This window comes from Vicia villosa, linkage group LG2, assembly GCF_029867415.1.
Source record: "Vicia villosa cultivar HV-30 ecotype Madison, WI linkage group LG2, Vvil1.0, whole genome shotgun sequence".
Taxonomy (NCBI): Eukaryota; Viridiplantae; Streptophyta; class Magnoliopsida; order Fabales; family Fabaceae; genus Vicia; species Vicia villosa.
The window spans coordinates 157367130-157511308 of record NC_081181.1 but is presented as its reverse complement, the minus strand read 5'-3'; the positions used below and the strand labels follow the sequence as shown (position 1 = coordinate 157511308).

The window sequence follows — 144179 nt, the reverse complement described above, 5'->3', positions numbered from 1 at the left end:
TCTGATTTTCTGTATAATTTATCGGGTAGATTTGGGGTGTTACATTATGGACTTTGCTTTAAACTTGATGTAAATGCCCTAATTTAGGTTAAACTTAGAAAAATATTATTGCTCCATAATGATAACTTAGGATAAGGTTTAATTGATTTACTTGATAATTTGAATTAGATGCTTGGATGAACAAATTGAGAAATTTTTGCATGTTAGAGACACATAAGTATACAATGAATTAAAATGAATTTGAAAATACCCATTACATTTGTAATGTACCTATGTATCTAAAAAATTAACATATTCATAAAACTTATGCAATATTTTCTCCACTAATATGGAAATTATGTCACATTATACTAACATGTCCAAATTCCATATAAGTTGTTTGCTAAATATTTCAGATGGATTCTAAAGGAAGAGACAAATCTCTAACATTAGTTTGTTTGTTATACCATATGATAGATTATGAAATTTCAACCATGAGAAATACTACACTGAGTTGGAAACTAGGTATTTGGTTCAAGAGAAGACGGTTGAATTAGAAGATCCAGAATATTTGGATGTGATGCAAGAGATTGATGCATGGGGTTGAGATATGCAATGATGAAATATACCCCCAACAAGCATTCTTACTCTTAATACTAAAATATCTGATTTTATTTTCTATCATTTATTTTCTTTCGTTTACTTTTCCTCGTCACAACAACCACAAAAATCTTTCCGACTTAGAATAATAAAACATTGTCAAACTTTCTTAAAAATCTATCGTCTTTGTGGATACGATAATTGTAAAATTTACTTTTGTTACTAGCGAACACCACTTCACAATAGTTGTGAAAGTGTTGGGGTTACTGGAGTTACCTCATATAATATAGATACAATGAATATTTTGGAAGCTAAGCACTTGTGTATGCTACCTCCTTCCACTTTGACCACCTTATTCTTTGAAGCTACCCTTGTAGTTTAAGTTGGCAATATTCTTAACTGCATTAAATTGTTCTCCAAATAGACATCATGTGGTAGAGTTTGTTTGAAATCCCAACATGTATTAAACGCGTTGTGTAGGGAAGGTTTTGTCATGGTAAGAAATCTTTTATGTGAAATCACTTTAGTTGTTAACTTATGAGTTAGAGGTATATGTCTAATGGGTTTGTAACTTTTGCATCATTGACGTCGTTATTAAAGTAAGATGGTGGGATACGCCATATTATTGTAGGTTCTATTTGGATGCATCTGGTTTCCAAGTTTCTATGAAAAGATTCAGTAAAAATGTGTCATAATATCTCAATGAATTTCAGTTTGGGGTTGGGGAATCCATTGGTGTTGAAGCCATTTTTCCCAATATCAATAGGGTGTTGAGCAAGCGGCGTAGAGATGGTTCTTTAAATATACTCACGGTATATTTCGCTAATGCTTTCAACATGATCGACATGTTAGTCCTATTGGGCAAAATGAGGGTGGGATGACCATTTATTTTTTGTGGGTTGAATATTTTATGCTCAGACAGCGAGATTGTATGTTTGAAATAAACATATTTTGTCCGCCATTGGTGTGTAATAAGGTGATCTATTATGGTTGCTTCTTTTTTATCTTGTATTACATTCTATTATTTATAAAATTGGAGACAATTGCAAGCTTCTACTTCATGTCTGGTATCTTGGTGATGGGACCATCGTATGGGGTTCAAGGGAGGTGGCTAAAGTCACTGACATCATTCACGAGACGGGTCCATGATTGTGTCTTGAATTGAATATTTGTAAGACTGAGATCTTTTGATCTTTGTGTGATGCTAGGAATTGTTCATTCGAATAATGGGAGACCGATGTTAGGAATAAAATTGATGAGCTATTAGTCAAGATGGAGGTTTTAATGAGAAGTTGTCCATGAAGATACCTGTCAGGAAGGTTGAGTTCGTGCATCTTATCTCATAATTAAAGGATTCACATAGTGAGGTTTTTCGACTTGATCATACATGGGTATCAGTAAACTATTTTTTGGTCTAAGAACTTGTAAATTAATTCTCGTGAAGGATACAACTATTTGGTTCAATAAAATATTGCAAAGGACGGTAGAAGACATTATAGTTAGTGAGGATTCTTTCTTCTGAAACCTTCAATGGAGGTGGTTTCTTTATCTATTAAAGTTGGGAGATTGGATTTATACCGAGCAATATAAGTTTCCTCGTACACTTTTGTGCTTTCCAAAAGAGACATTAAGATCATTGGTATGCAAGATCATTATATTAAAAGACACTAAGATAAAATGGTATATGCACTATGATTTTGACAAAGCTTTAGATAGTCTTAGCGGTACAATTCCAGATTTTGACCATAACAGTTTTACTAACAAGGACAGTATCACTCTTCTATTCAAAATCGTAACAAATCATGATTGTTTATTATATAATCCTAATTAATTTCTTAGTGATTACTATCTACTAACTTTAGGAGCCAAGTCCAATCCAATTTGTATTGCTCTACTAGTTAAGATAGATATATATAAATCCAAACAAGCCATTAAAGGTAAGGGTGATTATATTGGATAATGGATTACAAGTATTAGATTACATGATGGAACATGCATTTACATTATCATCGTTAAAAAGGGATACAAGTATCTCTTCTTGATTATCGGAAGGAGCAGCCTGCACAACGTTTCTAACAAACCCAGAGGGTGCCCTTCTGTCATAGGCTCCATAGGCATAAGGATAGTGCACAAGATGCTGCTCAACATAAGGCCAAAATTGAGCTCTTACTTTCCCAGTACTCTTCACCCTCTTCAACACCTTGTTTGGATCAATATAGCCACTTACTATCACCCTGCTTTGTTTTCTATTGACCTCCACAGATTTCACACCTTTTAATGAAGTGACTGCATTTCTTACTCTTCTTTCACAACCATCACAGTCCATTCTCACTTTTATCTCAACTGTCTGAAAAATATTATGATGAGAGTCAGTAGTAGCCAAGGATATATATGAAACATAGGTAGGTATAACAAAAGTATGATGATTACCTGCATTGCTTTGCGCTTGGACCTCTTAATGGTGGTGGAGTTTACACTTACAGTATCACAAAAGTTGGAGAAGTAATCAAGTGCACCCATTTCTTTCAAGTGTGAAAGTGAATTAGGTGAGTGTTGTTTATATAGAAAAACATTGGCTTAGTCAGAAATGTTGAGTCTGAACAAAATATTTACACCATATTTTTATTAATTTTACACCTTATTTCTATTAATTTTACCTTTGATTTTGTCTAAAAAAATTATCCTTGATTTTGTCCAAAAATTTTACATTCTATTTTTATTAATTTTTCTTTAATTTTGTCTAAAAATTATTAATTTTACCTCTGGTATGGTCTAAAAATCGACTATTAGTATAAGAAATATACAGCAAAAGAAGGGGTTGAGACCGGGCACGTGCCCTGGCTCTCTAGACTATAACTCAGCCAATGTAGAAAAAGGAGGGCTTGATGAATTAATGTGTTCAAAATTACTATATTATAAAATGCAATTATTAATGGGACATATGTTCCTCTAAAGCCAGATAATCGTGAGTGATGGCTCTGGTAGGGTTTATCTGTGAAATTATTTTATTAATATTGACATTATGTTTCAGCAATTCATTAACCCAATACTCCAATGCTTTTCATTTGATTAGAAATAAAATTCAATACTTCAAACTAATTGAGTCCTGGAAAGATAATGAACGGCGGGTGGGACCTATAATAAAGTTGAAGCAATGGAATTGGTTAGAGCTTCCGTGAGCATAATATATTGAGTATCGATTATTATATGATCATGATTATTAACCCAATCCCGATGCTAAAGTGCAACCACGCTCTCTCTATTTCAAACTCCATTCATTTATCTGCCTCCAATTTCAATCCCTATAGACTATAGTCTAATTTGTTGGATGAGAGATACCAACATTTATCTCATGTTCAATTTCAATTTCTAGTCTAATTTGTTGAATGAGAAATAGTGACACCTCGATACAAATGATTAATTTAGTGTGAGAATTAAATAAATAAATAAATATGCAAATACAATAAGATTTACTAGATATTCTAAAATACATAAAATAAAAAGTTTGATGTTATGGAAATAGAAAACTTCTTCACTGATTAGGAAATGATAACCAAAGTTACTTAAGTTACAAGTGATATGGACCAAATTAATTATGGTGGGGCTGCTATACAATAACCAATAGTTGGTCTTTAACAAACTTCTAACCACCCTAACAAACTAATATAACATGTTAATCAATCCCAACTTAGATAAAAGAAGATGAAATAGTTGAGGTAAAACTGACTTAGTGAAGAAATGAGTCAAATGATCTTTAAAGGGAACATGAAATAGCTTAAGAACATTGGTTTACAACTTTTCACAAATAATGTAGCAATCAGATTCAAAATGCTTCATATCTCGTAAAAAACAGAGTTGATTGTAATGTGTTTGGCATTGAGGTTGTCCCAATAAAGGACATGAGGTTTGAAAATTTTGACTCGTAGATCATTGAATAGATATACAAGTCATTGATTCATAAGTGGTTGCAAATGCTTGATACTCAACTTTAGAAGAGGATATTGAGACAGTTTTGTTGCTTCTTAGTTTTTTTTACATGTTAATCAAGGTTTTGTTTAAAATTTTGGAGGAAATGGAGGTGAGGCCTTTGAAAAAAATGATTGATTGAGTTAAAAGATTTGAGAGATTGAGTTAAAAAAAAGAATTTGAAAGGTTTGATTTTATTTATTATACAAAATTTTAAATTTGGGAACACTCAAAAATTTTATTGGAGAAATTTTTTATACACTTTAAGCGTGCAAAAAAAAGTATTAAGACGAATTAAAGTAGTTGTTAATTCATAAGTAAAACTCTTTCCGTCTCATATTATAAGAGAAATTTACTTTTTACATTAATTGAATAATTAATGTATATGGTCTATAAATAAACCAGATATATTAATTATTCAATAAATCTAAAAAATGAATTTCTCTTATAATATGAGACGGTGGAAGTAATAATGAATAGGTGACGATATACATTATGATAAGAATGTGAAGTTGTCAAACATTAATTTTTGTTTGTTTTGTTTGTTAGAATATATTTATATTTTTAACACTTTATCTGAGTCCTAGATAGGAGTCCAAAACACGGCTCACTTTAAATACTAATAATGGGTAAATATTTTCTCCGTCTTATAATAGGTTTTTTTTTTAGATTTTCATACTTTTTAAGAGAATGATTAATTATATTGTTTTCAATGATAATATGAATGTTATTTACTAAAATAACTTTATTAATAAGGGTATGTTAATGGAAAAAATAATAAATATAGCATTAGAATTCTAAAGAGACAAATAATTTGAGACAAATAAAAATAAGAAAGAGATGACACATATTATGAGACGGAGGGAGTAATTGTTTCGAGTAAATAATTGTTAAACCTTACTTAATACTAGTATATATAAGTCTTAATAAATTATTAATCAAAAAATTTGTCATTAAATCATATTTTATTAGAATAAACAAGTTTTAGCAAATTGCTAATCAAATGTCTAACAATTAAAATAATATTAAAATTTTACTAACCAAAGATCCAAAAGATAAATTGTAGTTAACTGTTATAAACAAGTTTAAGAAATTCAATAATTTTTAATTACATTTATACTTAAATTAATATTTAAATACGTATAAATATAATATTATTTCTTTTAATTATTACTAATATTAATTTTTTACTATGTATACATGTGTGTGCACGTGCATGCACGCTTACTCTTAAAAATATATCAACGATAACTCTATTAATAAAGACTAATAGAGCCACGGTTGAAATAGTTTAATGAATTGTGAATGACTTTCCTCTTCGGTTCTCCTTATATAGAAATTTTGACTCATCTTACACGAAATCTCATTAGAGGTCATTTAGTGTGACTGATCCCCGTTTCTATAACATTTTAATAACGAGTTTTAATGGACCCGTATCGCATATGTCGTTATCCTCATATGTAATAAATATTTTCTCAATCATATATTCATCATATATTAACCTATGTAAGACTTGGGCCGACATAACCAATGTTGTCTCATTAGTTATTTTATCCCTATCATGATCTTTTGAGTAAATTATTTAGCGGGACGAGTCTACAATATCCAGATTGACAGTGGCCCACTCCAAAACATGACATAAGTGTAAATATTTGTAGGTCACATACAATCAATTATAACCATTGAATTTGTTAATTATTAAACTAATGGTTGTTTTAGTAGTTCATCATGTTATCCTTCATCAAAAACACTTAATAAACTATACAAATTATTCTAAATATGATGATAATATGCTCTGATATTGAAAATGGTTGTCTATGTTATTTTCCATATTAATATGCTTGGCAGTGAGGAAAAGAATCTTCTAACACTCGTAAATCCCGTGGTAATTTCTGTGTTTGAAGCCATGGTAATCCTCGGTGATGATAATTACCAAGCCTCTTGTGTCATATCTTTGTGACACTTTCTTTGGTAGGAAATGAAACTTGCTCCTTCTCCAATGGATTAAGTGTGAAGGTTTTCCCCTCATCTTGACGTTGAGCATATCCTGGCTTGAAGTATCCTTTATCACATAGTTTATCTTCAAAATGTATCTTGAATCTTTTCTCTACCAACTGACCAACACTTCAGAAATAGGGAGATCTGCGCGGGAACATATACTTTCAATTTGAAAGAGAGGGTTCAAAAACATATTTATTCTGACTTAGAAGGGGAAATGCATTGAAGTACCGATGTATACCATGCATCCGAATTGATGTATAGTAATATACATATCTTACCAAAAACAACTCATTTATGGATATTTGCAGGAAAGTCGTGCAGGTCTAATACAATCGATTGTTTTACTTCGCAAGGATCAAGATCAAGTTACCATGGATTCATTTTCTAATGGAAAAACAAATATTTTAAATCTTTTAGATAAATAAGTTTTGTACCCAAACGACTTGACATTATTACAATTTTGACTTTTGAGGTTTCAGAGCACCTTAACTCCTTGAACAACTCCTTGTCATATGTTATATCTTTAGTGCAGCCATTATCAATTAACCAACTGTCATTTGAATCACTGAGAAGCAAGTTGCAACAAATAGTTGGTCCTCCTCCTCTTGATCAACAACTTGAACATCTGCTTCATGCTGTTAAATTTGAGTTCTGCAAATTACAACGTCATGACCAAATTGGTTACACTTAATGCATTTTGCATCAGGTCGCCTCCAATATTGACATGGAGGATGATTACCCTTTGAATTCCCAATCTTGTTTTTATTGTTGCTCGATGTAGCACTGTCACTAACAGCAAAATTCTTATTCTTTTTCTTCCACATTTTCTTCATTTTCCTTCTGTCTTGATGCTTGAATAAGAATGCTACTTTAACAACCCTTTCTGGCCTCATGGCCCTTCTTTGCTCTTGTGCATGTGGAGCACTTGAGCTCTGTCAAGATAATTTCTTGTTATAATATATTTCAAAAAATTTGATATTTACTAGAATGTGACCCGCGCGATGCGCAGGGATTAAAATATTCTTTGAGAATAAAATAAAAATATGTTTATATGGAATAATGTATTTTATGAGATTATTGAATAATGTTGGTGAAAAGAGTTTTTTTAGTTTAGAAAATTATAGTGAAAGAAATATATATATATATATATATATATATATATATATATATATATATATATATATATATATATATATATATATATATATATAAAAAAGAAAGATATTATTATTCTTAATTCCAAGACTTTCACCTTTATTATAAATTCACAAAATTTTAGTAGAGAAAATAATAACATTTTATCATCTATTAATCTTAGAACAACAATACAAAGTTATAATTGTCTTCTTTTAAAAAGATTTCTGACATTTTTATTTTGCTACGTACCTGTTTATCATATAGTGTGCCAAAAATTCATCTATCAATTTATTTATAATAGAATACCAACAAAATAATCAAGAATAAATGTACCAAACATTAGTAACAATACCAATAAAAAAAACATACACCTCTAAACTCAATTTACATTGAATCTTTACCCTTATAGATTTTCAAACATCCTATGAAATATTAAAAAAACAAATTAAGTATTACTAATAGTTTAGTGGCACTTAAACTTAGAACCAAATTTACTACACTCTCTAAAAAACCAATTATTTTAGAAAATAAAAAAAATTGAATGTAATTATATTTTATTGGGGTGTTATAGAACTAAATTCATATTTAAATTATTGTAAAATTTCAATACCTAATAATGCCAAAAAAAAATAAAATATTGTACAACAAAAATCAAAATATTCAAATATGGTGAAGCTTGCAAGACATAAAGTAATCATCTCAGGTTTGAGAAAGTTTGGATGGTAATGAATGAATATAATTTACTCATTAGAAATAATACAATTGTACTTTCTTCAAAATTCTTCTTACATAGGGGAATCAAAGAGTAGCATCACATGAGAATGACAACGACCACAATGAGAGATGATGACGGCGAATGGGATTAAATTCTTCCTATATAGTGGAATCAAATTGCAGCATCACATGAGAATGACGGCGACGACGGTGAGACGATGATGACGAATGATGTTTAAATTCTTCCAACAAATTGGAATCAAAGAGCCACGTCACATGAGAATGAAGGCAACAGCGGTGAGATGTTGACGGTGAATGGAGCTAAAATTCTCCCTACATAGTAGAATCAAATAACAGCATCACATGAGAATGACGGCGGTGAGACATTGATAGAGAATATGGTTGAAATTCTTCTTACATAATATACAATGTTGAAACAATGACTTCTAGCAGGTCTTTTGGAAATGAACCGACACAGACGGTACTGATAAATTATAGAATAGGTTGTTTCAAGCACTAATCACTTCTCTATAACTTTCCTAGCACCGAAAACGCTTCAAAGTTTATTTTTTTCATATCAATGCAATATTAGGGGTTGAGGAAAACATTCTTATGGAATAAAATATTATTTTTTCATATTAACGCGACATTTATACAATTAGGGATCGAAGAAAACATTCTTATGAAATGAATAAAAAACAAAGACTGAATGAATATATCATAAAGATAGTTTATTAAGAAAATTAATTTCATAACGCTCAAAATTTATTAAAAAATTTAATTTTATAATGCTCAAATTTTAATTTAAAGCAAATTAATTCTGTAATATTAAAATTCAATTTTAATTTGGGTATACAAAGGTCTACGTTCAAATGAATACAATGAAGAGTTTTTATTGTAATAATTGTTATGAAAAAAAAAAGACTTTGAAGCGTTTCCATTGTATACATTATATTCACTTTCCAAATTTTTTATACATCTAGAAAAATAATAATATGATATTGAGCTATTACTATCAAAAAAAAAATTGGTAGGTGAATATATAATTGTATAAAATCTTATTATTATCGATAACTGATGTATAATTTATTATTATTATTTTATTTTTTAAAAAAGTGGTAGTTGAACATTATATAATTAATACTACTAATTTATAAAAGAGAAAAATTATTTTAGAATTTTATAATATTTAATGATAACATGAGTTATAATATTTAAAATATAGAATTTCATAAATTTTAGAATTGTACAATATATGTATTATTATAATTATTTTTAATAGTCGTGTCTAAATATTATATTATTACTATTATTACTAATTTTTAAAATAAAAAAATAGATAAAAAATTATTTGACATTTTTTATTTATATAATGAATTGTATAAAATATTATATTATATAAAATGTAGATATAAAATTATATTGTTTTTAGTTCTATTATTATTATTATTATTATTAATTATTAATATAGTATCAATTTGATAAATTTGATTATTATATATATATATATATATATATATATATATATATATATATATTATTTATATTATTATTATTAATAGTAGTGCTAGAATATTATATTATTATTATTATTATTATTATTATTATTATATATTATTTAAATTATTATTATTAATAGCAGTGTCAGAATATTATATTATTATTATTTATTTTTAGTATAGGGTCAAATTAGTAAATAACACATTAGGGTTTTTGTTAAAAATTACTACGGTGTAAAAAAATTATTTGAAATTTTTTTATTTATATATTGAATTGTATAAAATATAATATTATATAAAATGTAGATGTAAAATTATGTTATTTTTAGTTCTATTATTATTATTATTATTAATTATTATTAATTATTAATATAGTATCAATTTGATAAATTTGATTATATATATATATATATATATATATATATATATATATATATATATATATATATATATTATTTACTATTATTATTATTTTTATTATTAATAGTAGTGATAGAATATTATTATATATTATTTAAATTATTATTACTAATAGTGGTGTCAGAATATTATATTATTATTATTATTATTATTATTATTATTATTATTATTATATATTTATTATTATTATTTATTTTTAGTATAGGGTCAAATTAGTAAATAACACATTAGAGTTTTTGTTAAGAATTGATATCGTGATGACACGTGGCTAGGGTTGTCATCATGACAACCTTCCATTTATATATACTAGTAGTTTGCCCGTGCGATGCACGGGTAAGTTTGTATAATTTGCTTTTAATAATTTGTTAAACAGATTTTTAATATAAAAAAATATTAATTGTAAGAAAATAAGTAAAACATAGATTGAAAAGGGAAAAGCGTGAGAGTAAGATGAAAAGAATATTACCGAAGTTTTATTATGATATAATATAATTTTTTTAATGAAATGAAATCAAAATATAAGAAAAAATGAAGATGAAGATATGACCTTAAAATAGTCTCAACCTAATATTCAAAAGTTTATTTCTTATGCCAGCATGAAGAAATATATAGCAGAGGTGAGATAATGGTGGAATGTTGAAAAAAAATTACATGATTATTGATTAATTATATATAGTACATATTAGTCTGTGATAAATAATTACATTTTTTAATAATAATGTAATCACTGAAAAAGAAAAACTAAATGGTAAAATGAATTATTGAAAAATAATAATAGAAAAAAACATTAGTTAACTTCAGGGACTAATCCTTTAATCCGCTATCGTAGTAGATGATTAAATTTTCTCAAAAAATTTAACATTGATGTGTGGTTAGAATGAAATAAAAGAATGAGGTTATCCGAAGAATAGTGATAACTTTTAAAAAAATGAAGGAGTTTATCATGAGTTAGGGGAGATGAAAATATTACTCTAATTATTTATTTATTATTATAATGAATGCATTGAATGCCAATTATTTAGGCACTAAAAAAGACCATTTATGGAGCAGTGACCAATTCACCGTTACTAAAAAATAATAATACTCCTTTAAATAAAATATTGATGGCTTGGTATAACTTCTCATGAGATATAACTTTTCCAAAAATAACTACAATATGAAAGACATAGTAATATGATAGTTATTACTATAATATTATTGTTAAATAGACCTAATAATATGAGTTTTGGATGATTAATAAGGTTCATGGATTATATATGAATTAAAAAATTAAAAAATATTATATAAAAATTCAAAAATGTTTTTATTTTATATTATTAAAATATTAAAATAAAATGTCATATCAGTTAATCTATAGTTCTATTTTAAAATTATTATTTTTATAATATTTTTGCTACTTCAATTCTTAAATATATATTTTTTATTATCTTGTTAGATGAATGTTATATATTTTTCATATATTTCTAATAATTATTAATATAGTTTTAATTTATTAAATTATATATATATATATATAAATAAAATTTAATATTAATATTATTATTATTAAGTGAATATTATATTGAGTATCATATTTGTAATGAAATTATTTTTTTAAAAATAAATTTCGTACAAATGAATGTAATAATAACAATAATAATATCTTAAAAATAAGAATATATTAGGATTAATAATATATTTATTTATGTAAAAAAAATGTCATAGACTTCCAGAGCAGCCATGATATCATGTACTCCTGATTTAGGTGAAAAAATAGTTATATTTATGTTATTCAATACAAAAATGTGAAAGAAAAGTAGAATAACAAACTAATAAAAATAATCATTAAAAAGAAGAGTTTTCAAGTATTCAAATATATGGCTATAGACATGTACTAACCTGAATGAATATTAGACTTCCCATATAACGATAATGTAATACAATTTTATTATCATGTTCTTCTGATTTACATGGATAAAAGTCGTATTCACCTCGACTAATAAAATATAATAAAAATAGTTAGCATATGAGACTAACAAAAATTATATTAATATAAACGAAATTTTAAATATTTGAAATAAAATAACTCGAGTTTCTATTATGCCACAAAACAAATAGCAAGACACATGTAAATTGAAATAAAAATAATTTTACAAAATAGGAAGAGCACTACCAATGATTTGTCTGCAAAATACAATAATAACTCAATATGATATATATATATATATATATATATATATATATATATATATATATATATATATATATATATATATATATATATATATATATATATATATATATATATATATATATATATATATATATATATATATATATATATATATATATATATATATATATATATACATACATACATGTGAATATGAATAGAACAATAATAAATAACGAAAATAATAACCAATTAAATTATCAATTAAAATTTATATTAATATGATAAGTGAATGAATTACCATAATTAAATAACAGGAGTTACAGAACATAAAAAGATGTAACTCCAATATTTATTTGGTATATTACATTTATTTCATTAATATTTGGATATTATATAACTATATCAATTTATTAATCTTTTTATATTTTTGATTTGTATTTATTATTTAGACCAAATTGAATTTTAAATGAGTAGTTTTATCATTACTATAATTTTATTATTAAACAAAATAAATAAAAGAGAATAATTAAAAATGCATAATTTTTTAACATTGCAATGGGATTTGTAAAATCAATTTTTAAAAAAGTAAAATTAGGATTGATATTAGAGTGACATGTGTCAAATGTTGCCAAGAGTTGTTATGATGATGCCACATGGTTAGGGTTGCCATCATGACAACCTTGCATTTATATATACTAGACGTCTACCCGCGCAATGCGCGGAAAACTTTATTAAATTATTATCCATAAGTTATTATTTAGATAAATATAAATATATTTGTATTGATATTTTATATTGAGTTTGTTTTTACATAAAAATTTAACAATAATTTAATAGTTTACAATTTATAAATATATATTCAATACTAAGAATTTATTATAGTAATATTTTGGACATTTTTAAATAAATATTTTTATTCTTATACCACATCTTTTACTTGGAAGAAGTCTAAATCTCCCATATTATCTATTAGTCCATAATATTAAAAAAAAAATACCATTATTAATATAATTCTCTTTAATATTAATATATCAACTTAAAATATGAATTAAAACATTTAAATTAATATAATATAAACACATTCAATACAAATAGTTTATTAAGTCATTACAATTTTTTATTCATGAGTCGTTGTCATTTTCCCTATTAGATTTAAATTAATAATAAACAAAATCACATCTTATCAATAAAATATATAATATTTTTTAATTATAAATTCAATCTAAATTAACGGAAAAAAATTAGAATTACAATAGTGGGAGGGCAAGACCTAATCCACTAAATTTTCAAATGAAAGAAAAAATAAAATAAATAAGAAAAGCAAAACAAAAAAATAATTAAAAAGACAAATTAAAAATAGAAAATCATATATCTGAGAGGTCAAAATGATTTTTGAGAAATTTTTCCAAGGTTGACTGTTCTATCAATTAATAAAACAATAATATTTTTATGACACATTTTTTTTTTTGAAATAAAAGAGTATATAATATATTTCAAAAAACAAATACAACCAGGCGATCAAGAAGATCATGCCTTACCTAAAACAACTATAACATGAGCAAAGCAAGTTTGTCCCTATGTTTGGGTTTCATCCACCCTCTTTGAATTATCATATCAACAATTTTCCTAGCAACACTATCAGTATTATCAACATTATCTCTATCAAAAATATTGGTATTTCTGTATATCCACAAACCATAAACAGTTTCAGCTATTGAGAGCTTAAGCATGTTCTGCATAAAACCCTTCCCACGCGTATTACTAGTAAGCCATGTGATTTCCTCCAGCCAGTTACAAGGTATATGCCTCACTTGGAGCCATTGAAGCACATTCTTCCAGACAGCAGAGCAGATTCTACACTCAATTAAGAGATGGTTAAAATCTTCAGGGGCATCATTGCAAAAGCTACAAAGCTCACTCTGCAGAATCCCGATTCTTTTGAGCCTGACTTTAGTGGCCAAGCGATCCTGACAAGCCAACCATAAGCATACTACAGCTCTAGGCCTCGCTTGATTGTGCTGAATCAGACTACTCCAGTTCACAGTAGGAACATCAGGGACCAGCTTCTCATACATTCTTTTCATGGAGAATTTGCCTATGTTCTGCATCATCTGCCATGTTTGCTGATGTTCTTGGACATCACTTCTTCTATCAAAGATAGCTTTCATGATCCAGGTACAGTTGGATGGAATAGGAGCATTCCATATAGAGTTCCTCTTCAGGTAGTAAAAGTGCACCCACTTAACCCATAGATTGTCCATCTTATTGGCAATATTCCAGAGGCATTTGAGCAAAGCAACCTGGTTCCAAATGCCCATATTGATAATATCCATGCCTCCTTGTTTGATGGGTCTACAGACCTGCTGCCAAGCAACAGGGCTTTTCCTCCCTTTGTCTTTACCTGTCCACACAAAAGCTCTGCAGATAGCCTCAATCTTATGGATGACTGCCTTAGGCAAGGGAAAGCACATCATCCAATATTGAGTAGTGGCCAGGAATATACTCTTGACCAGAAGCATTCTACCAGCAATGCTCAGTAGCTTGTGAGACCAGTGCTAGATTCTATTAGTAATCTTGTCAATAAGAGGCATATAGTGAATTAAGTGCAACTTTTTACTGGATAATGGAACACCTAGATACCTGACAGGTAGGTTACCAACTCCAAATTGGGTCTGCAGCTTGATTCTTTCAATGACCTCCATATCCATGCTACCACAAAACAATTGACACTTCTGAGGGTTTACATTTAGACCTGTAGAATCAGAGAAAGTTTTAAAGGCCTTCAGCATACAGTTCACAGAATTATAGTCACCTCTACTAAAAAGTAGAACATCATCAGCAAATGCCAAGTGTGTTATGCCAAGTTTCTCACACTTGCTATGAAAATGGAAATCAGGATCACTCTTCATCTTAGCCATAATTCTCTGCAAGTATTCCATGATGATAACAAACAGCAAGGGGGAGATGGGGTCCCCTTGCCTCACACCTCTTTTAGCTTCCAGGAGATCAGAATATTCACCATTTATATTGAATCTATAGCTGACTGTGGAAGAACCAAGCAAGATCCAATCAATGAAAATCTTAGGAAAGCCAAGTTCATAAAGTATACACTCAAGGGACTTCCAATCCACCATGTCATAGGCTTTCTGAATATCCAATTGCAGCATGCATTTAGGAGTTCCTTCCTTCCTTGAGTAGCCCTTCAATAACTCAGTAGCAAGCAGAATATGATTATGGATTTGCTGCCCTGGTATGAAAGCAGCTTGGCTAGGGTGAATAATCTCAGTGAGGATCTTACTTAACCTATTAGTTAGAACCTTGGAGATGATCTTGTAAAATGTGGTACAACCTGCTATAGGTCTGTAATCCCTAATAGTGGCAGCTTTAGCATGCTTAGGTATGAGGGTCACCACAGTGCTATTAAAATCTTTATACAACTTGCCTTTGAGAAAGAATTCCTGGACAGCATTTAGGACCTCTAATCTTATAATGGACCAGCAAGACTTGAAGAATTTGGCACCATAGCCATCAATACCAGGGCTTTTCAAGTCACCAATGCCATTGACAGCTTCTTTAACCTCATCTTCAGTAACCTGCTTCACAAGGTCTAATCCTTGTTGCATAGTGACAAGCTTACCTCTTCTAATAGCCTCTATGTCCACATGTTTGAGAGATCTGGCTTTGCTCCCCATGATGCTAGTGTAATACCTCATGACTTCTTGCTGAATATCCTTTTGCTCAGTGATATAAGTACCATCCTCAAGCTGCAGCATATCCATGCTTCTGTGCTAACTCTTAGCCTTAATGGTGGCATGGTAGTAGGCAGAATTACAGTCACCCTTCTTTAGCCAATCAATTTTAGCCCTTTGTTGGAGAAGACTCTCATCTAGAGTGTTCAGTTGATTCAGTGTATCAGTAAGATCCCTGACTTTGTTAATCTGAACAGGATTCCACCTATCATTTTGCAAACTTAATTGAGCCTCTTCCAATTCGCCCCTGGTAGCCTCCAGCTTTACTTTAAGCTGGGAGAGAGATTTACTGAAATTAGCAAGAACAGGTTTAAGTCTCTGTAGCTTATTCCACAGGATATACATGGCATTACCTGTAATAGGCTCATTCCAACTCTTTTCCACAGTCTCCTTGAATCCTTCCATCTCAGTGAGACAATTCTGAAATTTAAATCTTCTTGTCTTAGGCTTGAAATTCTTATGATTAAGATACAGAAGTGCATGATCTGACACACTAGGAGGTAAGCACTGAAGCTTGTAGGCATTGCTGTACTGAAACCACTCCAAGTTGCCCAGAACTCTATCTATTCTAGAGTAGATGGTTCCATCACTCTGTCTATTATTCCAAGTAAAGAAATCTCCACTGCTATCCATCTCATTTAAATCAGTCATGGTCATCATCTCTAGCATATCCCTATACTCAGCTTCTTTCACCATCCTTCCACCAATTCTGTCTTGTGCTCCTAATACATTATTGAAATCCCCAATAATGCACCAAGGCCCCTGAACAGTAGTATGGAGATTGATAATAGTATGCCATAGAGTTTTCCTTTGTGCCAAAGTGTTATGAGCATAAACTGCAGTCAGATAAAATTGAAACTTCCCCTGTTGATCATGAACACCACAATGCACTGCTTGATCAGTGCTAAGAATCTTCTTAATATCATACTTATTCACATCCCAAGAGATCCACAGCCTACCATTAGCATGATTAGTATAGTTGTCTATGTACATGTTATGAAAACTCAGTTTATCTCTGATACTCTTAGCTTTGGATTCTTTGACTCTTGTTTCAATATAAACCATAATGTCAGGGTGCATAAACCGGAGACGGGAGCTAATCTCACGCAATTTACCTGACTTATTCAGCCCCCTAACATTCCAGGAAGCTAACATGGATCTCCTTCACTAGACACTAGTGAATCCCTCACAATTCCTAGTGCATCAAATCCATTTAGACAGTTTATTACATCATGCAAAACAGGGGAGATGCTCTTACCTTTTTCTCGTGTGGATTTCACCAGGGTCCATGGAGTCTCATCCTTGTCCTTCTCATGGTTAGTCTCACTAGAGGTTTCCATTGCCTTATTGACAATCTGAGCATTTGGTGTGGACTTGGTTTGCTCCTCAGTATTTGGTGTGGACTTGGTATGCTCCTCAGGAGCAGTACTTGGGATCACAAGTTTAGGCTGCCATTTTCTTTCCACTTTCCTAACTTGTTCCTTGCAATGATGCCCAATCTTCTTGCATTTATCACAGAATTTGGGTCGCCATTCGTACTCCACCATCTGTTTGATCTTTCGACCTTCACAGTCTCTGATAGCAATCTCCTTCACAAAATCCTTTGTGACATCCACCTCAACTAGAATCCTAGCGTAGGAAACCCGAAGCTTGCTAGCTGTGCATTCATCTGTGACCAGAGGAATACCTATAGCGCTTCCAATCTTGCTAAGACTTTTTGCTCCCCATAGATACAGTGGAAGCTGAGGCAGTTTCACCCAAATAGGTAGTGTCCTCAGCATATCTCTTTTCAAATTGAAGTCTGGTCTCCATTCTTGAAGTAGCAGCGGAACATTTCTCAAAGTATATGGTCCCTTCATCAGAACCGCATCCATATCATCATGAGAATGGAACTTGAGAATGAAATAACCTTCATCGTTATAGTACAGATCCGGCAGTTTCACGAAATTCCACGTTTTCACCATGTAATTCTTCACCATGTTCATACTGAGATCTTCCCCAAACGCATAAAGAATCAATGAGTTTGCCCAGAAATGGATCTCAGAAGCAACATCATCTTCCTCGATCGCAACTTCGATTTCGCCATCAATCACATTCGGTGCCACATACTGAATCGATAAGCCTTTGGAGGGATTCCGATTCTCCGAAAGAACATCCACCCATAGCTTTCTCTCCGAGTCGCCTGTCTGATTATGCTCCTTCCCTTCGTCAATCTTCACCTTCTCCACATCCTGTAGATCTTGCTTTTCCTTAGGTTGTTGCACGCTTTTCCCTAAGGTATCCGCTTCGTTCTTCTCCTGAACAGGATCCTCCTCCACTGTATCCGTCACCGGTGGTGGTTGCAGAATCGGCGACGATGGCGCCAATTTTGGCCTCCCTCGTCCACGTTTCCCGCGCGCTCCCATTCTCCAAACTTTTTTTTTTCCTGAACAGGATCCTCCTCCACCGTATCCGTCACCGGTGGTGGTTGCAGAATCGGCGACGATGGCGCCAATTTTGGCCTCCCTCGTCCTCGTTTCCCGCGCGCTCCCATTCTCCAAACTTTTTTTTTTATGACACATTTACTGAAGAGTTAAAACAATTGGAAAAATTGAAAAATAAAAGGTGGTAGGTGGTTATGGAATAGAAAAGAAATGACTATATATTTATAATAATAATTAATGACAAATTTATCATTTTCTAAAAGTTGATTATTCTATCAATTAATAAATAGTTGTAACTGATAAACAAAAATATTGTATTAAAATTGTATTTTTATGGCACATTTAATGGAAAGTTAAAGAGATGGAAAAAACTTAAAAAATAAAAAGTGATAGGTGGTTACGAAATAGAAAAGGAATTGTTATGTATTTATAATAATTTACACCAAAATATATTATTACTATTAGAATTAGAGTAATATTAAAATTAGAAATAAAGTTAAAATATAAGAATATTAATATTTTTTCTAGAATTATGTATGTTGTATTTTCATATGTTGAGTTTATTAAGGATATATAAATTATTTATATAAATTAGTTATATAAATTAAATTATTTAATTGGTTTATGTAGTGTTTATGATTCTAAATAAGAAATGTAATTATTTTTTAAAAATAAAATTAAAATATAGAAATATTATTATTTTCTAGAGTTACGTATTTTGTATTTTAATATATGGTCTTTATTATAATCATGTTCGAGGCAATCAATTGAAAAAATTAATAAAAATCTTAAATATAGTATATTATAATATCATTTAAATATGTTTATTGTCATAAATTTATCATAGTAATATTGGACATTTTGAAAAATATCTTTTTTCTTATATCACCTATGTTTCACTGCGCAGACATCCAAATCTCACACAATATATATTTGGTCCATAATATAAACAAAATAGATAAGTACTAATATAATTCTCTTCATAACAATCAACTTAAAAAATAAATTAAAATTTTTTAAATTAATATAATATAAACAACTTCAATACTATGAATTTATTATAGCAATATTAATTAAATTTAAATCAATTATAAAATCAATCAAATCTTATAAACAAATTATATATTATATTTTTATTAAAAATTCAATCTTAATTTAAAAAATTACAATAGTGGAAAGTCCTATCACACTATGTTAACAAAAGAGATAATAAAAATAATGATAAAAATAAAAGAAAACAGCTAAAAGCAAAAAAGATAAATTATAAATAAAAATTTAAATCACGGAGGTCAAAACGGTTTTTGAGAAATATTTCTGAATAAGATGTGATACTGAGTTCTATTAGATTATATTTTGTAGAATATGTCACTGGTTTGTCAATTTGTCGGTGTATACTACTAATCCTAAGATCCCAAAAAGTTTTATGTAAATGTTTCAAACACAGCAGTGTTTCATAATCTAAATTTTGTCACAATCTCTTGCATGTGCTTGTTTTAAAGCAAATATAATTGTTATTATTTATGCTCACAATATCTTATCTTCGGTAAGCCTGCAAAAACATATAAGGTGAATAATTCAGTATCAAATCTCAAACAAATATGCAAATAATTATTAGAAAAAAAATCTCTTATTGATTGAAGTTGTTATCAGTAATTGTTAACATTATTGCTGACAATATTTTATCTTCGCTAAGCCTGCAAAAACATATAAGGTGAATAATTCAGTATGAAATCTCAAACAATAAGGTGAATAATTTAGTATGAAATCTCAAACAATATGCAAATAATTATTAGAAAAAAAATCTCTTATTGATTGAAGTTATTATCAATAATTGTTATTATTACTGCTGACAATATCTTATCTTCGCTAAGCCTGCAAAAACATATAAGGTGAATAGTTCAATATGAAATCTAATAAGAAGATAAACAAATATGCAAATAGTTATTAGAAAAAAAAATTCTTACTGATGAAGTTGTTATTAACAACAGACATTGTGAAAAATCTTAGAAAATAACAAATATGTGAAATGGGTAGAAAAAACAATGAGTAAATAAATAAGATAGGTGTATAAGGGTGGTTATAAATATGTGTACGAATACAAAATGACATAATATTTTATAACTGTTTTCATATACTATTATTAATATAATTATTATGATTTATTATAATTTAAAACTCTATTATTCTATCCATCAATGAAAAAATGGTAACCGAAAAACATAAATAAAATATTAAACAAAAATAAAAATGTTACGACAATTTTAATGATGAATTAAAGAGATAAAAGAACAAAAAATATTAAATAGTGGTAGGTGGTTATCAGTTATGGAATAGAAAAGAGATAAATATAGATTTATAATAATCATTTACACCAAAATATGTTATTATTAGAATTAGAGTAATATTTAAATTAAAAATAAAGTTAAAATATCAAAATAATATTATTTTCTCAGGTTATGTATTTTTTATTTTAATAAGTTGTCTTTATTATAAGGATGTGTAAATTATTTATGTAAAATATATTATTTAATTGGATTATAAAAACTAACAGCAAATTTATTTGAGAATTTTTTTTAAGTAAAATTTATTTGAGTTACATTTGAAAGAAATATAGAATTGTATAATATATAAAAAAAATTGGAAGGTGAATATATAATTGTACAAAATATAGAATTTGTACAATTTTTTTTAATTATTAATATTATTATTAGATGTATAATTTATTATTATCATTATTTTTTTAAAGTGGTAGTTGAACATTTTATTATTATTACTATTAATTTATAAAATAGAAAAGTATTTTAAAATTTATAATATTTAATGATAATATGAGTTACAATATTTAAAATATTGAATTGTATAAAAATATAATTTTATAACATATTTATTATTATTATTATTATTATTATTATAGTTTTTTTTTAAAGTGCTATATGAATTTTATATTATTACTAATTTCTTCAAAAAAATAATTTAAAAAATTATAATGTTCAATAATAATAGAAGTTATAATGGTATTAAAATGCTTTTATTATGTAAATTGAGATTTAAATTTTAAAAACTAATTAAAAATAATAATTTGACAATTTTTTGGTTACATAATAAATTGTATAAAATATAATATTATTTAATATATAGAGATATAATTATATTATTTTTTATTTTTATTCTTGTTATTATTGCTATTATTATTATTATTCGTAATTATTAATAATTAATATAGTGTCAATATAACATATTTGATGATTATATATCTATATATAATATATTTGTTGACATTGCATCATATAGAAATAAAAATGGATAATTTATTATTATTATTATTATTATTATTTATTTTATTTTTTCTTGATTATAAATTGTTTATAAAAAATATTTATTTATATACATAAATATTTATTTTGTTTAATATTTATTTATTTCTTCTTAATTAATATATATTAAAATTATATTCAGATTTTTTTATATTTTCTACTATTGCAAAATAGATAAGTAATTATAACTTTTATAAATAATAAAAAATTTAATCATAGTAGCTGAATATTATATGATATTATTTTTATTTTTATTATTATAATTATAATTATTTTATTATTTATTATTAGATGAATATTATATCATAATTTATTATTAATATTATTATTACTTTGTTTATAGTAAAATTATTACTCCAAACAACATTTTTAATAAATTATTATTATTATTATTATTATTATTATTATTATTATTATTATTATTATTATTATTATTATTAGGTTTGTATAATTAAAGATTTTATTCTCATGATGACATGTGGTTTAAATTATTGTAAGGAAGACATGTGGCTAGGGTTGCCATCATGACTTCTTTACATTTATATTATATATATATATATATATATATATATATATATATATATATATATATATATATATATATATATATATATATATATATATATATATATATATATATATATATATATATATATAAATAAAGATGAGATATCCGCTAATACTCGCATATACATCAAAATATACTTGTCCAGTGGATATTCATATGAATAAGAAGTGGATACAAATATCATTTTTATTTAAAGAAACAGATAGTAAGGATGTGTTTGCTTTGAGTGGTGCAGTAAACATACTTCTCCTTTTTTTGGTCAAGAGATATAATGACTTTCTGATGCACCAAAAGTCCAAAACTTGACTTTCAATGCATCTAATTTTTTCCAGGTTATAATAGTATGAGTTAAAATAAAAATACGAATATGATAGTTATCCACAAATCATGTAAAATGATTGAAGAAATTGAAAATCTTGAATCAAATCAAAATAAAAAAGAAAGAATCGATTGCCCAAACAGCCGGATGAAAGATGATAATTTAAAATACGGCTTTCTGTTCTCGATAAACCATTGCTCATGTTTTCTTCAGCTTCTGTCCTCGCAGGCCATTCCAGAAAGCAGCTGCATTAACCACCTTTTTTCCAGGAAGCTGAAGTTCCAATACCTGAGTTACAACATCATAAAATTCAGCAAGTGCTCTTTTTCATATTAAACTCAGTGCTTCCTCAATGGTTATTCCTCGTAAACGCATATCAAACAGAAAACATTTTCATTGACCTGCTTTGTATAATACAGAAAATATTCATATAATTACAGATTTAGAGAGATTCTGCATTCAAGTATCAAAATACACTTAGAAGCAATGTCGGAACAAGAAACCTGGTTCAAGGTTGCAAAAATAAACGAACTCAAGACATGTTGAGCTAAGGGTGCAAAAAAAAGAAGAGAATTTAAAATGCAATTTATATTAAAATGCAGGCGCGTTATTTTAAGTTCACGGGGTTCATTTGAACCACTCAAAGTGGACTGGCTCCACCCCAGGTTAAAAGTATGCAGGTACATAATTCTGATCCGGGGAGATCCAACACCATTTGTATTTAATATTAGTTCAATTTCAAGATGTAATATACAGAATTCCATAGAGCAATTGGAGAAAAGAACGAGAAAGGAATATACACTTATTTACAAAGCTCATGCATAAACTAAACTAAACTAAACAGTGATTTTCAGTTAAAGACATTGGTTAACTTAATCATCAACATCATTGTGAGAATACATTGTTGCATTGATTTCAATATGCTACTGCTCAAACAAGTACTACAGTTTTGGCCTTGAATTACTGTTTACTACTGAACAATGATGTTAAAAAGCAAATGGACAATTTCTAGTTTACTATCTAAAGAGTACCTTTGGAAAAAAAAAAAATTGTAATTAACAAGAAACAAACCATTTGTCTCATTTCCACCTCTAACTTGGAAGGAAATGTTTTTTTACTCGCTTCATTTCGAATTTAAATAGTTTTGAGCCAAATCTAAAAAAACAAAAAAAACTGATCTATAATCTTTTTCCTAAAAATTGTTTGGTGTAAAGATAAGAAAATCACAGGCTGACAAGATCAGTGCACTTGAAGGTAGCATCGGATGGACATGTTAGATAATAAGAACAAAACATGAGCTGTATTTATATTTCGTGAATATCAAAAGTGAATAAAATAGGACAAAAGGTAGGCAAAGTGATACATTTTGGTCCCATCTAAAATGGTGAAACCAAAAAGAACGGATAGAACAAGTATTTCCATTCAGTTTTGGCAGCATGCAAAATTATACAGAAGAGTCATTACTCAAATTGTTTGTAGATTTACTGACACTGAAGAATCTAATCTGTATAGGAGGAATAAGCAAGTGCTGCTCACTGAGACAGAACCAAAAATTAAAAAGAAAATGGAAGTTTAGAAGATCAATTTTGGGAGTTGTCCTCTTTGGGTTTCCTAACATAACATATGTTGACTTTAGAAATTGGCTTGGTATACAGATTACAACTAAATCCTGTAAACTCTACCAGAAAGCACTTGTTTAGGTGGTGCAACAATGACTTAGCTATGTATTAATAAGTGGAACTTCATGATTGATTCTCAAAACTACACATACCTCAAGTGTGGTGCCCCTTCCACATTGAAACACCAATGCATCGTTGACAAATGCAATATCATCTGCTTCATTGAACTGCACACTTTCATGGGTACAAACTCGTGTGGTTATGACTTTAATCTCCAAAGTTTTCTTCTCGCCATTTTTGTCAACTACTAGAATCTGCGCTCTAGATCCTGGCCACCCTGAAAATGCACGAACCTAAAATTGTTGTCACAACTGAAAAGTTCAAATGAAATCATTAAGTATACCTTATTATGGAGAACTGATGCTTCTTGATCAAATAATAGCCACGATTCGTCTGGACCTATCTGCACAAAGTAGCAAAACCAAAATAAGATCATTCCTTGAAAGGATTAAGGAACATAGTTTATCAACTGTATATAGTGGAGTTGTTTTTCGCTTTTTCTTTTTGTGGATAACCGGATATAAAATGGAAAGAACTTAAAGGAATATCACAATTTCTCACCAATTTGACCTTCTCACAATCTCAAAACTAGATAGGAGAACTTGGAATCTGTTCTTAGGGTTTATTTTCATATGTCCTGTTTTTTAAACTCTAACAAGTTCAAGTCTTATCAGCAAAAAATAAAAAATTTATCCAAAACGAGCAACAAGTTCAAGTCTTTCATTATGCATTTTGCAGAGTCGGAGAGCTCTTACAAGTTACAACTCTTGCATCTAATATGTATCTTATTAGGAGGTGTGTTCAGAAACAAACAGTAGAGCGCTTATTTATGGAACAATGAGGCTTTTTTCTTTATAGGAAGTAGGGTTTATTTTCATATGTCCTGTTTTATAAACTCTAACAAGTTCAAGTCTTATCAGCAAAAAATAAAAAATTTATCCAAAACGAGCAACAAGTTCAAGTCTTTCATTATGCATTTTGCAGAGTCGGAGAGCTCTTACAAGTTACAACTCTTGCATCTAATATGTATCTTATTAGGAGGTGTGTTCAGAAACAAACAGTAGAGCGCTTATTTATGGAACAATGAGGCTTTTTTCTTTATAGGAAGTAGGGTTTATTTTCATATGTCCTGTTTTTTAAACTCTAACAAGTTCAAGTCTTATCAGCAAAAAATAAAAAATTTATCCAAAACGAGCAACAAGTTCAAGTCTTTCATTATGCATTTTGCAGAGTCGGAGAGCTCTTACAAGTTACAACTCTTGCATCTAATATGTATCTTATTAGGAGGTGTGTTCAGAAACAAACAGTAGAGCGCTTATTTATGGAACAATGAGGCTTTTTTCTTTATAGGAAGTAGGGTTTATTTTCATATGTCCTGTTTTTTAAACTCTAACAAGTTCAAGTCTTATCAGCAAAAAATAAAAAATTTATCCAAAACGAGCAACAAGTTCAAGTCTTTCATTATGCATTTTGCAGAGTCGGAGAGCTCTTACAAGTTACAACTCTTGCATCTAATATGTATCTTATTAGGAGGTGTGTTCAGAAACAAACAGTAGAGCGCTTATTTATGGAACAATGAGGCTTTTTTCTTTATAGGAAGTAGGAACACAAGGTGTCGCCACTTCCTAGCATGGATTACGATAAAATTTGTTAGGGTTCTTGGTTTGAAAACTCTAATTCATCGCTAAAATGAATTGTCTACTTTGCGTAGAAGTTTTGTTAGGAATATGGAGGCTAAAAGTAAGCCAAATGTGATTTATGAATCATTATCTGAAGGGAACTTATATTATTGTCATGTAAAGAGATGAAATAACCTTGTTGCATTTTTTATCCATCAATGTGGTTTTTATAAATAGAAAAGATTCGTAAAAAGTAAAAACGAAATATCAACTTTAACAAGTCCAGCAAGCAGCATAGGGCAAAAGCAATAGAGAACCCGATATATGCCAAACTAATAATAATATCAATAGGAAAATAATTTCTTCTTCCCTTCTGAGTAACATAATCAAAACTATCAGTACCTTTGGTGCCAATGTAGCCTTTGAATCATCTTGGGGCTGTGCCTTCACCCTTGCCGATCCATCAAATATAGATGGAAGTTCCCGAATCAGAAGTTCAGACCCTGTTTGTCAAATAAAGATATGAACTGATTCTTAACAATGACTTTCTATCAAAAGGTCTGGCTCTGAATAAAAAAACCCTAGTATAACACTAGGAATACAAAAAATAAATTAATATTCATGGAAAGAAGAATCATACCTTTATGAAACAGGAGTTCGAGTAAATCAGGTGCCTGCATATATATGTATGCACCTAAAGATTTGTTAGTAGGAGGGAATAAAAGCAAAAACTTCCTCAAAAGCCAAAAAGTAAAGCAAAGATATCCTCTGAAGGGAGAGATAATGTATATGATGGAAAGGTAGTAGTAGTAGTAGTACATAAAATTTGCTAAATATTCTGATCATGAATCTAAGATATTATTAATACAATCAAAGGAGCACAACTGTCAATATAATATGCAGCATTGCTCATAAGTATTCATTGAAATTCGAAACCACCATTTGAAACACTCCAGTTCCAAGATTATAGATTATATTTTATGGTAAGCAAAAATTCATTAAGAAAGACGCTGATAATAGCAAAAGTAGTGCCAAAACCAACAAAAGGCCATGTACCCCAGCCTTTTATTTTGTAGCAAACAGGAGAAAATGATACCTTCGTATGATGATCAACTTGAACTGTTTCAGTAGCAATGATAGGCCCAGCATCGAGTGCACGAACAGTGAATGCTAACGAAACTCCAGTTTCATTAACACCATCCTAGTATACAAATGAATATATAAACCAGAAATTAAGTAGTGAAACATAAGCAATAAAAGCATTGAGAAATTAGAATTGATATGACATGAAGGAAAAAGGTGGACCTGCAATGCTCTTTGAACAGGAGCAGCACCACGGTACATTGGCAAAAGGCTAGGATGAATGTTGACAGTTCCTGAGATAATATGAAGTAAATTTGGGCATTAGATTCATATGTTATACTTATAGTAGTAAGAACCCCGTTAAACCAGATCAATTGGTAGTTGTCCATGGACATCAGATACTATACTTATAGTACTAAGAAGAAGAATAAATGAATGACTAACCGAAGGGAGGGATATCTAGAAACTTGGTAGGTAATATATTTCCATAAGCTGCCGTAATGCATAGCTGTGGCTGCAAAGCCTTTAAATCGGACAAGAAAGTATCCTGCAATGAATTGAAGAGAGTGAGTAATTGAATTCTCTTTGATTAAGGTTAGAAAGAATAGTTAGTTAGTTAGTTAGTTACATCTCCGGCGCGTTGAGGAGTGAAAATAAGATTCTGAGAGAAGCCTCTGTCAAGAGCATAGTTGGCCAAGGGAGAGAGCGTAAGCTTCTTCCCTCTGTCCCTTCTAGCAGCTGGCTGAGTCACAATAGCCGCAACCTAAACAAACATAGATTACCAAAATCAGCACTTATGATTTATCGAGTGAGTGAGTGTGAAAGAAGAAAAATACCTCGAAGGAAGAATGTGGAGAAGCAGAAGCGGTGAGAAGTGCGTCAAGGACTATAGTAGAGACCTGAGGTGCTCCCAAAAGAACAACAGGCTTCTTCTTGTTGGTGGTGGTGGAAGTGGAAGAGAACGACGCACTGTGACTCTGCACACACAATAACCGCCGAATCATTCTTCTTCCTTTCTCCGGTGCGTCTTATCTTTTGTTTAAATTAATTTTATTTATTTATCGTGTCCCACTACTGTCACTCTAACTTTAAGTTATTTATTTACTTATTTTCAGACAATTTTATTTAATATTTATAAAATAAAATAAAAAAAAGAAAATAAGAGAGGTAAGTCACTACTGTAAGTTGATATGTTTTGATTTAGGGTTAAATATACGATGCCCCCCTACCATTAGGGCGAGTTTCGGTTTTGCCCCCTTGAAGTTTTTTTTTTGTAAACTGCCCCCTATAAAACACAGATTCTGTTTTCAGAAGCCCCTATCCCTTGTTTGGCTGACTGGACATGAGGGATCTGCTTATGTGGCACCAATTTTGCTGATTGTTGAAAACATAGAAATAAAATGTTAAAATGTATCCTCCTATGGGATTCGAACCCAGGAGTCCCTTGTTTGGCTGACTGGACATGAAATAAAATGTTAAAATGTATCCTCCTATGGGATTCGAACCCAGGAGTCCCTTGTTTGGCTGACTGGACATGAGGGATCTGCTTATGTGGCACCAATTTTGCTGATTGTTGAAAACATAGAAATAAAATGTTAAAATGTATCCTCCTATGGGATTCGAACCCAGGAGTGTACCCATATATACTAAGCTCCAAACCATTACGCCAACTGTTTTTAATTGTTAATACATGCATTGTAATGTTTTTATAAATTGATTATTCTAAATCTCAATTTTTATAAGTTTGAATTTTTTTCTAATTGAACTTTTAAAGTTTTTGGTTTTTATAAATTGATAATTCTTTTATAAATTAAATTTTTGTAACACTTTCAAGTTTTTAATATTTTTTTTAATTAACATTTTTATATAATTTTTTAATAACGTTTTTAATAAAGTTTTGCATTAATGTTTTTTAATAATGTAATTTAATTAACGTTTTAAATCAACGATTTTATATATATACTGAATGTTTACATTTAATTAACATATAAAATAAAAAAAGCTTTTTTAATCAACGTTAATATATATACTGAAAGTTTTGTTAATATATACTGAACGTTAACATTTTGTTAACATAAAAAAGTTTAACATATATATAAAACAAAATAAATGTTAACTATATATATAAAACAAAATAAATGTTGTTAACGTTATTATAATTTTTTTTTAACATATATATAAAACAAAAAAATGTTAACATTTATATTAGGAGACCTTAAAATATTATAAACTAAGTATTAATATATAAAGTATATTTTAGTATAACTAATATAAATTAATATAAAAAGTTAGTATAACTAATATAAATTAATATTGCTTAATTTTTTATAGGAATTGCTCAGTTTTTTTAAAATTTTATAAATTTAAGATGTTAATATATTATATAGGAATTGCTCAGTATTTTAAAAATTCAGTTATATATAAAAATTAATTGTGTTAAATTAATTGTGTTATAAATCATTTATATATTTTTTTTATAATGATTCTAATATATATTATATAAAACAAACAAAATTATAAATTAATATGTATATTGTCTAAACAAACAAAATTATAAAAATGTACGGTTTTTTAAAAAAAATATTCATTTTATATGTACAGTTTTCTTAAAAAAAATTATTCATTTTATATTACAGTTTTAATATAAATATATTTTATATAAAAGTATATATATTAATAGTTTAAAAAAAATTCAGTAATTAATATGTACTGTTTTTATTCAGTTAAAATATTAATAAGAAAACTAAATAAAAAACGAAAGGTTTCAACAAAAACGTGCAGCTTAGTTGGTTGAGATATTACTCATTGACATGCTTGTACTAGGTTCGATCCTTGGTTGAGCCAAAAATTTTAATTGATTTTTGCTTATTAAACATTTATACAATAAGTAAGCAAGTCCAGTCAGCCAAACAAGGAATTCAAATGTCCAGTCAGCCAAATCCCCCACGTCCAGTCAGCCAAACAAGGAATAGGGGCTTCTGAAAACGGAATCTTTGTTTTATAGGGGGCGGTTTACAAAAAAAAAACTTCAGGGGGGCAAAATCGAAACTCGCCTTAGTGGCAGGGGGGCATAGTATATTTAACCCTTTGATTTATTATCTATCCAGTCTTATCTTTAGGTTTTTCATTCTCATTCATTCAGCATCATCATCCGAATGGCTCTTTCTCTAGCCATTAACGTTCCTCCTGTTCGCGATAACCTGCTTCGACCCCAACTATTTCAATCCCAATTCCGCCCAAACCTAGTCAAATTCCCGGCACCCTCCTCCGCCCGAATTCGATGTTCCTCCTCCTCTTCATCTTTCAATGACATTTCCCTCAAAACGGTTACCCCCAACCGCAACAACTCTTTCGCCTGTCGCGCTACCCCGTTTAAAGGTCGCCGTACCCAGGTTAAAGGTACTCTTTCTTCTCTCATCTCTTTTTTACAAAATAACTTCCTCACCACTTAGACTTAATTAGACTAAATTTACTGATCTACAATATTTAGATTTTCATCTTCATTCAGATTGTTATTTGCCTCAAAATATCTTAACCTGTGAATGTGCTTGGCTATACTCAATATTCTAGTTTGAATCTGAACGCTTCATATTCTTAGAAGGATATGGCAAAACAATTAACATACATTTAAATTTAATGCTGCACTGCACTGCAGTTCAAGAGAGCGACAAACCATACGCAGAAACCTATGCTGTAGGGAGACACATTCGCATGTCTGCCGACAAAGCTCGAAGAGTAATTGATCAGATTCGCGGTCGTCCATACCTGGAAGCAGTTTTGATATTGGATTATATACCTTATCGCGCCCGTGAAGCCATTCTTAAGATTGTGCGTTCTGTTGGAGCAAATGCAGTCCATAACTTGGGTCTAAGCATGCCAAGTTTAGTTATTAGTGGAGCAGAGGTTAATGAAGGCAAAACTTTGAAGAGAGTTAGAGCTCGAGCTCAGGGGCGGGCTAACCAAATTCTAAAGCGCACTTGTCATATTACCGTCAAGGTGAGAGGTTTACCTGACGAGGCTGTCGTGGAAGCTAAGACCTCTTGATCCTGTTTGAAGACAACAAAAATATGTATCCCTGTTATGAATCTCCTCCAACCTTTACATTTGATGGAAATTTATGCATTTTGGTATGATGTAGTTTGTTTAGTGACTTCTACATGAGTGTTGAGAATCTTATAAATGTACTGATGTTCAACTTAATACTAGAATGATATGTTTTAGCATTGATATTTTATATGAATTTATTTTTGTTATAGGGTATACTCCTAAACTTGGCTTTAGTTAAAAATCTTGCAATGCATTGAAACATTGCACATAAACATATATTAAACTGAATATGAATATGACGCTTAGTGTATGTTTGGTTAGATGTTTGCACATGAACTTCCCATTCCAAGACAGAAAAAACCTGGAAAAAAAAGGCAAAAGCTACAACTTTAGGCCCTAATAGACTTTGGGGGCAACAAGACATAGGTTTAATCTTGGACAATTTCTCAATCCACCACATGGGCTTCTTACGCACCACCGAATTGACCAAAATGTCCTCGTGCTTCCGTAGTTGCCCTCGTGCTTCCGTAGTTGCACTTTTGAAAGCACCCTTTAAGTTACAAACTAATTGGGATTTTTTTTAATTAATTGAGAAAATCTCAATCTAAGTTACAAATTAATTGGGATCCCAGTTAATTGAAAAAAATCCAAATTAAGTTACAAATTAATTGGGAAAATCTCAAATTAATTTCTCAATTAATTGAGAAAATCCCAAATTAATTAAGTTAACATTTTGATTTTCGCGATTAATTGGGAATATCTCAAGTTCCACTATGTTTTTAACGCTCTCGTAGATGCATCTACAGAAAAAATCAATTTTTTTTTAAAAAAAATAGTGCTTTCAGAGATACATCTACGAAAACTGGGGCATTTTTGGAATTTTGCGCAGTGTATGAGATATTCATGGGGTGAATTGAGAAATCGTCTAATCTTGTCTTGAAGAATGTTTTGGCTAAACTCATAATATTAGATGAACAACATTTTAGGCTATGTTTGGATAACGAAATGAACAGAGCGGAGTGCGATGGAGCGGAATGAAGCATAGTGGAACGAAGATACCATTCTATTGTTTGGAAATTTTAGGATGGAATAAGACAAGTTGTTCATTCCTTCCAAATCAAAGGGGAAGGAATAATGTGGTAAGTAATTGAATGGAATGGAATTCATGTCACTCCATTCGGCTCCATTCGGCTCTGCTCTATTCGTTTTTTAAATTTTTCAAATAATGGAGTATCATTTTATTCTATCCAATTTCACTTCGCTCCATCTAATTCCATCAAACCAAACAAAGTCTTAGGGTATGTTTGGATTGATGGAATGTGATGGAATGGAGCGGAATGAAATAGAATAATATTATGTTCCATTGTTTGGATTGGTAAAAAAGACGATGGAATGGAGCAGAACATGATGGAATGCATTCCATCATATTTCATCCAATCCTTTAATTTTTATTCCATCCAATTTGGGGTGTATGCAATAGAACGAACTTCAAATTATAAAAGATGCACAAACGATGGAATGGAATCTATATTCTATTTCGTTCCTCTCCACTCCATTCCATCATGTTCCATTATACTCCGCCCCGCTCTATTCCATCAATTCAAACATAGCCTTAGGCAATGTTTGGATTGACTTAATGCGACGGAAAGTAGTGGAATAAATGGAATAACGTTATATTCCATCGTTTGGGTTAATAAAAAGATGATGGAATGAAGCAGAACATGATGGAATGTGTTTCATCTAAATCCATTACTTACCTTCATTTTTGTTCCATTTGATTTGGGTGGAATAACATTTTTTTTATTACATTCCATCTTAAAATATCCAAACAATGAAATGTGTTATTTATTTTGTTCCATTCCGCTCTGATCCGCTCATTTTAAAATATTCTAACATAGCCTTAGGGTACTTAAAGGCCATGGTTTCAAACACCTCTGTAAAACCCTATAACCATATTTTGGTGTCCCTTCAAAATATAGAAGAAAAGGTGAAGTTAATGGAATTATTTAGGTCATATTGTTCAAGGGTTGCACTCACAATAGATTGTTGGACGTCAGTCCAAAATCTAGGTTATTTAGTTTTCAAAGCCCATTTCCTAGATAATGAGTGAAACTATGCTAAAAAAATCAAAAGCTTTAGTATAGTGTCTAACCATAGAGACGATATCATTACTAAGCAAATGGATAAGATTTCAAATAAACATGGTCTTAAAAAGTGTCCACAATCACTAATCACAATGGATGTGGGGGTGCTGAAAAGGATAATTAATACCACAGATGGGTTAGTGTTAGATGGAGAGCACTTGCATGTTAGGTGTTGTGCTCACATCCTAAACTTTATGGTGAATGATGACTTGATAACTAATCAACAATCTATTTCTAAAATTAGGACCATTGTGAGGTTTGCATGGTCTTGCCCCAATGACTACCTAAGTTTAATGAGTTTGTTGGAGTTGTCGGAGTTATATAAAAAAAAACTTATTTGTCTTTATGTTCCTATCAGTTGGAACTTAACATACCTAATGTTGGAGTCAGCTAAAAACTTCCAAGTCGTTTTTGATAAGTTCGACGTTGAAAATTCTAGTTATTTTTGAGTACTTTGAGACTAGTTCTTCCCTTCCTAACTATAAAGATTGGGAAAAAGCACATGCATTCATGAAATATGTTAAAATATTTTATGATGCCACTAAGGTGTTTTCGACTTCCTCAAATGTGACCATACGTTTTGCATCTCACCAATTATCAAACATATACACTGAGTTGAAAATGCACATTTTAAACTCTGTTCATGTTTGACGTGAATTAGGGATGTATATGAAATTGAAATCTAAAAAATATTGGAGAGACATTTTGAACATGAATGAACTGATTTATTTTGGTGTCATTCTTGATCCCTTCTATAAGTTGAGGTATTTGATTTATTTTTCCTGAAATGTACAATGATGATCAATTTGATGTCGGTAAAGAATTGTTGTCTAAAGTCAATAAAAGTTTGCTCAAAATGTATAACAGGTATGCTTTAGACCATGGCCAGCTAAATGGGATTAGGTAATCACTTATTGGTTCATCGGGATTCATTGGTAGGAAGTAGTGCTTAAAAAGAGCAGCCAACACAATTGGCTAGAACTAATTCTTTTAAAAAGTTATTTGAAAGAGAAAATTTGAATAGATCAGAAAAATGAGATTTAAAGGTATTTGGACAAAGACAACTTTGATGGAGAAGATAAGTTTCAATTACTTGTATGGTGAAAACAAAACTCCTAAAGGTTTCCGGTTTTATCAAGCATGGATATGGATGTATTTGTTACTCCTATTTCAACGGTATCATTTGAAAGTGTTTGGTACTGGTGGTAAAATTTTAGACACTTTTAGGAGTTGTTTAAATCCAGATATGACATAGGTTTTAATTTGTACTCGGAATTGGTAAATCCATATATGACATAGGTTTTAATTTGTACTCGGAATTGGTTGATGTCTTCTCCCTTTCGATTTAAAATGTCTTCGAACACAAATAAACAATCACTAAATAAATAAGTTATTCAACCGAGAAAAAAACAAAAGTTCATTGGTGAATTTAGAATACTATCCTTCTAGAATTACAATACTCGCTCGCAAAACAACTTTCTCGAAAGCGCTATGACTAAATTTGAGTGAAAGAAAGTAAAGAAAAATATTTCAGAGAAATAGTTAAGAGTGACGTATGAGAGCTCGCGTTTCTAGATGTGAAAATATGAGAGAATGAAACTCTATTTATAGGCTAGAAGTTGACACAAAAAGGGAAATTCTTTGGGATCAGAATTGATGAGTCAATCGATTGGCATATTGGTTGGCCTAAAAATAACTGTTTAGTTTGGTTTAAGAGGAAAGAAAATTATAGTCGTTGCCATTAATTGAGATGTTGTCTTAAACGGCGCATTTTCACACTAACCCAATCGATTGGGTAAAGTGCCAATCAGTTGGCAAGAATAAAAAATTGCCCGAAACTTTTCTGACAGTTTCCAAATCATCTGGCACGTCTTCAAAACATTTTTGGAAATATTTTCTTGAGAAAAACATGTTTAAAAAGTTGTTTTAATGTGTGCATAATTAGTTGTATAACTTTACGAGAGAGCCCTATGCTTTACAATATTATTCACTCAAACGCGTCAAGACGAACTTTGACACACTTCAAGTCTTGTCATATACTTCAATCTTGTAGACGGTTGCTTGAATATTTCATTCTCATAGACACTTTCTTGAGTTTTACTTGGAGATGAGGTTTGAGTTATATTCTATTTAGATGTCATCATCATAGAATAAAATATTATCAAACCCTATTGATATGCTTGTCATAAAAAATATCATCATCATAGAATAAAATATTATCAAACCCTATTTATAATAGTCTTTAGTTGTTATCATAAAAAACTAATTGTCATCATTAAAAACATGTTCGTCTTCAATAGAGCTTTCTTAATCAATAACCTATAAATTATGGTTCCACAAATCGTATATATCTTATTTGTCCTCCTATAGTTCTCTTTATTCTTTTAGTGTTTGGCTCATCATTCGCTTTTCTTCTTGATTTTTTTGTCTCCCTGGAGCTCTCCTAACAAATGGAAGCTTCAAACATATTATTAACTTGCAAGCCACAACGTGTATGAGTATTATAACCTGATCTGAACAACATAGATGGATGTAATTGAGTCATTTTCTTCCACGCATCTTCATTTTACTTCTTCATATTATCCCTGGCATTCTCCCATCCAGGAATTGTGGTTGCACGAGCAGCTCTCTATAAAGATTGTTTCATTAGTTCTCCCTGACACTTCTTTCTCAAGTTGCCATAAAGATGTTTAATTAATAACATGTGTAACACCCTTCTAGTCCTACATAGAATTTACAAATAAATTGATCTAAAATCATCGCACAAGGGTGTCACACGTCATAAAAACATAAACAAATCATGTTCCGTAACACGGGTTACAACAATAGTAGTGATTATCTTCAAAACATACACATTCATGGTATTCACACAAATTCAATACTTATTTTAAAAACATCGCAGCAGAGTCATCATCAATAAAAATCCTCAAACTTTCAAACTCATGACATTAGTCTCATTAAATAATTGAAAATAAAATTTATCCAACAATCAAAATTCATGCAAAGCCACCATTTAATAGTGATATAAAAATACAATCAAGCATTCTCAACCCGATGTTACATATCAGATCAAGACACCTCTAAATTAATGGAAACTAATAAATACTCCAATGAGCTACCTTTCTTACATCTACAACAATTCTTGAGTATTTGCAAGTTACCCACGTGGAGGCAACATTCAAACAGAAGGAATGAGTAATCATAATCAATTATAAAAGATATAAGGAAAGAGAGGATTGTAATCATTATAATTCCATCATATAACGTCATTAACAATTCCTAAACTCACACCTCACACCTCATGATTACACACACATACAACTCTCATCATAGTAATCAATATATAATCACTTAGAATTTCAAAATTCATCACACCACATATTATCAACATAATTAAGCAATAACACTGACTCAATGCATGTGGTACCATAACATGAACCGCTAAAATCATTTCACCCGTTGATCCTCACCATAGGATCGATTCCCTCTTGAAACCAGAGTACATCACAAAAACCATTACCGCCACCGCAGGTAATGCTTCATTAATTCCCTATCGTAGGAAATTAGCTACTCGCACTCGAACCACCACTATGGAAACGAGGCCATATCATAATTAGAACCAGAGTTCTGACAACATGGATGCATGGACTCTTAGCATACAACAACAATAACAACATACATTTGTTTGACCCTGGCTAGTCAAGTGTGTCATCAACAACATAATCATCATAACATGTATATATTTGAACATGCAACATAATTAAGACATCGTCACAATATCAACACCATAGCAACATCACAAAAATCACAAACATTAACACCACAACAATAATATCAATCTTCATTGTCATTAAAAGTCATCATAACACAGTATTATCACAATATCATCATAATAGTAAGATCAACATAACAACATTTATGAATAATACTACTCCTAAAAACAACATCAAATTCAGCAATTCGACAACTCAATAAACATGGAAACATCAGCATCATGTAACATTACTACATTAATACAACGTTTTCATAAACCAAGCACATAAACTCACAACTTCATCAAAAAAATAACCATAGAAATGATACCCAAACATATCATCTATTACTATTATGATATAGCTCTGTGCGTTAGCTTTCCAACACTTTAAACGGTGTGTCAAACAAAGTTATGAAACTTAAGTTACGACACTTTCAGTGCACACTGTCAAAACGCTTGTCCCGGCCTCGCCCAACGAATTTTCCAACGAAATTTTCCAGCAACCCCCAGGTGTGATTCTCTACAGTACATGCCTTCCCAATACTCAATTTTCAACTCATAGTCATCCAAATTGCATCATAATCAATATGATATAAACCTCAAACAACACATACTCACATATACGATTATAATTTGGATCATGGTATATAAAAGCATAATTCATCAACAATTATTCTATAGCATACAACATCAATCAAATAAAATCAAAATCTACATCTACCCTTCCCTCATACCAATCATAATCGAAAGCAATTACCCACCCTTATAAATTTCTTTTAATTTCCACTAAACCCACTAAACTTCCACGGTAACATTAAAATTTCTTTTAACCCCACTAAACCCATATCTAATTAATAAAGTAAATCCTAATTAAAATTATAATTAAAATAATTCTAAAAAGTTAAAGCTTCCATAACTCCATTAAGCTCTAAGCTATACTTATATAACTAGTAAAGGACCCGTGCGTTCGCACGGGTCGCGTAAATTCGATATAAATATTAAATAGATATTATATAGTCATGGTTAAAAAATATATATAAAAATTTATACGAATTAACAGAAAAAATATTTCAATGTTAATTATCCTATAATAAATATTAATTTAATTTATCAAGTTGTAAATATTAATTTAATTTATCAAGTTGTAGTAGTTGTCAGGATATACATAGATTTGATAATTGCTATTAAACTAAATATATGGTGGAAAAACAGGTTTGCCCCGTCAGGCATGCTTATAATTTTTATAATTGTTAATAATTTTAATTTTACAATTTCTATTAACATTATTATAAAATAAAACATATTATACACCAAAAAAAAATATTGGTTTGATAATTGATTTGATTTAATGAATTGAATAATACTATGTTTGTTAAATTTGTATAATAATTTAGAAGTTATATGCTATAGTAATTCAGAAGTCAGTTTAATGGTAGTGCACCGTCAGTATAAAGAATTATTACACAGACATTCAATTAGAATATTTTAAAGTGTCAAATCATAAAAGTATTTTAAAATTTACAGTATGACTTGGCGGGATGTCAATGTCATTGGATGCCATTGTAAAAGTGCATCATCCTTAATATCTGTTCAATTTAAGTAAATATTTTGTCGGCCCGTCAAAAAAATAGGTTCGGCCCGTCAGACATGCCTATAATTTTTAAATTCTTCTATAGTGTAAATGTATGAATTGTATTGATATTATATGATTTTATCATCTAATAAAAATAAATTTAAACACATTTAAGTTTTATAACAATCTCTGACAAATCTTAGACAAATAACAATTGTTGAAAAACTTAAAACAACAATGGTCAATAAATAAAATAGATTTATTTTATTTATTAATCTTTTAATAATATTATATTTAAAATAATAGAAAATTACTCTTTAGCCAAAAATTGTAAAAAGGACTCTTAACATTAAATTCCATTTTTAAGTCCAACCCATTAAATAAAAATAGTTATTAATAATATATTTATCTCACAAAATTGAAAATAATTGTTTAATTAGATTAGTTCGAACCTATTATTAGTTTATATTCTTGGACACCAGTCTTATTTTTATTTGAAATAACAACAATAAAAAATTGCAAAATAGAACGGGTACCATTACTAAGGGCGACAACTGTTTAAATAAATTAACATAATAAATTCAAATGCTTCAAAGATTTGGAACATAGAGATAAAAAATACGGCTCGTTGGAATAAAAGAAAAAAATATTTAAAAAATCTAATAATGATTATATCTGATTAGTAACATTAATGCACCGGTCTGGAATAAAGGAAAAAATATTTAAAAAATCTTAAATAATGATCATATTAGATTAGAAACATTAATGCAGTCTTTGAAATCAGTCTTAAAATTCTCATTACAGGAAAAAATGACTCTGTATTCTCCTTTTCATTATTGCTCACGCAAATAGTTAATACAATATTTTTATCTAATAAATAAATGTGTAGAATTTTTTACTTAAAAAATTTCTAAATTAAACATTAATAATAATAATACTAATATATTATTATTATTATTATTATTATTATTTGAAATAATGAAGATATATTATATCAAAAAAACAGTTCATACAACGCGACCCGAAGGTCCAGCTAACCAAAGTGACTAAGGACTATTACATTAATAAGGGAGCAAGGTACCTACGAAGCTTAACCTTATTTTACGAAGCTTAACCTTATTCCACCCACGGTTAACAATCCTATCAATAACAGTGAACCCGATCTTGGCACTAATATATTATTATTATTATTATTATTATTATTATTAAATAAATAATTTGAAATAATAGTAATAAATAACATTGATTGTTTTTTCCTAACAATATCATATTAATCATGCATCATATTGTTGTCACATAGAGATGGAAAATATAATACTATATAATTTTGATAAAAAAATAAAAAATATTTTTATTAATCATATACTCACTTAAAATATAAACAATTTTAAATTTAGTAAATATTATAACACACAAAATTAATAAAATTATATATAATTTTGCCATCTTAAAAAATTTAGTAAATATTATATATTATATATTTATATTACAAAGCATAAAATGATAAATTTATTTGTTGACAATGATAAAAAATTTGTTTCAAAAATATATGATTATGATTAAGAAAGATTGTAGTGTATAGAAATAAGTAATTAGTATTATTAATGATTAGGGAGTTGAAATTACTTTTAGAGTATATAGCTAGCCTAGTACACTTTACGCACCTATATAAAATCAAAAAATAATACTAAAATTTTATAGTCATCCAATTTTTTATGGTCATCCAATTAATATTTTAATATTGTCATGTAATTATTGTCTTTTTTAAAAAATAATATAGCCACTTATGGTAGGAATTGAATGATAAGTTTCTTATTGTCGTTTAGGTTCTTTTCTTATAAATATCGTTTTGTTTGTATAAGTAAACAAAAATAAATTAATTATTGAAAGAAAAATTAAAAAATAATATATTATTGAAAAATTAATTAATTATTAAAAAAAATTATATTTTTTAAGTTAACAAAATATAGATAAATTAATTATTTAAGAAGAGATTATAAAATAATATATTATAAAAATATTATGTTAAGAGTCAATGTTTTTTAAAAATTGAGTGAGGTATACTTTTTTTATATCAATATTAGATGTTATTAGTAAAACAAATATTATAAAATACTAATATTATAAGAGTCTGTTTGGTTGGGGAGTTTTGAAGGGGGAGAATAGTTTAAGTTTAATGAGTTTGGTTCATATGAGTTTTGAAGGGGAGAATAGTTTAAGTTTAATGAGTTTGGTTCAATTTTTATGAGAAGAGGGGGTAATTAGATTCTCTCCTAGAGTAGTTTTTTAGTCCTCCCAAATTGAATGGATTCAGAGGGGGAGAGAAAGTAGTTATGATAGAATATTGACAAAATTACCTTCACTTATTTGTTACAATCTTAATATTCCTTAATAAAAATTAAAAATTAATTTTTTGTCCTCTTATTATAATTTTTTTTTTTGGAAGAATAAGAAATTATATATATAATTCCAAAAAACAGTTATGTACATAAGCGGCCCATAGGGCCCAGCTCAAACCAAAGGAACCTAATCAAGTCAAAGAAGGAAAGGAACAAGTTTCCCTCTAAGCTTAGGTTTATTCCATACTCTTTGTACTATTTTATCTATGATATCTTTAGAGATATTTCTATGAGTATTCCTATATATATCATCACTCTTAAAAATCAAGCTATTTCTATACAACCAATAAGCATGAAAAGTCTCTGCAAATGCTGTTTTCAGCAAGGTCGTTTTCCAGCCTTTGTGTTTACATCGATCCACCATCCACTTCATCTCACATTCCCAATTGCCTGGAACATGATCTTCATGGAGCCATAACAGAATCTCTTGCCATACACTCCTGGTCCTGTTACACACAAAGAAAAGATGATTCAAATCTTCCCTATCAGAACACATACTGCATCGATCATTGTCTAAAATGCCAAATTTCATGAGCCTAGCTTTGGTTGCAAGTCGATCTAGGCAAGCCATCCACAAAGTGAATCCTGCTCTAGGCCTTGCCTCATTGTCAAAGAACAATTTTTTCCAAGGCACATCTTGCATATTGCTGAGTAGCTGTTTGTATATCTTCCTCTTGCAGAATTTATTCTCAGTCAACATCTTGTTCCAAACAGCCATTTGACTCACTTCTTCTCTTTGGTTGAGTATAGCTTTTAGCATCCACGAGCAACTAGGCTTCAGCTGCACCTCCATAACATTTGCTCCTTTTATGTAGTAGGTATGAACCCACCTAAACCACAAACTATCTCTTTCTCTGCATAAATCCCACAGAAGCTTACTCATGCAAGCCTTGCTCCATCTACTCAAATCAATGACATTCAGCCCTCCAAGGTTTTTGGGCTCACAAATTTTACTCCAAGCAACAGGGGCTTTTCTAGAATATTCTCCTTTTCCAGACCACAAGAAATTTCTGCACATGCTATCTACCCTCTGAATGACACCTTTAGGAAGAGGCAAGCATTGAAGCCAGTAATTTGCAGTGCTAAAGAGAACACTTCTAATCAATTGAATCCTCCCAGCATAACTCAACATATGTGCAGACCAGTGATTTATTCTTCTACCAATCTTCTCAGCCAGATGGGTACAATTTCTAGCAGATAATCTCTTGCTCTCCAGAGGAATCCCCAGACATTTAACAGGCAAAGTACCAGTACAAAAACCAGTGATATCTACCAATTCCTTCTCATGAATGTTGTCTAAACCACTGCAAAACAACTTACATTTAGCAGGGTTAACAACCAGCCCTGTTGCCCTAGAGAACTTCTGAAATTTCTTCATAAGACTCTGAACAGAATTCACATCACCCCTAGAGAAAAGCAATAGGTCATCTGCAAAACTCAAATCAATCAGACCTATATTTTTGCATTTGCTATGATACCTGAAGTCAGCATCTTGTTTCAGATCATCAAGCATCCTATGAAGATATTCCATCACAATAACAAATAAGAGGGGAGAAATGGGATCTCCCTGTCTTAATCCCTTCTTAGCTTGGACTCTTCTAGATAAGGTCCCATTTATATTGAATTGATAGCTCACAGTGGTGACAGCCAACATGATCCAGTTGATAAATCTCCTAGGTAAATCCATTTCAGCCATTCAGGGCTCCCCAGTCAACAGAATCATAAGCTTTTTGAATATCCATCTGTAGCATACATCTAGGCATTCCTCCCTTTCTACCATATCCCTTCACCAATTCATAAGCTAATAAAATGTGATCATGTATGTCTTGACCTGGAACAAACCCAGCCTGGTTCCTACTGATGATATTGGGCAGGATAGCACTCAGTCTTCTAGCCATGACTTTGGCTATAATCTTGTACACAGTTGTGCAACAAGCTATAGATCTATATTCTTTGATGGATTTTGCTGCAGCATTTTTTGGAATCAAGGAAATGAGTGTCTGATTCCATTTACTATCCAACTCCCCTTTGTCAAAAAACTCTCTCACAGCCTTGATAACATCTTCTTTCACTATACTCCAAGAAGCCTTAAAAAATTTAGAATTATATCCATCCACCCCAGGGGCTTTGAGATCACTGATACTATTTAAGGCTTTAACAATCTCATCATTAGTAACATCTTTACTCAGGTCAATTCTACAATTATGAGCAAGTTGCTTACCCTTTCTCAAAACTGGAATGTCAACAGCATCAAGATTTGCATGAGCAGTTCCCATCAGCTTTTTATAGAACTGAATTACTTCCTCAGTGATGTCAGTTTGAGTAGTAAGTATTCTCCCATCCTCAGTGCAAAGGCTATGTATCCTCATATTACTTTGTTTACTCTTTAAGGTTGCATGGAAATATGCATTATTCTCATCTCCTAACCTTATCCAGCTAACCTTAGCTCTTTGCCTCACGATTTATTCTTCTATGGCAAGAAGCTCCATCAGTTTATCAGTTTTATCCTTCTCCTCCTTAGTCAGATCCTTATTCCCTCTATCTTGCACAATGCTCTTCTGCACATCTTCCAGCTCTCTCCTGGCTCTCTCAATCTGCATGTTGATGCCTCTGAAAGGCTTGCTTAACTTCTTTATTATAGGCTGCAGCCTTAACAATTTATCCCACAACTTGACATGAGAATCATTCCTCCCTCTCCTATTCCAGTTCCTCTCCACATGCTCTCTGTACTCAGGCACATCAGTCACCTTGTTAAGAAACTTAAAAAGCCTCTTAGGCTTGCTATCCTGCTGCCTGTTCCTGAGACACAACATAGCATGGTCAGAAATATTGGGCTCCAGCACATGCAATTCCCACTGCATCCTTTGATGAAACCACTCCTTATTAGCTAAGGCCCTATCAATGCAAGAGTAAATGGTTCCACTTACATGCTTGTTACTCCAGGTGTACTTATCTCCTATCTTATCCAGATCAACTAAACCACATTTAGTCATCATATTAGCCAAGTCACAAAACTCACCTTCATGGACCTCTTTCCCTCCAATTCTATCATCAGTATGAAGAACATTATTATAGTCACCCATGAGGCACCAAGGACCTTGCTGAGTGCTGTTGATCTTCTCTATATCCTTCCACAAATTCCTTCTTCTTTCCAGTTTATTATCAGCATAAATGGCAGTAAGCTAGTGTTGGAAGTTATCATTTTTGTCATAAACTCCACAGTGTATCATCTGCTCAAAACTACAGATACTCTTGATGTCAACCTTATTATTATCCCACATAATCCACACCCTACCATTAGCATGCTTATTATAGTTATCAAGGTAATTCCATTGGCCTCCTATCTTCTTCCTAATATTCTCAGCTTTATCTTGTTTTACTCTAGTTTCAACTAATATAGCAATCTCAGGACTCAGATTAGAGAGACGGGAGCTAATCTCTCGATTCCTGATCCCTTTGTTCAGCCCCCTAACGTTCCAGGACACAATCATGTCACCCCCAAGGGTATGTCTCTGGGGTCATTCAAAACACCTAAAGACTCAAAGAAATTAGAACAATGGAGTGTTGTACCTGAGTTATCACATGTGACTTTCTTCCCATCTTCTTTCCTCCGCCTAATCTCTGTCCATGTACCTTTATCCATTATCTCTTTCTCCTCCTGAGTGCTATCTTCCTTCTCTAATCCCTTATCACCAATCACAGAGTCACTAACTTCATTCACCTCATCTACCTTTGTTGTCTTAGCTTGCCATACTTTGATAGGAGGTTTCTTATCAGTGGAGCATACATGGCCTATTTTTTGGCATCTTTCACAATACTGAGGCCTCCATTCATATTCAACCTTCTGTTTTCTTACTCTCCCTTCATGGTCTCTGATGGGAATTTCTTCACACAATTTCTGCGTGACATCCACCTCCACCAGAAGCCTAGCATAACTCACACGAAGTTTCTCTGCTGGGCACTCATCCGTGAACAAGGGTATTGACCGGTAAAATAGCAAGTGTACTATTTGTTTACCGATGTAGTAATAAGAGAGTAAATTCCCAAGTATCGAACTCGCGGACTGCGTAGGAATTATATGTTTCAGAACTGTGCAATTGAATAAAAAGTCATCGGGGTATTTGGTTTTTATGTTTAATTTAAATAACAACTTATGCAAAACGAAAGAGTTAAAATAGTTTGATTCAATGAAAATATGGGGACACAAGTCAGGACTGATGTATGAATCGCTCTGCAATGAAATAATCACCACTTAACAGATTAACTTTAGAAATTATCAATACCGACACCAAACATTGATTTTCCCTAATTCCTTAGTGAAAACTTCTTGAGATTAAAACCCTCTTTCAATTCCTTAACAAGATAGTTTTACCTCAAGATTCTAAAAAGAACATAGCCCGGATAATTAGGTCGCTACACATTAATCCTTATTCCTAAGTGATTCATAGTTATAACGTTATGATTAAAAAAGCGTTAAGGTAGTTTTCCAACAAAACCTTAACCGTATATCATCACATATATTTTCCAATATAAAGAAGCAATAAGCACTTTTAATCATAAACTGAATTTCATAAAGATAATCCGCAAATTAACGGTAAATTATAGTCATTACATCACATGATTCAGGGACATCAATCCTAACAAGTTTAGAGTTTAGTTACTCATGGCAATTATCAAGATAACAATGATTAAAGATGAAGACATTACAATTGGTTGAATCGGAATTGATCTTCAATCGCGGATGCTCTTGAAGATTTCTTCGCTCCAAGCCCTAATGCTCTCAATCTCTATTTTCACGTTCTCCGACCGTCAAAAAGTGCTTTTCTCTCTTCCAAACAGTGACTAAATACCTCACAGCAAATATTCTAATCCAAAAAGTCTATCCTGCCCTTCCTTGAGTGACCGAGTACATAAGTTAAAAATCAGAATTTTTTAGCGCACATGTCTGACACGGCCGTGTCATGGGACACGGGTGGCCGTGTCAGACCCCTGACTTGTTTCTTCCAAGCTTTTTCAATGTCTCCCTTCAGCCAGTGTGACACGGCCGTGTCACGTGACACGGGTGGCCGTGTCAGACCTCTGGCTTGCCAAAAATCACCTTTCCTTGACTTGAAATATGCCCTGTTCCTGTAATACTTAAACACTACCAGTACAAGATCAAAAGCAAGAGGAAAAACAATAAAAACTAGCAAAGATCACACAACAAACTCAAACATAAAACTAAGCAAAAACTAATAATAACCAGACTAAAATGACTTAAAATACCACCGGATGAAATGTTTTTCCATTGATTAGAACATAGAAACAAGATGAAATTGGTGGCCGATCAGGTATTCCCACAACACTTCCAATCTTCCCTAAACTTTGAGCACCCCACATAGGTAGAGGAAGACCTGGTAGTTTAATCCAAATTGGGATCGATCTGAGCATATCCTTTGCCATGGTAAAATCATGCCTCCATTCCAAAAGAATCACTGGTTTGTTCTGAAATGTGTATGGACCTTTCATCAGAACTTTATCTCTATCATCACCATTCTTGAATTTGAGTATGAAATAGCCTTCATCATTGTAGAACATGTCAGGCAGCGCAACAAAGTTCCACATACGACTCATGTAATTCTTCATCGCATTCATGCTCAAATTGGTACCAATCACATACATGATCAACGAGTTCTCCCAAAACCTAATTTCCGCTTCCACATCTTTTTCTTCAATTTCAACTTCAAAAATTCCCTCCTTTATCTTTGGAGCAACAAATTGAAGTTGCTTTCCATTTGTTGTTTGCCTATTGCCACTGATAACATCAACCCAAAGCTTGTTCTGATCCCCAATAGGTTTCGTCTTCATCTGTTCTTCCACCCTAGGTTCATCTTTGCTTTTCCCTTTTCCGTCACTATCCGTCACTTGCTTATCAAGATTCGATTCAGTAATCACCGTCCCATGTTCTTCTGGTATTGCTGCAGTCACCGGCGAGGTTGTTACCGGCGTAGTTGAGCCATCTCCATGTTTCGTTCCCGTCGATTGAGTCACCTTCTTCGGCGGTCTACCCCTTCCACGAGAGCTTCCCATTTTTTTTATCATCTTTGTCCCCTCTTATTATAATTAGTTTATATATATATATATATATTGGGAGCTTATACGGTATGCATGTCTAATTTATACTACCTATTTTATTCGTTATCATTTGAAACTGTAATGGATGATGGTTAAAGAAAAATTAAAATATTCAAAAGATTCAATCAAATCAATTTGAATTAAAAAAAAATAATGTTGCAATAATTACATTATTTCACAATATTAATTATTAATTATGATTTATTATGGTTTATTATAATTTATGATTTATAAATATGGTTGAACATTTGATTTTTTTACTGAATGATTGCTGAAAAATAACTTGATATAAAAAATTTAAATTTTGAAACAAATATATTCCCCATTTTTTTAGCCATTTATTTTTTCTCTTTCCAATAAATTATGATCTAATTATTAGTTACGATATGCCATCTAACCAAGAGTATTATTATTTGAAATAAATAAATATAATTAAATATTTTTTATCTATTAATTTGAAATTAAAATGAATCATATAAATTCTAATTATAATGAGTTAAGTTTTTTTTTCTTATATTATATCATAATATTAGATATAATTTGTTTATCACATTAGTTTAAATAAATATTTTATAAGAAAAATCATAACTAATTGAATGAATCAATTTTTATAGTACCAAAACTATCTTGCCAAATTTTTATCGTCCCGTATTTTTTTATCAAAAACAAAAATTTGTAATATTTTTTGTATAACTAATTATATTTTATAAAAAAATAAGATTATTATTGTCATTCAATTAAGATTTCCCTTTCTTATAAATATTATTTTGTTTTTATAAATATCAATAAATTATTTTTTAAGTCAACAAAATATATATTAAAAGTTAAATTAATTATTGAAGGAGAGATCATGAAATAATATATTATTGAAAGATATATCACATTAATTATTGCAAAACAATATATTAAATTTAACGTTTTTTAAAATTAACGTTTTTATTGCAAAATGATATCTTAATTATACTGAATTGAATCTTTTATATATATATATATATATATATATATATATATATATATATATATATATATATATATATATATATATATATATATATATATATATATATATATATATATATATATATATATATATATATATATATATATATATATATATATATATATATTTCAATAATAATCATTGGCTATAATGAAAATTGAGAACTTTTAATAATAACCATTGGATTTGAATTAAAGGCTCAGATTTACCTCATATTTTAAAATATTTAATTAATGCTTAAGTGAACAAGATATTTATGTAATATGTATTTAACATATGAGATAAATCTGAGCCATTAATTCAAATCTAATGGTTATTATTAAAAGTTCTCAGTTCTCATTATAGTCAAAGTTCTCATTTGATACGTCCCCATATATATATATATATATATATATATATATATATATATATATATATATATATATATATATATATATATTCATACAATCGAAGTATAGGAAATCATGCAATTTCATTAAAAAGTCAAAATAATAGTCTCTTCCTCAAATCATTTTTGAATTCATTCTCAATCAGTAAAAAGGTATTATAATTATTGCAACAAAACAAAAAAGTAAAAAATAATAGTTAAAAATGAGAATAATTATCTATAATCAACAAAATACAACTTTTCATTAGATAATAACAAATGCTATATCTTTTCATAGACCAATTATACCCTTCAAAACAAAATAAGAAGAAAATAAATAATAGTGAAAACTACCTAAAGACAAATTGAATAGTAAGAAACTAATCAATTGTATAAAAAAAGATGCATTTTAAATATATTTACTCTGGTATTGGATATAGAATGCAATACTTCATAAGTATAAGGCCAAAGTCTCTCTTCTCAAAATTCTACCTTTGCTTCTCACCCTTTCAAAACCATTCAGTCATATCTTCACCATCATAACTCAGGTTATCAGAAGAACAAACCCTACAAAATGAAAAATTATATCAACAAATTGACACATAATTGTAGATAATATGTAATCAAACAACATCATAACATGATATAACAAAAACAAATTTATAATACCTCATCAAACAACAAAATATTGAGAGCATCTAAAACAACATTTGGATCACATTTAGGTTCGTACTTTAAAGTGCAAATTAACAACAAAATTAATTTCCATGTAAATGCATAAAACAAAATATTGCCTTATAAACTAAAAATTTGAACAAAACCATTATCGTTGTAATTTATCATTTAACCAAAAAGTTTTGATAAAAAACAATAACCAACAACATAGTGTGACTGTATTATTCAAAATTTTGATACTGCAAAACATCTGGTACCACAAATAAATTGATATAATCAATCAACACATACACATAATTTTTTAAAAACTTATAGTAATTATAAAGTTTAATAGTAGAAAAAATAATAGAGAAGTGGAATATTTTGTGGTGATATCAAATATATTACTGGATCAAAACTCAGTTCACAAAGACTTGAGTAAACTCAACTCAACAACGAAATCAAACAAACAAATAAAGAAAAGTAAATATGTGTGAAAAAAGAGAACAAAATTCTCACGGTAACAACATCAATCACCAACTTACCAAACAAAATATTCAAGGAATCCAGATATCTATCGGTGAAATCAACAATTTTAAATTTAATGGGAATAAAGTATACTTCCAAAATCAAACACCTTAATTTCTAAAATTATCAACAATTGAGTACAACACTGATTTTTCTGTCAACATTTAACAAAAATCAAATTCCTCCAGATTTCTCAGCATAAAGACTTCATTTTCCTTATATTTAAGTCTAAACAAAACAGTAAATAAATCCATTTTTCTCTCATTAATTCGTTAAAAATATTTTTTTAATAAAAATATATTAAAAAGACTTATCAATTCAAAAAAATAGAAAGTAAAATCAGATCGATGAAAAGCAAAAAAACATAAAAGAAATTACCTTTGGAGGTTTCGAAAGCATTGTTCATTTGGGAGGAGAAGATGAAAGATTAGGGTTTCAGAAGGTTTGAATAGTTGGGGATTATGTTGTGGGTTTTAATAAGAAATATTAAAGGAGTCAAAATTAAATGAAGAAATTGGAAAGAGTTTGCCATGGTTTTGATAAAGGATGAATTTACGGTTCTCGTGCTGAATGATGATGCTTTTTAATGGATCAGTCACGATTTAAGAAAAAAATAAGAATGGGAAACAAAATTGAATCGGTTTTGCAGATGACAGTGGAAGAGGGAAGGACGGAAATAACTTTGAGAAGAAGTGGAGATGATTTAATATAGGGGATGAATAGGAGAAGAAGAATGAGAAACGTTTGATATGTTTCAAATGTCTTTTCAGAGTAAAAACAGTGTATTTTCCAATGCTTGGGAAACTAGAGCGTGTGATGATGGAATATAGCGTGTTCCAATAAAAGGATTTCAAATAATTAGGGCGGCTGCAATTTAATTATTTTTAGTTGTGTAATTGCTCTCAAGGGTATGTAAAACCATCTTAAATTGACTTTGATTAGGGTAATTAGGGAAATTTAGTGGTAATCAACTTTTATATATTAAAGTAGATTTGACAATCATATCTACATCCACAAATCACATATAAACAATTACACCATAACTTTCATTTGTTATATTTTACTCTCTCTATCTCTCATCTCCTTTACTCTTCCATCTTTACTCTGATAGTTAGATTTGTTTTGTATTTTACCATTGTCAATGATGTATTGATAAAAATGGCAAGATTGTGTTGAAATCCAATAGGTGAGTGTTTTTTTTCTTATGTAGTTTCATAAATTTATTATTTTGATGGGTGTAGGTGCAAGGAGCAGGATAATGTCATCTACCCATTAACTATCGTGCAAAAGTGTCTCCTTTATTCTACTTATTTTCAATTATCCATACAAAAATGTTACCCGTATATAAAATATAGTATGTTTTCAATACAGTTATATATTCTATTATAAATACTCCACCACTACCACTAACTCATTCAATATATATTTAGGACAATTCATTTGTTTTTTAATATCAAAACTGTTAAGCTTCTTCACCTTCTTGATTTTTATCATTATTCTCTATTTCTTCTTCACTATGATTAGACATGTGTCAATTAAATTTTTATACTTTGCCTTTGTATTATTTTCTTTCTTAATTAGTTGCCTCTGCCGGCCTTTATATTATATTTTATCTAAATCCGTTGTCTTTGCCTTTGTAGGTGCCACAATGCCATGGATAAGAGAATTGCATATGAAAGTATTTCTCAATTACATTTCTCTATTTCTTCTTCACATATTGAAACAATTGTTAGACATGTTTCACTTAATTTTGCCTTTGTGTTATATATTTTTTTTAATTCTTTGCCTTTGTCTTTGCAGTCGCCACCATGCGCTTTGCAGGTGCCACCATGTGCATATGAAGATATTTTCCAATTATATTATTATTTTTTTATTTCCTACCTATGTGTTCATTTCATTTTTTCACCTATGAATTAGATTAAATAATTTTTTTTCCGCTTTTTTAATTTTTTTCTTTACTAATGTTGTTGATATGGGATAATTAATTTATTGTAATTGGTATTTGATTCGATAATTTTTTTCATAATTATATTGATTATTAATATCATTTTAGTTCTATCTAATTTCCTCTTCTTACTATTAATTCTTATTATTTTTAATTTCATCAAAATTACGTAATTTATATAGTTACTTTAATAAATAACTTCATCCCATTAATTAAGAAATTATAATAATACATTTAGAAGTTGAATAATTCCACAGTTCTACTAAACCACATATCTACTGAGTTAAGATCCTCTCTATTTCTCAAAAGAAATGAAGAGCTCCATTACTAAAGTTTTCATAATATAAAAGTCAAATTATACAAATATGTGTCACACTTTTCAACAACTTACATGCATTAGGATCTCAATTCATATCTACTAACCATTTTTATACATAATTGTTTGTACTTGTAATGTAGACTAACTAATTTTTTCTACTCAACTCTCAATAATGTTACAAATCTACTTTACTATAAATCTAAAGAAGTCATGATGGCAACCCTAGCCACATGTCATCTTTGTAATAATACTAGCCACATGTCACTTGATAATAATTCTAAATAAAAATCCTAATTATACAAACCTTTCATTAAAATAAATATTAATATAATAATTATTATAATTGTACAATTTTGAAATTTAAAATTAATAATTATTTCAAAAATTAAGAATTGAATTCTCCAACAATTAATATTAAAACCTCAAAAAATCAGTATTTAAATTTTCTATATAATTTTAGAATATATACTTACTATAAATCTAAAGAAGTCATGATGACAACCCTAGCCACATGTCATATTTGTAATAATACTAGCCACATGTCACTTGATAATAATTCTAAATAAAAATCCTAATTATACAAACCTTTCATTAAAATAAATATTAATATAATAATAATTATAATTGTACAATTTTGAAATTTAAAATTAATAATTATTTCAAAAATTAAGAATTGAGTTCTCCAACAATTAATATTAAAACCTCAAAAAATTAGTATTTAAATTTTCTATATAATTTTAGAATATATACTTACTATAAATCTAAAGAAGTCATGATGGCAACCCTAGCCACATGTCATATTTGTGATAATACTAGCCACATGTCACTTGATAATAATTCTAAATAAAAATCCTAATTATACAAACCTTTCATTAAAATAAATATTAATATAATAATAATTATAATTGTACAATTTTGAAATTTAAAATTAATAATTATTTCAAAAATTAAGAATTGAATTCTCCAACAATTAATATTAAAACCTCAAAAAATCAGTATTTAAATTTTCTATTTAATTTTAGAATATATTTTTAAAATAAGTATTTAAATTCTAAGGTTTAAGAATAATCCTACTAATAATAGGAAAACCTCAAAAAATAAGTATTTAAATTATATATATAATTTTAGAATTCATTTAAAAATAAGTATTTAAAATTTTATATATAAATTATAAGTATTTAAAATTTTATAAATAATCTATATAATTTTAGAAAGCATTTTAATATAATTTTAACCTAAGGAATTTAACATACATACAAAGATTAAAAAAGTTTCTATCTGTTAAATTTTAGGATTAAATAATCAATTTTATATTTTATTCAGGATACAATCAAAGTAAAATAAACGAAAAAGAAGAAAGATGGAAAATGTGGATCAACCCAATATTGGAAATGAAGACTATGAATACCATTTAAACAATAATAAACATTAAGAATAATAATAATCAATATGTAACTGCTTATAATAAATTTTCTAAATTTAAAAAAATTAAGAATAAGAATAAATATCAAACGTTATACAATTATAATAATGACAAATTTAAAATAATAATTATTGCATAAAATTATTATGTATAACTCCTATAATAAATTGTAATAAAAATTGAAACCTACATTTTTTTTATGTCATTGGTAATGATAAAAAATTTAGACTTTTCAATTCTAATGAAATTAAAAATGTTGATTCACTATAAATATGTCTTTTTTAGAACCTCTTATCTCATATGAGAATTCTTTGATTGAAGAGATTGTATTCTGTGTGTAGCAGAAAAATATTTTTATTCTGTATTCGTATTATGCATTTGTATTCCATTCATAATTAGAATTTATAATTATGTTTTCTTTGTGTATTTGTATTATGAATTTGTATGTCATTCATAATTATAATTTATAATTTTTATCAATTCCAATTTATATATTTATATATAATATCAAAATCTTGATTAAGTGTTATATTTATATATAATAGTTTTACATACAGTAGAATAAGAATAATTTGTCAATTTTTTTTAGTTTTATCCGTATGTTGTTTTTTCTTCACTACAATGGTGATACTATTTTATATATATTTTATAATATGCTACATTTGATTATAGACATTTTAAATGAATGCATATGGCAGAGTGGTTTATACACATTTTGTAAATATGCAGATGACATGGTGGTTCATTTTATACGAAGTATATGAAAAAATTATAATGCAGATGGAATGGTCACAGTCATGGTAAATAAAAAAAATATATTATATTTGGACAAGGAAGGCAAGATCAAGCGGAAAATTTAGGTGGGAGATAGCATCTACCATCAATTTTAAAATATAGTATATTTACTGAAACTTTTAGAACGTTGTTTGTTTGTAATTTTAAATACAAACTTTTTTTTTTATAATTTGTATTTGATAGAATAGTGATAATTGTTTATGATAATATTTATTTATAAAATGTTATCATTTTCGTCGCAATGTGTTAATAATAAAAATATCTTATTGTTTTTTAATTTAGTCAATATAATAAAATGTAATATAGAATATATTTAAAATTCAATCTATATAAGCCTAAATTATTTTTTTCATTTCATATATTTTATAATTATATTTATGTTACATTCATTTATGCTTATTTTCATATTTAAGAAAATTTAATAAATAGATAAAAAAAATAAGAACATAAATTTAAGTCTTTTAGATAACTTACAAATAAATAGATATTTTAATAGTGATAATTGAAATTTATAAACTCACAACGTAAAATTTAAAAAATAATTGTCAATGATCTAATTGTGTACAAATATAATCATGTTTTATTAGATTGATTTTTGAATTTTTTTCCTATTATTAAATTTTTTTTTTGAAATTTTTTTCATATTATTTTACTTCTCTCAATCGCACATGTTATTATACTAATTTTATATTAATAAAATTTTACTAATTTTATATTAATACAATTTTAATAATTTTATATTAATAAAATTTTACTAATTCGACAATATAAGACTAATTTTAATATTAATAAAAGATATATTTAAAATTTTGTGTTATTATATTAATAAAATTATGAATATTTTTATTTTTATGATAAATAAAAAATAAGCTTATATAACAAAATAATATTTTAAAATAAAAAAGTATTTTAATTAGATACATGGTTGTGATTGATTGATAGTGTAAAACTATTATACACTGTCAGTGTATCCCCTATTTTCTCTTTCTTAAAATAATAGTAATTATTATTTAAATAAAAAAATTACGTAGGTTTACTTTTTATAGTTTTTTTAATTATAATAATATCATTAATATTTAATTTGTTTTCGAAACTGTTTTCTTCAAAAACACAATAGTTTCAGGGTACCTAACCCTCTTTGGCTCTTTCCGATCTCGAGCGAAGCCATGGGTTTAAGCGGAGCCGGCAGACGTGCTTACATGAAGCTCTTCACCGCCGCCAATTACTCCTCATTTTCAGCCTCAAATGAAATGAATCTGATAAAGCAACTGAGAGAAAGAACCAGCGCTCCTATTAAAGACGTGAAAGCAGCTCTCGTGGATTCCAATTGGGACATCGACGCCGCTCAGAAGGAACTCAGGAAGCGGGGAATTGTTCTCGCTTCCAAAAAATCATCTCGAACTGCTTCCGAAGGTTTGCTCGCTCTAGCTCAAAACCACCACAAAACCGCACTCATTGAACTCAACTGCGAAACTGACTTCGTCGCTAGAAATGACATTTTTCAACATTTGGCACTGTCTCTCGCTAACCAAGCCTTGTTGCTCGATAATAATTCTTCTCCCTTTCACTTTGGACCTCAATCTTTCCAGGTAACCTCTTTTTTCTTTCTGCAGTTACAAATTAGTTGCAAGTTAGTTACAAATTGGTTCCAATAGATGAGAGTTAGTTACAATTTGGTTACCATAGATGAGAGTTAGTTGTACTCTTAATCTATATAAGTATCATTGTATCACTTTAATGAATGAAACTCTCATTTTGATTGATATAAAGTTTATTGCATTTTTATATTTTCTCTCTTCTATAATTTTTATAGATTCTGTCAAGAATCTTAACAGAATCAATCGTTAACTTCCTCTTTAACCAGGATATAAGATTGAATCTTCAACATCCAAAGGTCAATGGCGAAACTACAGTTCAAAATGCTATTACAGAAGTAGCTGCCATGATGGGAGAGAATGTAAAACTCAGGAGAGGTTTTGTGATGCCTGCACCATCTAATGGTCTTGTATCTACATATCTTCATACCAGTCCCCAACCTGGTAACTCACTCATTCCACTAATAATTCATTTCTCAATCTCGCATTTCCACATGGGCTCACACACAAAGCTAATGTGATGATTGTGTAGTTTGGCTTTACTTTTGTCAGAAGTCAGGCAAAAATGATTCTAGACACACAAAATTGATTTTTACATATTTCAGTGTTTACAATAGAATAGATTTTGCCTTCAAATGAATTCTAACCTAAAGTTATGATTTAAGTACCAGGATCCATACGGTAGAAATAGATCTCAGCGATCTATTTGAAATTGGTTAGTTCATGTTACAGTTTAAAAAATTAAGTACTAAATCATCCTTACCATTGATTCATGACTGGACAGTAGAATTTGATTTTAGCGACACAGAGTGCAATCCGATTCCATGATTTAGAACTTTTTACCCCAAAATGTTATTGTTCAAGTCACATTTACGTGAAACACAAGTTATTTTACATTCAACTTATTTAGTTATTTTAATCAAAATAATTTTTTACAAACTCAGTTCATTCAAAATCAATTATCAATTGTCATCACTGTATACCATACGCACATATTTGTTATTATTTTCTCTTACGACATCTTGTGCTAAGTACCAAATTCTACGCAGCACCTAAAAACATGACTCAATTGTAGATCCTGACATCCTCCTATTTGATTAGGTTTGGGTCGCATCGCTGGAATCTTATCTCTTGAAGTTGATGGTGATAAAACACATGCAGATGCACTTCAACGTGTTGGATCAGAGTTGGCTATGCATGTAGTGGCGTCAAAGCCATTATTCTTAACAAAGGAACTTGTCTCTTTGGATGCATTAGAAAATGAGCGTGAAATTCTTAAATCTCAGGTATTGTTATTCTATAATTTTTTTTGAGCTTATGAATAAATGATATATATTCATGCTAATGCTATTATATGAATCATAATTGTGATGGACTTACGGTCACGTGCTTAAGCTTCCATAGCTACAATCTTTAAGAATTATTTGAAGTTTCATCATTTGTTTCAGTTTAATGTAATTTGAAAAATTTAGAATAACTGATTCCTCATCAGTTACCGTCTCAATAGTTTTGTTCTTCTAATTCAGGTTTCTGATGTGAAAATTTCAATGCTTGCATACATGCAATTTTCCTCCCTGTAACTGCCTGCCCCAAGTTTCTTCCAATGTGTGTGTCTTGTAGGGTTTTTGGGGTTAAGATAGCTTGTAGTTTAGTTGGATGCCAATATGCTTTGACCAGAAAGGTTTTGTTCAGTTTGGCAAATCTGGCATTTGGACCAACCTCTCTAAACTCTATGGCCATTCACAAGAATGACAACCTTCTTGCCCACATGTGAATATGTCTTCATGAATGAGAGCTATCATTAGTGTCTCTAGAATCTTGCGTGTGGATTTAGGATTGTCCTAGTTTTGACTAATTCAACTTTTTTGATAAACCACTTTTTAATAGCACTTAAAAATTGAGAATAAAAAAAATCACTTCAGAAAATGTAATCTGCTAAATGTTAATCTTATATTATATTTTGTGATTTTTCTAGTTCTTGTGCTGAAGTGCCATTTCTTTACCGCATTGTAGAAAAATTAACAAAAACTTATTGTTCAAGACTCTGTTTTGGTTTTTATATTTCAGGCAGAAGCTTCTGGTAAATCTCAGACGACCATAGATAAAATGGTTGAAGGTCGTCTGCGCAAGTACTTTGAGGATGTTGTGCTTATGGATCAAAAGTTTGTTATGAATGATACTATGAAAGTGAAGGTATGTGAGGTTTCTCTTATTCTCTAAATCAAATTTGATTATTCTATCAATGCTTGGATTGGTTCAGAGTCTGTCCCTTTTACTTTTTAATTTCATTTGACACTCTGCCTTTATTCTTAGAAAGGGAAAACATTTCATGACATGATTCCTTGGTGTGACATGTTCTTAGATAGTTTTTTTATTAGGAAGTCAGATAAAAAAATTTGTTTGGACTGTAAAGTTATATTGGAAGAGAGTTTGACTACTCAACATAGTGTATTAGTTATGAATGTAAGAGTTAGAGGAGAGCTAAGAAAAGAAGTCACGTGAGAGCTCCACGGATCAAGTGGTGATATTTGAAGGGTGAAAAACTATAGAGTTTCCAACACAAGATCTTGGAGGGAGGGTTAAGACAGCCACAAGGAAGTGCAAATAATATGTGGAACAAGATGATCCAAGATATTAGAAAAGTAACTAACTACAGAGACGTTGAGAGAATATAAAGGTTTTAGACCTAAGAGTAAAGAATCGTGGTAGTAGAATGAAAGTGTTAAGAGTAAAGTTAAAGTAAAACATTGACTGTTTTAAAGAATGGTCTAGGTGTAAAAATGCCAAATCTTATAAAAAATATAAGAAGGTTAAGAAAGATATCAAAAAGACGGCGAGTGAAGCAAGAACCTAAAATTGAGGGATTATACCAATCTTTAGGAACCAAGAAGAGAGAAAAATCTATGTATAAGCTTGCTAAAGGAAGAGAAAGAAAGACAAGAGATTTGGATCAAGTGAAGTGTGTTAAAGATGACGAAGGCAAAGTCTTGGTTCAGGAGAAGGATATAAAAGATAGGTGGAAGACGTATTTCTACAGTTTATTTAATAAATGATATGATATCTCACCGAACTCTAACAAGCTTGACATTAGATAAGCGGATCGAAACTATAATTACTACCGTCATATTAAAAAATAAGAAGAAAAAAAGCATTGAAAATGATGAGAAATAATAAGGTGGTTGGACTAGACAACATACCTATTAAGGCGTTGAAAATGATGAATACAATAAGGCGGTCGGGTCAGACAACATACCTATTAAAGTGTGAGAAATTCTCGGAGATAGAGGTATTGAGTGACTCACCAAATTCTCTAACAAAATTATGAGGTCAAAACAATTGTCAGATGAATGAAGAAGTACTTTAATTCCAAACTATAAGAACAAGGGGGATATACAAAATTATACAAATTATAGGGGAATCAAACTTATAAATTATACCATGAAGTTATGAGAAAGAGAATTGAAAGGATATTAAGAAAAGAGAATCCAGCTATCGAGAAGCAATTTGTTTTTATGTCTGGGAGGTCAATCATGGAAGCAATCTATCTACTACGACGTGTGATGGAGCATAACGGACCAACAAGACTTGCTCTTAATTTTCATTGATTTGGAGAAGGCGTATGATAGTGTCTAGAGAGATTTTATGGAAAACCCTAGAGAAGAAAGGAGTTAGGATTGCCTATATTCAAGCTATCCAAGATAGTATGAAGGAGTATCGACTAGTGTGCGGACAAAGGGTGGAGAAATGGGCGATTTTCCCATTACAATAGGATTGCACCAGGGCTCAACCCTAAGCCCCTATCTTTTTACTTTAATGTTGGATGTACTCATGGAACATCCAAGAGTTAGTACCCTGATGTATGCTTTTTGCAAATGATATAGTCATACTTGGAGAGTCGTAAGAGGATTTAAATGAAGTTGAAAACTTGGAGACAAGTCTTAGAAACACAATGCTTTCGTCTAAGCAGAAGTAAGACAAATATATGGAGTATAAGTACATCAAAAGGAAAGCGTTTCTAACTTAGAGGTGAAAGTTGGAGACCATATCATCTCACAAGTTACGCGGTTTAAATATCTTGGATTCGTAAATCGTAATACAAAACAATGGAGAAATAGAAGGGGATGTAAACCATCAAATTCAAGCTTAGTGGCTGTAATGGAGGAGAGGGTCTTTAGAGTTTATGGGACACAAAAGTACCACTCAATTTGAAGGAAAGTTTTATGGAACAACGGTAAGACCTGTGAAGTTGTACGGGACAAAATGTTGGGCGGTTAAGAATCAACACGAGGATAAAGTAAGTGTATCAGAGATCTAAGAGTAGATGATATGAGATTAGAAATGATAATATTAGAGAGAGCGTTGGGGTAACACTTATAGTAGAAAGGATGGTGGAAAATAGGCTTAGGTAGTTTGAACATGTAGAGTGAATACCTGTAGATTCTGTTGTAAGGAGAGTAGATTCGATGAAGATGATTCAATTAATTAGAGGTAGAGGAATATCTAGAAAAGTTATAAGATAAACTATAAAGAAAGATATTAAGATTAACCAATTGGATAGAAGCATGATCTTGAATAAGACATTATGACAGAATTTGATTCATGCAGCCGATCCCATTCCAACTTCACAATTAGATTTTAAAAGCTTAATTAAATCCAAATGGAGATCTAACGTGATTTTTTAGTAAATGATCTTTAGAATTTGAGTCATGCAGCCAACACCATTCCAACTTCACAATTAGATTTTAATAGCTCAATTAAATCCAAATCTCAATTAAATCCAAATGAGATCTAACGTGATTTTTTAGTACATGATCTTTAAACCGTGGATCTTGTTCTGGACCAAAGGTGGCTTGCTGGTGCTCTAAGAACCATGTGTCAAAGGTTGCAATCCATGTATTTCTACTCAAGTGTAATGAATCTTATTTGAGTCTCCTAATCATCTGAATGAAGCTGGTGAGAAGTATCTGGAGTTCTGGACTAATGTAAACTATCAGTATTACGATCTGTTTTCTTTGGTATTTATAATCCTTTTGAGTTTTGTAGATTGAGCGGGCATAAAACAGTCCCCTTGATCAAGTGTTAGGCAACTAGTGAAACGTAAGGTATCGACCGTGATATTCTCAATTAAAAAAAAGTGAAATAGATGGTGAACTTGGGGAATATGAGTTTGTTTCTTACTTTGAAATGCCATAGGCTATTTTTTTCCGTTACATCATTCAGATGTCCTACTTCCTTTCAATGATTTATGGATAAAATACCTTATTCGGGATATCTAAAGATTATAATTTCTCCTTCATCTTTTATGTAAGAAATAAGAATTGAGAGACCAGTAGTACTAGACCTCTTATTCCATCCTGCCCCTATGATATGTCTTTTGAGCTTAGTCTTTCGAAGATGATTATTATGTCTTTTGAATACTTATTATGATGTCTTTTAACTTATTAAGTTATGGAACGATGGTTAAGAATTATTAATTAAATTAGTTGAATGTTGTGATTTGTGTTATTTTGTCTATATATTATGATTTGCAAGCATTTGTGTGTGTGTGTGTGTAATTTTTCCTTCCGTTAGGATCTTACGTGCCGTGCTACAATCCCAGTTTTACGATCTTTCACCTTCCGGCCGATCCTACTCAAGCTCTTGTGTTTGACTGCATTGCTTCTAAGGGCACATGTTAAGAAAGGAATCCAAAAAAAAGTAGTTTTGTGTTGACTATAAGACTTCTAAAGAATTGACTATACAACTTCTAATACATTATCACTAAATTTGATTCTTTAACAAGTGTCCTAAGAAGTATTCACCTATTTGGTATTATAGCAATTCATACCAGTTTCCATCCATTCAACCAATGTTTGCTTCTGGGAATCTAAGAAGTTTCTAGTTTCTACCACTCAAATATGCAACATAGATCTGTGGGCAGCGAGTAGCCTCGAAACTTCAAAGCAATTCAAATTCTAAGAGTTATTAAGATGCCTTATATGGTCAATGACCAGTGAACGAAGGTGATTTATTGTGTGCAATGCCAGCAAACACATTTTTCGTGATTTCAAAACCATCACTCCGAGGTAGCATTATGTACATTTATCTATGTATATTATAATGTTTGTAGATACGTATGCATGCATAATGCATATGTATGCATGATTAATATTTAACATAAAGTCACGTGTCTTTTCTAAGTGCTCATAGAACTTTTTAAATCCTGTCACTGTTTGGAAATTTTATCTTGACCATCTATGTATAGTAATGTAGTCAAGATTTACTCCTCTCACTCCACAAGAGACACGCATCCAAAATGTGCTCTTTATAATATATGTATAGAATTCTGTGTCGATTGTGGAGTATCCGTCTAAGGAGCCGGTTTGTTTATTTGTTAATTCTTTACCTAGTATCTTTCATGTCTCTTTGCAGGTGGTGCTGGATAATCTATCGAAGGAGGTGGGTTCATCCGTGAGGGTAGTAAGCTTTCTCAGAATGGAAGTTGGGGAAGGAATTGCAAGGTGAGAACTGTACCTTTTTGGATACTTATCTTTTCCTACCTTGGTTTTGGAGTCTTGTTATACATTACCATACTGTCATTGAACTTGGTCTATATTTTAATGCTCTGATCAAAATGTTATATTGATGAACTCAAAAGATGAATCTTCCTTACAAGATGAATGAAACAGTAATGACTGACAATGGATGGAGTTGTAGAAGAAAGAAAATAAAAATGATAAACAATTATTTATGAGCACCCCCTATTGAGATGAAAATCGTCCCCCACTATTCAGTCCAATAATTCCACTCTATTTACATCCTACTCTCCAATTCTCTTACTCCCTCCCATATAAACATTTTCTTTGAGCACGGCTAGGAGATTAACTTTAGGTGTCTCTAGCAATGTGGCTTTGTCAGTTTAAGTCTAAACCCTAAATCCTTCGAAAGTATTGAGAACCGACAAATAAAACTGTGGATCAAATTATCATTATGTTCTTCATATCAGAAAATGTAGTCGATTTTTTTTAATTGATTTTAACTATTTTACGGACATCCAATTTTCAGGCAAGAAACAGATGCATCTGAGTCTGTTGCTCAGGCAGCCTAATTTAAGGTGAATTAGTACAATAATGGAGGAAACTTCTCAGAGATAAGGTTTGTTTTGAGAGGCTTCTGTTCTTGAACTATTACTATTTGAAGACACATGCTCTATTTATAGATCCTGGAAACTGATGTACAAGTTTCTATTGAAAATTTTGGCCCATGTTGTAAAACTTCAATGGTTTCTGTTAGTGTACCAGCATACTCTGGCGCTTCTCCTGATCTGCATCCGTAAAAGAGATTATCGATATTGATTTTACAAAACTGCAAATAAATTGATATATCAGCTTCTCTTTAAAACGAGACAGAACCGTGTGCCGTGTTTACCTTTGCTCGATGTGGTATCAAGTTAGTATGAGGAAAATGAAGAGGGGAGGGACTATTATAATACTGAGGGTTAAACATGTTTGTATCTCTACAAAATTATGAGCTTAGTCTATTGCATTTTTATTAAGTTTTAAATTTCATTTACTCTACTAAAACATTTTCTGTTTTCATTTTCTACATATTTATTTTGACTTGCTAATAAGAGACTTTTAAACTAAATAATTGTGGTGGAGAAAAAGTGGAATATTAGTTAGCGATTATGTAAATTTAGAAATTATAAAAACTGCATGTTTTCTCGCCCAATGCGCAGGAAACTCTAAAAAAAACAAGGGAAATTATTCTCATTTAATTTTAACATGATTCTATCATTAATGTAATTAACACACAGGAGTCGTAAAAACCTGTTATAGTTTCATCGTCATGAATCTTATCAAACTCCTTGAATGTAATAACATTCAACATATAACTCTAAGCTTTGTGATTTAGATTAAAATCCTTTTTCTTCTTCACACCTGTTTTCTTTCTAGTCAAAGGAACTCTAGTTGCCTTTAGAGGTATTGTGTGTCCATCTTCTATCGTTTCTCAAAGATCTACATCTTGTGAAACTATATAGTTTTCAGGTTCTATAGACTTGACCTTATCATTCATTACCAACTACCTTTCGGGTACTTGCCATGAGGTTTCACCATAATTTGTGCTATCAACTCCATGATGTCATTGACAATGTAGTGTTCAACCCATCACATACTAACTTTCCATTCATTTGCATGTTTCCATGTTGGGATTAGACTGACCGAACTTTAAGATGTCAAACTTGCTTCACCCTTTTCTTATCTTCCCTATTCATCTTAAACCTTGTGGGTTCTGAGAAATACATCATGCCAATATTCATGATTGGGAAACGATCACTATCAAAGTCCATCATCTCTCCCATTACCTTGATATCTTTCTCAATGACTCCAAAAGACAATACACTTAGTCGGTTTTAAGAATTACCACTTTCAATACCTCTTTTCTTTGATTTCCTTGGAAGGAGGGAATCTTGTGACCTTGAAATAGCTGAATTTTCTTATTTTAAGATAATCAAATATTTGGCCTATTTTTGTAATGTCAAAGACATCCTTCATCTTATTTTTTACTACTCCAAAGAGTGTTAAGTACCAAGTATAAAGTGTATAAAAATAAAGTAAATAAAGTAGATTAAGTGCACAATATAATTTGATTGATTGACTGGTTGTGTCAAATAATTTAAGTTGTGGTATGTATAGAAGAAACTGCTTTCTCTGTAACAAATTATAAATAAATTTTACTTTTTGATTTATTGAATAATTTACGTAATTGGTCTATATAAAAATCAGATATAATAATTATTTAATAAATTTAAAAAAAAAAAGTTGTTTATAATTTGTTACCGATAACACCTCATATTCAGCTATTTATGTAAGTAGTGCGTGACAGCGTGAGTGTTTCCTCAATTTTGATACACGTGACACCCCATATTCGACTTGTTATCTTCTATTTTGACTAGTTTTGTTTACTTTATCTTTATGTGTGTACATTTCTCAACTTGTGGGTAGATCTTTTCCCTCTTTCAATTCTAGTGTGTTTCGACTGAGTGTAAAGTTGATTGCATCTACGATAGACCCCAATAGAGATGAGAAATATATTCTAAACTTGCATATCTACCAATTTAATTATTTTTGGGAGTAAAGAGAAGTGTACAATGAAATGTAATCAATCGATTCTTAACGAAGGCAAAATAGTATAGGACAGACGTGGAAGATATTACAATTTGCAATAAGATTATAGCAAGCTAGCTAGCTTCCAATCATTCTTTATTGTAGAATAGAATGTATTGCTAAGTTGGAAATATTCCTTAAATATGATGAGCTGCCAGCCTGCCACTCCTTGCATAAACAAGCTAACCGACACCTTCACCGTCACCGTATCCTTAGGTAATAATTTCACGCAAAGCCAATTTAATCAGCACTCAGCAGTGTTCCGTGAGTTCACATGCATTCTAATTGAACTTCCTTCTTTATTTTCAGTTGAAGACAATAGTAAATAATAAGGATAATGTCACCTACTCTTACACATACACATATTTATTATATTTATTAGATTAATCACATAAAATAAGTCTTGTGAGTGAGTGTCTAACGAGTGAATAGAGATTATAAATGTACACTCAATCCTGCCCCCGTTTTTCTATACCAGGCAAGCCTGTCCCCCTCCCATTTTCGCCCCCAAACTCAATCGAAAGTAATAATTTATTGATTCTACCTCCGTCCTTAACAAAGAATGAATTTCTCCGTCCGGCCCCACCCTTGCCCCCCCCCACCTGCTTAATTTGTTTTTTAATATTTTTTTATAATAATAAAACTAATAATTAAATTAGGTATTTGATCATTTTAAGTAAAATTGTTGATGGTATACCAATAGTTAGTTGGTCCAGTGGTGATTGGCGCTGGACTTGGTAGGGAGAACCACGATTCGATCCCCCGCAACTTATCGGGAGGGGGATGGAACCACTTGATGCCACGATTCGATCCCCCGCAACTTCGATCGGGAGGGGGATGGAACCACTTGATGCCACGATTCGATCCCCCGCAACTTCGATCGAGAGGGGGATGGAACCATTTGATGCCACGATTCGATCTCCGCAACTTCGATCGGGAGGGGGATGGAACCACTTGATGCCAGAACTCCGAATCGAATCAAAATTATTGATTTGGTATACTTTTTTGAAATTTCAGATCATGTCGAACCATTAGAAATTTTTTCACAAACCGAACTATTTATTAAAGAATCGAACCGTAAACTATTTTTATTTTTAGTTTTTTAAATTTAAAAACTTGCTTTTAGTATTTTTCATTTTCAGATTCGGGGTTTCCTCCGGCCCCGCCCCCACCTCCAAATAAATCGACTTTTCTCAGTTAAATTCATGGCGGACGGCTCGGTCATGTCCGATTTTTTTGCCATGCCTAACCGATACCGATATAATTATCACCATTTTATTTTAAAGAACAAATTGTGGTTAATTGACATTGTGACGACCGCAATCAATATAATAACACATACCAACCAAAATCGCAAATATCTTAACACAACCGCGGACGTTTTTTAGAACCATGAGTACCAACAACAACCTGTAAGCAGAATAATTAATCGCTGGTGCACTATATATTAAATAGCTCTGTCTTTGAAACATTGCAGTTTGGGTTTGACGCGTACATTTGATACAGAATAAACAAACATTAGCTTGTATGCTTCTAAGTAGAAAATGGGAAAGAATCTTCCCAGCGATCTTACTGGCATTTATTTTTAATTTCTAAATTGCTCCTAAAACACGGACTCTATCACATTGTCAATGCCAACCCTATGCGTATATATGCATAATACTCTGCATTGGCCACCCTTGAATCTTTCAATCTAAAATTTCTTGTTTGACTTGCTTTGCTCACATATATATCCAATCCAAACCCCCTTCCCTTGCATTGAAAAGCTTCAAAAAATACTTGTTTCCAAATTTCGTCAACATTTAAGCATATAATTTACTTCTGCGCAAGAAAGTTCATTAATCTATATACGCGGATGGGGAACTACATTTCTTGCAGTCTATCAGCAGGAGGAAACAAGCAGTGTAGAAGCATAAAGGTCATATTCCCAAGTGGAGAGATATGCAAGTTTGAAGAAGCCGTAAAAGCAGCTGAGCTTATGGTTGAGATGCCAAGTTTCTTTGTGGTAAACACTCGGTCGCTACGGATTGGAACAAGGTTTTGTGCCCTCCATGCTGATGAAGAGCTTGAGCATGGTAATGTTTATGTGATGATTCCAATGAAGAAGCTTAACTCTGCTGTCACAGCATCTGACATGGGTTCCTTGCTAATCACGGCCAAAAGAGTCTCTGCAAAAGTCAACAAGATTCTTCCTACTCCAGAACCTAATTTGGAAATGGTATCACAGCCACAGTTGAACTTGGATGACATTGATGAAGACTTGTCTATGCACAGGTTGTCCGTATGCAGCAGGTCAAAGAAACCTTTGTTGGAGACCATAGCAGAAGAAAAAGTGTGCTGAAGCTGAATTGTAATTCAAGCAACATTCTCTATATCTCGTTCTTTCTTCTCATCTGAGCTATCAAGCACACCAATCCCAGCTTGTGGCTATCTTGTTCTCTCTCTGATTTTTTTTGTGAGCCCTACTCCATATTGTTATGAGTTACACGGGCACATAATTTGTTATTTATTATATATGATTCGATTTGATTTGTATGTACGAATACTCACCAAAACTAATTCAAAACATAATGTAATATTAGGCTTTTCTTTTATTCAATTCATAGACTAAAATTTTCAATCCATAAGGTTTAGTTTGGATTATGGGCGAAAAGAGATATGACCATTTGGTACTGGTGTCTAATATTTTCAAATTTTTAAATGTATTCAAACCTATATCTTAAGTTATCTACTTTACTTTAAAATACATTGCACCAAATGAAATTATACAAATGACGGTACACCATAGAATAGTTAAAATTGAATGACTTTTCACATGTCTAACTACTCACGCTTTAGGCTAGGAATCGTCAAAGTTATATTTCTTAATGGCGGAGAAGCAATTACTAAACAACAGAAGTCAATGGGCTTTCTAATTGGCAGATAATGCAGAGGATGTATTCTACAGCAAAACTATCTTTAACAGTCAATGATCGGGAGTCCTATCTAAACAAAGATGTTTTATAAGTAACAAAAATACTCCCCCAAAATTTACTCACACGATATCTATTGTAATACTATGATTTAATTGTTTATACAGTTAGTTGTAGCTGCTCAAAATTCAAGGGATGATACGAATTTGAAATTTACATTATGTACAGTAATACTAGCAAGTAGTAAAAGAAGTGTGCCATTCTTCTTCCTGAAAAGAATATCATCATCCCTAACTTCACAAAAAATGATTAGTCTGGGATCTAGATTCCTTACCGTCAAAGAATCCATGAAGTCAACAAGTTCGGATCCATCGGCACAACGCACCATGTTCCCAAGTTCTAACCAGTTAACATCCATTTTGGATTATCATTTCAGCTACCTCACCCATGACACTTGTCCCTCTAATTTCTAGTAAGTGCAGAGCCAAATCTTCTTCATTCAAATTTCTTAATCCCTTGCTCACTCTTTTCAACAAGCCCACATCAAGTTCCTGGATCCACAGTGGTGTGCAACTCACCATCAAGCTCATAAACCCAGACACATAGGCACGCCAAGTTGCACAATCACAGCGAAGTGATATTTTTCCATCTAGAGCATTTGCAAGAAATTCTAGATGAATCCCAATAACCTTTGGTCGCCGTTTGGATGCTGCTGATAAAGAGTCGATACCCCAAGTGAATGTCCCACTAAATATAGCAAAACATGCCAGTGCGTAACCTTTAAGAATGGCAACCACAACACCAGACTCTCCCACTTCCTGCTCCAACCCTTGGGCTGATAAAAACCATGAAGGTAATGTTTCTGTTATCAAAGTTTGAATCAAACTAGAACCACCAGATATCCAAAGAAAAGAAGCCCCAAGAAGGGCAGCATGCTTGACACGTGCCATTGATGCAGCAAGAGAAACCTGTCCGTATCTCATTCCATTCTTAGTCTTCTTTAGCTTGTGTGCATCACGGTTGGGCAACCCACCACATGCTATATCTCTAACTGAAAGCATTAGAAGAGATACAATTTCATCAGTCAAGAACATAGCATCTCTAATAGACCTATAAACTCGCAAGTAGAGAATTCCAGGAGCAACTGGAGAGATCCCTCCTAAGAAGTGAGAACCAAATCCATGACCAAGAAGAGCACCAACACCACCATTGTTGTAAATACAAGCAGAACCAAGCCCAAGGGTAGATGTGAAGCAACTTTTTAGGAGCTGAACTACGGCATCCCTGCTATGGTGGAAGACAGTTCCAGAAGCAGAGAATGCAAAAAAGTCACTCCAACGCTTTACCTTCTGAGCCCACAAAGAACCTACAATGGGCATGCACGGCCAAGGGCAACCAGCAGAAAGATTGATCAAAGACGGACCAATCAAAACAAGAAACCGCTCATAAGATTTATCAAGCTTATAGGTTATTGTGAGACTTAGAAAAGCCGCCAAAGGCAAAGGAAGTGTAGCTGGAGCATTCCCATCTGCTTGCAGCAGTTCAAAACATAGTGTCAGCAGATTGGTTTTATAAATCTTGTCCGTATAAATATATAATAATATAAACAAATTCAGTCCAAAAAAAAGTAGATACATTCAGTAAAAAACAGTATGAATATTTCCAGGTCAATCATATATGTATCTGGTTCTTAATTGAGAGTTTACCATCACCCAAAAATTACAGGTCAAAAGAGTTACTATTATTATTTGATGGGAAGGTCAAAAGAATTATGAATATGTAAAACAAAAGTTAGTTGGCCTCTAGGATGAAAATGGTTTAAATGCAGCAAGAGTCATCTAGGAAAGGATAATTTGATTTGTAAAGAGGGCCATATCTAATCATTGATTTCAATTAATATTCCCACAGAACCCAAAAAAAAATGAATTTGCAAACCTATTGAGAGGCTTGGGGCATCAACACCTGTGGCTGCCAGAATTTTTTTGATTTGTTGCTCGACAAGGGATAAATTAGCAGCAGGACTAGGCCAATCAGTTCCATTCATAAAAGCTGGCTTCCATACACCACGTGTTACTTCAGCTGAAAAGTAGCTTACAATGGTTGCCAAAGACGCCGGAAGAAAATCAGCAATATCTTTGAGACCTGAAATAGGAAGCAAGCACATAGACATATTATTAAGCAAACAGCCTAAAAAAAAGTTTGTAACCAAAGGAATTTGCTTCTGCAACCACACCAGTCATCAAGAGAACTAAGATACAAGATAAAATCAAGTTTGTGTTTAATTGGTTCTTCGTTCTTACATTTTTGCGCTTCTTAGATTTGATGCTTCAGCATTTCTGGCTTTGTTTTCACTCAGTTTGTGCTTTTCTGGCTTAGTTTTTGGGGTTGTGTTTATGTGCTGCATTAGCTTGAGAAGACCTATGTGATCATGTAAATCTTGCTATACTATGATGATAATTTGATTTATGAAGTGAGTTCGGTATTGTGTGATAGCTATATCATGATGAATGATGATAATGTGATGGTGTAAAGCTAGCTATTGCTTGAATTGAAGTGCATTGTACATCACTCTCTTCCAGGTAGGTGTTTAGATGCTATCCCTAATAGAAAAACTTCCAATTAACCAGGCTATCAAGTTTCCATTGTTATTTCTTTTATTTACCTCTCAAATTTCAGTTTCACTAATTGGTGGAAATGGTTATGTGAAATGCAATAGAAAAAATTAAGGAAAGAAAGTGAGATGGGAAACCTGGTTTTCCCATGAAGTAGCCAAAAGGAAATTGGCCTTGGGACTAACGAAAGACGGGAAATAGTATGTTGATATGTGGCCTAGGATTGCAACTTTGCAAGTGCTGCTAACGCTAATGTTTAAGTTGAATTTCTAGTATTTATAAGGATTTTGTTTCTGTTATTGGATGTTGTCCCTGGCTTTGTTTTAAGTCGAATATTTTTAAAAGTTACCGAAGATAGCTTATAAGTTCTTAATATCTCAAATTTGATGTTGTCCCAAATTTGACTTTGTGATCTTGAAAATCAAAGCCAATGATGGGTAATCAGCTTTTGATTGGCTTTATGCAGGTTGAATTCTACAGCTTCTGATTTAATTTTGGAGTAGAGATAAAAGTTAAAAAATTATAAATTCAGTTCTTTACAGCTCCAAATACACAACTCAAAAAATAAAGGATTAAAGGCACTTTCGCCTTAAGCTATTTGGGCGAGTTTTGTTTTTTTCCTGTAATTTTTTTTTGCGATTTCATCCTTATAATATAGCTTTGCACCCTCATTGGATAAATTATATGTGGCAGGGGGCAAAATCAGAATTCGCCCCAAATGGCAGAAGACAAAAGCAGAACTCGCCCAAATGGCAGGGGCAATATTAGGCCCATAGAGGGAAAAACTAAAAAACATTCTATTACAAGGTTGAAATCGCAAAAAAAAGAATTTACAGGGGAAAAACAAAAACTCGCCCAAATGGCTGGGGAAAAAGTACTTTTATCCCAAAAATTAAAAAAAAAAAAAGTCCGTTTGTAAAAGGTTAACAGTTTACTTTTGCAATGAAAAAGATATCCAGTTCGAATATGCAGAACCGGTTCATCAAACCTTTACACCATTTTGGTTTGGGTCGGGTCGAAGTATTAATGGCTCAATTTTTCCAAACTATTGTCATTGTTCGGTTCAGTTGTCTTCCTAAACTAAACCTTTAACAGTCCCAATACCGTCTATCTTTTCTGTTTCATGAATTCCTACACAGCTACACTACACCTTTACCCCATAATCAAATGTTAGTGCACATACCATAAATCTTATATTATGAAATCCTAAATCTCAACAAGAAATATTCTAACATTAATCATTTCGAAAATACTTATAGAAGTAAATGAGTAGAAAGTTGCGATCAGAATTCTGTATTAAAATTGTTTTTAGAAAATATTTATATTCAGTCTTTTCACAAGCTCAGTTATTGCAAGGATCCCAATGTCATGTTCAATCTTTTTTTATTTTTTTAAAGGAAAACTTTATTTCATAGTTCCGAAATTGTCTACTTTTTAATTTTAAAGCATGAAAGCCTCAAAACAATCCTGAGATAATTCTTAATGATACATAATGACAATCCAACATAAAAATGCACCCTAGAGGAAACTGGGCAAACCTGTAGCCAGTTCACGGGGACTGAGTCTTCCGTGAGCACAAGCTGTAAGGGCAGCCTCAAGAACAAATGGAGCTGCTTCAAGGATATCCCATGCTGGAACTTTGAGTTTCATTAAAGCATCATCCAATGAAGAACCGGATGAGTTACTGCTTCCTGAAGCTGTAGATGCCAATGATTGAGGGCTTTTATTTATTTTCCTACACATCATACTTAAAAGCGCATCAACGATCTGAAGAATAGGCCCTCCAGGAACAAGAGCACTCCGAGTTGATGCAAGACATTCTTGATGTTGCTGATACCAAGTGCTCAATTTTGGAAAGGAATCCATAAATACAGGCTCTGAAGAAAAACGTATCATTTTTGAAAATCTTCTGCTTTTTATTCTATCACTTGGTGATTTCCCAAAGGATGCTAACGTACTATTCCGAACCAATAAAAGGTACTCGGGACCTAACTGTGATCCTAATGCTGGAGTTGCTGCACCTCCCATCACATGTTCAACAGATGGATGATTAAACTGCCATAATCTCAGCAGGAGAACAAATGCATTAGAGAACACTGCATGGCAACAGAGCTTTTCACCAGTTGCAGCAGTCCATGACTCACTAGGAACACGTGATCCAAAAGCCTCACATATTGGCATTAGTGCAGCAGCAAGTAGTGGAACCTGAAAAAAGACAGTACAGTGAATTCACAGAAACAGGAAACAAACTAAATGCAGAAATAGTGAAGTTGGTTGAAGATGCAAACTTTCATTGTGCATGTACAAGTATTCATTAGAATACACAGATTATTAAATTTGAACATACCGCACCGTGCAGGGAGAAAATCTGAACACTGTCAACAGGTGAAATTCCAACCATAAGGACATTCAAAAATGGAGCATAGCTAATCAAATGGTTTTCAGTCCCAGAGTTTTTAGGAGAAGCTGGAGGAGAAAGCAATTTTATGATGAAAAAGACGACGTGTTCCTGCAAACAGAGACTGTCATTATAATCATGAAAAAGTAAACAACAGCAAAAGGAGGATAGAGACAAGAATGAGTCAGACAAGGTTTTCATATGAGAAAGCCTAACGATGTAGTTAGTGTTGAGATCACCTGCACATTCCACCCACGTACTAGAGATGCCCCACAAAGAATGCTAGCCGCAGATATCTTTTCTTCATCTGAGCCATTGATTGCGAATTCAAAAATTTTCTCAATCTCTGCTAAGCTTCCATCAAATTCAAAAGCTTAAAATTCAGTTGCATTACCACTAATATAAAAAATAGAGCATTGATACAGCTGATTCTGGAAAAAGAAAGGGGACACTAAAGCCAGATATTAAGAAAAACTATTCTCAATTAGACAGCTGTCATTTTCAGACACAAACATCTTTATCCATGCATGTGTAGTGTCTGTGTCTATGTAAAATTTATAAATCCATCTCTATTTTGGCTAAGAAACAAGTAACTTTTCTTCATTTCCAGATGAAACAAGTCACTTTATCCCAGATTAATAGGAGTGAGTAATAAAGCCCATAGACTAAGTACTGGTACTACCCTTCCCAGGCTGTCACAAGACTGTGAATAGGAATTAGTTTAAATGTAATTATTTAGTGTAATTACCGATATAGCCCTTCCCAGGCTGTCACAAGACTGTGAATAGGAATTAGTTTAAATGTAATTATTTAGTGTAATTACCGATATAGCCCTGTAACCTTTATATATACGAGAAATAATAATGAGAAAAGTATCAAGCCAAGAATTATTGACATGGTAGTAAAGTGCGGGTCACATCAAGCAAATGACGATTCTTGCGTTCTGCCATCCAAATTGTTGCGAATCCTGTTTTTCATGAACGCGTCAAACATATTGAAGTTGATTGTCACTCAATCCGTGACGCTTATGATGACAGAATAATATCACTTCCTCATGTCAGTACTCAGTTGCAGATTGCAGATATTCTTACCAAGACTGTTCCGCATCCACGTCATCAGTTTCTTGTTAGCAAATTGATATTGACAAGCAGCATCAATTTGAGGGGGATGTGAATAGGAATTAGTTTTAATGTAATTATTTAGTGTAATTACCGATATAGCCCTGTAACCTTTATATATACGAGAAATAATAATGAGAAAAGTATCAAGCCAAGAATTATTGACAAAGACAAGGTACTATGCAAGACCTTTTTAATAATGGTTATGTATATTATCTATGATACCTAAATAAAAAATTCTATATAACGTATTTTACCTACCTACCACAATGAAATAAGGAAAAGATTCAAGCCAAAAAAAGATTTGCGTTCTTGAATTAAATATAGAAGGCTCCACGCAAGAATGGCCCAATACCTAACAAAAGGGGAGTGCAGCCATGGACACTAGACAAGAAACATCAAAATTTTCTTTTAAGAACAATACACATGCCAACATGGTGTGGCTAATATATATTGATGTAGGATGGTTACTGAAGAAGAAATTAGCAGATGCTGAGACATATCTAGAGATCAATTTTGGGAGCAAGAGAGTAAAATACAATAAAAAGGAGAGTGATCTTCAGGTCTGAGTGAACTAAGAGAGATAAGGAATTCCATCAAAAAAATGAATCTGGATTACCAGCTATAGCCTTAAAACATTTACTTCACATGTGAGAGAAATTATGAGAAAACAGTTAATTATCAAATTAGAAATTCTAATGAAAAAAAGTATAGTTTTGATTGTTCAGAGTAACAGTAGTAAAAGGATAACAGTCCTACAATAAAAATTCCAAAATACTCGCAAGTCGTGATCCTGATGAACAGTCCTACAATAAGAGCGGTCTAAGTGAGCAGAGTGAATGGCAGCAACCAAAGGGTATTGTTATGAACTAGAAATTTGGAATGTCCAAAGTTACGCCAAAGGTTTCTCATAGAGTTTGTAATGCAATTTAATCGATTTAAATTTTAAAACATAAAAAAAAAAAAAAAATAAATAAATAAAATAATGGAAAAGATAAAGAGAAAAACTAGGCCAGATAGTATTGTATAATTTTCATCACTGTTACTTTTCCATGTCGGAAGAACAAGTATCACAAAGAGCGCATGTGGCATATTAGGGAAGCAGTGATATAGGAGGCAGCAGCATACCTGGAAGCAGGAGTTGCACCTAAGACATTAACCATTGGAGGAGTAAGCGGTGAACCCTTCATCAATGATGACCAGCTGGGCAAATGGCTAGGAATACTATGAGGTAGTTGATTGTAAGGTGCACTTACATAACCAGGCCAAAAATAAGCTGAGGTATCAATCAGATGTCTTGCAATACAAGCCTCAATAATCAGGTGCCATAGGTTACCAGCTGCAACGAATCATAAAAGAGGTATAATTAGGAACCCAAGGCTAATATGAAAAGCCCTTAAGAGACCACCAAATCTGAGAGCAAATCAACAGAAGAAAACAGAAAACTAGATCAATGACAAAAAAAAAATGATTAAATCTGGTGGAACCAGACTAAATTGAAATGATAAACAATTCATGATTAAAATATTATGATGGCCAAGATAATGATAGAGAAAAGGGTCAGGTTGTCTGCCCCCAGAAAATTCATTTAGGAACAATTATCATGATAAATGAATGCATACATATAGTAGGCTTACATTGTTTTTGGTTCTAATTTGTTATGAAATTTCCATACATAAGTTATAAATTATAATTGGATGAACTTATTTAAATTTTAGGCCCCTGACATTTTAACTACATTCTTCCTGTATCTGAACATATCATGCACAAGAAAAAAGAAATGTGATGAAGTGATAAGAATGCCCAGGGTTCCTTCTGTAACTGATACTTAAAGAATCACAAAAGCAAACACTTACAGCAGTTCGTGGGCAAGTCATTCACATTCATATATTCCAAGTATCCACTATGTCCCGATACAAACATGGTAGCCTTGGCAGCGGCCTGATTAGCTACCCAAGTAACAGGTTGAGGTGGATTGAGTAGATCTTCATAATCGCCCAATAACTGTAAGCATGTAACCAATTCCCCACGACGCTTTCCAGTAGCCGGCTTGTTCTTTCTTTGATTCGTAGGGCTACGCTCAGCCTCTTCAATTAGTTCACCTTCCTCTTCTTCAATAAGATTAGCAACTACAAGGGTCGTAATGCACAATAACATACACAAGCAGGTATCAAGGCGAGGTACAGGACCCTCACATGGATCCCTCTCCTAAAAGAAGCGGAAGATAAATATGTTAAGCCTCAAAACAAGCAAACAGAGTCCAATAGCATGCCAGCTTACGTCAAATTTACTGAAGAATCAGTCAGTAGATCTGATTATGAAACAAAAACAAACAATGTAAATGACACATTACATTTTCTTTCATTTCTATGGCTGAAAATCTGTATTTGACCACATCTTACAATTTTGTAAGCTCGTCAACGATCAGTTACTCACACATAAATGAGCAACCAATCATAAAACATTTTAGTTAATCAAGTGCCTGAAATCAGTTCTTTCTTACCCGTTGAACCAGTCGTAGTGCAGCAATCCATAAACCTAAAAACGCATTGTGCCATGCAGTACCATTAACCGCTTGTAAATCCTTCACCAACCCTGCAAGCAATAAATGAAAAATGAAAGAAAATGGTTAGATAGAGTTATGTAGTATTAGTATTAGTATTAGAGTAAGAAATTAAAAGCATAGATAGAGTTAAGTAGTATTAGTATCTAATATCCCTACACAACTACCAACTGAACTAGATTAACATAGATTAACAGGACAAGTAGTACTAGTGTATTATGACATATAGTATTAGTTGCGAATGGGCGTATTAAAAAATGAAGGCAGAGAGAGTAACCAACCAGTAAAAAGCTCAAAAGCACTGGTAGCCATGACATGATGACCATCCATTGCATCCTCCAGTATTAGATCAATGGGAAGCCAAAGTGAACTATCATTATGAGATTGGGCCGCACTAGCACTTGCACTCGCAGCCAACACCGAACTCAGCTTCATCTTGTTCTTCGGTTCACAAGCCAAAGGCCAGTTCGATTTTAAATTCAAAGGGAAAAACGACTCTGGAGATAAATTTTTCAATGTCCTCAATATCATTGAGTTCCCTGCCAGTTGCTCTAGCTCATCAACAAACACTCCCCAGTGCGTTGACCTGCAAATTGAGAGAAACAAACAAATAAATAATTGATAAAATTGAAATTGAGAGAAACAAACAAATTGGTTAGTTAGTTAGTAAGTAACAGTACATGTTTCGTTGAACCAAGGAGAGGATTCTTGAAGTGAGTTTGTCATGAAGAAAGCGCGCAATGAATTGAATGGCAGTTGATGTATTTTTGGCGTGCAAGGCGTGTTTATTGACATTCAATTCCATAGTGAGATCGAGATCGTGATCAGGATCGACGTATAATAACGACTTGTGTTGCAGTAAGCCTTCGTCTTGTAAGGAAGCTTGAAGTAACTGCCAGACAAGAGTGAAAAGAAACTGAACTAAAACAACGCCAGGGTGAAGGCGAGAAGAATCATAATCATAATCATAATGATAGAGTTGGGAAAGACGGAGAACATGGTGAATAGAGTTCATGAGAGAGGGGTAGTTAGGGGAATTCACGAGAGAAGCGAGAGAAAAAACGTGTTTATTGAGGAGGTGGAGGTATAGAGAGTAAGCTGATGGGTGGAGGAGCGGGTGTCTGTTGGGAACAACTTTGGTGGAGAGGAGAACCACTACGAGTAAAGGAGGAACCATTCGAACTTCCATAGCTTTCTCCAAGTACTTCCACGTGATCGGCACGTGATTGTCCCAACATATGTGAGACACCAGACGGTTTGCCAGCTCCGCCGACGGAAGCGACACGCTCGCCGTGTTGAGCAATGAGGTTAGCTCAATCGACCATAGAACAGCCTCCGTTTTCTTCTCCTGTGCCCGTTTTGTTAGCTCTATTACTCTCTCCCACACCACCATCGTTCTGCGACTAGCCTATTCTGCACGCGCTCTTTCTGTTTTTATTTTGTTGACTATAACTATCAGGAATCTGCCTTCTCTCTTCTCTTCTCGATGACTGCGTCTTTATGAAATTGAATGGAGTCCCTTGGATCAAAATCTAATGGTCTAAAGATTACAAAAATTTAATTAATTTTATAATTTAAATCGTCTAGTCTTAATCGAAGGATTACCAATATTCTAAATATGTAATTGCGTGATTGACTACAGGCAAATTTTGTTCTCGTCTTTATGCCTTCTCTGTCACTTTCAATGTACCGCTCCAACTTTGAAATTTTGGTATTTTCTCTGGTAATTGATTAAATAAATGTTTTTTTATCCCAGACAAACTAATTTAAACAGTAATGTTCAATATAGAAGAATAATTTTAAAAATAGAATATCGACAATTACATTTGCTTGTCGCCTGACAAATTTTAAGTTAAACGAAAAGTAGATAAACTATAAATTAAGCTTAATAATTATAGTCTCTTAACTATTCTTTTTAATCAAGTTGGTTCCCTAAATATACTTATGTTAATCAATTTGACCATTTCTATTGTAATACTATGGAGTTTATGACATGATAATTTGACTTTGATTTAATAATTTAAATATATTATTATTAAAATTAGAAATCTAAACTTATATTTTTCTTCTTCAACCTTTAATCTTTGACAATATCTCAATCTAGGCACTTGTCAAAATTTCATTTTATTCCTGTTTTCGAAAGTGTATTTTCAAAAGGACTTTTTTTATTTTACATTGAATTCCGCATATATATCTACGGAACCATTTAAATAGCGTTAAATAAAAGTTTCGTAGATGCACCTACAGAATAAATCAACATTAAATAAAAAAAACTTGTGGAGATACTCCAAGAGGTGGGATGGGAAATTGTCTAATCTTTTTCATATTATTCATCGTCAATTTTATGTAAAACTTTCACCTCTTACTTCTTCTGCTATCTTCTCTCTTCTCTCTTCTAACATCATCAAAATTACTACCCTCACACAAAAAACAAAAACAAAACATATTCAATGACAACACTAAAAATCAAACATAAAATTTGAAAGAAATCAAAGTGGTATAAATGTGTTATTAGATCATCTACGTTTTGTCTAAACTAAACTATCATTTTGAGATGAACTTAAATTGGATTTTGATATTTTATATGTATCTAACAGAAAAATCAGACCTTCTCAACAAGAAATTATTAAAATGTTTTTTGAGTGATGAGTTAGTGAGATAATTGATAGAAATGTCTTACAGTCTTGCTTGTGTTTTATTGGGTCATCATGAGAGAAAAGCATGGTGGTGGTCAAGCGACGTGTCCTATTGAAGTGTAGGGGTGTTCGCGGTGCGGTTTGGTTCGGTTTTGAGCATAAAAGTCATCCTAACCGCGAGATAAAAATGCATGCGGTTCGGTTTGGTTTGGTTGATTTTTAATAAGTCATCCAATCCAAACCAAACCAAACCAATGCGGTTAGGATCGGTTCGGTTGATTGCGGTTTACACTATAAAATAAAAATGTACTGAAATAAAAGGAAAAAAGAAAGAATTCAATGCCAATATAATATATGATATTATACCATACAAAAGAAATTATATTATAAGAATAGTAGAGAACTAAAAATATATTATAAATGAAATACATATATTAGACAGTAGACAATTACATATATATGTAGCTCAATAAAATACAAAAACTAAGTTGATTATGCCAAAATTTAAGTTAATACATTAATTATTAAAATTCAAAACGTGAGGTGTGGCTTTATGCAATTAGATTTGGAAAGATAATAAATTAACTATTAATATTCAAAACTTAAGTTAAACATGCGGTTTGGTTCGGTTTGGTTCGGTTTTGTGAAATACAAACCGCAAACCAAACCGAACCGAGCGGTTCAGTCCAAAAATCATCCAAAATCATCCAAACCAAATGCGGTTTTTTGCGGTTTCGGTTTGGATTGGTTCGATTTGCGGTTTTGCTTTTGGATTGGTTCGGATACGATCACCCCTATTGAAGTGTATGTGACGTAGTAAAGGTGTCTGCCAACAGCGGTAAAAGTATGTGGATGAAAGAGTTTCTGCTTGATGGGAAAATGGTCATCGTGAGGGAAAAGCATGGTGGTGGTTATGCAGTGTGTCCCGTTAAAGTGCCCGAGACGTGGTAAAGGTTTCTGTCAATAGCGCTACAAGTATGTGGATGAAAGAGTTTCTGTTTGATGGGAAAGCATCCACATTTGATCAAATATTCACCTAAATGTCAAAGACTCGTACAAACAAGTAGAGAGACACCACATATTCATCCAAAACCTTAAGGTAATGGATATATGGGTCATCTCACTTATAAAGTACCCAACTTCCATTTTTCCAAACAATGTGGGACCTACACAACTCACATTTGTTCCTCAACATGTTTTTCTTTCCTTTTTTATTCCTTTTTAACCACTTGTTTATTTTCTTTCATTCTATTTGTGATACTAAACATAATTGGTACGTTATGTTCGTAGGCATAAATTTGTCGTTTTATGCTATTAACATAGATGTTGTGAGTTTATTTGCAGATTTATCCTTTTTGTTTTTGGCGATTTTTAATCTGTATTGCAACAATGTAGTCTATCAATTGGAATAAATGAATATTGTTTTTAGTAAAAAAAAAAAACTACCAAACCCTAAAACATATACGGAAATCAATACATAATTAATAAATATGAAAATCATTCCCTTTTTGGTCATGTTCATAATTAATAGGCTAAATACCCTTTTTGGTGTCTATTCTGGTCCCTTATCTTTCCGTTCAATTTTAACTAACGACGTTAACTTTTCCATGTTATGGCACATATTCATCTTCAAGTTCATTGAAATTTTGAAAAAACATTCCAAAATTTTTGGTTTGGCCAAGATTTGAACCCATACCACCTAATTCGCAAGCAATATCAACTTTCTACTACACGACTTCACAATTGCTTTTTATTATTTCATTCAATTTTATTATTACTATTATTATTATTACTATTGATATTTCCACGTAATTAAAATTCAACAAATTTATTTATTTTAAAAATAAAATTAATTTAAATAAATATTTTTTATTTAAAATTAAAGATAAATATTTATTAATAGAATAAAGTTCTTTGTCTTCTTCATTGGAGTTTTTGAAACCCTAACAAAAATTTCTTCAAATATGCTTTTCCATTTCACAGCAACACATCGACAATCCTGCTACATCTCTTGGTACTGTGAAACAACAGAAACTCCCAACAAAAACACCATCAAAATTTTGATTGTGTATAAATCCAATTGAACCCTCAAATTGAAGAAATATAGATAAATAGTTAATTAAACTCTCAAATTGAAGAAATAAGCAATCAAATACACAAGGAGCTGTTCTAATTGAAAGAAAAAGTTCAAATTGAAAGGAAAGCAGCAAAAGTTAGATGGTTACCTTCAATTTCACAGTGAAAATACATGGGTTTACTGCAACAGTTTAGCAAGAGTTTATGCGATGATGACGGCATGTGAGTTGGTGAAGGATGAGTTTTCGAGTTTAATGGATTTAGGGTTCAGCGAGAGTTTAATGGATTTTTTGAGTTGGAACGATGGTGAACATTGATATGAAGATGGATTTGGGGTTCAGCGAATTCTGGGGAATTATTTTTAGCTAAGATTCAATAATAATAATAATAAGGGTTAAATATGTTTTTAGTCCCTATAAAATTACTCAAAATGGCTTTTAGTCCCTATAAAAAAATATTGACTTTTAGTCCCTATAAAATTACTTTTGCACTCAGTTTTAGTCCCTGTAGTGTGACCAAAAGTGAGTGCAAAAGTAATTTTATAGGGACTAAAAGTCAATATATTTTTTATAGGGACTAAAAGCCAAAATTGAGATATTTATAGGGACCAAAAATATATTTAACCCTAATAATAATAATAATAATTTTGATAATAAAATTGAATGAAATAATAAACAACAATTGTGAATTGGTGTAGTGGAAAGTTGCTATTGCTTGAAAGTTAGGTGGCATGGGATTAAATCTCGGCAAAATCAAAAATTTTGGAATGGTTTTTCAGAATTTTAATGAACTTGAAGATGAATGTGTGTCAAATCACGTGCCACGTCAATTACTCAGCGCCACGTCAGATGCCAGCATGAAAAAGTTGACGCCATTAGCAAAAAATGGACGGAAAGGACTAACGTGGACCTTTTTGAACAATTAAATGATGGACGGAAAGGACTAACGTGGACCTTTTTGAACAATTAAAGGACCATTTTAGAACTTTCTAAAGATAAGGGACCAGAATGAACCCTGAGGTAAACTTAAGGGACCAAAAAGAGTATTTAGCCTAATTAATAAATATGGAAATCAATAACATATATGGAAGTCAGGACACCTTTTGTTAATCAAATATACACACATATATCTTGTCTTGTCCAACATCTTCCATTAGCAACTCAAGAATCCACCTCCAGCTATCTTTTGTTTCAGTCATCGCCACCCCAAATGCCAATGAAAAGTATTGCTCATTGGGGTCCTTATCCACAACAATTAATAGTTGACCACCATATTTTGTTTTCAAATGACATCCATCAACTCCAACAAATGGTCTGCAACCATTAGTGAAACATTTTTTACAACCATCAAAATAAAAGTAAAAATACCCAAACCTTGGTTGAATTGAGGGATTTGGTCTGTCAACTATTATCTTCATAGTATTCCTAGGATTCACTATTTGCAACTCAGCTGCATATCTCCATAAATTTGCATATTGATTGTCTGCGTCTTCTTCTATTATCTTGTTTGCTATGAGCTTTGCCTTCTATGCCCTAGCCATAATAATTCCCACATAGTAATTCCGTCTCATTTCTTGAATAATGTCTTAAATCCTATCTGTCTCAGGTGTTTTCATCTTCTTCACCACTGCCTCAGCCACCCACTTAGAGTTTGCAGATTTGTTATCCCAAATCCTAGCACATGTATGGATGTCTAATATAGTCTTTATAGCATAAGTGTGCTTATGACCCACTTTAGAGCATAACATTAAAAAACCACACTTGGCCCTATATTCAACCTTTACTATGAAGATTTCATTTTTCACAAAAGTAATTTCCCTACCATTTAATATTGATCACTCATGTATTGCCTCTCTAAAGTCATATAGGAAATTGAATTGCATACCCCCCTTAAATTTAAATTTCTTATTCAATTGCTCTCTTCTAAACTTTTCAAACTTGGGCCCTTTATCTTCATCAGAAGCATCTGGATTAGAACTGTCAAACTAATTACTCACGTATTCATCATCTTCGCATTTCTTCTTTTTGGAACCGCATAAAAACTCAGCAATTGTGGGGCCCTCATTAATTGGTAAACTGACATCAATACCATGAAAGCCATCTGATATAGCATTGGTTCGTTTATCCTCATTATCATCCAACCCTTCTACTCCCTCATCATCACATCCATCCATCCATCTTTGTAATCTCATTTACACACTTAGGAGCCCTTATTGGGACTTCAATATTAGTTATATCATGCTCCACAAACATTTCACTATGTAATTGGGTCGCACAAGCGTATGGGGCAAAATCGTAACAGTCATCATTGTTCCTAATATGAATATAGTTTTCATCTATTTTAAGAATCTTAGTCCATATTCTATAGGTCCATTTTATGTAACCCCACTCAGCCACCAACTTATGAATGATAACCATTGACCACTTATCAATGTGTTACCCAAAAACTAAAGTCGAGACACCGCCTCTATAAATCATAACCCCATCAACCAACCTTATATATTCTCCTCCATGGTGGAATACAACGTTGAAGATTTGCATATTCTGGAATTTCAAGTTGGAAACGATGAAAACCTTACAGTAAACAACATTGGGAAAACGAAGCATACAGTGAAAATACGAACTTGTTGGGTTTGAGAAGCGTTTGCATCTTCTTCATGACGCGTCTTCTTCGGTTGATCCCCTTCCTTTGATTGTTTCGCTTCATTCGTTTGATTCACATGTTTCAATTGCTTCGTCTTCTTCGATCTTTTCTTCGCCATCTCCAGTTACTACTTTAGGCTGCAAAAGAGTATGAATTAGGAACCCTAGGTTTAACAGGGGTAAATCAGAAGTCAAGAATTTTATAAGTTAATTGACCATATCCAACGTGGTAAATAATACCCAGTCAACAACTACTTAATGGACACACAGGACAATTAAAATGAATCTTCAACAAAATTATGCATCAAGGTTCTTTAGGATGAAATCTATAAAAAAATAAGGGAGTCATAACAATTTTTCTTAAGGGGTAAATTAAAACTCACTATATTATCAAGAGGTAAGGTATATTTAACCAAAAATAAAAAGAATCTGCAACTTTAATTTTTTTAATTATTTATAATTTAAAAAATATTGTTTCTTCAAAACAAATATACAAAAAGATATTTTTTAATAAAAACCAATTTTAAAGTTGTTATAAACGGGTTGGAATTATTTAACAAAGATAAATCAGTTTTATGATAAATATTTTGAATTCTAAACCTTATTTTTTAAATAATTGGGTTTAAAACTAAATTAAATTAAAATTTATTTTTGTTTTGAACTGAATCAATTCATAAATAAATCAATTTTAAAAATTAAAAATTATCCGTGTAAATTTCAAATAAAATATATGTAATTATTGAAAAAATAATATGAAATAATTACCTAATTTATACTAACATTTTAGATGTTATGTATTCTATTTTTTATTTTTTTTGCCTATTAAAAAAATGTATTCTATTTTTATTTTGAGTTAAAAGGTAGTGCACTGACAGTCATCCAATAGAGAGTCATGAATGTGCCATTCATTAAATTTTTTTTTAAATAAAAGAATGTTTTAATTAGATGCATGGTGATGATTGGTTGACAGTGTAAAAATATTTTATACGTGCATGACCCATTTTCTCTTTTATTTTTGTTTTGTAAATTTTATAAAAAATATAATTAAATAAATTATTAGCTACTTGAACAAAATGGCATTACTTAGTATACGTGGTTCCATTTTCACAAAAAAAGAAAAAAAAAGAAACTGTGGTTCCACTTCCATCTACAGTATCGATTCTGAATTCAGGCCCTATCTCGGTCGGTAAAAAGAGGGAACCACCGGCGTGGCTGCGTCAGTCAACTCCCGGATTGCAAAGTCCATACCAACCTGAATTATTAGAAATTACGCGTCCCGTTTGATTTTCGGCCTTTGAACCGAGGCTACGTCATCTACTTGGAATAATTCTTAATTTCGTATCGCTTTCGCGTTTTTCGTGCCCTCGCAGTTTACTGGAAACCCAAACTTCTGATCGCCGGGAAGATCAATCGACATCGCTTTGAGATGGTGAAGGAGACCGAATACTATGACGTGCTTGGTGTCAGTCCAACTGCATCCGAAGCTGAGATTAAGAAAGCTTATTACATGAAGGTTCTATTTTAATTTTTAGATCCTTTGCCGTTTATCTTATTTATTTATGTTCCGCAAACATGTAATTAAGTCTAGTTAAACCAACTCAATCGGTAGCTATGCAGGGACATCAGAGACGTCCGTCTATTTTCATTGACCAGTTTATATACATATACAGAATTGCAGGTGCCTATGCCCTATGGCTGCTGGATCTGTTAATTCTGTCGGGTTTTTGAAATGTTTGTACAGCTAATGGCTGATAGAACTTCCCAGTGTCTTCTTTTGTATTTTATTGTCATTTTTTTATTGTTATAGTTGTGAACCAAATGGTAAAATATTTCCATCTTGTTATTTATTCCTTCTATTCTGTCCTATGTGTGCAGGCACGGCAAGTGCATCCGGATAAAAACCCAAATGACCCTCTCGCTGCACAAAATTTTCAGGCAAGAATATTTATGTTATAGTCTGGATTTGTTAGAAACGTTGTACCTGGATTATCTTGTTAGATGATGAAAAGAGCATACTCTGCTTGTAAGAATAAAAATTATTCAACTATATCTATCTAACACAAGTCTTGCACTTAACGGAAATTAATTCCCGCCCAGCAAATTAACTCCAACTAACTTATTTTTCTTGGCGAGATGGCTATTAAGTCACTAACCGCAACCCGCGGGATTATATTCATGTTAATGTGGTATAATAAGTGATCTAATATGCTCAATTCTCACGTGGTACAACTATTGGTATTTACTCTGTTGGATATGATCGTATACAACACTGAATACTTTTACTGTTATTGAATATTTATATTTGTCTGTTATCTCCTATTGCCATTTTTCCCAGCCTATACATCTCAGAACTATGCCTTCCTGAAATAGGTAATATCCTCAGGTGCTTAAGATTGCTGCCTCAACCTTTTTCCCACTAGTTATTTCCCATGTGTTTTATACTCTGGTTTCAGGTTTTAGGTGAGGCTTACCAAGTTCTGAGTGATCCAACTCAAAGGCAAGCTTATGATGCACATGGGAAATCAGGAATCTCAACGTTAGTTTCTTTTTATTCATTTTTGACTTATTAATATATTAATTGATTATACAGATATCAAGGGTGATATTATGTGAAATTTTATACCTTGTTAAGTGCTCTTACAATAGTTTGTGCAGAAGCATTTCGATTGTGCTGATATTTTATGTCCTTCCATTCTTTACAGTGAAGCCATTATTGATCCTGCAGCAATCTTTGCCATGCTTTTTGGTAGTGAGCTTTTTGAGGAATATATTGGCCAGTTGGCCATGGCATCAATGGCTTCAATGGACATTTTTACTGAAGGGGAACAATTTGATACTAAAAAGTTACAAGAGAAAATGCGGGTATAACTTTCAAATATTTTTCATTGACTGCATTCTCTTATGACTACTGTATGATTGCCATGACTGATAGCCGGACACAACTTATGCTTTTGTATTTTTTTTCCCTTCTTATTAGGCCTGAGATCTAGTTAATTAATTATAATAGGGGTTTAATGTGATGATCATAATGTAAACAACACCATATCTTCAAAATAGTCATCATCAATCTCACTAAATTACACCATTGCCTTATTTTCCTCAACCTAATGGAATTCTGTTAGGAACCCATAAATAGGATTGAAAAGAAAGTATTTATTTTATAAGGGTATAGTTGTCATTTCAAACTCTTCAAGGGAGCTGATACTTTAGTATTTCAATGCCCACATTTTTTCTTTCATTTTCTCGTTGTTTCCTTCTTTCCGTGCTCTTCTACTTTCTTCTTCACCGTTCTTTGTTTGTTGCCGGTTCTTACTTCACTATATGTTGTGCTTCTTCATCGTTACACCTTCTTGCTTCATTATGTGTTGTGCTTCTTCATCATTGCATGTTCTTTGCGCTTGTATTCTTGTGCGAAGCGACGGTTCATGTTGTTATTTTCTTGCTTCGTTTTGTTTTTGCTTCGTTTTGGTTTTATTTTTTTTTTTTATAAGCAAATTATATATATATATATATATATATATATATATATATATATATATATATATATATATATATATATATATATATATATATATATATATATATATATATATATATATATATATATATATATATATATATATATATATATATATATATATATATATATATATATATATATATATATATATATAAATAATGCATATAATACAAAAGGTACTCAACCCATTACAAACAAAATATCAAATTCAGTCAAGAGGTGCTTGAAGCCAATTGTACCAAACTGGGCATTTAAACCCCTCTTTTCCAATAGCTTACCATTGTCTCTCTGATCTGTCCTTCGTTCTGTTCTTTCTCTGTATTTCGTAATGTTCTTCTTCGTACTTTAAGTTCTGATCTTTTATTTTATTCTTCGCTGTTTAAATTCTTCTTGCTCTGTACAATAGCGCTTTTCCTCTATCGGCTTTAGCATTTTTGGGGTTCGACGCAATTAGAAACTAGAACCAGAGAGAATGTTGAGAGGAAAACTAAAAGAATGAGAGAGAATTCACGTTGAATATTCTGATTGAGTTTGTTAGAAATGAATCGTGTTAAGAGTCTCACATTGGACAATATATAGCCTGAACACGTGCTTATAAGTGGGGGCAATCCTCACCCTACAAGCCGGTTTAAAAACCTGTTTGTAGGTTGAATTAGGCCCAACCACATTTCTTAACTAATCGGTTAGTTACAAGATGAGTGGAGATAGGTAATTAAATTTAATCTGAACTGAACCAGAACTGCGCCGACTGCTAGCACAGTTGGTTACAGTTAGCTACAATCCCAGAGCCTTTTTTGACTAGCTAAACCATTTCTACACTTACTCTATTATCTCCCCTTCAATCCCTGTGGAAATATTAGAATACTGTGTTGACTTGTCAATAACTTGCAATATGTCTACCCTTGATAAACATTCTTAATTCTCCTTTTTCTTATTTTGTAACATGACCTTGTTGTCTTTTGTTGGTCTTGATTTTGTAACAATATACTGTACTTAGTATTATAAGGCGAGGGATCAGAGAGGGGAATGTGCCTGCCAACTAACTTGACTAAGCTCTTGTTGATGACTTTCTCTTGAAGAAAGAAGATATCCAATTCCATGGGCTTTGCTCTGGCATTCAAAACAGGGTTATTTGACAGTAAAACAGTACTCAAATGAATTTGTCACAAAGTGTATGAGGAGTAAATAGAACTTTCGGTTCTGTCAATAAGGATTGAATCCACAGGACTTTAGCAGCATTGTTGGCAAGTCTCATGTATTCTATCTCAGTGCTTTATCTGGCCACTAGGATCTGTTTCCTTGACCACCAAGAAATGAGATTAGGACCCAATGCAAAAGCCTGAGGAAGACTTTATATTATTATCCGGGTCTGCTCCCTAACCTGCATGAGAGAATGCTGTAACTGCAAGGGACCTCAATGCAGGAAGCCATAATGCAGGGAGTCTTTTAGGTAGTGCAAAATTCTTTTAACTGCAGTTCAGTGACTCTCAAGAAGTTGGGATAGAAATTGGCAAGCGTTGTTGACTGTGTAGCCAATCTCGGTCTTGTGGTTGTGGCATATTGTATTTTTCCTACAATAATAGACCTATAGAATGTGACATCTTCAAGATAATCTGAGCCATGTTTTTCGAGTTTTATGTTGGACTACATAGGAGTAGGCATGCCTTTGGCTGTTGGCTTTGACAAGTAAATCTCTTATTCACTTTGTTTGAGAGAAAAAGAGATTGCCACTCTTCAGGTGACCGATTTCAATGCCTAGGAAATATTCCAAGTTCCCTAGCTGCTTGAGGGAAAACCGATCATTCAGTTAAGCAATAAGCTCTTGAATGTGAGTTACTGAATTCCCTGTGACAATTATGTCATCCACATAAGCTAACATCACAACAGATACGTAGATTTGGTCGTGTGAATAGAGAAAATCACACTTGCTAAGAATGAAACCACAAATAAAGTGACAATCGATCTCTTTGTTCTTTGTCCTCTCATGAATGGTTGGATTAGGTGCAATATGTAAAACTGTCTGGTTATCACAAATGAGACTCATTGACTCAACCTTGCACAACTTTACCTCATCAAGTTGTTTCAACGAAGACAGTCCACATGTGGTGAGAGCCATAGCTTGATATTCAACCTCCGCATTGGATCTTGCATTAACACTTTGTTTTTCCAAGAAATTAAGATTCTCTACAATAAGAACACAATAACCTAATGTTGCACGGCTATGCAACAACATTATTGTGACCTCCATGCTCATAAACTATTCCTCTTCCTGGTGACCCCATTACATATCTCAAGATACAAACCACTGCATTCCACTGACTAACAACACTTACGTCTAAGGATATGTCAGGTCTAGTCATTGTAAGGTCGTTCAATTTCCAACCAGTCTTCGATTTCGATATCTACATCCCTGATTTGCATAGGCTTGGTATTTGGATCCTAAGTTTATCAATGGGTTTGCAATCTAACATCCCAGGTCCCTCCAAAATGTCAAGAGCATACTTCCTCTGAGAGATGACAATACCTGATTTTGACTGCGCTAATATAATAAAAGATGTAAACAAGATATCTGTATAATGGGAATAAAGGAAACAAAACCAGGGAAATATCTCAATATAAACGTTTGGCATTGTCATCTTGAAGGTAGTTTATATTTATTCCATCTTAGGTTCAAATTTTTATTTTGATGTTTTAACTCTTTTATTCTTCTTCCAGGTTGTTCAGAAAGAGAGAGAAGAAAGGCTTGCAGAAATACTAAAAGGCAGACTCAACCAGTATGTCCAGGGAAACAAAGAAGACTTTGTTAATCACGCAGAAGCTGAACTAGCCCGACTATCCAATGCAGGTAGGATGCCCTAAGAATAATTCCAGACATGCAGGATACATAGTGAATAATTTTATTGCCGTAAAATTACATTACAAGAATGCATGGTTACAGCTCATTTGAATGCTTTTCGTTGAATTAATAATTCTCATGTTAAAAAATCCTGATATGGTTAAAGGATTTCCTTGACATTACATGGAAAATCCTTTACCTGATCTCACATATTTGAATAGTTAACTCTTATGATTGTAACTAGGGCACTTTTTCTGAGTATATTAGTTGTCCTTATACAGCTTATGGGGTTGATATGTTGAATACCATTGGCTACATTTACGCAAGGCAGGCAGCGAAAGAGCTAGGGAAAAAAGCAATTTTTTTGGGTGTGCCTTTTGTTGCTGAGTGGTTTAGAAACAAAGGACACTTCATCAAATCCCAAGTTACAGCGGCAACAGGTGACTCAACTTTGTACTTGGAAACTTGAAAGCCTTACCTAGTTCTGTTATGTCTTCTTTATTTAATTTTCATATAAAAAATCTTACTTCTTTCATTTTACACATTGCATTTTTTTGAGGTTTGTGTGGATCGAATTAACCTTTGGTATTGTTGAGATATGCACTGATTTAATTCTTCATTATTAAGATATACTCTTCCGTGTACACATTAGTTCTTTCCATGCATATAATTATGATTTTATCAGGATTGTCTATTAGCAATCTACTTCATACTTTTGAGTGAATTTTTCGGCAACCATTCTTGTCTTGTACCTTTCAATAGATTCATCAACTTTGTATTTTACAGTGTCATACCTATCTGCACCTTACAAGTTTCTTTCCATTTGGTAGAGAAGCTGATTTTCTAGTATTGTTCTTATCCAGTGCCTCCATCTCCGAGTCCACGGCTTGTTTCCATTTTTTGTGAGATGCCTCAGATATAGAGGTTGATATTGTTAGTGTTTAGGCTTGTGAGGAAGGCTCTATGGGTAGGTGAAGAATGTTCAAAACTTGGTAGTTGGATAAAGGTTAAAATGGCCTTTTTGTATAGGTTTTGGTATCTTTCCTAAGTACAATTAGAAAATGTAAATCTTTATAGTGTAGTGTTGGTATTGAGTTGGATTCTGGTTCCTGTTCATGGGAAAATTCAAACATGAATTGTTGTAGTGTAAAACTTTTGCACTGTAGGCTGATAAATGGTTTTTCTTTTTGGTTCAAGGGGCAATTGCTTTGATCCAATTGCAGGAGGATATGAAAAAACAACTCAATTCAGAAGGGAACTACACTGAAGAAGAGCTTGAAGAATACATGCAATCCCACAAGAAATTAATGATTGATTCTCTGTGGAAGCTTAACGTGGCTGACATTGAGGCCACTCTTTCTCGTGTGTGTCAAATGGTTGTTTTTGCTAATCCTTTGTCACATCATTAGATAGTTCAATGTAGATTTTTGTGCTAGTTTTTTTAAGACTTTAGTGTGCTTCTCTTTAGGTTCTCCAAGACAGCAATGTCAAGAAAGAAGAACTACGGGGACGAGCAAAAGGGTTGAAAACTCTTGGTAAAATCTTCCAGGTGGTATTTACTTCCCTACTCTAATCGTAATTGTTGACAATACTGTTAGTGTACCCTAATGATGAAATGATGTTTGACACACAATTTGAATGTAGAGGGTTAAGGCAGCTAATGGGAACGAGAGCGAAGATTTACCAAACAAAGAAGTACATAAATTGAATGGAAGTGAATCTAGCAATGGCGTTTCTTCTCCTAGTACATCACCCAGATCGTCAGGTCCTGATGTTTCAACTCTTGCATCGCAGGTGCAACATTTCTTGCCGACGTCTATCATTTTTTCCCAGCTGTATTCATGTCATTATATTCTTTCATATTAAATAAGTCTTTCTTGCTAGATTGATGAAATTAATGCAAATTTATGTATTTTGATACAAATGAGTGTAGAGCCCCTATGTGGAGGCCCCACACTTTGCAGGCATGCAATTCGACTACAACTTCCCTAGGCCAACCGCCCCCCCAGGTGCCCACAGACCTGCTCCAACCAGCAAGGATTGATAATGGTGTTTGATGCCCCCGTGTATTCTTTTACTATGTATTAATCTCGTGGTGGTTTGTCGAATATGTTTTTATGAATATGTTCTGAGGTTCACATCTGGTCCGTCGCGTTGTGCAGTGTGATTACTATGCATGTTTGATATTTCTTTACATAGATGAGGGGTGATAGTTTGGACTTTGGAGTAGCGTTTTCGTTGCTAGATGGTGTTGATTGGCTGCCTTGTCACTCAAGTTATGTATTTTATTAGGGTGTTTGATGAATGCAGGTTCATTTATTCCTTTTTCGTGTTCTGGTTTTTCAAGGGATAGTTATATTTGAATTTTAGTAGAAATTTGTGTTTACTTTAAGATTTTGGTCTCATTTTTTATTTCTCAGTTTCGGTTTTCCCATGAATACACCGGCAAGTTTATTGGTGATGTGCAAGTTTTGTGACATGCCAATAAGGCCAAATACTAATTTAAACATAATTACTGTTACAACTAAAAAATAAAATCATATTTTATTGTTTAATATGATAATCTAAATCTGTTCATATGACAATCAGCCGATTATGCATATCATTAACCCCTAATCAAATATCTCTGAATTCCTCTTTCAAACAGTCTTTTGCCAAGACAGAAAATACAATATTGAATAAAATTTTGGGTGTTCATTAGATTTCATGCAAAGATAAAAAATTCTGTGGAAGCTCTATAATGCTTTTTCCCTATTTTGGATTTTAATTTGGAGAGCTTATTCTACAACAAAATCACTTTATAATTGAGACATTTCATTTTTGTTAATTATTAATTCGGATTTCAATCTTTGAATTAGTCTTGTATGTATATTTTTTTTATGTTTCCTTATAGTTTTGGACTCTATTTTTTGGATTAACCTTCTAACAGTATTTTACACCTTTTGATAGTAGAAGAAATTTGAAAATTTAAAAATAAATTTATATTATAACTCATTTATAAACCGATTCCAATATAAATCATTCATATTTGTCATTCAATAGTAAGAACATAAAATCTCAAAAATGTCAAATACAAAATATCATAATGTCATAATCAATCCTACAACAAGTCATAATACAAAATGTCAAAATATACAATGTAAGAGACAACTATTGCGTATATGTGACATCCCTGTTCCTCCTCCGCTATCAATATTGTAATGCATGATGTGCCTACGCTAAGATGACTTGTTGAGTGACCATTTAAGGAGTGTCTTCCTCAAATTTGCGCATAGCTATGGTCTCTCTCAATAGCCACAATGCAATGACATATCGGTAACACATTAATGACAACGGTTTGCCCTCGCTTATTTCCCCTCTAAGATATCATAATGAGCCGTCCTTGAAGGATCTCCTTCTGCATCTTGTGTCATGTATGAATGTGACACTCTATAAAATTATTGGATGTAGTTCTTTGAAAAGTTCAAGTAATTAAAAAATGAAGTACAAAATCAATTATGCAAGAATTTTAAGATCAGAATAGATTAAGTTTAGAATTTGATGACTATCTGAAAGAGTGTGAAATTCTTTCTCAACTTACTCCCCCTGGAACACCATAATGGAACGACGTATCCGAGAAAAAAATTGAACCTTGTTAGACACGGTCTAATCCATCATGAATCACACCGATATTCCAAGCTTCTTTTGGGGGACATGCTCTATTGACAACAACTTACACACTTAATCATATTCCATCCAAAACAGTTGAGAAGACACCGTAAGATATGGAGTGGTAAGAGACCACATATGTCTTACATGAAGATTTAGAGTTGTGAAGTTTATGTCAAACAACAAATTTCAATTAAGCTTGGGCCCAAATATGATAAATGCTTCTTTGTGGGATATCCTAAAGAAATAATAGAGTATTACTTCTATAATCTTTCTAAGGACGAAGTGTATGTCACCCGTACTAGAGTATTCCAGAAAAGGAAATAAAGTCACTAGGAGAAACGTAAAGCTTGAAGAAATTCAAGAATCGTAAAGTAGTGACACACCTATGGAAGAACTAGAGTAAGAAATACAAGAAGTTGTGGAAGAGTAACCTGCTCAGGTAGAACATGACTAGCGTAGGTCAAACATGACACATCCCTAACCTAAGGGATATGGATATTTCACAACTGATCAATATGGGGTATTGCTCATGGATCAAGATGAACTTGTGATCTACAAAGAGGCCATCACCGGTCTTGAGTGTGAGAAGTGGCTAGAGGACATGAAATATGAAATGAACTCGATGTACAAAAATCAAGTTTGAACCTTGGTATAACCTATTGTTGTAGCTAATCCTATAGGATGCAAGTGGATCTCCAAAAGGAATACTATAAGCCATGTCAGATTGCTAACGACTATGAGCAAATTCACGATGTTGACTATGATGAAACCTTTTCACTATTTGCAGTGCTCAAATTGATTCAGATTTTACTTGTCATCGTTGCATATCATGATTATAAAATATGGAGTATGGATGTTAAGACTACTTTCCTTAATGGGAATCTCCTTGAGAATGTGTACATGACATAACCTGAAGAATTTGACATACCACAAGAAGCCAAAAAGATATGCAAGTTACAACAAATAATCTATGGATTGAAGCAAGCTTCCATAAGCTGGAGTCTTGTTTTGATTAAACTGTTAAACAATATGAATTCATTAAAAAAATACGAGCTTTGTGTCTACAAGAAGGTTAATGGGAGCATGCACGTTTTTCTAATATTACATGTAGATGATATATTACTCATTGGAAATGATGTCCCTACCTTGTAGCAAGTAAGAATTGACTAAGGAAATGATTTTCTATGAAGGACTTGGGTGAAGTGACTTATATGTTAGGAATCAAGATCTATAGAGATAGATCACAAAAAAAAACTGCCTGGCCTAGGTCAGAGTACATTCATAGAGAAAGTGTTGAGACACTTTAATATGCATGATTTCAAGAAAGGATTCATACCTATGTAACATGGCCTATGCCTATTAAAAACATAATGCCCTTCAACTAAGGAAGAAATATATCACATGAATAAGACTCCACATGCATCTGTAATAGTATTTATAATGTACATATGTTATGTACTCGATCAGATGTCTCGTATGCTTTAAATGCAACGAATAAGTACCAGTTTGAGCTCGATGATGCTCATTGGGTTGTTGTTAAGAAGATCCTTAAGTTCTTGAGAATGACTAAGGACTCATTATTGATATATGGAGGTCAGAAAGAGCTCGTTGTAATTAGATACACCGATAATATCTTCCATACATATAAGGATGACTTTAGATTGTAAATTTGTTATGTTTTGCTCAAATGGTGGCATTGAAAGCTAGAAAAGTTCAAAGCAGGATACAATTGATGATTCTACAATCGAGCCCGAGTATAATGTTCCTTCAATGCGACAAAGGAAGTTGTTTGGATCAATAAGTTCATTAGTAAACTTAGTATAGTCCCTAGCATTGTGGATCCCATTGATCTCTATTTTGATAATAATGGTTCCGTCGCACAAGCTAAAGAGCCTAGATCTCACCAATGATCTAAGCACATACTTAGGCGATATTACCTTATTTAAGAGATAACACATATAGGAGATATAAAGATATGCAGAGTACTAACACCTGAAAATATCGCTGACCCACTGACAAATCCTCTTGCGCGACAAAAGTATGACAATCATACTAGATCTATAGGTATTAGGTGTATGTCTGATTGGCTCTAGTGCTAGTAGGAGATTGTTCTTGTAAGCCCTATAGGCCAATAGTTTTATATTTAACTTGATACTTGTATCGAAGTATCTATTAATATTAATAAAACATTTTATTTTATATTTATTTTTCCAAAATAATAAAGTCCTTAATAGCTAGCCAATTTAATGAAACATTAAGCGTGACTTAATCATGAGATGTCATTAAACATAACAATATTATTCTTAAAGTATTCATAGTCGAGATTTATTATGAAGTGTGCTAACATTAAAGCATTGAGATTAATATATAGATAGACTGATGATCACATTTCATGAACCATGAATAAAGAGTTATTAAGTCTTCACATATGTATGAATATTAAGAGTAATTGTAAAACGGTGGGAGAACTGACTTTTTGAAATGTTGCGGATAGCAAGAATTGCCACCGACTTTTATTTTATCCAATAAGAAAGGATAAAAGAACATAAAAAGACCTTTTAAAAGACTTTGAGTTTGGGGGGTAGGTTATAAAAAGGGAAGGTGTAAGCACCCTTTGTATCCATGGTTATCCATGGGCTCTTAATTACTTAGCTCACTTGTTTTCAAAATGTTTGATGTGCAGTGTGTGAATAGGAAAAAGACAAGGACTTTAGCTTGTAAATAAGAGTAGCCTTTTTTTAAAGTATTTGAAAATATAGTGTGAAAAATATTTTTGAATTTAAATCAGAGCAAGCAATTAGTAGTAACTACCCTAATTTTAAGATTTCTGTTCTTTAAGCTTTTCAGTTTGAAAGGGCTGTCCATACCATAAGAGGGTAAGAAGTCCTTTCATTGGATGTTGAAGGGTCGTCGAGAAATATCGTTCGCCATAAAACTGTCCCTACCATATAGAGGATAGGTAGTCTTTGGGGAAGGATAGAATAGTCATTTAGGCAACAGGCGAGGATACCTTAGCAATTGGGACAATCATCATTTACCGGGGCAACTTCGAGGGACAAGATCATTTACTATTAAGGCAACTTCGAAGGGACTATGATCTTATGATGATGAACTGAGAATAACATTTGTTTTGCTTAGGTATCCTCGGAATCGAGGGACTTGACTATTTTAGAATCGTAATTAAAAGGCAACAGGCAACATAAGAAGGGTTACCCTAAAGGTGTGTATGTGACAAAATCATGTGGTTCAATTTGATCATATTTATCTTGTATAAGTTATTCTAATCCAATTCAAAGGTTGCACCCCCTAATTACTCACCACGCAATAAATAATCATGCGGAAAGTAAAACCTACGCTATTACAGTTTTATGGGTGGGGATTTTACAATAAACACCTGTGGGGGTTTGCGGAAAATAAAGACGGAAATTAAAGAAACTATAATTAATTCAAAAAATATTTAAATAGCTTGAATCATCCTCGAACCTTCGATCAATCCTGAAAATCAAGAATGAAAAGAAGAAAGAAAAAAGTTAGTGTGTGGAGGATCTATTTATCATATTCTCGATTGATCACTTAAATCCTAATTAAAATAATTGGTTTTGAAAATTATGTAAAGAAACAATTAATTTTGAGGTTCAAAAACAATTAAGGGCTAATTTACAGAAAGTCGGATTTTTGATTAAATATAGTAATTTTTAAATATGACTTTATTGTTTATTAACATGATCTTTTAGAAAAGAAAAAAATAATAATTAATAAAACAAAATAGTTTAAAAAAAAAAGAAGAAAAATATAATTAAATATAAAAAAAAATTAGAAGAACTTAGCTCTAGATCCTGTGTGGGCGCAATATGATGGTGTATCATGGGGCGTCTTTACTGGATCCTTAGATCTGTGCTGATAACGATCCAAGGGCAGGACCGTAAGGGTGCACCGTAGGTATGTATTTTCCATATATACTGGATCAATGCATAAGAGACACGCAAGCGGAGAGAGAGAGAGTGGGAAGCTGACCAACCAAATGGAGAGGCGCAATCGTGGTCAACGACCAGCCACATGGGCATCGTCTTCAAGCTTTTTTCTTGCAGAATTTCCTACGGAAATTGCTGTGCCTTTTGCTGCGAATTTTGCTGCAAGTTCATCATCTTCAAAACCTGAGGAAGAAGATTGGATCGTTCAGAAGCTTGGAAACTCTTTGTAATGCTGAACACGAAAATCCTCTTCTCTTTGATTTTTTTGAAGTTTTATCTTGTTCTCTAGGGCGGCTCCAATCCTCTTTTTTCCGTCCCCTCCTGCATGGAAATATTATGAATATATAATAGTGTGAATTAGGGTTGTTTTCATGGGCTTGGATGATTGTTTGAATCACATGGAAATTTGATTGAAAAATACAATATTTCTTTCTATCTTTGGCCAATCTCAATCCAATCTCATCAAGGTTGTTATGCACGAAATTTGATGGAAAATATGAAGAGTACTTGATTGGATATGATTGGAAATTAGAACCAAATCAAATCTCTTTCATAAATCTTTGATTATTTGATTTTAATCACTTTTTAAATGAATAAAAATTCAAATAAAATCAAATAAATCACATAATTTCGTGGAAATTGATTTTTGAATCTTGGATAACTCGAGGATCAAGCTTGGGCCAAAAAATATTGGGTTCCTTTGCAAGAAAATTCAATTTGAAGCCTTTTGTTTCACATTTTTTCTCTCAAAATTTTCTAACTTTGACAAGGCATATCTTTCTCAATTTTTAGGATATGGAGGAGTTCTAGGACTTTTTGGAGAGCTAAAGATGTCCTTTACAAGCCACTTTGGATCATTTTTTTCATTTGGATATTTTATCTTGATGATATGGGCTTTGACAAAAAACTGCTTTTGGTTGACTTTCAAAATGACCTATAATCTTTTGATCCATATCTCTCAAATAAAGCATTTTTAGCCTTTGCATGTGAGAGACAAAGTTGTAGAGAATTCAATTTCCATCAAAATAAGCTTTGGATGGAAAATTTCTGATGTTCCATGTGAAAGTTATGGCTGGTCAAAGTTCAGTTGACTTTTCTCCTATAAAACCCTAATTTAGAAACTATGAGCTTTGTTGATTTCTTAGCTTTTCTTGATGAATCATGATCAACCCTTGATAAAATGATAAATGTTACTTCAAAATAAAGATGTTGACCAAAAATCAGGAATTTTGACTGTACTTTGACCACAGTTGACTTTTAGGTCAAACTAGTCGATTGTTGATGATCTGGGCCACTGAATGAGCAATCTTGTGAATTGAAGCTTGAATTTTTTCCATAGAGATAGTTTGAAACATCATAAGTCATATGAAACCCTTTGGAGACCTTGATTCATCAATTTCCTTCAGAGAATGCAAAACCTTAATTCAGGAAGTCTCTACTTAGGAGAGTGTGCCTTAGGTCAGACCTTTGAGTCTTGAACCTTGGTTTGAGTTTGAAAGTAAAAATGAGATGGGCAAATTTTGGGGTATGACAGTAATATTTATACTAGATTGACCCACTATAAAAATATTAAATAAAATATTATGCAAGTGTCATAAGTTATTTTAATTGTGATATTTGTGTATACCCCCCTTTGACCTGAAACCAACATGTGGAGTCAGGTATTTTATTGTCGATCAAATATTGTCTATAATAGGATGACTATAAAGATGATTGATGGGTAATCCACAAATAATGCTAAGGAATATAAGTGACCTAGATGAAATTTTCTTATCACGTGTAACAAGATAAATGCCTAAGTATGTACATAACTATTATCACATAAAGGTTTTTCTAGATCATATGACATTTTATGTGATTTAGGTAACAATAATGTGTTGCTAGATACCGCTCACTTTTTATTATATTAAAAGTGTGATTTGATATGATTGTCAATGTTACAAAAACCTATAGGGTCACACACATAAGACAAATTGAGGGGAGACAAATAAATAAGTGAAGCTTATTTGATTGTGCGGTCTTGTAATGTATTAGCATTAATTACAAAAACGTGATACACTGTAAGGTACAATGTCCTTCACTGTAAGTTACAATATCCTTCAGTGCAATATAGAACATAGTAAGGTAAGATGTACCTAAGTTAAATATGTAACATCTTAAGATAAGGTGTACTTAAGAAAAATATGAAACATCGTAAGATATGATGCACTTAAGTTAAATACAGTACACTGTAAGGTACAATGTGTTTAATGGGATTGCTTGACATGCAACTTATACAAGCGGTTCTATAAATAAAATCATTGTGTTAAAGTATTTTTTACTTGACCAAATCGATTTGTGAAACTCTATCTCTCTCTCTCTCTCTCTCTCTCTCTCTCTCTCTCTCTCTCTCTCTCTCTCTCTCTCTCTCTCTCTCTCTCTCTCCCTCTCACTCTCACTCTCAAAATCTTCATTCGTAGCAACTAGCACAAAGATTAAAGACATCATATTGTGTGGACTGAGTAGCGGTGTCTTTTTTGTTCAACGCTCGCAATTGTTCTTTAGATTTTGTATCAACGTTAAATATTCACAAGAGGTAAATTTTTTTTATAACTTAAGATAAACTTTTGTTTTTCGCTTCGTTTTAAATCGTGATTTCCCGTCACCACCCTCCTTTGACGGGTGTTACTTTGCTAGAGGAGCTAGGAAGCATATCCAAGATGTGGGCAAATCTAATTCTAGCATAATGAAGCAGTTCGCCTTGGCATAAAACTTCATCTTTATGTGAACTGTTTACAAAGCTGCACCCAAGAATGCAAATGTTTGTCTTCCCAAAATGAAATTATAAATGAACTTACATCCAATCCCTTAGAATTTTTACCTCTCGACGTTTTCTCTCCCTTTTGATCTTGAATACCACCGAGAGTTCAACATACCCCTAATGTCCATTTGAGTGTTGGCTTTTGGAGGAATTTGGAGGAAAGACTTTGGAGGGTTGCGTCTATATATCAAAATGTATTTGATATTTTTCAAAAAGCTTAAAAAAACAATTTGATTTTATATGCTAATATAGTTTATTGTTTTTAAACTTTTTAAAAATATCAAATACATTTCAAGATATATGCAACTATCAAATCCTTCTCCTCCAAAACCCTAAAAAAATCAACTCTCAAATGAACTCCTAAGGTTTTGCGTCGGTTCAATTAAAGCCTTGGAGATTTTATCTATAATAGGGTTGCATTATATGTTCCAAACCCCGTTAGTGTATATTTCTTCGTACATGATGTCACATTAGCTCCCTTGCTCCACCAACATGTGTCAAACGGTGCACCATGTCATCGTCATTTTGATAAGGATGGGAACATGGTGCTTTGGGACACTGTTAGCTAGTTCGTTGCCGTAAAACACCAATGAAATGTGAAACATAGTCTCTAATATTTTTTGTCATGTCAGAAAATGCCAACGAAGTATTGGACTTCCATCGCGAAACACCTCAGGAGCCCCAATGTAGTAGTTTCAGTAGCCCTCTATATATCTTGATGGATTTTTCATCATATCTTTCATTATTCTCTTTTCCCTTCTTTGATTAGTAATGCATAAATTATTGGTTGAAAGAACTACTAAGAAGAAGGTTAGAGTAAGCTACCCATTAACTCAATGTTGTTGTTCAGATCCAACATGATTAGAGTGTTTCTCACAAATATGTCTCTCCCTATTATTTTTCTTATTGCTTGTTCCAACTTCTCTTTATTTTAAGTTTTTATTTCTTTATCTCTCGAGTTAATTTTAAGTTTAGTATATTTTTTTTATTTTTAACATAAATATTGCTAATATTTTATAGGCTTAAATAGTGATTTCGTCCCTGTAAGTTAGCGAGTTTCTGATTTTGGTCCCTATATATATTTTTTGTCCAAGTCCCCATATGTCCAATTCGCTTTAGCGTTAGTCCCTGCTGTTAGTGAGACGTTAAAAAAAAGCTTATGTGGCAGGCGTTGGTGACTTGACATACTCCTTAAACATTGTTTTATTATTTTATGTAACACACATGGATATAACATTTAATTCCCAAATTATGTAAATGAAAAGTCACTCCACTTTTGGTATTTAGTCCATGTCAATTAGGGTTTATACTTACTTAGAAAGGTGCTCAATGAAAACTCTGTGAAAGTGGAGGGAGACGATATATAAAGCACTTCTCTGATGCATTTCTCCATTTAAGACCTGACAATCTTGTTTAAGCGACCTCAATTTCATCTTCCAGGTATGATTTTTGCAGTGAATATTCATTATGGGGGTAAGTTTTGTAGGGATGGTGCGGCATACTACTTAGGTGGGAATAAAGTGTCAGTAGAGATTGACCCTGATAGATGGAGTTTCTTTGAAGCAACTGGTATTGTGAAATATCTTTGCAATTTAGAGTCAATTGATTATTGTCTATGGTGGTATAACATTATATCGTGTGAGCATGCAATTATGGTTAGTGATGTGGATGCTACTGAGGTCTATGAGGTTGCTGTTCAAACTAGTTGTAGTGTGGATTTATATGTTGAATACAAGGTGGATGATATTGGTGATGCTAATGTTAATGCTGAAACTGATAATGTGAATGATAATGTGGATGTTATTGAAGTTGATAATGTTGATGCTGAAGCTGATATTGAAAATGATAATGTGTATGCTGAAGCTAATAATGTTGATATCGAATCTGCAAATGATGGTGATGATAGTGAAGATAGTGAGGATAGTGATTATAAGGCTTTTTTATTTGAGGACAGTGGGGATGAAAGGGCTCTTGGCATGGATGATGGATTTGAGGTTGTAGATAAACCAACTAAAAGGATCAAGAGGGTAGCAAGAAAACATAGGAATACTCCTTCAAAGATTGGAGATTTCAATGTAGGTTCATCAAGTGGGATTAGTATTGGTAATGAAGGCCTTGAAACCAATTATGTGAGTGATGATCTTGGGAGCAGTGATCCTGATGCATCAGACCAAGAGAAAGGACCTAGATATACCTTTTACAATTGTTTTAGCTTTGATGAACATTACCAAGTTTGGTTTATGCATAATTCAAAATAGGATGACCAATATAATATGATACATATGATACCCAAAGTCAAAACATCTTTTCATTCATCATATGGTACTTGGACCATTTCCAAAATACATTTATGTTATAGGGACTAAACTAAAAAAACAATAAACAAAAGCAAACAACTGGGTTCAACACCATTTGTGACAAGCAACGAAGAACCCCCATGACCCAACCAACAATAACTTCAACAGAGTCACCTGCCTCTTCTCCTTCTCCAACTTAATCTTCATCTTTGCCTTTTTGCCAATCTCAATGTCCGTAACAATGGACCCTAAATCCTTCAACATTTCAGAGCAGTTGCAGACACACGCACTTTTAACATCGTTAATTGGATTCCGTTCAAGCTCATCATTCCAAAGGAATAACTTACAACCAGACATTAACCCTGCATTTTAACACTTCCAAAACCTCCTTTTAGGGTTTTCAATGGAGTTTGACATAAACATTTTCATGCTTCGATTGCAACCACAAACCGGTGCTTCAACGTGATGAGAGCTAGCAGACGAATTAGAAGCCATAGCAGAAGGGAATGAAAATATGCAACAAAGAAGATGAGGGATTTTAGAGTTGATGACCTTGAGTGAGAAGAAGAATGAATGTTATTTTTTTCCATTTGGTCCCTATTTAATATATTGCAAAGAGAAGATGTCCACATGTGTAATGAAAAATAAAATAAAATGAAACACCGTTATCCATGTCAGCACCATTTGCCACCTAATCCTTTTTTTAACGTTCCTTTGACATGAGGGACTAAAGCCAAAGCGAATTGGACATATGGGAACTTGGATCGGAAAAAAAAATTCAGGTACTAAAATAAAAGACATACTAACTTACATGGACGAAATCACTATTTAAGCCTATTTTATATTTTCTCTTTAATTTCAAATTTCTCTAAAAGGATGATGCATACTAGACCAAATTTCTCTAAAGGATGATGAATACTACTCAGAAGACCAAATTTATAAAGATTTCCATGATCTATTAATGATAGTATTTGAATCATAAAATATTAATGTTCTTAATTTCAAATAATTCCTTAAAAATAAATAAATTTGATCCTTATAAAAAGGTTAGGAATGTAAAAGAATAAATAAGGAATTAATTTTTAAAATTTTATTATAAAATAAAATAAAAAACGCATACGAAGAGGGTGGTGTCGTAAAGCGGTGAATGAAGCGGGGGAATGCGCGAAGAGAAGAGTCGCGGGAGGAGACAGACGGAGACGCCATGAACAGAGCGGACGCATAAACAATCCGCCCCGCTCGGCTATTGTTTTTTTTTCTAATTCTGAAATACTAATCACACACAATTATGCTTCGCGAATCAACAATTAGTTTGTTAGATCTATAGTAGTGTTTGTATAGAGCGGTTATCTATAGAAATAGAATTAATCAAGAAGAAGAAGAAGATGACGGAAAGCGTAAAGAAACCGTCGGCTTCAATATCTAATGTCGGAGCATGGGCCATGAACATTGTGAGCTCCGTCGGGATTATCATGGCCAATAAACAACTCATGTCTAACAATGGCTACGTTTTCAGCTTTGGTCTGCTTCTCTCTTTTTATCTTTTCTGTATTTAGATCTTAGATCTCGTATCTTTAGATTGATACTATTCATTGTTGATTTTTATATTTTCAGCGAGCACGTTAACTGGCTTCCATTTTGCTGTTACTGCTCTCGTTGGTATAGTGTCCAATGCTACTGGTTACTCTGCATCAAAGCATGTTCCTATGTGGGAGCTTCTTTGGTTTTCAATGGTCGCCAATATGTCTATCACTGGCATGAATTTTAGCCTCATGCTCAACTCCGTTGGATTCTACCAAGTATTTTTTTAATCTCTCTACCTTTGTAATTTTTAATGCATAAGCAATGTACCGTCTGACGTCTGTCATATACTATGTAGCACTGACACCTCTGAAGAAAGACGTGTCTGTGTCCGTGTCAGACACCTGCACTTATACTTGTGATTACGTTTATTTAATTAATTAATTTAAATTATTATCGGTGTTACAGTGTCAGAGTCGTGGTTGAGGTGTCCTTGCTTCATAGGTCATATATATTTGAATTCTTTAATTACTATATTGTAGCCTAATCTATGGTTATGTCAGATGGTTGTCATAGTGGATTGTATGTGTTTTTTATTGTATCTTGAAATCAAGGGGATTTTGAGAAGAATAGTGAACACCCAGATACTGTTAAAAGTTACAGTTACGGTATAGGTTTATGAATCACAGCTGAATAATCTGATGCAAAGATTCTATATTGAAGCATTGAATTGTTTGTAAACTAGTGTTTCTATTTTAGTATTTTATTGAAGTGCTCTTTTAGAAGTAGAGATGTTGTGCGCAAGATGACATCAGTTTGGTTCTATATATGCTTGGTATCTATGGAAAGATGAGATAGGAAATAAGCTCCACAATCCTACTATAATGGCAATGAGTGTTCCTATGTAATGAATGAGATGGATTTCAGCATTTATAAGATTTCGTTTGGTTAAGGGTAAGAGCGGTACTGTTGGGAGTGCTTATGAGCCTTTATATGTTGTCTGTAAGGACCTTCCTACTCAGATGACGAGCCATAGAATATAGGCCATCACTTGTCCCTTTGTCTGTCTCCTTCCATGTCTATCCATTTGATAAATGACAATTTGTTTCTTTGTTTTCAGACTTGTATGTACATTCCTGTGACTCACTTATAATGTGTTTCCTAACATATAAATGTTAGTCAGATACTCATGTCTTCATTTTCCATCGCTTCTGCTTTTCACTTGTTAAGTTTAATGTCATGTGTGTTCACAGATATCAAAATTAAGCATGATTCCTGTGGTTTGTGTTATGGAATGGATTCTTCACAACAAACACTACTCAAGGGAAGTGAAATTTTCAGTGGTGGTTGTGGTTATTGGTGTTGGTGTTTGTACTGTAACTGATGTAAAAGTTAACCTGAAAGGTTTCACATGTGCCGCTATAGCAGTTTTATCAACATCTTTACAACAGATTGTAAGTATTATGAATCACAACGAAAGCATTATATTTTTTTTTATCTTTTAATCTTCATTACTAAATGATGAATATGAGAACTTAAACTCTACTGTTAAAGTTACATTTGTTAGATGATTGTATTCGTGATGATTTTGGCATTGATTCTTTTCTATTATTGATTTTTTATTCACTTTTGTGCTGCAGTCGATAGGTTCTCTTCAAAAGAAATACTCAGTTGGATCTTTTGAACTGCTGAGTAAGACTGCTCCCATTCAAGCTCTCTTTCTTCTTATTCTTGGTCCAGTTGTTGATTACTACCTTAGTGGAAAATTGATAACCAACTATAAGATGTCTTATGGTGCCTTTGTAAGTTCCTTTTCCCTTTGTTAACTCTACTCGGTTATATGTTCTATTATGTATTCATTTAATATTTTCTTTAACCGCTGCAGTTGTGCATTCTTCTTTCATGCTCGCTAGCTGTATTTTGCAATGTGAGCCAGTACCTTTGCATTGGGCGCTTTTCAGCTGTTTCTTTCCAAGTTTTAGGGCACATGAAAACAGTATGTGTCCTAACACTGGGATGGCTGCTATTTGATTCAGAGCTAACTGTCAAGAATATCATGGGAATGGCCATTGCAGTAATTGGCATGATAATTTACAGTTGGGCAGTGGAGGCTGAAAAAAAGTCAAATGAAAAAACCTCTCATCACGCGAAAAATAGCCTTACCGAAGAAGAAATTAGATTATTGACGGCTGGAATAGACAAGATTCCTTTGAAAGATGTTGAAGTGGGTGAACATCAAGAAGATTGAATAACAATATGATGATGAAATTTGATGAAATGAGTGCAGACAATTATAATGTGCATATTACTTTATTTGTGTCTTGTCTAGTCTAAATGGTAGTAAAAGTTGCATCTCCTTGCATTCATAGATCCATTTTTAGTTTTGCTCATGTTAATAGAAATGATTCGTTACTAGTTTGATTTATAACAGTTTTGAGTTTATTCATTTGGCCTGCAAAGAGATTTATGATTATGATGACAGCCATTCGGATGTATAATGTGTACGCTAACGGAAAGCGATAAAAAGTTCAATTATAGAATATATCAGCAATAATGTTTTGTAATTAAAGTCTTTTCATGTTGTCAAGTGAACACTATTTATATGAAGATATGAATGAACAAACATCTGCTTAGCATTGGCAATGGAGCAGTGTTGGGTTTTTGGCTGCCTTTCATAAAGATGATAAAACAGAAACATTTGAAACGAAAACTCGAGTAGTTGCTGCATACTCTCAGTCATATCTCAGTCAGTGAATTTAGTTATTTAAGTGAGAAGTGGCAAAGGGAGTTGTCTTAAGCAATTGGCTTGTATGGTGTGCTCGGTTTGTATAAAAGTGATGGCTCCAAGGTATGCTTGATGTTTTGGAGAAAATTGATTATAACTTAAATTTTTTGAAATAGGATAAGTCATACTTGAAGAAGAATTGGTCTTTGATGAAGTGAATTTGGGGTTTATAGCATAGTAGTAATGATCCTTGAAAAAGAGTTGGTCTTTGATGAAGTGCATTTGGGGTTTATAGCAAAGCAGTAATGATCCTCAAAACAAATTTTATTTGTAGGAGGTAATTGTAACTCCTCCTTAGTTATGGCTTTCTCTTCACTGTCCAAAGTCTCCTTTTTCCATATTTCCTTCTTCAATTATGTTAGGTTTATGGTTTGATGGATTCTCTTGTGTTTCATAAATGCTTATCTGTTTATTATTGGAATTTGAAGAGATTTCATAATCATAAACAACATTATGTTCTACTTGAAGATTAGGAGTGCGAATTAACATCTTCTATTGAAGGATCTTTCATTTCTCCTTGATTAGCTAAAGGAATTGATTTTTCTTCTACGTGATTTAGATATGTATGTAGATTTGTATCATATTGTCTCTAGACATATGGAAATGTATCTTCATAAAACACAACATCCCTTTATGTGGTAAAATTGGACGTATCTTAATTATATAATTTCAATCCTTTTTGTCATTGAGGATAACCAACAAACATGTATTTTCTACTCTTTCTCCAAATTTGTTAGGTTTTTTGGATGGATTTTTCATGTAACACATACATCCAAAGACTTTCAAGTGTTCATAACTAGGCTCTTTCTTGAAAAGCATCCCATACGGTGCCTTTTCTTTATTAGCTATGATGGAAGTTCTATTAATGAGATGTGCTGCAATGAGTACACATTCTCCCCCAAAATTATAATAAAGATTAGATTGGAAACTTAATTGTGCAACATTCAATATATGCCTGTGTTTTCTCTCCACACGTTTATTTTGATGTGGAGTAGTCACACAAGATGTCTCATAAATGATTTCTTCTAGTCGAATGTTGGCTTGAAAAATAGACTTAGTAAATTTTATCTCATTATCAATACGATTCTTTTTTACATGCAAATCAAACTGCCTTTTGATCATGTTGCAGAAACTAACGATGTTGTCTAATGTTTCAGTTTTGTGTTTCATAAGGTAGACTCGTGTTCGTCGAGTGTAGTCATCAACTATAGTGAGGAAATAATATGAACCATTGTAAGAAGTGTTGCGTTTGAAGCAAGAGTAATTTTAAAATTATCGTATCTATAGGTCGTAATATGCTCTTCTACTCATCTATTAATATTATCACCTATTGCTCTCATTTGTTTGTCCTTTCGGTCTCAACGCCGTGAGATTAATGTATTACCTAATAGTCCGATAAATCGACCATTAATCAATGCAGAGCAATAAATTTTAACAATTATAAAATAAAACAGTAAGATTCCTCACTGATCCATACTACAATATGTATGAGTATTGAACATAACCCTATCATTAAATTCTTCACCGATCCATACTACAATATATATATAGATAATGAACATAACCCTATCTTTAAGCGCTAGTATATAGCGATAGGCCTATATATTATTTATTTAAGGTCTGGAGGTATTTTTCTCATTCAAATTCTCTTTTGAATCGGAATTGTACTATGATGCCATAAAAGAAAGTACACAAGGTGCTTTCAACACTATTTTTCATGACTAATTAATTCTGTTTTTTATTTTCTTCTATAAAATAATAATAATAATAATTGATATCCCCTCGTCACTATTTTTCTACTTCCACATTTTCTCTAAATTATGAGAAATATTTTAAATAAAACAAAATTATTGATTCAAGTAAATAAATAACTCAAGGAAGAAGATTAAGGGTATGTTTGAATTGATGAAATACGATGGAATTGAGGCGGAATGGAATGGAATAAAGTTATGTTCTATAGTTTGAATTGATTAAAAATGAATGGAATAGAGCGGTAACGGATGGAATGCATTTCATTTCATCCCATTCCATCACGTTCCATCATTTTTTGTATCTTCCTATTTGGACGGAATGATAAAATTACTCCTTTCCATCATGACATATTCAAACAATAGAATGACATCTTTATTCCATTCTACTACGTTCAATCCCTCTCTGCTCCCTTCTCCCTTCTGCTCTGTTATTTTTTATGTATCCAAACATAGCTTAAAAGGAGAAGAAGATCATTATAATAAACTAACACTCGCCCTACTTTTTCATTATTTTTATTTTTTATTATTAAAATTTTAGAAATATGAAAATAATAATAAAATAATTCATGAATTATATAAGAAAAAAATTAAATAATATTATTGCCTGTTTAAACTTTATCTGTGATAAACTTTAATGTATTAATTATTTTATAGTTATGCAATGCATCTGTAAGAAGTGTGGAATAGAAATCAGTGAGAGGTGAAGACAGAGAGAATTGGGGGAAGTAGCCAGTCCAACAATGGAAGGTGGAGACATGGATTCACTCTTTGAAGGGATGGTGTTATTCAATCCTACCCAAACAGAAGACAACAACAATCATGCTGATGGTAATAATTCTCAACCAACTGAAGAACCACCAGTATCATCGAGTTCCCAACCCCTTGACGAAGATATCTTCTCTGACCTCACTCTCGTCGTCGATCCCGACGAGGACGATCTTCAATCTCAACCTTCTCAACACCTGCAACACTCATCATCTTCCTCTTCCTCCAGAAGAAGAAAACGACCCGCCTTGAGAATTGGATACGGTAGACACACTGTCGATGTGGATCCTTCTCCTCCGCCTCCTGCGTTCCCTGCCTCTCCCCTTGATGATTCCATGTTTGTAGCTGATACTCCTGATGTTAGTGTTGCTAATGAATCGATCACTGATGCTGCTGCTGATGTTAGTGTTGCCAGTGAATCGATCAATTCCGATGATGCTGCTGTTAGTGTTGCTACTGAATCGATCAATGCTGATGTTGATGTTGCTACTACTGCTGTTAGTAGTGTTAGTGTTGTTACCCAACCATCCGATGAATCGGAGAGTAGACAATCAATAGAAGTTGAAACTTTTTCCGAGGAAGGGTTTCGGAAAATTAAGGGCACAATACATGAGAAGCTTAATCATGCCCGTCAACTGGTCAGTTCTGTGTCTTCTGCCCGAAAGGATGCGGTCAGGAGTAGGAGAAAGGCTCTAAAGAATGCGAATCTTGCTTCTCTCAAATACATGGAACTTGAAAATCAATTGGAAGAAGCCTGTGAAGCGGAGGATTTTGAAAGGGCTGAAAAGGTTAGCGAAGACCTTTCTGTTGCGGAGAAGGAGAAACAAGTCTTTGCTAATTTGTTGAAAGAAGCGGATGCCTTTCTCGGTGATTTAGATTTGAAATTGCAGCAGGCGCTCGAATCTCACATAGCTGCCGAGGAAGAATGTGCAATTTTACTCCAAAATTATGCAATGGTTAGTGAAAAACTCCCAATAAAGTTACTAACTGGATGTAGAGTTAAACTTTTTACATTCGTTACTCCTATTTAATCGCCCACTACTAGTTTGCTATAATCTAAAACATACATACACACACATTCATATCGTCTATTCTTTTAAGAAATCTATCTATGTCTATTCTAGCCTTGTGTGTCAAGGGTGTGCTAGGAGTCGCACATTGGATAATGGTATGGTTTCAACCGTAGCATGTGCTAGATTTTAGGGGTTGAGCATCAAAGTCTATGTTAGATTTGTTGTTGGATTGTCCATGCTTCAAACCCGATGGGTCTCGGAGTGATGGGTGTGTTGGAAAATTCGCCTTAATTACAACCAACCTTGCAGTCTGTTAGTCTGGTAGTTTGTCAGCCTTAGTATGCTCTGTTTAGTGGGTGGGCTTAGTAATGTATTGCTGATAAGGCTTGACCAGTCCTCACTTTTCAAGCCTAAACTTTCTAAGAAAAACCCAGCAAAGATTCTTTGACTTAGGTTCATGATATTCTCTAAACTATAATGCAAGCTAATGTGGGATCTCTGGATTAAAGGAACAAAATGCAGATGATGATCCTTAATTTCTTCATCGATGGAAACTGTTGTCATTTAAACCAAACAATGATGGAATGAGATAAGGTAGGGGTAGCTGGTATTGATGCAGGCACTGAGGGTGGTTTTTCCTATGTTGTATGAAAGGGTTTGGAAGAGGAAACCATTGATACCATAATAGCGGGAAAATGTGGGAAATTGCTGAAAAATAGTAGGAGAGGAATTGGATATCAATCTTTCTGTTTTTACACAATGTTAACGGACTGTCTTAACAGTCTGCAAAGTTATCTAACTAACTCTAACAGTTGACTGTAGCAGTTCTGTGATAATTATAGTACAGGTTGAAACACCTTAACAAAACAGAGACTAGACTGCTCTCTAACAACTAATTGTGACAGTTTTGTAAAAGTTATATGACATCAGAAATATCGTAACAGAACAGATACATTTAACACATGTATGTTCCAATGATCATTTGAATGTAAACAATTAAAATTAAATTAATACAGAGATAATTACATTCCGTTTTGTTGTTCGGAGCTTAAATTATACTGCTAACTCCCCTTATTCTAAAACCTACAATCATGTTCATGATAAGTTAATGTGTATTAGTCCATAATCAAGTGTGTTATGACATTTTTTTGTATAATTTTGCTTCTATTTGCTGACTTATTTCTTTAGGCTCCTCATTCAAGTTATAGTTGGAATTTCTAACATGTTTTTATTCCCTTTTCTAGAATGCTGTAAATAGTGCAGATTTTTCCTTGAAGAAAGCAACATCGGTGCATTCAAAAGAAATGGAACAATGGCTTTCATCATCAGAAGCCTTGGAGGTTAAAAGGATGGAGTTGGAAATTGAATCACATTTTATTAGTGAAGCTCATACAGAACTTGATAACAATATTGAGCATTCAATTGAGGATGATAAAAAAGAAAAAGAGATCCTTTGTAAAAGAAAGAGCATGCTAATGGGCGAGTTGGAAAATCTTCTTGCTTTAGTAAAACAGAAAGAAAAAGAGATAGCTGACAATGATTCTGATTTAAAAGCAGTAGAGTATAAGATAAATAATGTTGTCTCTGGATTTAAAGAGATTCAGTCAACCATTGATGTGAAGAATGATGAATTGCAATCTGTCCTTGCTCAAGTGAAATTAGAGACTGAAACATTGTCACTGAAGAAAGACGAAATTGATAACTTTCTCATTCGGGAAGAAGGAATGGGAGCAAAACTTAGGGAATTTGCTAGGCTTTCTGAGGAGGAAGCTAAAGGATACATGGAAATAGTCAAATTAAGAAGAAGTTTGATGTCATATATATTGAAGTCTGGAGAGGATAAACTGAGACTTACAAACAATGAGGAAAAGCTTTCTGGAGAAGTGAAATTGTTTCAACAGGAGGTTTCTGCTGCCAGAGCTTCCTTGCAGGTTAATTCTTGTACTTATTTTTGTGTTTGGCTTCTTTGCAGGTTAACTCTTACATTTATTTTTGTGTTTTGAATTGTGTAATTGGCTAAAATGTGATGAATTATCACATAAGACTCTCTACCTTTAGTTTCATGTTATATCCAAGCTAAGTTAGGTGAATATAGGTTGAGAGAATGCATCACATACGATCAAATGCGCTTATTTTTGTGTTTTTATCTTAAACAAGCAAATGTCTTTTGATGTTACTTTTTTCTCTGAATATTCTTTTGGTTGTTATCTCTAAGTTGTAATGGAACTGTCTAAACTCAGAACACATGTCAAAGGGTGAGATTTTTTTTTACCGCCCACGGCGGCATTTCTTCTATTTCTATTTTTATTCATTACTATATATAAAACATTGTAATTTATTATATATAAAACAATGACCAAAAAGTGGTAACATATGTCCAACACTTTTTCGTTTCTTCAATGGGTTCTTACACACGGTTGTGATTTCTTTCAGACCAACACAGCTAGTTTTATTGTAAAAAAACCCTCTTAATGATAGTTTTGTAGTTTTCATCAAATATGTAGACAATCAAATTTAATTGTGCCCGTGTTTTTCTTTCTATGCAAAAATACAGGCTGATTCTAGTTTGTTCATGAATGTCATTATATCATTTTTAGGAACTATCTTCAAGAAAGTCGAGCATCCAGCAAGATATAGCATCCTTCAAGCAGAGGATTACTTTCATAGATAAGAGACTCCCAGAACTTGAAGCAGAAAAGAAAGTTGCTACTGCTGCAAGAAATTTCAAGGAGGCTGCCCGAATAGCTACTGAGGCTAAATCATTGAGTGTTGAAAAGGAGGATATCCAAACAGAAATGGATACGGCGACTTCAAATCTGGAAAAGCTTGAGGAAGAAATTAAAGGCACATTTGATAAATTGCAGGAGACTGAGGGAATGATCTTATTGAAGGAGAAAGAGTTAGCAATGGCTAAATATCAAAAGCTACTTTTGACAGCTGCTACTGCTAGAGCTGAAAAAAAGGCTGCCCAAGAAATGGGTGATGCAGAAGAAGCTAATCTCCTTCTTGCAGAAGCTGAGGCAGCTGACCGTGAAGCTGAGAGAATTCGATCAACATACGATTTCAAAGCAGAAGACGTTTCAAATTTACCAAAAGATTTGATTTCAATGGACCTTGTATCAATTATTGATCAAAAACAATTGGAAAAATTAGCTATCACTTCATCTGTTTAGCTGATTATCTAAACAAGATTTTAGTTGATTTACTGTAATCAAGATACGGCTGTTCTTAGAAGTTACTGAAGTGCAGCATAAATGACCAACTTTTGAGATATGTGTAATGCATCTATATATTTAAAAAAATACAGAGCAGCATTAATGAAGGAATAAGATAACTTGAACAAGTGGAGGAAGATTGATATTTTTTCATTCAATTATTACGTACAATATCCATTAGAATGATAATTACTAGTTGAGGTCGTGTTCATATAGGTTAGGCCACAATTGAATACTAGAAAACAAACTGTACTGAAAACTAAAAATATATTTTAAACAGAAATAAAAATTAATAAAAATATATTCTAAACACGGTAGGTAGCACTTCTCCTTAGTTTGCGAGAAATTTAACTATCACCCTACAGTTATACCAGTTATACCTGCCACCTTCAAAGTGTATGAAAAGACCAAAATAGTCTAATCTAAGTATTTCACCATTTCACAAAATTTTCAGTAAATTATCAAAAATTTCAAATTTTAAGGGCGATATCGGAAACTTCACAAAATATTACGAATTTTCGGTGATTTTGAAAATTTTACGGTAGAAAATCACGGAAATTTCAATAAATTTCTAGGATTTCTTACTGGAAATTCTTGAGCAACATTTTGTACGGAAATTTCAATTTCCGATAGTTCAATTTTTTTTCAAAAATCAATGTATTTATGTTATCCATAGGTGAGGTAGATAGAGGGTTTGCATTGATTTTAGTTCAATTTTTTATTTATTTAAATTATTTTTGTTCATTTAATTAAAATCATGTCTAACTCATAAAAAGAGCATTTGTGTAAGTTTCATAGTTAAAGGTACAAAACAAAGAAAAATGGGGGTGCATAAAGATAAAGAGCCCAGCACAAGGTCCAACTATCGCAAATATGCTGAAAAAGAAGGATCTAATCAATTAGCATCTTTTGCTAGCCGATTAGTAAAGATCCAAAAACATATTTTCAGAACAAATCAAAGCTCAGCTTGCTCGCCAAGCGAAGCAAGTCCCAGCAATTATGAAGATCCAAAATAGAAACTTCGAAGAATATAATCGATTAGCAGGTTCAAAAAAGACGATTTTTTATGTGATTTTTGGACAGCACAATCTGCACATCAAAACCCTTCGATACACACACTCCAACAGTCCATAAGGTCTCGCTATAAATAGGTATTATACTTTTACTATCTTTTCATCTCACTCTTATTTCTCTTCTTGTGTAAATATTTCTGCTATCAAGTTCATCATGAAATCCCCAAACCAGATACCTAAAATACCTCAATAAAAGATAGATGATATCCTAGCTTCTATAAGAAACAAGTATGAAGAAGATAGAAAATGAACCTATAAAAGAAAATCTTAAAACTTTGGTATGTGGAAGAAACCTTCATGGGAGGATTCAAACCTTACTCTCACATTTGTCAAGCCTCTTTAAGAGAATTCTTCACAAAAACACCTCATAGAATATACCCAGATTTAGTATGAGAATTCTACACAAATCAACTCACTGTAGGAAAACCCCATGTATCATCAGTGAAAAATGTGAAAATAGTAATTCACATAGAATGTTTCGGAAAAATCTTTGAGTTACCCTTCCTATGAACTTCTTACAAAACAGAGAAACCCACCGAAATTAAAAACTTCAAATGAAGTGTAGCCTTAAACTCCCTAGTAACAAATCTCATGGAAGGGAGAAAAATTCCCTTTATAACGACTCTCCTAAAACCAAAAGTTAGAATCATTCATTACCTCCTAACAAGAATCTTGCTCCCAAGGAACTCAAACAACAACCATGTCATCAAAAGTGACATTCCTCCTCTTTGGCTTTTAGCACAAAGCATACCAACAAATTGGGTAGAAGAAATGTTTTATCACATGACCTTTCCAAAAGAAGAATCATCAATAGATCTACGATATAGAGCAATGATCACCACAATCCTAAGAGTCTTCAAAGTTGACCTTATAGGGGAAAAGCCAATTTTATCCAACAACATGATAAACTACACCAACCTCTGACATATGAAAATCAATATCAAGTGTTCTGAACTCAGAGATGACTGAGTAGATGAAGGAGAAGAAACTGAGGAAAGTGAAAACATAAACTTAAAGAAAGTTTGGAAAATTTGCCAAAACATAGCTATAGATGTAAAAGAGATTAAACCAAAAATTGAAACATGACTCGTATAGCAAGAGATTTATTTTCTATGTGTTTGTTTTTGTAATATTTCCCTTTGTAATTCAAATTCAGTAATTTCCTTCTTGCATCTTGAAAATTCAATAATATAAATGTGATATTTTTCCTTTCCTAAAATGCTTAAACTGTTCTTGTTTTGCATATCTTTAAAAATATTAAACTACTCATGCTTGCATATTTACTTTCTCGCAAATGGCATTTTTCCCCGCCTTTTTTATTTTGACAAAGGGGGAGAAGTATATTCTCAGGGGTAGGATATATTTTCTAACTAACTCGGGGGAGTGTTATAAATCCAAAATATATATTGTTTTGTTTTCTTTTACCAACTTCCCTGAGAGATGCATTGTCAGCATCAAAAAGGGGGAGAATGTAGAACCTTATTTTGCAGGTAATATATCTTTAACCAAGGCATTGTCTTTTGATAATGACAACTGTAAAAGCATATATAAATGTCAATCATAAAAGTCAACCATAAAAATAACTGATGTAAGTCAAGCATAACACTTAAATGGTTAAGGGTACAAACTCAAGGTATATGATTGTGATGAATTTAAGATGGCAAATAAAGTGCTTTATCTAAATCCTCAAGAGATCTCAAGTAGTGTCAACACAGAAGATAACATCTAGCAAAGGGCTTGTAGTAGGAGTTAATCTTCTAAGTTAGTAAGTGAGTGACTTTCTGTAAAATCAAATAGTTTTCTGTAAACGTATATGGCTATGAGCGCACGCACGCGCGCACACATACACACACATACTCAAACTTTTAATCAAATACCTTAACCAAGAGAAAACATTTTCAAAAATTTCTTTAAGTTGCGCCTGATAACTTAGGAGCAGTGGAAATAAATAAAGGAAAATATTTTATCAATCTAATCGATTAGGCCTTTATGCTAATTGATTATATCAATTCAAACTTAAGCCCTAAGTTATTTAGATAGCGCCTCAATGATGTGCAACGGCTAGCAGGATCTTATTTCATTTTTGAATGACCAACAAAAATTTTTTTTATGATCTAATCGATTAGGCCACAGAGCTAATCCATTAGACAACAGTCAAAATGATTTAATGAGAATTACGTTTTTGGGCATTCCTCTTGCCTATAAATGGATGTCTCATTTCTCATTTCAAATCATCTAGAAATGTGTTTTGACACTTCACTCTCTCACTTTCTATCTATCTATCTATTTATCTCTCTCTCTCTCCCTCTCTCTCTCTCACACACACACACAAAGGAAATGTTGTTTATATCCCTTGGTTGAATACAGTTTATTTAGGGATAAAATATGTGGTTCGAAGCTAAACTCGATAAAAGCTTTGGTTGGGGATTGTGTGACAAATTCCTATATAGGTTGAAGATTATCTAGCTTTGATAATATTCCTTTGGTTCTTAGTTAGCCGATAAAACCATGATTGGTTGAAGGTTATCTGATATTAAAAATCTTCCTAGGTTTCATATTAGCCCGATTAAAATCTCAGAGGTTATTTGGTTATCCTGTTAAACCAAAATTGAGCTCGGATATTTGGAACTTGAAAACTAACCGCCACAAGATATGTGTTTGTGAAAAGGATATTAACCGCTTCAATCCGCAATTGGGAAGGGAGAATGGTCACTTCACTCTCAGCAATTTTTTGGAGAAAAGCCGCAAATGCCCATATCCATCGTCTTGTAATATTTAGTTGAAGATCAACCACAGTTTCCTTTTATAAGGGGGTTCTTGAGTCTTTCCTACTAAAAGCTCTCAAGTATTATTGGAAACTCGCAAGATCATATTTTGGGAAGAGATGTGGGACCTTTAGTTTTGACCAAACCTCTATAGTTCTCTGTGTCCGCCTTCTTCCCTTATCTTTTATTTTATGCTATTTATTTCCCGCTGCTTAATATTTGAAAATAATTTTAAAACTCTGATAAGTTAATTTGCCAAAAAAATCAAAACCACAAAATTCACCTCCCCCCCCCCCCCCCCCTCTTGTGTGTGAAGTCTAAAGTCCAACCATTTTCAGATCAAACAATCGATGCAGATGGTGACTTCATAGAAGAAGTAATGATGATGGTTGAATCAAAACCAATTTATTTGGATCAAGTCATGAATGACACATATTGATTAACAACCATGCAATAAGAACTCAGAACGATCGAGAAGAACAAGACAAATGTGCTTTTCGAAAAGTTTATCAAGAAGCTAATTGATTTAAAGTGGATCAATAAGTTAAAACTAAGGTCAAGTGGTGAAATTGCCAAGTATAAGACAATAATGGTGGTAAGAGGTTTTCTACAAAAGCCTGACATCGACTTCAATGAAGTCTGTGCATGTGTTCCGAGGTTAGAAACCATCAAGGTTGTTGTATCAACTGCAACTTACAAAGGATGGAAGATACATCAACTAGATGTAAAGTGAGCATCCCATAATAGACTTTTGAAAGAAGATGTTTATGTCACACAACAATCAGGATTCAAAAGCAAAGGGCAGGAGTCGAAGGTGTACAGGTTGAGGAAGGCTCTTTATGATTTGAAGCAAGCCCCAAGGGCTTGGGACAAGAGAATATATAGCTTTTTGATCAAGGCAGGTTTCACAAAGTGTGTCTCAGAACATGTAGTGTGTGTCAATGATGCAGATAAGGCTACTTGAATCATTCTATGTTTGTATGTGGATGACTTGTTGATTACAGGACGAAGCAGAAATAAAAAGGATCAAAACTGAACTGGTGCAAGAATTTGAAATGTTTGGCATGGGAACTTGTCATGCAAGCATCAAAATCACTTGTCTTTATAAATTACGATGCATAAAAGGTAATATCGATCATGGTGTGTTGATGCCAAGGAAGAAGAAAATCAGCAGAGATGCAGAGGTACATGACGATATTGATTCATATTTCAGAAGAGATCAATACGAGAAGAAGCCTGTATTTTTCATATTCATGATTGGAGGTGATCCTTGGAGCTTAAGAAAGCAAAGCATTTGTAGCTTTGTCATCTTGTGAAGCTGAGTACGTTATGCTTTGTCATCTTGTGAAGCTGAGTACGTTGCTACATCGTATGCAGTATGGATAGTTTGTCATCTTGTGAAGCTGAGTACGTTGCTACATCGTATGCAGTATGGATAGAAATGCTGCTAGAAGTGCTCAAGATCATGAAATCTATAAAAATGAAGTTCCATGATCTTGAGTCGAATCCTGGATTTTATGCTTTATATATTTTGGTTGCCTATATACTATGATGTAAATATATACAACTATATAATAAGATTTTCCCTCTTCTCAAAAATACTTTTCTCTTCTCTCTTTTTCTTCTTCATTCAATAATGACAACATATCATAGAATTGTTGAAAGAGACATATTTGAAGGCTTTGAAACTCTCCACGTGATCAATGAGGTATGTTTTATTGTGAAGAAGAGCAACAGAAGCATTTAGTAGACTACAATTGTTTTGTTTAAAAGAAAAAACAATCTCTACGTTGACTATTATTATTACAGAATATAAATATTTGTTAAGTAATAATAATAAAATTAAAAGTGTAGACAAGTTTACATTAAAAAAAACGTATTGCAAACATGTGTTGTATCAAAATAGTTGCACCCTGTAGTAACAATGTTTCATCATTTTCACAAGAAACACAACAGCCGATTATACATTCTTCATCCTAAAGATATCCAACAAAGAGCTACTCACTTTTACAGGATAATTTAATAATGTCTTACAGCTAACAAAGCTCAAGAAAAGGAAGAAAACCAAGCATCACCATTAGAGATGATATCTCAGTTTAATCTTACAGTTATAATGACATCAAAAGCTATACCAAGTTTGACCAATATCAGTTTCCAGATGAAGCAAAATTTTGAAACCCAATAACATCAATGAATGCCGCCATACAGCTTGTAAGAGGGAACTATAATTTATAATTTACACGCCGACAGACACTAGTTCTCATGCTTCATCTTGGCTTGTAATCGGAATGCTCGGCTAATTTATCTTGCTCTTCTTTTATGAACGGTTCATCCACTGCCATTGAATCTACGCGAGACCCTGTCACCTGAAAACATGCAGTTTTAACAACACTGGACTGGTCCAATAGATACAAATTTTGTTCAATAAAAGACAAAACATCAACCTTGGAGCATGCAATATCCTTGAAAGATGTAACGGTGTCTCTTCTACTGTCTAGATGATTATGATAGCTTTCCTGAAAACAAAACAAGTTACAACTTTGTCAGCCAAAAAGGATTAATTCTCCCTGACGTAGTGCGAATAGACATATCATTGTACATACAGAATATTTAGCAAATTATTAGTAGTACTCTATAAAATACGGAGACAAGCAACACAGCAATAACAACCAAATAATACTAGATTTGATTGAAAAATATGCACATGTAACTTTGATAACACGTTATAGAAAGTAGTCTTTGATCAAAAATCCATAGTGTATGGAAGAATCTTTCATGGCTGAAAATTCTAAACTTTGGCAACAAATTCATCAGGAAAAGCATTAAAATGAAATATTTCTCTCATTATATTCACTATATTGTACTCGTTATGTATTAGATTTGATGCCATCATGATAAGATGATTCAGGTTGGGACATACCGCGTCTTTATGCTCAGCTTCAGCGTATTCACTTTTCACTCTTCCGGTAAGAGAATTGCTGCAAAGAGAAAACTGTTAAGAACCTTGATTGACAAACTACTAAGATGGGACTCCAGAAACACAAGAGAATATACCTATCAACATCCATGTCAAAATCAGGATCCCATCTTTCATCTCTATCTTCATCGTCTTCATCTCTCTAAGAAAAAACGTAACAAGTTCTCCATTATTAACACAATCCTATTTTTTCAATTCAATAATTGTAAATGCTAAAAATCAAACCTAATTGTAGATGAACAAGAGTTTTCACTTTTAGAAATACAATGTATAATTCTCAAGACACACTTCAGTGTGAGACCTTATATGGATGGAATCTACTCAAGAGCAATGGAGTATTAAAAGTGTAAAAATAATAATATATATGCAAAATCAACCTCTTGAAGTTCAGTGTTTGGTGGTCGCTCCTGGAATGGGACACTTGGTGCATGTTGAAGCCGAGATAAATTCTCCAGAAGTTTTGATCTTATATCATCCAATAAAGGTCGAGAGTTTTTGTTTTCCATGTTACTGGGAGCAACGTGAAGAGCGTAGTCAGGACCAAAATATTCATAATACTCATGTTGGGGCATCTTATCATCTAGTTCAATCCCAAGAGCAACACCTGTCTGATCAACATTCGATAGTGTTAATATAAAACAGTTGTCTGCATAAAAAGAATACTGCACTTTGCACGCATATCAAACATAAAGCAAACCAACACTCAACAGTGCGGAAAATTGATTCTAATCTATAAGATTTCAAAAGGACTGCTAAAAGTTTGAAAACACATAAGGGCATTAGTCCATTTGTGATTTTTTGCTATGCTACTTTGATGTTTTTGTCAATAAAGGATTCTCCGATTATATCATTCCTAATTATCGCCGTGATTTTGTCTTTACGGTGATTCCTATTACTTGCTGAATAAATGCAAACTATGTTGTCAATAGTGTGTGATAGTGCCGCTATAGCGGCTTAGCGTGGCGGAGCAGCCCATCACTGTCGCTCTACTTATCTGCTACCCGCCTTACAGAGTCGCGGCAATAGTGGTCAAATAGCACTTTGATGACCACTATTAGAGATCATAAATAAACTAGGAAAAGTGAAATTTACCAACAATAACGTAGGAGAAGTGCAGGACTGCAAAATACCTCATAACACCAACATCGTGCGACATTTCTTATCGTATATCCCCCTCCACCAAGCAACAGAAGAGGAACATTAAAGGATCTCATATATTTGACACACTCCGCATGACCTTTGATTGAAAGATTGAAACAACCTAACCTGTCTCCAGATAAAGAGTCGGCACCACATTGCAATACCACAGCACCTGGTTTAAAAATCTCCATCACCTTTCCCATTATCGGCTTAAACAACGAATGGTAGGTCTCATCATCAATTCCATCATCTAACGGAACATTGAGGGAATAATATTTCCCAGTACCATATCCAATATCACGAACATCTCCTGTTCCCGGAAAGTAATCCCCAAACTTATGAAACGAAACAGTCATAACCCTATCCGTAGCATAAAAGGCCTCCTCAACCCCATCACCATGGTGGATATCGATGTCCACATATAAAACACGCTGCCCAATCACAAAGGAAAATCAATTAAGACAATATTTCAAGCATAGAATTTATGCAAATGTTAGTAAAAGAAAGAATAAAATATCAATAAATGAACACGAGATAGCGACAATGAACACGATAATGAACCTCGTGTATCTTGAGAAGTTCTAAAATAGCGAGCACAATATCATTCACATAACAAAACCCCGAAGCCTCGCATTTCTTCGCATGATGCAAACCACCAGCCCAATTAATAGCAATATCAGAAACACCTTGGTTCAATCTAAGAGCACCACCAACAGAACCACCAGCATACGTCTGACAAAAAGAGTAAAGACCATCAAAGACAGGACAGTCTTCACCAACATTAAACCTCTTCAACTGTCTGAGCTGATCCTGCTGAGTCTCCGGGGTGATACCCCTCAAAAAAGCGACATAATCATCGGCGTGAAACTTGCAGAGATCCCGGTCTTTCGCGGCGGTGGGTTTAATGACTTGCATATGTTGAAGCAAGCCATAATGGGCTAAAAGAGCATGTGTCATTCTAATACGATGTGGTTTCATAGGATGACCCTGTCCGTAGTAATAGTTACCAACTTCTGGGTCGTAGAAATATGAAATCTTTCTCTTGACACCATCTGGACCTGATGGAAGGGAGTTACCTCCACTTTCCATTGTATCTAACCTAATAATAATAATAAACAATAATAGTCTTAGAAGATGCAACTGATATTGAAGAGAGAAAAAACAGTGGTCGAATGAAATCGAAAGGTAACCTGAGATGTGAAGGGAAAGGTGTGTAATGTATGTAAAGTAAGGCTCTTGTCTTGCTCCTGTTTGTTTTTTTTCCTTCTTCGATCTCTCTAGATGCGTCTTGTCTTGTGTTTGTGTTTCAATGTTTGTGTTGTGTTTTTGTTGAGGGTTTGAAATGTTGCTTCTTAATTTATTTCTGGCTGTCGTCAACTTGGGAAATCTTCTATTTTTTTTAGAAAATCATTTTATTGGGCTCTTAAATTGGGCCTATCCCTAATGCTAACCAAAGCTTTAGGGGTTGCTTTATACACCTTAAATATTGTTTCTCTACCCTGATGAAAAATCAAAATTATTTTTAAAATTTGAAGATGCATTTTCAGACGCACCTCATTCACATTTGTTTTTTAGTCAGGCTCTAAGGCTATGTCAAAAAAAATTACAAAAATGTTGTTGAAGTTGGTATTTATGTTGTTGGAGTTTGTTAGAAGTCTCACATTGCTTAGGTTTCTGGGTTGTTGACTGTATAAATATGTGAGGACAACCTTACCCTTTGAGATAACTTTTGGATTGAGATTCAGGCATATTTAACATGGTATCAAAGCCCAGTTAAGGACTGCAATATGGGCATTTGACTCAGTCTTATGTTAGGCTAGGTGTGAGGGTGGGTGTTGAAGTTGGTATTTGTGTTGTTCGAGTTTGTTAGAACTCTCGCATTGCTTAGGTTTCTGGGCTATTGATTGTATAAATATGTGAGGGCAACCTCACCCTTTGAACTAGCTTTTGGGGTTGAGATCCAAGCATACTTAACAAATGCTTCTTCGTATAACATACGAAGATGAATCTCTAGATGCTATTTTAATCAAATACGCGCCAGAGTTTCTTCTCCTTCCTCACTTCTAAAACACTCTCAAAATTCCAGACTTTTAAAACTCTCAAAACCTCACAGCTTTCAAACTCTCTCGACTCACAAACTATCAAACTCATTCAACATACTTCCAAGTTTCTACCATTAATATTCAATCGATCAAAGATCTCAATATCAAACTAACATTTAGTAAGTTTATGATTTCTCTAATCTATTTTATCTCTATATACATTTGTAAAAATTGAGCATTAGGTTATGTGATATGGAGTTTAAATATATTATTTAAATGAGCAATGTGTTTGGTAGGTAGTATTAACGATCAATTCATTTTTTATGTTCGATTGGATTGTATTTTTGCCATTTTTGTCATCAATGAGTTGTAGAAAATTACGGAAATGCATCTCCATATTTGTTCAATGATTTGATTTCCAAAATCTTAAGTTGCATTTTCGAATTTTTCTATTTGTATTGTTTGGCTTCATTTCAATCAGTTTTGTTTGTATAATGCGTGTGTGGTCTAATTATAAGTATTATGGCTGATAACCAAGATAGATTTTGGCACGACAGAGTTGCGCATCATGTCTCGGTTCAGAGGGAAAGTGCTTGATCATTATAGACATATGTGTGCTCTAGTTCAGTTGATGCATAGTCGTTAACTTCTAGAGCTTATGCATCTCCTTCTTCGTCTTCCCGTACGAGGAACGTGTCACCTAGTAATGCTCCAAAAGCCCTAGCAATACATATTGATACACCTGAGGTACCCAAGCCACCCAAGGCAGCACTCTAGACACCCGAGGTGTTTGGAGAAGGAATGTTCGACTTATCGTTGTTGCCTCTATATCTGGGCCATGTTGTCAAACATGTGAGGGAATGGTAGGTAAAATTCAACTGTATTCATTATTTGAAATTATTTGAAACACATTTTTTTATAATATTTCAAGTTTTTAAAGATGATTTATTTTCCTGCAGGACTATGATACTTTAAAATGCATCAACAATGGTTGGAAGATTGTTGGTGTGTTGCAATTTACTAAGTAGTAGTTTCAGTATGCTATGCAACTATCTGGGCTCCGAGACTTGTGTAGGACCAGTTATGTTACGATTAATCATGGTATCTTGTTTTCGTTTGCATAAAGATGGCACTCGGTGACCACGTGTTTTTATCTTCCACGTGGTAAGATGTCCTTCACACTAGACGATGTCTCATGCCTGATGCATCTTCCAATCATGGAAAGAATGTTATACCACGCCAGGATTAACAAAGATGATGCAGTGGAGATAATGGTGGATTATTTGGGAGCTGACACAATGGACTCCTTACAGGATTTAGAATCCACTCGAGGGTGTTATGCTAGGTTTCGATTCTTGGAGAGGTTGTATGCACATAAGGTGCATGCAACAAAGCAGGTCGCTGATGATGATGAGCATGTTATGCACCATAGAGCATACGCATTAAGAGCATTGTTCTTGTAGAACAATATTGATAACCACCCCGATGCGGGTTGGGAGAGGTTGCAGATAAGTAATGTGTTTCTCGTTTTTAGATTGCTTGCCTCTCTCTGGGAGAGGATGGCTCTACTTATGTTGTCTTCCAATTATGGTATAATTTTCGTCCTTTATGACCATGAATGTCATGTTTCATTGGTGATTGTTGGCATTCAATGTCGTTTAATGGGGTCATAATTGATTTGATGAAGGGCGGTGACCACAGGTGGCGATCGGGGGTGCGGTCTAGTAGTCACCCTATGGGGCGACCTCTAAGGGGAACCTTTGAGTGCCCTGACTAGACGCCCTTGGGGAGGTTCCCCTTCAGGCAAGGCCCGCGGCGGGTCCATGTTTATTCCATTCCTAATATTTTCACCCTATGCTTGAGTTCAAGTCGCCCCTAGTCTTCTAGAAGTACATGGCCCCCAAGCGCGGGGCGTAGAAGGGCGGAGCGCTTGAGTTCAAGCTGCCTCTCGGCTTATGAAAGTACATAGCCCCCAAGCGCGAGGCGTGGAAGGGCGAATCACTTGTGTTCCAGTCGCCCCGCTGTATACGGAAGTACACACATACTTGTTGTACTTGGTTGGCACGTCCATTTTTTTGGACAGATTGTCGTTTATGTAGATGTGGTTTACCTGAGATACTTCGCTGACTTGGAGAAAATCCATGAGTACAAATGGGGTCGCTTTTTGGTCTACTTATACTTTAAGTTAATTAAAGGTTGTATTTGGAATACCAGATAGATGAGAGGCATTTGCGCACTTTCATAACACTTGACCATTAATAATGATTCATATATACTGTCATACCCCAAAGTTTGCCCACTATATTTTAATATAGCTTGGCTCAAGCAGTCTCTTCAGGCTCACATAATATCCAATTGCAAGCATGTTCACTCTCCTCCTAAGCAATAAAGGCCAAATTAGGGTTTGGATTTAATCAAGGGAAGTGGGATTTCTGAGACTTCAAATGGACTTCATAGCATCTCATATGATTTAAGCCATACTCATACTAAGTGTCAGGGCTCGATTCACGAGATTGTTCGATTAATTGCTCAGAAAGAGAATAGTCGCCCACGCTAGGTCAAAAGTCAACTATGGTCAAAGTACAGTCAAAATTCCTGATTTTTGGTCAACATCAACATTTTAATGTTAGATTCATCATTTGATCAAAGTTTGATCATGATTCATCAAGAAAAACTCCAAAGTTATCAAAACCCTAAGTTTCTAAATTAGGGTTTTTAAGGAGAAAGTCAACCCAACTTTGACCAGCCATATCTCTCTAATACTTTCTCAAAAATTCCCCAACCAAAGCTCATTCTCAAGGAAATTCAATTATCTACAAATTTGATGTTGGGTCCAAAGTCAAGAAATGCACCATTTGAAAGATATAAGCCAAAACATTATAGGTCCTTCTAAAAAGTCATCTTTTTGCAAAGAAGTGTACATGAACATGGAAACTTCAATGAAGATGAAACCAAAAGGGTTATTTAGAGGACTCTTTGAACTTTCCAAAAAGTCCAAGAACACCTAAAAATGTTTAAAAATGGAGCAAGATACAAATTGCACAAGTTGAGCCTTTTTGAAGAGGTGCATGAAGAAAAATACTGGTCAAATTTGATTTTCTTCCAAATGGGCCTAAGTTCTTTTGACCCAAATTTGTTCCTAAGCCCATCCATGATCCCTAAGGCCAAGAGCACGCCTTCTTGCCATTTATTTGATTTATTTTGGAATTATTTCCATTAAAATCCAAATTAAATAAAATTAAATTAAATGCAAAAACAAGGAACAATTGCATATGGGCTTTGTTTTCATTTGTCTTGAGGACCAAGGAAGCCCATAAATACTCCCAATTTCGTGCACAAGCTTGAAGGACGAGAAAAGATCATATTTGGAAAGATTTGATGCAAAAACTTCAATCAAATATTTTGGCATTCAAGTGCAAGATATTTCCCCATTTGCTTGACCTAATTCATTCCCATATTTATACCAAACACGTTCAGACACTCAGGGAAAAAAAACCCTAGCCTCCAAGTGCATCTCAAAACTCGCAAAAAAATATTAAAAAGAAAAGAAAATCGTGCTCACTTTGGCAGCTCTATTCAAAGGCAAACGACCCTTACAATCATCTTTCCATGCAACATAGGGTAAGATTGGACCTTGGTTGAAGCCCCATGACACATATCTTGATTACATCATGTTCATAATTTTTCATGCATTCTTTAATTTTTGTTTACCATATTTCAACGTGTTTCAATTATTTCTAATGCCTTTTATAAGTTTATGGTGATGTTTAGGACAGGTGTGAACCATTAGAACGAAGCCATAATGCGTAGGACGTAATTCACCATTGTTAGGGCATAGTGACGGAAACACATTCGTTATTGTAACACCCGGAATTTAATTATTTATTTAAATTAAATTGTATAATGAATTAATTGTTGGAATTAGTCGAAGTTAGAATTTTTAGCATTTTTATAAGAGCCGTAATTGGAATTATATGTTGTTTTGAGCGGTTAAATTGATGGTCGAGAAATTAGTCGGTTTAATTGGAGAATAATATTAGAAATAATATTACTATAGAGGACTATGATTTATTTAAGTTGGTTTAGTGGTGGGTGGTATGAAGAAATGTGGAGGTGTAATATTAAGCCCAAGAGTATTATTGGAATAATAGTAATTATTATTATTATTTGATTTATTGAATTAAAAGAATAAATAATGGAATTAAGGGTTTGTAAGTTGGTTGGAATTTAGATCGTGAAAACAATTTTCGAAAAAGAGGAACAAGGGTTTTGGAAGTTTTGGGAAAACAGATCGTGGAACAAAAGTTGCAGACCAAGAGGAATGAGAATTTGACGGGAAGAAGATTGAACGGTGGCAAAGGCTTGCACTCCATCAGATTTTTAGAGGCAATCTCCAAACCATAAGGTAAGGGTGGGGTTCGAATCTTATAACCGGGATTATGATAGTTGGTATGTGGGTTTAGGTTGAAATCCCTAAATTTCCATGATTTTGTGATTATTAAATTTTATTGATTTTATTGGTGTTAGTTCTGTGTGACTTAATACGTATAATTCTCTACCGATATTCGTATGGGATATGCACATCGTGTTTCATTCAGTTATATGAACATATATTGCTTCGTAATTTATTTATATAATTGATTCTTTATTCAACTTTATATATACACCTATCTACAATAGCAAAATTCATTGAGTATATAACGATGGATGGATATATTAACTTATACTGTAGCTGTAACTTCACAATGTTGTCAGTATAAATATAAAGAACGGATGGCACTCGATATACTGTAGCGGTTTGGTTTCATTCCCTGATATATATATTAGAGACATGTATATATAGATATACACAGTACTGCATATATTTTTAATAAGCACAGGACTGTGTACGTTGAGAAACAAGTAGAACTTTAACCATTTTTTTTTTGATATAGTCATGTTACTAATATATAGGTAGGTCTGAACATGTTTCAAATTTACTAACTAATATTATTTTATTAGTTTAACTAAATATAAATAATAATAATAATAATAATAATAATAATAATAATAATTCCTAATAATGATAATAATTTAATATAATATTTTAGGAGTTTTGAGTTAGAGATGAATATTTGAATTATTTGATCAACTTAATTATTTTCATTCAATAAGGTTGTCAGGGTTGCTTTAGAGTTATTTAGTCAAATCTGATGAGTCGTAGAGTTAAAATTAAAGGTAGTTGACCTTTTAGAGTTGTTTCATTATTACTTGAGTCAGACCATTAGCCAATTAAATTCTTAAGGGTTATCTTTATATGTAAGGGTTGTCAGTAAGGTGTTTTGAGCACTTTAGATTAGTATGGACTGTCGTAGAATTGTTTAGAGTTCCATAGAGTTCCACGGAAACTTTGTTAGGTTATAATTATAAATATTTTTATAATTTTTATATAGAATAATTAATAAGAATACTTTGTAGAGTTGTTTCAAATTTATAAAAATATTGTAGATTTATTGCCAACGCTGAATCATTGTTATTATTGTTGCGTTGCCGTTGATGATTGTTGCTATCTTGGTTATGTTGTGGTTGTTGATAAGTGGCTGATGTTGTTGTTTTGCCTCTATTAATTGGCAAAGAAATCGAGTTGTAGGCTTATGCCAAAGTTGATTCGTTGTTGTGTTGTTGTTGTTGTTGTCGTTGTATGTTGTAGGCTTATGGCCAATGCTAATGTTGTTGTTGGGTTTTTGTGGTCGCATTCATTATTGTCGCATACATTGCATGATTAAGTTGGCCTTGATGGAACCATGTTGAAAAGTTGAAGGCTTATGCCTTGGCCTTAATGGCACCACGTTGAAGGCTTATGCCTTGTTGAAATGCCTCGATAACCTGGCATCTGTTTAAGTTGGGAGTTCTGCTCCAAATGGTACCACATGCATTTGCATAGTTTGTGTCACATTTTTTTTATTCGTTGTGAAGTTGTTGTTGTTATGAGTTGCTGTTGATATAAGTGTATTGGTCTGAGTTGTGAAATAGTTAAAATAATTACTGTGATAATTGTTGTTGCTGATGGTTGTTATAATTGTTGTTACAAATTGTTGCTAAAGTTGTTGTTATAACTGCTGTTGCTAGTTGTTATTATAACTGTTGTTGGAAGTGGTGATAATTGTATGATCTAATCTAATATATTAATTATCATACTTTTATTTATATTTTTCGATATCTCACCCCTTCTGAATGATGTTTCCCTACCATGGGAAATGGACAGGTACTCAAGAGAGCGGTGGAAGTTTGAAGTGATTCTATGAATCTTTTAGTTGCTGTTAGTCGAGTTGGTGTCTTGCTCTGATACGTAGCACTCGGGATGGGATTATGATTGTATTTGTTGTTCTCTTGTTGTTGTATTATTATTATAGCTGTTGAAAATCCAAGTTGAATAATAAGAATTAACTATTGTTATTTTAAGTTGTTTTTAAGTTGAATAAAAGTTGACGAATAAAGTTGTGAATGAATTATAATTTTAAAGTTGTAGATGCCGAATGCTATGTATCAAAGATAAATGAAATACATGACGTTTGCTGTTTTATGTTGAAATGTGACATCCTGTTTTATTGTTTGAAATTTTGGCACTCTGATTTTATTATAATTACCGGGTAGAAAATGGGGTGTTACAATAGTGGTATCAGAGCAGGTCGGTCCGTCCGGCCAGAGTCGTCTAATGTTGTTTATTCCTCTGTACGCGACAAGTGTGTGAAACACTGTCAGTACTTGTTGTTTTCTGGTTGTTGCAGGTATTAGTTTGAGCGAACTGGAGGAGAAGAGTTGCTTCTCAGATGTATTTTAGTTGGAAGTTGCAGAGAAGATTGTTATCTTGGTGTTTCGGAAACTGAAATTCACCGAAAGAATTGGCTCTCGAGTTATAAAAAGTTTGGGAGTGAGGAGTTATGTTAAGGACTGTTTGGAAAGTGATTAAGTTGAAGAGAATGAGTTTTTGAGTGAAATTTCCGTAAGCAAAACGTAGGAAAATTTCTGAATCATTGTGAAACTTTGAAAATTCATAACTGGAGTTCTGGACGTCCGATTTGAGTCCCGTTTGAAGCGTTGGAAAGCTAACGAGATGAATTTTCTTATAAAAATAGTGGCAGCATCTGTAAAAAAATTTGCTGGTGGCAGGATTATGTTGGAAAGAAATGCAATTGCCCGTTTGAGTAGATATCGTGTCAACTGTTAACGAAGGGACAATGATTGAGTGTAGGATTATTGTAGATCTTGTTATGGATTGTTAGTAAGTAATTATAAGAGTTGTTGTAGTTGTTAGAAGTACGAAGAGCATAACTTCAAGAATGAGGAGTGCTGATGATGATAGCACAAGGGAATTTTGTTCTGATAGTATCACAAGGCGTGTGGTAGTATGAAGTCGTAAGACGTCGGTGTTAGCGGATTCAGATTGTTTTGCAGATGTTGAACTATGATGCTTTTGGTGGTGTAAGTGCAATTTCTGAAGGAACATTTTGTAGTTGGTAATAATGGTTATACTCCATTACGATTGTCGGATATTTATTGACAAATTAAGGACTTGATCACCCTTAATCTCTTGTTAATAGTAGACGGAAATTGTATTTGGATGTTATAGACTTATCTTGCTATCTCGATGGTGCATAAAGTGGTGAATGTTGAGGAAAGTATGAAGCTTGGTTGAAGCTTGTGAATCATATAAGTTGATAGAAACTCTAATAGGACGGTGAATTAAGATGGAGGATCAGAGTCGCGCGGCTAAAGCGTGATGTGCCAGAGTGTTGTGTTTTCTTTTGAATGGTGCCGATTGTAATAGGATGACCTTGTAAGTGTTAGTTGATGATGAGTGGTGTGGCTATTATCCGAGTTATGCTATTCAGTTGGAATTATAATAATTTAGCCGTTGTTGCAGTAATGTTATTGTTGGTTACCGTAAGTGATGAGTAATACTCGGAGATATTATGAAGTTGATTAAGTTGGTTACCTTGACGTTATTATGTGAGTGACCTGACAGGATGATGATGTGGGATTGTGTAACCGAGTATAAGTATGATATGGTTGATTGCTACTTAAAAAGTTGATACGTCTGATGAGTTACTAACGGTTAGGCCGCGAAGTACTAGCATGCATGTATTGGATTTGAATATTGTTGAGTTGTTGTTACTACACAAGAGTAGTAGTCGAGGTGTTGCCAAACACGACTGAAGATCAAAGACTAGATATGGGATGAAGTTGAGGTTGGAGTTGGTGGATAGAATTTTCGAGGACGAAAATATTCTAAGTGGGGGAGAGTTGTAACACCCGGAATTTAATTATTTATTTAAATTAAATTGTATAATGAATTAATTGTTGGAATTAGTCGAAGTTAGAATTTTTAGCATTTTTATAAGAGCCGTAATTGGAATTATATGTTGTTTTGAGCGGTTAAATTGATGGTCGAGAAATTAGTCGGTTTAATCGGAGAATAATATTAGAAATAATATTACTATAGAGGACTATGATTTATTTAAGTTGGTTTAGTGGTGGGTGGTATGAAGAAATGTGGAGGTGTAATATTAAGCCCAAGAGTATTATTGGAATAATAGTAATTATTATTATTATTTGATTTATTGAATTAAAAGAATAAATAATGGAATTAAGGGTTTGTAAGTTGGTTGGAATTTAGATCGTGAAAACAATTTTCGAAAAAGAGGAACAAGGGTTTTGGAAGTTTTGGGAAAACAGATCGTGGAACAAAAGTTGCAGACCAAGAGGAATGAGAGTTTGACGGGAAGAAGATTGAACGGTGGCAAAGGCTTGCACTCCATCAGATTTTTAGAGGCAATCTCCAAACCATAAGGTAAGGGTGGGGTTCGAATCTTATAACCGGGATTATGATAGTTGGTATGTGGGTTTAGGTTGAAATCCCTAAATTTCCATGATTTTGTGATTATTAAATTTTATTGATTTTATTGGTGTTAGTTTTGTGTGACTTAATACGTATAATTCTCTACCGATATTCGTATGGGATATGCACATCGTGTTTCATTCAGTTATATGAACATATATTGCTTCGTAATTTATTTATATAATTGATTCTTTATTCAACTTTATATATACACCTATCTACAATAGCAAAATTCATTGAGTATATAACGATGGATGGATATATTAACTTATACTGTAGCTGTAACTTCACAATGTTGTCAGTATAAATATAAAGAAGGGATGGCACTCGATATACTGTAGCGGTTTGGTTTCATTCCCTGATATATATATTAGAGACATGTATATATAGATATACACAGTATTGCATATATTTTTAATAAGCACAGGACTGTGTACGTTGAGAAACAAGTAGAACTTTAACCATTTTTTTTTGATATAGTCATGTTACTAATATATAGGTAGGTCTGAACATGTTTCAAATTTACTAACTAATATTATTTTATTAGTTTAACTAAATATAAATAATAATAATAATAATAATAATAATAATAATAATAATTCCTAATAATGATAATAATTTAATATAATATTTTAGGAGTTTTGAGTTAGAGATGAATATTTGAATTATTTGATCAACTTAATTATTTTCATTCTCTTAGAGTTATCAATAGGGATGTTAGAGTTGCCAATAAGGTTGTCAGGGTTGCTTTAGAGTTATTTAGTCAAATCTGATGAGTCGTAGAGTTAAAATTAAAGGTAGTTGACCTTTTAGAGTTGTTTCATTATTACTTGAGTCAGACCATTAGCCAATTAAATTCTTAAGGGTTATCTTTATATGTAAGGGTTGTCAGTAAGGTGTTTTGAGCACTTTAGATTAGTATGGACTGTCGTAGAATTGTTTAGAGTTCCATAGAGTTCCACGGAAACTTTGTTAGGTTATAATTATAAATATTTTTATAATTTTTATATAGAATAATTAATAAGAATACTTTGTAGAGTTGTTTCAAATTTATAAAAATATTGTAGATTTATTGCCAACGCTGAATCATTGTTATTATTGTTGCGTTGCCGTTGATGATTGTTGCTATCTTGGTTATGTTGTGGTTGTTGATAAGTGGCTGATGCTGTTGTTTTGCCTCTATTAATTGGCAAAGAAATCGAGTTGTAGGCTTATGCCAAAGTTGATTCGTTGTTGTGTTGTTGTTGTTGTTGTCGTTGTATGTTGTAGGCTTATGGCCAATGCTAATGTTGTTGTTGGGTTTTTGTGGTCGCATTCATTGTTGTCGCATACATTGCATGATTAAGTTGGCCTTGATGGAACCATGTTGAAAAGTTGAAGGCTTATGCCTTGGCCTTAATGGCACCACGTTGAAGGCTTATGCCTTGTTGAAATGCCTCGATAACCTGGCATCTGTTTAAGTTGGGAGTTCTGCTCCAAATGGTACCACATGCATTTGCATAGTTTGTGTCACATTTTTTTTATTCGTTGTGAAGTTGTTGTTGTTATGAGTTGCTGTTGATATAAGTGTATTGGTCTGAGTTGTGAAATAGTTAAAATAATTACTGTGATAATTGTTGTTGCTGATGGTTGTTATAATTGTTGTTACAAATTGTTGCTAAAGTTGTTGTTATAACTGCTGTTGCTAGTTGTTATTATAACTGTTGTTGGAAGTGGTGATAATTGTATGATCTAATCTAATATATTAATTATCATACTTTTGTTTATATTTTTCGATATCTCACCCCTTCTGAATGATGTTTCCCTACCATGGGAAATGGACAGGTACTCAAGAGAGCGGTGGAAGTTTGAAGTGATTCTATGAATCTTTTAGTTGCTGTTAGTCGAGTTGGTGTCTTGCTCTGATACGTAGCACTCGGGATGGGATTATGATTGTATTTGTTGTTCTCTTGTTGTTGTATTATTATTATAGCTGTTGAAAATCCAAGTTGAATAATAAGAATTAACTACTGTTATTTTAAGTTGTTTTTAAGTTGAATAAAAGTTGACGAATAAAGTTGTGAATGAATTATAATTTTAAAGTTGTAGATGCCGAATGCTATGTATCAAAGATAAATGAAATACATGACGTTTGCTGTTTTATGTTGAAATGTGACATCCTGTTTTATTGTTTGAAATTTTGGCACTCTGATTTTATTATAATTACCGGGTAGAAAATGGGGTGTTACAATAGTGGTATCAGAGCAGGTCGGTCCGTCCGGCCAGAGTCGTCTAATGTTGTTTATTCCTCTGTACGCGACAAGTGTGTGAAACACTGTCAGTACTTGTTGTTTTCTGGTTGTTGCAGGTATTAGTTTGAGCGAACTGGAGGAGAAGAGTTGCTTCTCAGATGTATTTTAGTTGGAAGTTGCAGAGAAGATTGTTATCTTGGTGTTTCGGAAACTGAAATTCACCGAAAGAATTGGCTCTCGAGTTATAAAAAGTTTGGGAGTGAGGAGTTATGTTAAGGACTGTTTGGAAAGTGATTAAGTTGAAGAGAATGAGTTTTTGAGTGAAATTTCCGTAAGCAAAACGTAGGAAAATTTCTGAATCATTGTGAAACTTTGAAAATTCATAACTGGAGTTCTGGACGTCCGATTTGAGTCCCGTTTGAAGCGTTGGAAAGCTAACGAGATGAATTTTCTTATAAAAATAGTGGCAGCATCTGTAAAAAAATTTGCTGGTGGCAGGATTATGTTGGAAAGAAATGCAATTGCCCGTTTGAGTAGATATCGTGTCAACTGTTAACGAAGGGACAATGATTGAGTGTAGGATTATTGTAGATCTTGTTATGGATTGTTAGTAAGTAATTATAAGAGTTGTTGTAGTTGTTAGAAGTACGAAGAGCATAACTTCAAGAATGAGGAGTGCTGATGATGATAGCACAAGGGAATTTTGTTCTGATAGTATCACAAGGCGTGTGGTAGTATGAAGTCGTAAGACGTCGGTGTTAGCGGATTCAGATTGTTTTGCAGATGTTGAACTATGATGCTTTTGGTGGTGTAAGTGCAATTTCTGAAGGAACATTTTGTAGTTGGTAATAATGGTTATACTCCATTACGATTGTCGGATATTTATTGACAAATTAAGGACTTGATCACCCTTAATCTCTTGTTAATAGTAGACGGAAATTGTATTTGGATGTTATAGACTTATCTTGCTATCTCGATGGTGCATAAAGTGGTGAATGTTGAGGAAAGTATGAAGCTTGGTTGAAGCTTGTGAATCATATAAGTTGATAGAAACTCTAATAGGACGGTGAATTAAGATGGAGGATCAGAGTCGCGCGGCTAAAGCGTGATGTGCCAGAGTGTTGTGTTTTCTTTTGAATGGTGCCGATTGTAATAGGATGACCTTGTAAGTGTTAGTTGATGATGAGTGGTGTGGCTATTATCCGAGTTATGCTATTCAGTTGGAATTATAATAATTTAGCCGTTGTTGCAGTAATGTTATTGTTGGTTACCGTAAGTGATGAGTAATACTCGGAGATATCATGAAGTTGATTAAGTTGGTTACCTTGACGTTATTATGTGAGTGACCTGACAGGATGATGATGTGGGATTGTGTAACCGAGTATAAGTATGATATGGTTGATTGCTACTTAAAAAGTTGATACGTCTGATGAGTTACTAACGGTTAGGCCGCGAAGTACTAGCATGCATGTATTGGATTTGAATATTGTTGAGTTGTTGTTACTACACAAGAGTAGTAGTCGAGGTGTTGCCAAACACGACTGAAGATCAAAGACTAGATATGGGATGAAGTTGAGGTTGGAGTTGGTGGATAGAATTTTCGAGGACGAAAATATTCTAAGTGGGGGAGAGTTGTAACACCCGGAATTTAATTATTTATTTAAATTAAATTGTATAATGAATTAATTGTTGGAATTAGTCGAAGTTAGAATTTTTAGCATTTTTATAAGAGCCGTAATTGGAATTATATGTTGTTTTGAGCGGTTAAATTGATGGTCGAGAAATTAGTCGGTTTAATCGGAGAATAATATTAGAAATAATATTACTATAGAGGACTATGATTTATTTAAGTTGGTTTAGTGGTGGGTGGTGTGAAGAAATGTGGAGGTGTAATATTAAGCCCAAGAGTATTATTGGAATAATAGTAATTATTATTATTATTTGATTTATTGAATTAAAAGAATAAATAATGGAATTAAGGGTTTGTAAGTTGGTTGGAATTTAGATCGTGAAAACAATTTTCGAAAAAGAGGAACAAGGGTTTTGGAAGTTTTGGGAAAACAGATCGTGGAACAAAAGTTGCAGACCAAGAGGAATGAGAGTTTGACGGGAAGAAGATTGAACGGTGGCAAAGGCTTGCACTCCATCAGATTTTTAGAGGCAATCTCCAAACCATAAGGTAAGGGTGGGGTTCGAATCTTATAACCGGGATTATGATAGTTGGTATGTGGGTTTAGGTTGAAATCCCTAAATTTCCATGATTTTGTGATTATTAAATTTTATTGATTTTATTGGTGTTAGTTTTGTGTGACTTAATACGTATAATTCTCTACCGATATTCGTATGGGATATGCACATCGTGTTTCATTCAGTTATATGAACATATATTGCTTCGTAATTTATTTATATAATTGATTCTTTATTCAACTTTATATATACACCTATCTACAATAGCAAAATTCATTGAGTATATAACGATGGATGGATATATTAACTTATACTGTAGCTGTAACTTCACAATGTTGTCAGTATAAATATAAAGAAGGGATGGCACTCGATATACTGTAGCGGTTTGGTTTCATTCCCTGATATATATATTAGAGACATGTATATATAGATATACACAATATTGCATATATTTTTAATAAGCACAGGACTGTGTACGTTGAGAAACAAGTAGAACTTTAACCATTTTTTTTTGATATAGTCATGTTACTAATATATAGGTAGGTCTGAACATGTTTCAAATTTACTAACTAATATTATTTTATTAGTTTAACTAAATATAAATAATAATAATAATAATAATAATAATAATAATAATAATAATAATTCCTAATAATGATAATAATTTAATATAATATTTTAGGAGTTTTGAGTTAGAGATGAATATTTGAATTATTTGATCAACTTAATTATTTTCATTCTCTTAGAGTTATCAATAGGGATGTTAGAGTTGCCAATAAGGTTGTCAGGGTTGCTTTAAAGTTATTTAGAGTCAAATCTAATGAGTCGTAGAGTTAAAATTAAAGGTAGTTGACCTTTTAGAGTTGTTTCATTATTACTTGAGTCAGACCATTAGCCAATTAAATTCTTAAGGGTTATCTTTATATGTAAGGGTTGTCAGTAAGGTGTTTTGAGCACTTTAGATTAGTATGGACTGTCGTAGAATTGTTTAGAGTTCCATAGAGTTCCACGGAAACTCTGTTAGGTTATAATTATAAATATTTTTATAATTTTTATATAGAATAATTAATAAGAATACTTTGTAGAGTTGTTTCAAATTTATAAAAATATTGTAGATTTATTGCCAACGCTGAATCATTGTTATTATTGTTGCGTTGCCGTTGATGATTGTTGCTATCTTGGTTATGTTGTGGTTGTTGATAAGTGGCTGATGCTGTTGTTTTGCCTCTATTAATTGGCAAAGAAATCGAGTTGTAGGCTTATGCCAAAGTTGATTCGTTGTTGTGTTGTTGTTGTTGTCGTTGTATGTTGTAGGCTTATGGCCAATGCTAATGTTGTTGTTGGGTTTTTGTGGTCGCATTCATTGTTGTCGCATACATTGCATGATTAAGTTGGCCTTGATGGAACCATGTTGAAAAGTTGAAGGCTTATGCCTTGGCCTTAATGGCACCACGTTGAAGGCTTATGCCTTGTTGAAATGCCTCGATAACCTGGCATCTGTTTAAGTTGGGAGTTCTGCTCCAAATGGTACCACATGCATTTGCATAGTATGTGTCACATTTTTTTTATTCGTTGTGAAGTTGTTGTTGTTATGAGTTGCTGTTGATATAAGTGTATTGGTCTGAGTTGTGAAATAGTTAAAATAATTACTGTGATAATTGTTGTTGCTGATGGTTGTTATAATTGTTGTTACAAATTGTTGCTAAAGTTGTTGTTATAATTGCTGTTGCTAGTTGTTATTATAACTGTTGTTGGAAGTGGTGATAATTGTATGATCTAATCTAATATATTAATTATCATACTTTTGTTTATATTTTTCGATATCTCACCCCTTCTGAATGATGTTTCCCTACCATGGGAAATGGACAGGTACTCAAGAGAGCGGTGGAAGTTTGAAGTGATTCTATGAATCTTTTAGTTGCTGTTAGTCGAGTTGGTGTCTTGCTCTGATACGTAGCACTCGGGATGGGATTATGATTGTATTTGTTGTTCTCTTGTTGTTGTATTATTATTATAGCTGTTGAAAATCCAAGTTGAATAATAAGAATTAACTACTGTTATTTTAAGTTGTTTTTAAGTTGAATAAAAGTTGACGAATAAAGTTGTGAATGAATTATAATTTTAAAGTTGTAGATGCCGAATGCTATGTATCAAAGATAAATGAAATACATGACGTTTGCTGTTTTATGTTGAAATGTGACATCCTGTTTTATTGTTTGAAATTTTGGCACTCTGATTTTATTATAATTACCGGGTAGAAAATGGGGTGTTACAATAGTGGTATCAGAGCAGGTCGGTCCGTCCGGCCAGAGTCGTCTAATGTTGTTTATTCCTCTGTACGCGACAAGTGTGTGAAACACTGTCAGTACTTGTTGTTTTCTGGTTGTTGCAGGTATTAGTTTGAGCGAACTGGAGGAGAAGAGTTGCTTCTCAGATGTATTTTAGTTGGAAGTTGCAGAGAAGATTGTTATCTTGGTGTTTCGGAAACTGAAATTCACCGAAAGAATTGGCTCTCGAGTTATAAAAAGTTTGGGAGTGAGGAGTTATGTTAAGGACTGTTTGGAAAGTGATTAAGTTGAAGAGAATGAGTTTTTGAGTGAAATTTCCGTAAGCAAAACGTAGGAAAATTTCTGAATCATTGTGAAACTTTGAAAATTCATAACTGGAGTTCTGGACGTCCGATTTGAGTCCCGTTTGAAGCGTTGGAAAGCTAACGAGATGAATTTTCTTATAAAAATAGTGGCAGCATCTGTAAAAAAATTTGCTGGTGGCAGGATTATGTTGGAAAGAAATGCAATTGCCCGTTTGAGTAGATATCGTGTCAACTGTTAACGAAGGGACAATGATTGAGTGTAGGATTATTGTAGATCTTGTTATGGATTGTTAGTAAGTAATTATAAGAGTTGTTGTAGTTGTTAGAAGTACGAAGAGCATAACTTCAAGAATGAGGAGTGCTGATGATGATAGCACAAGGGAATTTTGTTCTGATAGTATCACAAGGCGTGTGGTAGTATGAAGTCGTAAGACGTCGGTGTTAGCGGATTCAGATTGTTTTGCAGATGTTGAACTATGATGCTTTTGGTGGTGTAAGTGCAATTTCTGAAGGAACATTTTGTAGTTGGTAATAATGGTTATACTCCATTACGATTGTCGGATATTTATTGACAAATTAAGGACTTGATCACCCTTAATCTCTTGTTAATAGTAGACGGAAATTGTATTTGGATGTTATAGACTTATCTTGCTATCTCGATGGTGCATAAAGTGGTGAATGTTGAGGAAAGTATGAAGCTTGGTTGAAGCTTGTGAATCATATAAGTTGATAGAAACTCTAATAGGACGGTGAATTAAGATGGAGGATCAGAGTCGCGCGGCTAAAGCGTGATGTGCCAGAGTGTTGTGTTTTCTTTTGAATGGTGCCGATTGTAATAGGATGACCTTGTAAGTGTTAGTTGATGATGAGTGGTGTGGCTATTATCCGAGTTATGCTATTCAGTTGGAATTATAATAATTTAGCCGTTGTTGCAGTAATGTTATTGTTGGTTACCGTAAGTGATGAGTAATACTCGGAGATATCATGAAGTTGATTAAGTTGGTTACCTTGACGTTATTATGTGAGTGACCTGACAGGATGATGATGTGGGATTGTGTAACCGAGTATAAGTATGATATGGTTGATTTCTACTTAAAAAGTTGATACGTCTGATGAGTTACTAACGGTTAGGCCGCGAAGTACTAGCATGCATGTATTGGATTTGAATATTGTTGAGTTGTTGTTACTACACAAGAGTAGTAGTCGAGGTGTTGCCAAACACGACTGAAGATCAAAGACTAGATATGGGATGAAGTTGAGGTTGGAGTTGGTGGATAGAATTTTCGAGGACGAAAATATTCTAAGTGGGGGAGAGTTGTAACACCCGGAATTTAATTATTTATTTAAATTAAATTGTATAATGAATTAATTGTTGGAATTAGTCGAAGTTAGAATTTTTAGCATTTTTATAAGAGCCGTAATTGGAATTATATGTTGTTTTGAGCGGTTAAATTGATGGTCGAGAAATTAGTCGGTTTAATCGGAGAATAATATTAGAAATAATATTACTATAGAGGACTATGATTTATTTAAGTTGGTTTAGTGGTGGGTGGTATGAAGAAATGTGGAGGTGTAATATTAAGCCCAAGAGTATTATTGGAATAATAGTAATTATTATTATTATTTGATTTATTGAATTAAAAGAATAAATAATGGAATTAAGGGTTTGTAAGTTGGTTGGAATTTAGATCGTGAAAACAATTTTCGAAAAAGAGGAACAAGGGTTTTGGAAGTTTTGGGAAAACAGATCGTGGAACAAAAGTTGCAGACCAAGAGGAATGAGAGTTTGACGGGAAGAAGATTGAACGGTGGCAAAGGCTTGCACTCCATCAGATTTTTAGAGGCAATCTCCAAACCATAAGGTAAGGGTGGGGTTCGAATCTTATAACCGGGATTATGATAGTTGGTATGTGGGTTTAGGTTGAAATCCCTAAATTTCCATGATTTTGTGATTATTAAATTTTATTGATTTTATTGGTGTTAGTTTTGTGTGACTTAATACGTATAATTCTCTACCGATATTCGTATGGGATATGCACATCGTGTTTCATTCAGTTATATGAACATATATTGCTTCGTAATTTATTTATATAATTGATTCTTTATTCAACTTTATATATACACCTATCTACAATAGCAAAATTCATTGAGTATATAACGATGGATGGATATATTAACTTATACTGTAGCTGTAACTTCACAATGTTGTCAGTATAAATATAAAGAAGGGATGGCACTCGATATACTGTAGCGGTTTGGTTTCATTCCCTGATATATATATTAGAGACATGTATATATAGATATACACAGTATTGCATATATTTTTAATAAGCACAGGACTGTGTACGTTGAGAAACAAGTAGAACTTTAACCATTTTTTTTGATATAGTCATGTTACTAATATATAGGTAGGTCTGAACATGTTTCAAATTTACTAACTAATATTATTTTATTAGTTTAACTAAATATAAATAATAATAATAATAATAATAATAATTCCTAATAATGATAATAATTTAATATAATATTTTAGGAGTTTTGAGTTAGAGATGAATATTTGAATTATTTGATCAACTTAATTATTTTCATTCTCTTAGAGTTATCAATAGGGATGTTAGAGTTGCCAATAAGGTTGTCAGGGTTGCTTTAAAGTTATTTAGAGTCAAATCTAATGAGTCGTAGAGTTAAAATTAAAGGTAGTTGACCTTTTAGAGTTGTTTCATTATTACTTGAGTCAGACCATTAGCCAATTAAATTCTTAAGGGTTATCTTTATATGTAAGGGTTGTCAGTAAGGTGTTTTGAGCACTTTAGATTAGTATGGACTGTCGTAGAATTGTTTAGAGTTCCATAGAGTTCCACGGAAACTCTGTTAGGTTATAATTATAAATATTTTTATAATTTTTATATAGAATAATTAATAAGAATACTTTGTAGAGTTGTTTCAAATTTATAAAAATATTGTAGATTTATTGCCAACGCTGAATCATTGTTATTATTGTTGCGTTGCCGTTGATGATTGTTGCTATCTTGGTTATGTTGTGGTTGTTGATAAGTGGCTGATGCTGTTGTTTTGCCTCTATTAATTGGCAAAGAAATCGAGTTGTAGGCTTATGCCAAAGTTGATTCGTTGTTGTGTTGTTGTTGTTGTTGTCGTTGTATGTTGTAGGCTTATGGCCAATGCTAATGTTGTTGTTGGGTTTTTGTGGTCGCATTCATTGTTGTCGCATACATTGCATGATTAAGTTGGCCTTGATGGAACCATGTTGAAAAGTTGAAGGCTTATGCCTTGGCCTTAATGGCACCACGTTGAAGGCTTATGCCTTGTTGAAATGCCTCGATAACCTGGCATCTGTTTAAGTTGGGAGTTCTGCTCCAAATGGTACCACATGCATTTGCATAGTTTGTGTCACATTTTTTTTATTCGTTGTGAAGTTGTTGTTGTTATGAATTGCTGTTGATATAAGTGTATTGGTCTGAGTTGTGAAATAGTTAAAATAATTACTGTGATAATTGTTGTTGCTGATGGTTGTTATAATTGTTGTTACAAATTGTTGCTAAAGTTGTTGTTATAACTGCTGTTGCTAGTTGTTATTATAACTGTTGTTGGAAGTGGTGATAATTGTATGATCTAATCTAATATATTAATTATCATACTTTTGTTTATATTTTTTGATATCTCACCCCTTCTGAATGATGTTTCCCTACCATGGGAAATGGACAGGTACTCAAGAGAGCGGTGGAAGTTTGAAGTGATTCTATGAATCTTTTAGTTGCTGTTAGTCGAGTTGGTGTCTTGCTCTGATACGTAGCACTCGGGATGGGATTATGATTGTATTTGTTGTTCTCTTGTTGTTGTATTATTATTATAGCTGTTGAAAATCCAAGTTGAATAATAAGAATTAACTACTGTTATTTTAAGTTGTTTTTAAGTTTAATAAAAGTTGACGAATAAAGTTGTGAATGAATTATAATTTTAAAGTTGTAGATGTCGAATGCTATGTATCAAAGATAAATGAAATACATGACGTTTGTTGTTTTATGTTGAAATGTGACATCCTGTTTTATTGTTTGAAATTTTGGCACTCTGATTTTATTATAATTACCGGGTAGAAAATTGGGTGTTACAGTTATCGTATCTACAGGATGTTTCAGCCGAAACCATGACCACCATTGGATTTCTA

The 144179-nt window shown here is 32.5% G+C and overlaps 13 protein-coding genes across 14 annotated transcripts; 6 read left to right on the top strand and 7 right to left on the bottom strand.

Annotated features, from left to right (window-relative positions):
• Positions 1 to 2421: 2421 nt before the first annotated feature.
• Positions 2422 to 3123, bottom strand: LOC131647190 (heavy metal-associated isoprenylated plant protein 21-like). Its single transcript, XM_058917102.1, has 2 exons — positions 3010 to 3123; positions 2422 to 2926 (listed from the first exon to the last, which is right to left on the bottom strand). The coding sequence occupies exons 1-2, from the start codon at positions 3097 to 3099 to the stop codon at positions 2558 to 2560; spliced, it is 459 nt and encodes a 152-aa protein (XP_058773085.1). The 5' UTR covers positions 3100 to 3123; the 3' UTR covers positions 2422 to 2557.
• Positions 3124 to 14018: 10895 nt separating this feature from the next.
• On the bottom strand, positions 14019 to 14990 carry LOC131650427 (uncharacterized). Its single transcript, XM_058920138.1, has one exon. The coding sequence runs from the start codon at positions 14988 to 14990 to the stop codon at positions 14019 to 14021; it is 972 nt and encodes a 323-aa protein (XP_058776121.1).
• A 7703-nt stretch (positions 14991 to 22693) lies between these two features.
• LOC131652675 (uncharacterized) lies at positions 22694 to 28283 on the bottom strand. The gene is made up of 10 exons (XM_058922613.1): positions 28062 to 28283; positions 27854 to 27988; positions 27670 to 27772; positions 27448 to 27518; positions 27239 to 27343; positions 26783 to 26816; positions 26545 to 26645; positions 24867 to 24926; positions 24616 to 24816; positions 22694 to 23132 (listed from the first exon to the last, which is right to left on the bottom strand). The coding sequence occupies exons 1-10, from the start codon at positions 28227 to 28229 to the stop codon at positions 23043 to 23045; spliced, it is 1068 nt and encodes a 355-aa protein (XP_058778596.1). The 5' UTR covers positions 28230 to 28283; the 3' UTR covers positions 22694 to 23042.
• Positions 28284 to 30320: 2037 nt separating this feature from the next.
• LOC131647189 (large ribosomal subunit protein uL22c-like) lies at positions 30321 to 31465 on the top strand. The gene is made up of 2 exons (XM_058917101.1): positions 30321 to 30624; positions 30881 to 31465. Exons 1-2 carry the CDS (start codon positions 30381 to 30383, stop codon positions 31267 to 31269), a joined length of 633 nt encoding a protein of 210 aa, XP_058773084.1. The 5' UTR covers positions 30321 to 30380; the 3' UTR covers positions 31270 to 31465.
• A 9813-nt stretch (positions 31466 to 41278) lies between these two features.
• Positions 41279 to 42829, bottom strand: LOC131650426 (uncharacterized). Its single transcript, XM_058920137.1, has one exon. It carries the CDS (start codon positions 42827 to 42829, stop codon positions 41279 to 41281), a length of 1551 nt encoding a protein of 516 aa, XP_058776120.1.
• Positions 42830 to 43604: 775 nt separating this feature from the next.
• Positions 43605 to 47211, bottom strand: LOC131650425 (uncharacterized). The gene is made up of 5 exons (XM_058920136.1): positions 46408 to 47211; positions 46220 to 46285; positions 44713 to 45103; positions 44406 to 44533; positions 43605 to 44324 (listed from the first exon to the last, which is right to left on the bottom strand). The coding sequence occupies exons 1-5, from the start codon at positions 47209 to 47211 to the stop codon at positions 43605 to 43607; spliced, it is 2109 nt and encodes a 702-aa protein (XP_058776119.1).
• Positions 47212 to 55399: 8188 nt separating this feature from the next.
• On the top strand, positions 55400 to 63243 carry LOC131652674 (elongation factor Ts, mitochondrial). The gene is made up of 6 exons (XM_058922612.1): positions 55400 to 55876; positions 56152 to 56326; positions 56984 to 57168; positions 57950 to 58075; positions 62294 to 62382; positions 62927 to 63243. Exons 1-6 carry the CDS (start codon positions 55454 to 55456, stop codon positions 62967 to 62969), a joined length of 1041 nt encoding a protein of 346 aa, XP_058778595.1. The 5' UTR covers positions 55400 to 55453; the 3' UTR covers positions 62970 to 63243.
• A 3640-nt stretch (positions 63244 to 66883) lies between these two features.
• LOC131650424 (uncharacterized) lies at positions 66884 to 67369 on the top strand. The gene has a single exon (XM_058920135.1). It carries the CDS (start codon positions 66884 to 66886, stop codon positions 67367 to 67369), a length of 486 nt encoding a protein of 161 aa, XP_058776118.1.
• Positions 67370 to 68347: 978 nt separating this feature from the next.
• LOC131652673 (mediator of RNA polymerase II transcription subunit 33B-like) lies at positions 68348 to 78122 on the bottom strand. Of its 2 annotated transcripts, none has more exons than XM_058922610.1 (10): positions 77312 to 78122; positions 76913 to 77217; positions 76572 to 76663; positions 75925 to 76276; positions 75197 to 75407; positions 73190 to 73304; positions 72900 to 73061; positions 72091 to 72757; positions 69876 to 70082; positions 68348 to 69468 (listed from the first exon to the last, which is right to left on the bottom strand). In XM_058922610.1, exons 1-10 carry the CDS (start codon positions 78022 to 78024, stop codon positions 68348 to 68350), a joined length of 3945 nt encoding a protein of 1314 aa, XP_058778593.1. In that variant the 5' UTR covers positions 78025 to 78122. The 2 variants fall into 2 exon arrangements, with proteins under 2 accessions (XP_058778593.1, XP_058778594.1); XM_058922611.1 differs by having other exon boundaries at positions 68348 to 69471; positions 77312 to 78029.
• A 6952-nt stretch (positions 78123 to 85074) lies between these two features.
• On the top strand, positions 85075 to 92733 carry LOC131652669 (chaperone protein dnaJ 10-like). The gene is made up of 10 exons (XM_058922608.1): positions 85075 to 85498; positions 85861 to 85920; positions 86439 to 86521; positions 86688 to 86847; positions 90221 to 90350; positions 90623 to 90781; positions 91539 to 91717; positions 91810 to 91890; positions 91986 to 92135; positions 92275 to 92733. The coding sequence occupies exons 1-10, from the start codon at positions 85412 to 85414 to the stop codon at positions 92383 to 92385; spliced, it is 1200 nt and encodes a 399-aa protein (XP_058778591.1). The 5' UTR covers positions 85075 to 85411; the 3' UTR covers positions 92386 to 92733.
• Positions 92734 to 104175: 11442 nt separating this feature from the next.
• On the top strand, positions 104176 to 107193 carry LOC131652670 (UDP-rhamnose/UDP-galactose transporter 2-like). The gene is made up of 5 exons (XM_058922609.1): positions 104176 to 104581; positions 104675 to 104859; positions 105835 to 106035; positions 106222 to 106383; positions 106467 to 107193. Exons 1-5 carry the CDS (start codon positions 104446 to 104448, stop codon positions 106827 to 106829), a joined length of 1047 nt encoding a protein of 348 aa, XP_058778592.1. The 5' UTR covers positions 104176 to 104445; the 3' UTR covers positions 106830 to 107193.
• A 2573-nt stretch (positions 107194 to 109766) lies between these two features.
• LOC131652667 (synaptonemal complex protein ZIP1-like) lies at positions 109767 to 114168 on the top strand. The gene is made up of 3 exons (XM_058922606.1): positions 109767 to 110838; positions 112140 to 112826; positions 113493 to 114168. The coding sequence occupies exons 1-3, from the start codon at positions 109858 to 109860 to the stop codon at positions 114066 to 114068; spliced, it is 2244 nt and encodes a 747-aa protein (XP_058778589.1). The 5' UTR covers positions 109767 to 109857; the 3' UTR covers positions 114069 to 114168.
• Positions 114169 to 119840: 5672 nt separating this feature from the next.
• On the bottom strand, positions 119841 to 123411 carry LOC131652668 (histone deacetylase 19-like). The gene is made up of 8 exons (XM_058922607.1): positions 123256 to 123411; positions 122627 to 123164; positions 122056 to 122496; positions 121303 to 121533; positions 121003 to 121067; positions 120869 to 120926; positions 120393 to 120464; positions 119841 to 120314 (listed from the first exon to the last, which is right to left on the bottom strand). The coding sequence occupies exons 2-8, from the start codon at positions 123152 to 123154 to the stop codon at positions 120216 to 120218; spliced, it is 1494 nt and encodes a 497-aa protein (XP_058778590.1). The 5' UTR covers positions 123155 to 123164; positions 123256 to 123411; the 3' UTR covers positions 119841 to 120215.
• Positions 123412 to 144179: the final 20768 nt, after the last annotated feature.

Coding starts and splice junctions, on each gene's coding strand:
- LOC131647190 (XM_058917102.1), bottom strand. CDS start 3,099: ATGGGTGCACTTGATTACTTCTCCAACTTTTGTGATACTGTAAGTGTA. Junction 2,927..3,009: donor CCAAGCGCAAAGCAATGCAG/GTAATCATCATA, acceptor AATATTTTTCAG/ACAGTTGAGATAAAAGTGAG.
- LOC131650427 (XM_058920138.1), bottom strand. CDS start 14,990: ATGCTTCTGGTCAAGAGTATATTCCTGGCCACTACTCAATATTGGATG.
- LOC131652675 (XM_058922613.1), bottom strand. CDS start 28,229: ATGATTCGGCGGTTATTGTGTGTGCAGAGTCACAGTGCGTCGTTCTCT. Junction 27,519..27,669: donor TCTAGATATCCCTCCCTTCG/GTTAGTCATTCA, acceptor ATATTATCTCAG/GAACTGTCAACATTCATCCT. Junction 27,344..27,447: donor CTGTTCAAAGAGCATTGCAG/GTCCACCTTTTT, acceptor TTTGTATACTAG/GATGGTGTTAATGAAACTGG.
- LOC131647189 (XM_058917101.1), top strand. CDS start 30,381: ATGGCTCTTTCTCTAGCCATTAACGTTCCTCCTGTTCGCGATAACCTG. Junction 30,625..30,880: donor TCGCCGTACCCAGGTTAAAG/GTACTCTTTCTT, acceptor ACTGCACTGCAG/TTCAAGAGAGCGACAAACCA.
- LOC131650426 (XM_058920137.1), bottom strand. CDS start 42,829: ATGGATTTACCTAGGAGATTTATCAACTGGATCATGTTGGCTGTCACC.
- LOC131650425 (XM_058920136.1), bottom strand. CDS start 47,211: ATGGGAAGCTCTCGTGGAAGGGGTAGACCGCCGAAGAAGGTGACTCAA. Junction 46,286..46,407: donor GAAAAACATTTCATCCGGTG/GTATTTTAAGTC, acceptor TTGTACTGGTAG/TGTTTAAGTATTACAGGAAC. Junction 44,534..44,712: donor AGTCACATGTGATAACTCAG/GTACAACACTCC, acceptor TTGCTATATTAG/TTGAAACTAGAGTAAAACAA.
- LOC131652674 (XM_058922612.1), top strand. CDS start 55,454: ATGGGTTTAAGCGGAGCCGGCAGACGTGCTTACATGAAGCTCTTCACC. Junction 56,327..56,983: donor TCATACCAGTCCCCAACCTG/GTAACTCACTCA, acceptor CTATTTGATTAG/GTTTGGGTCGCATCGCTGGA. Junction 62,383..62,926: donor GTTGGGGAAGGAATTGCAAG/GTGAGAACTGTA, acceptor TCCAATTTTCAG/GCAAGAAACAGATGCATCTG.
- LOC131650424 (XM_058920135.1), top strand. CDS start 66,884: ATGGGGAACTACATTTCTTGCAGTCTATCAGCAGGAGGAAACAAGCAG.
- LOC131652673 (XM_058922611.1), bottom strand. CDS start 78,024: ATGGTGGTGTGGGAGAGAGTAATAGAGCTAACAAAACGGGCACAGGAG. Junction 77,218..77,311: donor TCCTTGGTTCAACGAAACAT/GTACTGTTACTT, acceptor CTCAATTTGCAG/GTCAACGCACTGGGGAGTGT. Junction 73,305..75,196: donor GGTGCAACTCCTGCTTCCAG/GTATGCTGCTGC, acceptor ATTTGATGGAAG/CTTAGCAGAGATTGAGAAAA.
- LOC131652669 (XM_058922608.1), top strand. CDS start 85,412: ATGGTGAAGGAGACCGAATACTATGACGTGCTTGGTGTCAGTCCAACT. Junction 86,848..90,220: donor AGTTACAAGAGAAAATGCGG/GTATAACTTTCA, acceptor TTCTTCTTCCAG/GTTGTTCAGAAAGAGAGAGA. Junction 90,351..90,622: donor AGCCCGACTATCCAATGCAG/GTAGGATGCCCT, acceptor GTCCTTATACAG/CTTATGGGGTTGATATGTTG.
- LOC131652670 (XM_058922609.1), top strand. CDS start 104,446: ATGACGGAAAGCGTAAAGAAACCGTCGGCTTCAATATCTAATGTCGGA. Junction 104,860..105,834: donor ACTCCGTTGGATTCTACCAA/GTATTTTTTTAA, acceptor GTGTGTTCACAG/ATATCAAAATTAAGCATGAT. Junction 106,036..106,221: donor CAACATCTTTACAACAGATT/GTAAGTATTATG, acceptor TTTGTGCTGCAG/TCGATAGGTTCTCTTCAAAA.
- LOC131652667 (XM_058922606.1), top strand. CDS start 109,858: ATGGAAGGTGGAGACATGGATTCACTCTTTGAAGGGATGGTGTTATTC. Junction 110,839..112,139: donor TACTCCAAAATTATGCAATG/GTTAGTGAAAAA, acceptor TCCCTTTTCTAG/AATGCTGTAAATAGTGCAGA. Junction 112,827..113,492: donor CTGCCAGAGCTTCCTTGCAG/GTTAATTCTTGT, acceptor TATCATTTTTAG/GAACTATCTTCAAGAAAGTC.
- LOC131652668 (XM_058922607.1), bottom strand. CDS start 123,154: ATGGAAAGTGGAGGTAACTCCCTTCCATCAGGTCCAGATGGTGTCAAG. Junction 122,497..122,626: donor AACTTCTCAAGATACACGAG/GTTCATTATCGT, acceptor GTGATTGGGCAG/CGTGTTTTATATGTGGACAT. Junction 120,465..120,868: donor AAGCTGAGCATAAAGACGCG/GTATGTCCCAAC, acceptor TTTTGTTTTCAG/GAAAGCTATCATAATCATCT.